We start from the raw sequence: 142,510 nt of genomic DNA on the forward strand, positions 1-142,510 counted from the left end.
CACTCATGATGTGCATGAACTACATGGTGCTTTTGGGCTTTTAATGCTGTCTTTGAACTGTTCTTTTTCTTTGATTGTAAAGTATACTAATGACTTTAAAGAAAAAAAAACATGTATAGAACATAAAAACATATATAGAAGAAATATAGATATATATATATATATATATATATATATATATATATATATATATATATATATATATATATATATATATATATATATGATATACATATATGGATTGTTTAGAATGTTTTAGGGCGTTCAGGAAAACCCATGAACCATCAAAGCTTAAGCCCGCCATGAAATGGAAACTATCCACAGTTTTACATCACCACAAAGTAAGAGGTTGTCAAGTCCCTGCCCTAAAATCGACCGTCTAGCTTAACTTAATTTTGCAGTTGCCTAGATGGACAAGACAAATGCCTTCTGGAGAAAGGTTTGGTGGTCAGATGAGAAGTCTGAGCTATTTGGTAACAATGACAATAGTTATGTTTGGAGGAGTAAAGGTGAGGTTTTCAATCCTAAAAACACTGTACCAGCTATCAAGCATGGTGGTGGTAGCAACATGATATGGGGCTATTTTGCTGGCAGTGTTATATTGCATTGCACAAAGCAGATGGAATAGTGAATGAAGAGGACTAATCAACAGCTACATGGTTAGTTGCCATTTCAATAGGACAATCCCCAAAACACACCAAATCTGAATAAAAGATAAAGCAATCTAACATTAATCTTCTAGAAAGGCCTCTCCAAAGCCATTCCTGAGCTTAAATAAACTCTACCAACCCTTTAAAGAGGACTGGTCAAATATCCTGCCAAAATTATGTCAGAAGCTTGTTGATGGCTACCAAAAGCATCTGGTGGAGCTTGCTAACGGCTAGCTAACACACACACTTGAGCTTGTGCATATAATTTTGACTCCGTTTACATTCAAGAAAACCCCAAATACATTAAAACTTTTGAACCAATGCTGTGATTGCAGCCATTCCCCAACTCTCTGTGAATGGTACTCATGGCCATTGATCAGTGTTCTTTGATCAGTGGGTTTTGGTCAGTGATTGTTGATCAATGGTCATGGGAATTTGCATAATTATGATTAAGGAACTGACCTCACAGCCCATTGTTCCTTCTGTGGGCTGGTTTCAGTCATTATGCAAATGTACTGTTTATAAGGTTTGGGGAAACCTGCAGTCAGCTGAGACCGAAGAAGTCACTTGGATGAGTGAAACAAAACGCTACCTCCAGATGAACAGATTCAACTTTTGGAGATTTTGAACCAAATTTTTTTTAAGTCATTAAAGATGTATACTATACAATTGTGCCACCCTTTTAATGATTTTTCTTACCAAGTTTAAAACCATTAAAGGCCCTACATTTCCATGACATCTATGCCCACAAACTGTAAAATTTAGTATTTTTGATCCCAGTCTCTGGTTATTGCATTTCAGTGCTTTCTTTACATGGTCAAGCTACAAAGAAAGACTGAAAGCAGAAATGAGCCTTTGAATTTAAGGTGAATCAATGCTCTCCTGTTAATAATCAAAGTACTTAAAACACTTTATTTCAAATCTTTACAGATGTATCACAACTAGAAGTTACCCAAAGACTAAAAAGGTGGGATAATGAACTTAACTGTAACAAGGACATTACCTAGTTATATAATGCAAAGAGGTGAATAAGCATAAACTTAAAAAGGTACAAAAAAGAAATTTACATGAAACTTAATCGACAAACTTCCTGAATTATACATCTGATACGTGATATTTAATGCCAGGTAAGATCGACCAATTTTTTTTAAAACAGATTAAACATTTTGTTTTTCAAAGAACAAGTGCAACAAGGAGAGGATGGGAAAAGGTTACACTTCTGAGCAATAAAACAGTACCTTTGCAGAACATGGACAGTCATTACAGGATGCTTTATTGAAAAATACACTGGGGGGCTTTATCTAAAATCTGCAATATTTCAGTTGAAACGGGGGCAATGATACAAAACTCGTGGAATAACCAGACAATAGAAATTTAACATAACAGCTTACAAATTGGTGACTGAAAAATGTTGCTTTATAAATATTCTGTTAAACATTCTTCCTCGCTCCATTTGAACCAAGAATACTGCATGATTCAATCTGTAGTACAGTAAAATCTGTTATTTTAAAAAGTTTCCAACCCATTCACGCCTAATCCCTCCCCCTTTCACCAGGGAAGAAGGAAAAAAAAAAAAAAAAAAAAAAAAAAAAAAAGGGGGGGCCATCAGGAAAACACAAAATAAAAAGGCAAATAGTTGAGTAATCAAAAATGTATGCCTGTTGCAAGCAGAGTGTTTGTTGGTTCTTCCAATGTCTAAATAAGGTGGAATTTTGGTCCAGCTGTGGCAATGATGTCGCTGTAGGGCTCAGACTGGGTCACTTCGATGGCTTGCTGCTTCTTCAAGACGAGGAAACTGTAAAACTTGGCGGCTGCCTGCTTCCTGTTGTTGTTCCGGCACAAGTCCAGCAGACTAACAGACTGTGCGCCAGTCTTAGCCATGACGCGCTATGAGACAAAAGCATTAAATATATGTATGATCAAACATAACACAACTTTGAGATGATTCTCACTGCTGAGGTCATTTCATGAGGAAAAGTTCTTAAAGACTACCATGTCTCAAATTTAAATCCATACCATGTTGCAAGTAAAAATGGTTAGTTGTTTTTTTTTTTAAGCACTGTGTGAACTGCCCACAGCCTTCTAATTATTACTTGCTAACAGGCTTAGTTATTTAAATTCCATTTTTAGAAATGTGTAAGCACCATAACAGCTTTCTTACCTGGAGACCATGCAGCATCTGTTGGGTTCTCTTGTTCCATCTCTTCTCTTCCTGATCTTGATCTCCACCCTGTCCTTCCTCTTCCTAAAGTACAAAAAAACCAACCAAACAAACAAACAAACAAACAAACAAAGATTAGCATCAACTGGTCCAGACATGTATAGAAACACAGACAGAAAAACTACTTCTCTTGACTGGGAACTTTGGACAAATTGGCAACACTGTCAACTACAAATTCTCCAGTTTTGCATGTAAATAAATAAAAGAATAGGCTATTTCCACCCACCTCCTCTTCATCACTTTCATCCTTCTTGTCTTTTTCCTTCTCCCCAAGAAGGTTGAGTTCAGGGACAAGCTCTGTGAGGTTGAGACTGCTCTCCTCTGGGGGCAATTCCACCTGAGGCATGTCTAACCTCTGAGGCACGACTGAGCGGTCAGCCAACTGCTGCTGCGGCTCCAATGGAGTCATCTAAAAAAAGAAAGGAAAGCAGAAAACATCAAAATCAGGACCCAGTTAACATAAAATGCAGTAACCTGAAATGTTTTGTTTCTACAACTGGACCCATTTTTGGTGTTTCAACAGATTCAAAACAACTTCATCTGTTGGAACCTTTCTAATAAATAACATTTAACACAAATGTGACCCTAACCAGGTGAAATCTTTAAGCATGGTCTAGAAAAACACTGTTTAAGAACTGAAAATCTAACAAGAATCAGTTGTCCATTATATACATTTTAGATACAAACAACAGGACATTGTTATACGAAATGCAAAGGTAAACTAGACATCTGTAATTTTGGTGATTTTACAGCATAAATAATTTTTATTTTTTTAAAAGAGAAAATAGATATTCACAGGAAGGGTGCTGTCTTTGTCAAAAGCCTTGCGTTTAACTGCACGGGGGGTGGAGGGAGGGGGCATGACAGTTTCATCCAAGGCTGTTCTGCTGCTCTCCATTGCAGAGGCTGCCAGTATGCTGGGCTCCTCCATGATAGGCTGGTCTGAGGGACACAAAGAAAGAGATTAATTGAAAGTAATAACAACAGTCGAGGTGAACACCACCGTATTTGATGAAAGATGGTCTCCCTTCTGAGGCTTTCACACAACCAATGACATGATCTCCTCTCGTCATTTCCAGCAGGACTTACCAGTAACATCTCTGTGCTGAGTTAAGACCTCGTCTCTAGGCACCTCTGGGTTCTCCAGTTCTTTGAGGAACTCATCCAGACTGTCTGCTTCGCCTCCCTTCCTCCTCTTCCTCAGCTCATCTGGCACCAGAGGCGTCAGGCAACGTGTGAACATCTGGTATCGGATATGTAAAAGTTTAAAAAAAAAACTTGTGAGAGGGAGGAATGTTACTTTTTTTTTTTTAAATTTAAAAACCACTATATGACAAGTTAGTATTAAAACAAAAATGCAGATCTGTTGGGGAGCACTCATGTGAGACAAAAGGAAATTGTCCTAAATTATGCATTGACACGTTTTCTATTTAGTATTCAGAAGCAGTAACGTCAGTGTTAAAGGACAGGGAAAGAGGCAAAAACAATCACTTCCTCCACCTCCTGTTCCTTCAATGCTCTCATTTTAAATCCCACTCTGAACAGAATGCCAATGAAAAAAATACTATGTTATAAATCAACTCTATCTCCTTTCCCTTTCCATTACACAGCAACTGAGGCTGACCTACTTGGAGAATTGGACTGCTGTTGTGAAAGCGGTAATAAGCACGCCAAAGTGCTAATATTCCTTAGCAGTGATTTCAGACAGGCAGCTGAAAGTCTGTGTTAGTTCTAATTGCGTGTGTGCATTTACCCAAAAATACATGAATATTTATCACAAGCATTTGTTACCTTGAGCAGCCTGGCATTCCAGAGGGGCTGAGCAGGCAGAGAGAAGAGCTTCTCCACTCCTCCAGTTTCCTTCCACATCATAAGCTTCTTAGTGGGAGGGGCGAGGTCCAGGGTGGTGACAATATCTGAGTAGTCAGACAGTTGGGCTCTGATGGTCTTGCTGTCCAACTCCTTCACGCTGTCCACAATCAGTTTCCTTTTACGCTTGGCCTTGGTCTCTTTAACTGAAAAGAAACAAGAAAAAAAAAATAAGTTCACAACGGTTATTTCACCATAACTGCCCTACAATTAAAATTACAACTTTAAATTATTACAATGAGTGCTTAATGATGTTAAAGCTGTGTGTAGTTTTTTTCCCTATGTTTGTTACACCAAGCAGACATGGTTCTGTTGTAATCACTCCAGCTGTATACACAAATGGCACATTTAATTAATTTGTACTATATGTCTGTAAATACAGCCTGCACTGTATTTTCAGGCTTCCACTCTATATAGTCCATTTCCTTCACTTTACTACCTAAAGACAGTAAGAATGTATTACACTAAGCATGTTTATTGGAAGTGAGGAAATGAGCTTCCTATCAAACCTGTGTACACCTGCAACTAACAACTCATCCTGCAAAATATACACAAGTAAAACTAAAAGTTAATTGCTCTCTGAGCCAAGTATATATCAATATTACAGAAATTTGAGCCTTTCTGAATTCCCATTAATTTGCAGCACTGCCTTCAAATTTCTCAGTACAACTAGAGTCATTAAATAGAAAAGCTATCACAGCACTAAAGAAAAAGTGTAACGTTATTAACTTTATCTGTAGTTGGTTTTAATTTTGTGGCTACTTGGTGCTTATTGCCATAAACTAATCCCTTTTAAGCATTTAAAATTGCAGAGCGAGTGTGTTTATGCAGCATTGACTATAGAGGCCCTTCTGTTTCTGGAGCGCAATTAAAAAGAGTAAAACTGTAATGCTACAAAAGAATAATAAATAAAGAATTCAATTCAATTTTTTATCCTCTTTAATACAGCCTTTCATCTCGACAAAAGAGCAGGGACTTACCAGTGATATCAATGGGCTCCAGGGCAAAGGCCTCCTCCTCATTGTGAACCAGAGTGGTCTGTTCTGTCTGGTCAGCCATGGCAGGCAGGGGCTCTGGTGGACCTGAGTCTGGGCTGTCTGGGCCCGCTGGACACACACATCAAAAGAGGCAATATGGTCACTTATAACGGCACACAACTGAGGAGTTTTATAACCATAGTTTCTACAATTTTGTTTTACTTACGTGACTGGAGGTTGTCAAAGTCATCCTCATCATCACCATGATCTGGAGGCATCATGACACTTTCTGTGATAGCTGGAGGATCGTCAAAGATACCGCCGCCGTCTTCAGAGCTCAGCAGTTTGTCAACTGAGAAATAATACATTTAACTTTATCATCTTATCATATCTCACAGAACAAGAATTGTTTGCCAAGTATGAGAATGATGTGGCTGTGATGATGATGATGATGATGCGGTCACCAGATCCCAATGTGTAAACAAATATGTTTCTCACCCAGCATCCCCCCATCACTGTTGCCCATAGAGCCATCCCCAAAGTCATCATACTCCATGTGGTTGGATTTGTCAGGAAGATTAGCTGGACCAGGTTCAGCCTCAAGCAACAGGTTAGAAGCCGTCGCACCATGGATTATATCCTCCTCAAATGTGCTTGCATCACGCATCATCTCTCGGTCGTCCATGCCAAAGTCAGCTGAGGAGTACAGCAGAGTATTATTATAAAATATACACCACATTTCTCATTACACAGAAATGAATTAAACATTTCAAACCCCAATGGATAACCAAGATATAATTAGTAAATCTAAATTTGCCATGTGTGGTGACCATTACCAGGGTTGGGTTGTGTGTGTGTGTGTGTGTGTGTGTGTGTGTGTGTGTGTGTGTGTGTGTACACATGAGGACATAAATAATGACCTACCAAAGTCATTGTCTTGCAAGAGGCTCAGGTTGCCGACATCTTCCCTCATGGTGATCTCCTCTACTCTGCTCTGGTTCAGGGTGAACTGCTGAGCAACATCTATGTCACTATTTGAAGGAGAAAGCAAACAAAGGTATTAGAGATGAGTCGAACAGTTGCCTATGACGTTATTATAAAGCCTCCATGTAAGTCCATTACTGAAACTCAATATACTTGTATTTCAAATAAATAAACACATACATACATACATAAATAACTTTGTACTGCAATTAACAACAACTTGCAGAACTGCATTTTTCTATGTAGTATACAGAATTCATTTAGCTACAATAGCCCGTGTTGGTCTCTGTCACCACTGTTTGAATCACCAAATAGCTGCTCTTATTTACAAAGTTTTCATCTTTCTGTTATTGAACAATCAATCTGTGTAATGATGGCACTTGTGCAATGAGATGGGCTCTACTGACAATAAAAATGGTTGATGAAAGCAAAAATTGGAGGCATGCATTGCTGTCATACTTAACACCAAGGACTGAAAACACAGACCTTACAGTGCATCCTACAAATGACAAAAGTATTTGGTAGAAATTACGAAATAAGAGTCGTTTACATAGTTGACTTACTCCAGATCTGGAAGTGGCTGGTCAAAGTCATGGAATTCTTCAGGTAAGGTGATAGCATTGTACGCTGCCTCTCTGTTTTCCTCAGGTAGATCCACTACACCTGAACACAGACAACCAGCAACGTAGTTTTAAACACACAACTTTATATGTGGTTCTTGTTTTTATTTGTTTGGGGAAAACCGATCAAAACTTCAAGAAACAGAAAAAAATTTGCCTTACCTGGTCTAAAAGCCATTTTGATCTTAATGAAAGCTTCATTACAGTCAGCAAGCAGATACTTGGCCTTCCTGTGGTAAATTCTCACCACCCCAAGGAGCAAGTGGCCTGATGTACGCAATGCCATCTTCACCTAAAAAACAAAAGTGCCCAAAATGCTCAAAGAAAATTAATTTTTACAGGGTTATTTGTCCTGTTTTAGTATTTCACCAGCTCAAGATCAAAACAAGCATAGAAAGTGGACTAAGAAGTCTACAGTAGAACCACCAGAATACCTGAGACTATTTTTGTTGTGTTACCTTGGGTGAGATGATGCTCTCCACACTGCTCTCGAGGTTGCATTCAAACACATGGGCCTTGGTCAGCTTTTTGTCCCAATGGGCCGCCAGCCAGATCTTGGCCAGCGGCCCACGTTTGCTGAGGACAAAGTGGGCGTAGAACATTGCCCTGCTTCTCCTGGGTCACACGCTCACCCTGTGGTATAATTTACCTGTAAACATAATAAAGTAGTTTAAAAAAAAAAATGCCGCTTTTGCCCTACTTCAACAACACAACCCTCAACACTTTTGACTGTTCTTGATGTGGGATTAAGAGTCAAATCTATTTTTTTAAAAAGTCGAAGAAAACACCACTGGATAGTTGCACAGAATTATTACTTAGTAATACGCTGTAACTATCATTTGTTCAGCAATATGCTGAATATTTAAGCCAAAATAAATCCTATTGCTTAATTACATAAAACCTTGATGTTCCAACAAAACAAGCAATTACAAATAAAACGGATGGACACTCATGCATGTTGTGGAATAGAGATCCAAAACTTAACCAGGCCACCAAGCCTGAGTTGGGCAACAAGTCGCATGAGCCGTTAAGACACTATCCCATATTTAAATAATAATGCCATCAGCATGCTTCTATTTAATAAACAGCGGTCTATTATATATCAAATTAACATTTTGAGTCAACTTCGAAAGCCGCCGCTCAATCCAGGGGGCTTGCTAGCTGGATTTACCGTAGCTACTTCATACTTAACTCTAAAATCCAATTGAGCTCCCTCGAAGCACTTCGTATACTTTTTTATTACAAATAAATTAAAGTCATGCAACTTTAATTGTTACTTACTGCTGGTAAGATACTAACTACACATAGAAAGTGAGATTTGAACGTTATCAAAACATGCGCCGTGACTTCATTCAAGTTCCGCCTATTTCCCACTCTCTGGGGCAAACACTGTAAATGCACATGTCTATCTGTGCAAAGTCACACTTTGGCGGCGCTTAACTTCAATAATACGACAAAGTTTTACATTTCCCAAATGCAACAATTAACTAGAAAAGCCCCACGCGTCTTTGAACACGGACTTCAGACAGTTTAACACGTTAAAAGCGCCAAAGAGTGGTCTGCGCCAGCAAATAGCCGGCGCCATCAAGTGGGATGAACTAAATTAGCCAGCAGCTAACTACAAAAGAAGCAGTGAGCAGCTTCGCGGTGAAGCAGAAAATGTGGATCAAACTGAATTAACTTAATGTGAGCAAAACCACAATTTTTTATAAAATGGCAAGACCATAAGCGAAGCACATGAGGGGGGGGAAGTGAAGCGCACAGGAACAAGGCGCCCATACTTTTTCCCTCTACACTAGCACAATACTATCGCTAACTGCTGGCTAACGGCTGCTTTTACACTGAAGGCCGCAGTGAATAAACTCACACATGCATGCTTACTTCCTATTGTAAAATACACAAAACTGCGCCCAAATATTTCCGCTGCAAACACACTTACCGACAGTATCCCCTCTTGAGCGAAACCCCAATGATTAAGTTATTTCTCCCAGCAAATTCTTCCCTGTTGTACTCATTAAAACAGCCAAGATGGCGCCAGTCGCCTTCCTCCCGCTCACCGCTGTCCTTTTAAAATCGACAGGATGTTTACAGTCAAAAATGGCGGAGGAGGAGTCTGCTAAGAACGGTGATACTAACAGACAGCCTGCTGTGAACGGCAGCGGAGGATAGGAGGCGCTGTTGCACAGAGATCGCCAAGGTAATTTTCAATTCTGAAATATACAGCGTGTATGTATTATTAAAATTCCAACGACAACAACCACAATAATACATATTCAACATATTCATAATCTTTTTTAGGACTTGCTAAGGCGACTGAGCTAATCAAGGTTATGTTAAAGACTGTGTAAAGAGCAAAAAATGATCGGTTGTATTCACATGGGATGGTAACACTCAAACAATGTCAATCCTTTTAACAGTATCCTCAGTGTGCAGTGAAGTGGTCATCCATGCAGTCCATAAACCATTTTAGACACAGAGATGAGGAACATGGCTAACAGACTGACTCATCTACAATCAAATTACAAAATGCACTAAGAGGATTTGTCTCATAGGCTACAGCATCTGTTGCATTAGAACTGCTGCCAGCTGAGCATGTTTGTAATTTAGCAGCAGTAGCAAAGCTCTGTGTCACTATATGAGGGAGATATCAGAGGAATTACTCTGTTAAATTCATTGTTAAAGAACTGATTTATAACAATATTATTAGTCATCTTCAGTGAACATCAAATCCTAACATGACAGTATGAAGTCACAAGGTCTGTTTATGTACTACAATCACATAATACCACCACATTTTTTCTCGTTCATTCGGTTAATGTGATCTAGGCCAAATTACATTGGGGGCAAAAATACATAAAAAGTGAATAGATTTCAAAACTGGATGGAGATTTTTGAATGGATTACATCACTAATTTATGGGAACATCGTATGAAGTTTTGGAAAATGGTCTATGACCCATTTTAACACATTTTACTCCAGAGCCGCATCTGGATCGCAACACAGTTTTGAGCTTCCATCTGTTAAACAAGATAATATTATCTAGATGATTGCTGTCTGCAGCTATGATGTGACGGATACGCCTTAATAGCTTTAGAGAAAGCAACCACTTCTCTGTTGATGCTTTCCTGCTTTAGACGAGCTCCCACGTTTGATGTACAAGGTTTGAGTCAAAGCCTGAATGCATCTGATTATCTACATCTAAAAAACAGAAGTATATTATTATCTGCAAAGCTCTATTTAAGTTGAAAAAAAAACCCACTTAGGCTGTACTGCATTCTTATATGCAGAGACATGCAGACACTTGGATGAAGGAAAGGATGAAGCCTAAAAAAAGCTGGAGATTTTTATCTAGGCAAATAATGAGGACTTGGATTCCTTTAATCCTGTGAAATTAATTGATTCTGGTTATTAGAGCAGTAATGTGCCTAATCTAAATGTATTCAATTAAGTCACCACAGGGAGCACCATCAACCCCTTTGTAACGTAACTGCCTGTAAGAAGTCCTGTATGGCATTCAGATGAGCTGCAAATGTACTCTTCAAACTCTAAGTGACTTAGTCCTCATGTGCTTAGTTTTCTTTAAATATATCTATTTGCATAGACTAGACATCATTTTTTTTAATTATTATTATGTATCAAGACAGTTAAGTGTTTTATACCACTTGCAATAGAAGCAGAAACAGAAAAGCAAATGTGCTCCCTCAATATAGTTCAAAATGCACAATGACTCTCAGGATTTTATCCCAAAAGGCAGCATGGAACAAACATGAAATCCTTTATAATGCATTGTTTTTAGTTGCAGTGTTTGAAGTAAAGTAAGGCAAAGAGACAGATGACACCATGACTATATAAATCCCCATATCCCAAGAGATCTATATTGGCGCTACAGAAAATAATATGTCTCTTATGACATCAAATGCAGCAGAGAGAGAGAAAAAAAAGAAGCCCTTTTTTCTCTGTCTTAAGCTTGAGTGTGTCCTCAATCATTTCTCTTAGCATGGCATAATGATATCTGATAGGGAGTGGCATTTCTCAGATTTGGCCCTGAGTCACAGTGCTTAATCCGACAGCAGGGAATTGTCCTGCCTGCTGAAACTCAGACCCATCACCACAGCAGATACACATCTCATCACCACGATTGAGGGAAGTTGAACTGATTTGCATAACATTTAAAAATAAAAAAATACAAGAATACTTTTGGCATTGGATGGCATCCCCAAGGTGCTGTGGAAAAACTCCAGCGGTATCATCTCTGTAGTTTCCCACTTCAGTTTATCTAAAACTACACATTTTCAGCGACACATCCAAATTATTTCTTTCTGACTTGGACTGCACCGTGGATGTGGACCTGGTGTGAGTGTCCAAATGGTGTTCTTTTTGGTGTGACATGATAATTCATCCTGACTGGGCATTAGTCCAGCTTTTTCCAACTGCAGATCTTTTTTTGCTCTGAGTTTTGCCCAGTTGAGTTTGTGTTTGTGCGCACGTGTGTTTGTGTGTATTAGAGGGAAGCAATCTTTCCTGTAGCTGTTGCTCCAGCTGAGTTGGCAGCTCTCATGCACCATGGGATCATCCTGGATAGATGCTGTTATTTATGCAGCGTGTCTAAACCAATCATCCTGACACAGATTTATGTAAACACTGCAGTTTCTTGGCATAGGATGAAATTCACACAAGCACAAGGAGGAAGCTGGAAGCATTATTCAGTTTGGCTCTCCTTTAGTGGGCACGGTACACAGGCCTAATACACAAAATATGTTTTGGGAGCCTAAAAATGGGTTGTGGGCAGGTCTATCCAGGGTATCCGGATCACAGCCAAACAAAATTCCAACTTTAGTTTCAAAGTGACAAAAATTAAAACCAAAAACCACACAAAGAAAACCGTAAACTTATATCAAACATTTTATTAATTTTTTTTCTCCCCCCTGATTTGTTTTTATAAAATTCATTTTACAAAATTCAGAATTTTCCACTATCTTTCCAGTTTAATCTCTATAAAATTAGGTCTGCAGTTACAGAAGAGAGTGAAGGAAGCAGGCAGAGATTCATTCAGGTCACAATCCTGTCAGATAAATACCGCGTGTGAAAATTTACAGTATGTGTATTACATGTACTACTACCGCTATGACAACTGGGAAGGAGGAGGATTTTGGGGGGAATTCGCAAGTACAGTAATACAAGGCAGTATGTGTGTCAGGATGAGTTCAAGAAGACATTGAAAAATGATCCTATTACAGAAAAGGCAGGAATGTTTGTATCAGATGTGTGGTTATAGCATTCCAGTGTTGAACAATATCATTTAGGCTGCCACTATGAGTTACTGGACTTTGATAAAGGAAAAAAAAAAACACTACGAAGCAAAAGGCAGATGAGGAAAACTTTAAACTCATGACAGTATTTCTTCTGAAGGCACATCAATATGTAACCTCTCGCCCTCTCAGATATTAACACAAGGGCAGAGAAAAGAAAAAGATAGAGAAAATGTCACCTTATATATATTGTACCGAGTTTATTTCAGAAATGCAATTCTGTTATTTGTTTTTTAAATGTACTGTCAAGCTGATAGCACATTCTCTGAAGTGAAAAATACCATGCAGCACCCTCATCTTTGGACTTCCCCTTCCTTTTTGTCACATTCCCATATAGACAGAAAAAAAACACCTGCTGGACCAAATAAATATGAAAAGGCGCATGGAGTTCTTCATATGAGAAAGGGAAATGGGAAAAAACTAATGCTTGTATTGGCACATACAAACTGCGAAGGGCCGAGGAGCTTATCAAACTAATCATATGTTTGATCTTCTTTAAAAAAAAAACTAACAGAAACAAACAAAAAACCAGAAATTATTAAAGGATGTACAGGGGTTAAGGGGTTAGAGTTCTAAAGAATTGCATTACATTTTGCCTGGATGATGCAGTGAATCAAAAACACATGCCCCATTCTAAAAATCATCACGTTACAACATTTTAGATAAAATGATATGACATATAAACCAAAAAACAAATCCTGCTAATGGGATCCAACAATCAGAAATTGTTTAATAAAGAAGCAGAAAATCCCAGTTTCTTCTTGGCAGTCAGCATATATTACTGTAGAAAATTAGATATGTCTCTCAGATTTAGAAGACTAATATATGTAGCAGAGGCTGGGAGATATGTAATTTACCAGACTGACGTACTGAATTATGGAAAATACTTTCCAGTGTCTTTGTTTTAGATTACACTTGTTAAATGCAGGGTACGCACAGTGTCATAATGCCAATCTGAGGGCATGTTTAAATCTGTAATTATCAGAGAGGATTTTGATTGTGTGTATTCTTTAAAAGGAACATTGAGAATAATCCCTCACTACAAGTTCTCCAGGACATTCCCCAAGTTGAACATTTCTACCCAGAGCCTATTAGAAATATGGCAAATGCTTGATGCGAATGTTTGTTATTTATTTATTCTAAGTGGGGAAAAGTGGTAGTCTGTTCAGTATCATTTTTAAATTAGATAAAGGATTTAAATGATTTATGATGATTTAGGCATATATATATAAATCTTGCCAAAAAGTTTTCTTTCTTGCCTTTTCACAGTGGTTTGTGTTTCAATTAGTTGGCTCATACAGCTTGCTCAGCCTGTTCTAATAAAGGCAAAGCTATCCCCCTGTATTGTTCTCCTGGCCAAAACACATGTACAAGTATCCTAGTTATTTAAGAAGACTTCTTTCTAAAAAGCTCTCAGGGAAGTACAGTCCTGGATTTAATGAGAGATTTCTATCCCTGCATTTGCAAATCTAGTTGTGTAAGTAGGCTTTAACACCATTATAATTATACCATGAGAATGTAATCAGAATGGCACATGACAAGAATCTGATTTTTTCTTTTTTGCTCATATGAATGAAAGCATGAATGAAAGAGCTACAACTAAATATATAAAAGCTGAGCAGGAAGATTTTACTCCACGTTCCATGATTTCATTTACACAGAAAATAACAAATGACGGGGAAAAACCAACAAAATAAAATAAAACCGACAGCAGCAAGATCAAAGTGCTCATTCTGCACCATGTCTTTTTCTGAGATTCCCAGATCCCAACGGCATCAGATAAAACTGTGAGGCACTGTGAATGTCAGATCAACGATCGTAACTCAATTCTGTGGTCGAGGCTTTGTTTCCTCTCTTAACCCACTCTAAACTATTGGTTTTAAGACAATACAGAAGGAGTAGTGCTGGCCGTTCATCCACTGTATAAAAAAATAGCTAAACACAGTCCAAAATAGTGTTATCCTCTTCATAATTCTCAATAATATTCTATCAGCAAAAACTTTCAGAATCCTGTGCATAGTGTACAGACCAGACCTGTCTCTTTCAGCGGGGTTGGAAGTGGTTTGCCACTGATGGGACACTGAAGCAGCAAGCTGTGAATTCAGACTCCAAGATCGCTTTGCTTCAAGGTCGAGAACCTTTAGCTCCTCAGGTGAGCTTTAGCAGGTGGTAGTCAGTGTAAATAGTGGGACCCTTGTGTTCAGGTCTCTCCAGTACACATAACAGTAGGGTCAGAAAGAAGACACGGAGGAAGTACCAAGAACAAAAAAGGACACAGCCGCATCTGTTCCAGTTTCTTTGTCCCCAGTTCCAAACCCCATTTGCTTCTCTACTGATCCATCCATGCAACTCTGAAAAGGCTGTGCGCGTCTCTGTATGGTCGCCCCCCTCGCTCTTACTTTGTTGTGTCCAGAGAACGGGGGGGGCTCAGGAAGGTTATAGCCTCTCTATCTCCCTGTACTTTTTCCGCAATATGGACACCTGGTCTTTGAACAGGACTGGGTCCAGCCTCATTTGAGAATGGATCAGGGGCATGGTGCCAAACCAGTTGGCAAACTTGTTCATGCAGGTCTGACGCTGGGCAAAATGGTCCGGGTCAGCCCAACGAGATGCTCGGGAGCTCTGTGGATGGAAGGTTTGAGAGGTGTGAGAGAGACAGACAGTGGCAGAAGGTAAGAGATCAACAAAATAAATTATGCATCACCAATTACAGTGACCTTTCTGAGGAGATACTGCAAGAATACAAATTTAAATTCAAGTTTACAAATGACGACTGTTTTGTTTTGTTCCTTGACAGGAGGGATTTAGTGGAAGAGCATAAAAACACTTAACTGTGGATGATAATACACAAATCCATAAAAAATCCACACGATTTAATAAAAAAAAAAAAAAGCCCCACCTGTCCCATCATGGTTTCCTTGTATTGTTTCTTCTGGGTGACCTTGATAGGTGGCAGTTTAGTCACCAACGACACCAAAAAATTCATGAGAATGTCCTCACAGTTGGACATCTGGTCAACCATGATCTTCAGACTGGCTGGAAAGTAGGTGGTGTACAAGTAGTGGTAATATCTAAACAGGAAGTATGAAAGAGTGACTGATTATAATAAAAGGAGAAACTGCGTAAGCTCTGAACTAAATGGAATCGGAGACAAGTGACAGTACTTGTGATAAATAGCAGCCCCGGTCAGCACCATAGAGTAGTCATTGGTCCATTTGGATGTGTAACCCCACCGCTCTTTGTTGCTGTCCCAGAAGTGGCTACGGGCCGGGTAACCAACAATGCGGTCTGGGAAACTCTGCCACACTGTGAAGGCAAAGTCAACCTGGATCGAGATCACAGAGAAACAAAGTGAGACGGGCAGAAAACACAGCACATGAGGACAGGAGAACAGATGATTCCAGAGAAGTGTACCAACAGCATACAGAGAGAGAGAGATGATAAATAGAAAATGACTAGCTCGAACTTGCGCAACCTTTGGTCTTAAATGAAAACACAGTACATTTTAAGTGAAGTATGATGACAGTCTGACCTCTGTAGTGGAAAGCACCGTGTCCTCGTCCAGACTGAATACAGCATCGGTGGGGATGGTGTTGTAGGGCAGAAAGCGGCTGCTTATCACCTGGTGCGATTTGGAAAACACAAGCAAATGTGACTGGGCGAGACAAAGGAATAAACAGCTTTACTGTGCAGCTGATTACCAAATGACGCTGTATGAATTAGCCTCTTATGAGCACAAGTGAAGTGCATGTGCCTAACAGGCGCCACTAACAGTCAGCATCTTTCATGTCTCTTTGTGCTACAGAGCTGTTCATCTTACAGAGTCAGTGACAGTACAAACACACCGTGTTAATGAGGAGCTTAAAAACACAGATAAGGATCCACAAGTAGAAGAGTGCTTTTCCCTACAGTCTCTCATATATCTCTCTAAATATAGTTACAAATAACTATTTTTTGAAGTGATCATAAGGACTTAAAAAATAAATATGTGTCTAGACTTCTAAATGTCAGTTTCAATCAAAGTGTAGAGTGTGGGTTTTTAATCGCTGTTAGCAACAACCTTGTTGGCCACACCGGCATTCGACCCACAGGGCTTTGGTTGAATAAATACGTGCAAGTTTCTTTTACACTACAAGTTTCATTTTGCTTGGAAACATGTTTACAGGATAAATACCAATAAACCTCCTTGAGTCAAGCTCCAAGAAGTGAGAGAGAAAGAAACAATGTTCCAGTGCCATGTCTGAAAAGCACTTACGCTTACAATTTAAGTCTTTTTCATTCTTAATACTTATTAATTACTAGTTAATTATATCTAAACCTAAATGATAAATCCAACATTTTTGTGTCAAATCCCTGGTAAATATAAAGTAGGTTTAGATATTGAACCTATAGCTGACACTCTCTAGCATCCTCCTGCATTAGGGAGGTTGTGGCCCTAGATTAGTAAGTGTTGAAAGCATAAAAGGTACAACAGGGCAATGCAGTAAACAGTAAATTCAAAAGCTTGCATTTAAGAAACAATGTCAGGTTAAAATGGACCCAAAGGCTATACTTGTTAGAAATTCACCTGTGCCTTCTGCACTGACTCCCACTAATAGAATTCACTCATGCAGCCCAGGTTGAGCTTTAGTGATTCTTCCAAGAAGAATGGGGAAAAAAAGAAAATAAGTGTACTTCCGCTTAAACAAAGTACCAAGTAAAGGTACGAATGCTTATGTAAATGAAACATTTTAGTGGTTAATTTTAAATTAAACACACACATAACTGCAAAAAACTGTTTTTGTTTTGACATTGTTGAATATTGTGTGCAGTCCAATAAATACACTTTATTCAGTTTAAGAAGATTTGCGAAATGAAACCAAATGTGGACAACTTGCGTAATATGACAGGTACACGCCTAAGGTTTTTACCTTGCTTTCTCCTTCTATTACAGTAACGGGGACTGATGTGGCAGGCCAGCGGTGCTTGGCAGGAAGAGGCTTTTCACAGTTCCACAAAACTATCACCTGCACAAAGAGGGGAAAAAAAAGTATGGTAATTAAAGATAAACACCACGAAGACCTTATTTTAATTTCAAAGCCATCTCTTTACTAGCTATGTAGAAGACAACAGCATCTTCATGAAACTGCATATCTATTTTCAGAACTGTCACACCACCTACACGACAGTGATGTGTCATTACTGTAAATGTTGAAACAAAATGTACTGACATTTAGCTGTACAGTTCTGTATGAGTACACATTTCTAGTGAATTTGCAAAAAGTCGAAATAATGGATAATGTGAACCCAATATTCACTGAAAAAGGCGACAGGATTGACTGAACACACCGAAACCCGTGCTGCAAAACACAGCACAGACACATAGTAGTTAAAACACTGCAACCATTAATATCTTAAACAGCTCTGTGTTTGAATTTCAACAGTATTTATGCACAACTTTCACGTCAGCAGAACAGCTGTACATTACATAGTTCTACTGCTAATGGCTTCTTATATTTCCTACAGTGTGCATTACCAGAGTATAAAAGGATCCGGAGAGAGTGGAGTGTTAGGGTGGATGTGTTGTGGCAGGAATGTTGCAAATGCAAATGATTTGGACAGCCTCCCTTCATCTCTCCAGCATGAATAAAATACTGCAGTTCAAAAGCAGCTTTAAACCAACAGCCGCACTTTGGTGATACGATAAACCTGAGAAATGACGCTGACATAGCGGCAGACCTCCCTTTCCTACCAAAGCGGCTTTGCTTGTGTGGTTTGTCTGTAAAATGTCTTAAAAATAATGCTTTGGAAACTTTCTGCATTTTAGGATGCAAAACATTTAAATTAGCCGACAGAAGGAAATCACATCAGCATCATGGAATAACCTCTGTGGATCAGGTCAGTGTGATCATAGCTGTGTGTGTGTGTGTGTTGGGTTTTTAATGACCTGGGCACAGTACTGGGATTTGGCCACAGCGACAAGTAACTTCATGACCGGCTGGGACTGGGAGACCAGTGGAGTGACCACATGAATGATCGCTGTAAACTTAGAAGGTGGCTTAATACCTAGAAGGCAAACAAAAAAACAAAAAAAAAACAGGACACGCAATTTTAAAAAAAGACATAAGAAAGAACTTTTTCTTCTTTCACATCTACTTCAAGCTGTGTGGATGCATAGCTGAACAGGTCTAATTAGGTCTGTAAAGGAAAGGAAGCCAGTTAACCAAATCCCAGTGTCAACAACAAGCCAAATATCTGGCCAATTAACACAAATTAGCACAAACACAACATGGCAAGTGTAACTGATGTGCTTCTCTGACAAATCATAAAATAATAAATATGCATTACATAACTTGTCAGTGATTTACATATTAGTTTACAAGCACTTAACACCTGTCACACACCACCTGTTTCTGTGTTGTGCCATAAATAAAATCAGTCTAACCAAGCCTGGGGTCTCCCAGTAATGTTGTTCCTATACTGCATGCATGATTGATTAACTGACCCAGCTTAGCGTAGTAGAAGGGAAAGTCTCTCAGGGAGGTGGAGTACTGAGGCAGGGTGAAAAGACCTCCAGGAAGACTGTTCCACATGAGGTTACTTCTTGAGGTGTGCAGCAGCACCCGGTCCTGAATTATCTACAGGAATAGGAGAGGAAGGTGGGGGGCGGGACAAGATCACATTTTTCAGTAAATTTATAAATTGATCATAAATAAAATCACAACAGTGCTTTTCCTGAGTTATTTCAAGACAAATAAACTTCTCACTGATTTCACAAGGACTGAGGAAATAGAGTTGTGCGTCGAGATTGTGCATGTCCAATCCAACATGCTGCTTGGGAACTGAGTGCAGGCATAGATCCTCTGGCACTTCTCAAAATTAACAACTGAAATTACAAGTCACTTCAAATAAACAAGGATCCTGCAGAATACAAATGAGGGCCTTTTTGTCTTCATCTTGTCGTGCCTTCTAATAAACATCCTCCTTTCATTCTGTTATGTGAATCTCTTTTAGGGTTTTTGTCGACTAATCTTTCAGTTTCCCAGTTATATAAATGAATTTCATGGTTTCATCTGTATATGTTATACATGTGTAACAAATTACAGAGTTGGATTTAGACTAGAAATGGGAGTGACAGAGCTATTTTGTAATTATGGAGAAATTGAGATGGTATGAATCTGTGAAAACAGACATTAGTTCATTTTAAAAATGCTGAAATACGATGTTGTAAGATCCTCACACAGTAAAAGCCTTTATGCACCAGATGCATAAAATTCATGTGAATGTTTCATGCATTAAAAATATTTTTCAGACCAACCACATAATTTCGCTGGATAAATTTGCGGCATTTTTTTTTTTTCCGAGACAAGCTCAATTTTTCAGACTCTTTATATCCAAATACAGATCTGACCATTTAGTCCACTGCATTTGACATCAAGTGTGTTTGAAACTCAAAATGTGCACTGGTACCAAATATAGAAATGGTAAAATAATATTTTACCTCAGACACACTGGCATCATGAAAATTGAATGAAAACAGCTGTGACACAACTTCAACTCGTGGATCAAACTATGAAATTCTCCCTGTTGTCGTGATCTTGTGGGAACTGGATGAACCCAGTTTCCCCCACTTTTATTTTTAGGAAAACATTTGGATGCTTGATTTTCTTTTCTTTTCTTCTTCTTCTTTTTTTTTTTTTTAATAAATGGTGCGTTTAAGAGCAATTTTTAAAAATTCAGAATTTTTAAAATCAATGGACTCTGTGTAATGAAATTAAAAGTCGTGTTTAGTTATTTAGCCCAATATTACATTCTGTATGCTTGTAAGCTTTGCAAGCCCACAGCATTACCTGTTCCCACTGAAATTCCCAGATGACTCTTAGACATTAAGAGGGTATCCTAATGAAATGTTAAGTGTCCTCAGAAGTTATGGTGTAGCTACCACAGCAAACTCTGTTTATTTCTGGCAAAGCATATGTGATGATAAAGTTGATTGTTCAGGTTCACCTTTACCTTGTTTATGGCAAAATATCAAGAATCCCCAGATAATGGTAGCTTGCTAAAAGAGTGCATCAGGAGTCAAAACATAGCTGATTTGGTGTTCCACTGTGGGATATTTCGGTACAGGGTTAAGATGTTGAGTGTAAACAGATCGAACATCAGCTTCTCTGGGTTGTAACTTTAGCCCGCTGACATGGAAAAGCCATCTCTGCCTTCTAATGCTCTGACTTACTTACTCTATGAAATGTCTGTAAAGTTATGCAAGCATAACTATTATTGGTGTGAATTGCAGTCAGCCATAAGACTGACTGCATGTTATGGAAAATAGCTGTAACATGATCTTCTTCACCTGCCATTCAGATAGTTTTTCAGTCACTTAGAGGTCACCTTCATTTGTTGTCATACAATAGTGTCAGGTAAATTTATAGACGCACAAATATTTAACCATGTAAACAGAGGATGAGTTTACAAAAAACAAACAAAAAACCTCGGTTCCACAGCTTTACAACATCATTTTTGCTTTTTTTCTTGCCTCTTTATCCTTTTCCATTCTTTACCGCTCTCATCTTTGTCTGTTTGTAACTCTAGCCCAAGAGCAGCGTGATAGGCTGCTATTCACCGGGAAGCTTACAGATAAATGGAGTCTGACAGGAACAAACTACTGACATGATTGATAGCCAAGCCACAGCGATACACAGCCTCAAAACATGACAGCAGTGCTTAACAATATATATCACTCCTCTTGGTTTTCAATGTGGTTTTGAGCATTTTCATTGTATTGTTTTACATCTGCTACTACACAGTCTGCACTGATAATATGTCACTACAAAGTCGATAAGTATAATGAAAAGAATTGAATCACTCCTAAATGATAAGACAACTAATAGATCTATAATTTAACTGTATTTTTACGCTTGTATTTATGCACAAATACAGAAGTGAAAAACACTAACAAGAGGTTTTAAAATATGACAAATAATATACAGCACTTTTACACCTGTATATAATGACACACATGTACAGAGTTGTATGTAGGTGTGTATGTACCTCCAGTGTGGTCAGTACTATCTTCTCCACAGAGTTGAAATAAGCCTCCCACAATAACTGTGTCTGCTGTCTCAGGGAGAGGATCTTATCCTGGTGGATGGAGCGCACTGTTGAAGGGATCTAGGGAACAGGTAAAATATCCAAGAACATTTATTTTAGTGAAGAAAGTATAAAAGAACAGCTTAAACTGGATACTCTCAATACACAAATCAGTTCTGCTGTCATATCGGCTGTATAGTAGTTTCAGGTGAAAGGGGTTAAAACCAACAAATCAGCACTGAACAATTCATGGAGGTCATTGAAAATGTGCCCTCAAAATGCAGCAATATTCAGACACTTTGCACTTGCTAGCTGACATAAACAAAAACTGGAAAAAAGAAGCAAGGAACACCTGCATGTTGCTGTTACCATCCCTTTTTAAGACATGCCAAAAACCTTCAGTGTTTAGGGGAAAAAAATAAACAAACTCATCTTCAATCTACATCATCATCATCTACAAGAATGAACACCCTTAGAGTTGTATGTAAAATGTTCTCATATGAACTAATAATAGATAATGTATGATGACACTTTACTAGAACCGATACTGACAATGCTCATGACAAGCACTGAACCAAATACTTTCACAATAATAGATTTGAGAAGCCAGCATTGTTACTTATCCCATTTCTAAAAAGGTACAAGTTCATTAAACATCAAGTGTGAATACATGTATAAAAGCAAAAGTGTTGGCAGTTTGTGCGTTTTAACACAAGGCCACTATCTTACCATGACTCAACATACTAGGAAATTCAAAATCACAAAATTGATGGTGACCAGATTCGGCATGAGTGACAAGCTCGGTGTCATGACATATGGAGACATTTCAAAGCAAAGCCCCGAAACACAAGGAACCATTGAACAGAAAGACTGTCTTACCATTGAACAAGGTCAGACAGTGCAATGTTTAGAAATTGGGGGTGGGTGGGTTACGGCTCGTAGGCCTCAGTTAGCAATGTAAATGTTAAACATCATGACAGTAAAATTTGCAAACGCCTGAACAAGCATGGCTTGTTTGGAAGGATTGCCAGAAGAAAGGCTTTTCTCTCTAAAAAGAATATTTTAGCATGACTTGAAAAGTCGCATCTGACCAAACTACAAAACTTCTGGAGCACTGTCCTTTGGACAGATGAGGCCAGAGTGGAGACAATTCACAGTTCCACATTTGGAAAACAAATAAACAAACAAAGAAAAAAACAAAACAAAGAACATATCAGCACAAATGACTCATACACACATCAAGCACAGTGGTGGAGTCGTGATAATTTTGGCTTGTTTCACAACAATAGAACCTGGGCACCTTGCAGTCATTGAGTCGACCACAAGCTCCTCTGTGTGTCTAGAGTCAGACATGAGGCCCTCTGTCTGACAGCTAAAGCTTCGCTGAAAATGAGTCATGCAACAAGACGATGGACCACAAAAAACAGCAGCAACTCACAGAAAACAACAAATGTGGTTCTACATGCTACTAAATCATGGGGCGTACTCAGTTTTTTATATTCCTTTGACAACCTTCTTTTTCACATGAATGTATGCATTGATATCTGTCCAATGAATTAGATTCTGATAAAATAACCAAAAACATCAAGACAGGATATAATGCTTTTACTATTATAACTTTCAGTGGTGATGAGGGATAAAAAATGTTTTTTTAGTGGTATTCTAGGAGGTTTTACTGAGCTATTATGGCACTCGAACTCTATATGTATATAGGGTATCCTGCTTTGGGTTTTAACTTAGAAGCTCTGCTTACCTGTAATAGCAGCCTTTCATCCCCAATAACAGCTGCCCTATTCCAGTCGATGATCTCTGAGAAGGGAAGCTCCCAGCCATTACTTAGCATCACTGGCACGCAAGCTGCCTGCAAGAGTAACACCACAAATACAGAGAGAAAATGAAGTGTTAATAAGGTGAACGGCTTTAAGAATGGAACCTGTGAAACTTGTGACACCCACAGTATGCTAATAACGTTTAAATTTACAGTAAATATCTTAAGCAGGGAGGAGAAGTTGAATAAGAGTGCATTCAGTTTGCCAGTGCCATATCGCCTGCTACCTGAGTCTTAAAATATTTATACTCTATATTCATATTCAGGGAACAACCAGGCATCGGTCTTGTGGAATAATTTCTCTTTTAGGAGGCAATAAAATAAAGGAGATACTCATATCAGGCAATTTAAACAGCTGGATCGACACTTTTTTTTCCACAGCACATTTCCGTAAACCACAGAATCGCTGCGATACTTTGATGACTACCTCTCAAAGTGACTAGGCAGTGTGGCTTCATAAAAATGATCAATGTACTTAGTGGAAAGGAAGATAAACTTTAAAATGGCTTAACTATCAAACCCCTGTGTCTAAGAGATGAATGAAATTCTTACTGAGGTGTTTCTGTTGGTGGATGTCTTTGTGTCTTAGTGTTACACAGCAGCCTCCTGTAATCTGTTAAGCGGACTGCCATTCACTGATTGGTCATGTGCATCCAGGAACAAACACTTGTGCATCAGAGTGCTGCAGTCTTCATCTAATACTGCATCTAATTCTTCTTGTCATTAGCAAAGGTCTTTGCATGCTTTACCTGCCTAGCTGCTCTCACAGAGAAATCATCTTCAAACTCTTGTAGGTAACTCAGCATATTACACAGCCAATATATGAAAGAACCATTATAAAAACTCAGTATGATTAACTTCCATCTATCATATATACTATTCTATACCAAAGTCTCAAGCCACTGTTCAATTCTCTATACTTCGCTAGGAAAATAGGTCATTGCTGGTTTTTTCCTGTTTCTTTAGGGGATGACTTTCATATATTGTTCATATGCTGTAGATGTTTTGTTTTGTTTTTTTAGGTGTGATCCAATTCTTCTTTTGTCCTCTTTGTCCTCTTCTGTTCTCTTTGGTAATCCTATTCTAGGCGGAAAAATATTATTTTTTGTATGTCTAACTTTTATCTTTCGCATTTTCACTCAACTCAACTGAGGAAATAGGAACAAATTATGCATTTTTGTCACAGAGTACTAATAATGAAGTGCTTCAAGATGCTATTTAAAATTGGTTCTTTGCCGTCTGTTGTGTGTAGACACAACATGGTTCATCAATTAAGTTAGGTACTTTTTTTAAATTCTTGAAGCCTTCACGGATCATTGTTATGTGGTCCAAAAGAAAAAAAACCTTCTGAAAATGGTCAGGTACAAGGACTAGACTGAAAAGTGGAAAAGCTGCTAATGGCCAAAGAAAAAACTTTGAAAAACCTTCAGAAAGCCTGGAGAACTACTGCTTAAAACCACATTAAAAATCACAATAAAACCTGCCCCTTGGAACCAAAATATAAAAGTAAGTGACTCAGTCCTATAATGTAGTTTCTTCTACAGGAACTAAGCATTAAGCATTGGATTTTCTTAATTACTTTATAACCACGTTTTCAAAAAAGTTAGAACTCTGGGTAAAATGTCATGGTCTGCACCTTTTCCGGAAGCTCTGCTTTCTCCCACTAAAAGATGCTGGGTTAATGTTACCCGTCTTGGACGATGGCACTCCAGCAAGAGATACTGTTAATCTCTGATTAAATAAAGATTAAAAAAAAGAAAATCTTCACTCCTTACACTCACTTCAGTCACTGGAACATTATGCCCCACAACAGCCTGTTTGCTTTCACAAATTCTCCCATCCGTCTGTCCTACTCAACTTCTTTGTTTCTTGTACAAGTGTTTACACACACCCCAGTGCCTCTCCCTGCCACGGCTCAGCCCTACAATCTAGCCAACCTCTGTATTCTAACTCCACTGCAGACACACTGCTTTCTCCTCTGGCGTCCTGTCTATGTGTGGCCTCCCCTGTGATGTAATCATCTTCCAATTTCATTCAATACAGAGGCAGTGCCCATGACGTCTGGTAAAATCAAAACTCATCATTTTAGTTCCGTCTCCTACAACATAAATTGCCTCAAGTGAAAGTATACGTTAAATAAAATTAACTTAGGAACTCTTCAACGTATGATCTGAGCACAATGTCACTACATGAGCCTGGCCATCTCTGTACACCTAAAACACAGACAGACTGTGTGAGATAATTACTGTGTTGGGGTTGAATTAGGGACACTTGTTGGATAATTGAGAAACATTAAATGCAGGGTAGCCATTCACATAAATGATTAAGCACATGTTTGCTGCCACAAAAAAACAAAAGTGGAGGAAGATTTGAGTAGATGGGGGGGAAGTCACCTAAAGGAATGGAAAAAGCTGAACCAGAAAAAAGAAACAAGATGGCAGAAAAAGCAGTGAGTCATACGCAGCTAAAGTAACACTAGCTGCACATTAACAAAATGACTGCCACTGGGTGAGAGAGCTACTAGGACTAAATAAGCACTTCACTTTTTGCACTCTCGAGTGCTGATGAGGAGCTTCATTGTTTGATCAGTTTTGGGGTTGACACACAACATTATTTCTTGAATCTTTTTAATCTATGTTTGCTTAATATAAGAAAGACTGTAAAATGATGATGCCTTAATGATCTTAGCACCTTACAATCTGTGTGGGCTGGACATCAGCTGAGATTTAATCATGTTCAAATTTTAAAGTGATTCCTTAAGAATAATCTGACTCTGTGTGTTTGTGTGTGTGTACTATGTTTACATATCTTTGTGCGGACCAAAAATTGGAATGTCAGTGTACTTGTGGGGACCAACAGCTCTTGTAGGGACAAAATGCCCATCCCCATGAGCTTGAAGGCATTTTTCAGGCTCAAAATGTGCTTCTTCAAGCAAAATTAAACAGATAATGTTGCATAAGATTTGTATTTCCTGATCTATTGTACTGTACAACCCTGTTTCCCCAAAAAATAAAATATCAGTCTAAGTAGTAGACTGTTTTTAAATATAAGTCATTTAAAAACTATACATAACTGAAAATAATACCAAGACAATATATCAAATATATAGTGCCTTAAGGTTCTTTTTCTATAAAGCCAAGCTGTTGTAATATGTACAGAATGTCACTTGCCACTGCTTTGCTGAAATAAGCAAGACCTTCAATTTAAAATAAAAGAAAAAGAAAAAAGAGTCGGATGGCAGCATGCACTGCTCCAAACCCTGTCCAATATTAATGATGGCCTCACAGATGTCAAGACACGCTACCTGCTGTGATGACTAAAGTGTAATATAGACTTGGGCTGTGAATCTTTGTAGAGTCTATGACAGAGATATTTATCCCTCAAGTTTTTCCACTTCTTTGTACATCCCATTTCAGCATTCTCTCTCTCCAGGAATTTGCTGACATTTGTGAGTCCTTGTATTGATGCTATGATTAATATTCCTTATACTGACATCAGTTGTTATTCTCTCACCGATTTAAAAACTATGGCAAAAAGTATCTAGAAATGGGTAAGAGGAATCGACGGTAGTGAACAAGCCAATCACAATGGTTGAAGGGTGTGCTGACGCGATGTTTAGCTACGTTTCCAGGCAGGTCATATTCGTAGAGTTATAGATGGGTTTACGGTTACAACATAGCTACTGCGTAGATTCAGGGAGCAGCTGTTTCTTTTAGTTGTGAGATGTCCCACTTAGTCTTTTTTTTTTAACATTAGTTTTAGGATTACATTCATTTTCGCCATCCTAAAATATTGAATAAAATTCACAATGAGCCTATATTCTAACAAAATACAGTCAGCAGTAAAAAGCAATATGTGCGTTTTTTAATCACTGACCTGTAAAGCCTCTAAGAAGCGAAAGGAACCCAGCCGTCGTCCTCGAGGTACCAGACAGAATGTGGAGTTGTACAGCATTTCTCTGTAGTCATACCTGCAGAGCAAGAAATTAGAGAAATTAGCAACACATGTTCAGAAGATGAATTTAGGCAACCATACAGAAAACAGAGCTGTGTTTTTGTTTATCGATTATAAAAATCTTACTAAAAAAAAAAGAAAAAAACAGACTTAAGTAAATGCAGAACCAATTTTTTTTTTTTTTACATGTGCAAAAGACATGTTACCTCTCTTTTTTTGGATAAAGGAATACCTTGAAAGAATTAATACTATGAGGAAAAAGCCCATTTCTCTGATCTTGACTTCTGCCCACTCACCTATAAACCCCTTTGCCCTTTCACCTGCACATCTAAACATCTCTCGTTCTTCCTCCATTCAATCTAAGCCTCAGTCAGCACTTGCTTGGATTAAGAAGCTGCTTGGAATTCCTTCGGTGTCATTACTATGTGCAAGAGAGTGAGTGTAAAAAGGAGCGGTTTTTGTGTGTGTGTGTGTGTGTGTTTGTGCATATGTGTCTTGGCTAGTTGTGCATTCAGCTGAGTTTTATGAAGGATAACTGGAAGTGTAAATATTTTATTTCTCAGTATTATTTGCAAACAAGGACAAATGCAAATGTGTGCTACATTTAAAACAAGTTGTGGTTACATTTGAATGAGACTACAAATATGCAAAGGTGAGTCATCATTTGTGTTTACCTACTGTGTATATCTACCTGGATGTCCACAGCCTCTCCTTTACTGTTCGTGTGTGTGTGTATACATATATTATGCTTAGGGATTCACTCCTGGGTGTCTCACCAAGTGCACTGGTAAGGCTCAATATTAAAAAGGCACACTGCTCTGCAGACTTGATCCATGAACTGATTTACATCAAGTCTACAGGGCACTACACAGTCAAGACACATCCTGGCATACTACTATACACACTTGGTAAAAGTAATACACAGTAGTACACTGTACCTCCAGCTCTTCCTAAGCACTTTCATAACATAAAGCACAACACTTTTTCTCGCTATACCCAATATACAATCATCCAAAACCACATTTTTAGACACACTAAAATATACCTCAAAAGGTGTCTGAGAAATATATACCTATGACCATAATACAATATTATTATACCACTATCAAGTGATTTACAGAGAAATAAAAGGGGCATGCATTATAGTGACATAAAAGCATAAAAGCAACAGCTAAGCTTGATTACTGTTGATAATACACTTAAGTAATAAATAATACACTATAAAACACAGAAATCCATTATCAACACTGGAATTATTAGTAGGTCAGAGCAACTAATGCTGCAGAGTAGATAGCACAGATGTTGCTCTAATCTGTGCATCCATTATGAAATAGTGGACTTAATGATCAGTGTGACTACATCACAGATGGATTGCAAGATGACAAACACACAGTCTAGCAAGAGTCATGATATTTAACCATTTTGCATGCTTATAAAATCAGAAATGTAGGTCTGTATCTGGGCCCGGCTGGGTGTAAGTTTTTCACATCCATCATCTTTTCTGTCAGTGCAAACTCAGGGAAGACCAGATGTTCCTCTCCCTGCATACCTCCATTCTTCCCTACTCTTCCAGATGGCTGCCTGCGGGGAGGAGCAGTCTCACAGTATGCTACCTCATGTCAGTGAGGACGTTAAGGATGAGTGTTCAAAAACATCTTCCTTTTGAACCAGCTCATGCCTTGGTGTTTTTCTTATATATTTCACAGTGCAAGTAAGGCATGAAAAGGTTTAACAGACTGGTCTCAAACAGCATAGATGTCAGTGAGAAGCTCATTGCCCGCATCTCACAGCATTTAACTCTGCATGATATGAGGCAAATCCTGCCTTGTCCCATATTTCCACCATGCAGTTAGCTGCTGGTGAACAGAGCAGTTCCACAGTAGCAGATTGGCTGTAGGGGTGAGCAAAAAAGAAACAAAAAATAACAACAACAAAAAACCCCACAACTTTTCCCTGTTTGCTTCTCTCTTTTTGTACCTTCGAAAGAGAAAACTGTGTTAGTCTGCGCCATTTTATGGATTCTGGACATTGTACTCAAATGAATGAGTGCAATTTTTCCTTTTCTAAATCCATTTACTTTCATAATTCCTTCAACCCCTTTGTTAGGGTGGGTGAGGGTGAGCTAATAACATAAAAGTCAAACTACATTGCAAAACAATACAGCTTAGCCTAAACCCACACAGAGTTAGGACTGAACCTCGACCAGCTGGTCAGTCAGAGCGACCACACTGTTGACATTTACTGACCATTGTGTTGTTCTTGGTTAGAAACAACCACCTTTTAGAAATGGAAGCTCCTTTTATATGACCACTCGGTGTTGTCTAACTGTGAGTGACACAGGGAAGACGGGAGTGGAGACTAGTAAAAAGAAACCTTAAAGTCAGAATATATACCGATTTGTCAACCAGTAAATTAGTTGTTAAGTTTACCAAAACCCCTTTACTTTCTTCCATAGTTAGTCAACATAGTTTCTCTTTTGTGTTTGTGCGTTTAACTAATTGCCGTCTTTCACAGGTCACTGAACTCAGCTGGAAATTCCATCAGCAGGGACCAACCCCTGGCCTGCAATGCTATGCTGTGCAAATAAGCATGCTTGTATCACTTTTAAAGGAAAAGAAGTAGCTGTATTTTTAAACAGCATACACTGGTTTACAATGATACAGTGATGGCAAGTGTTATGCAAGAGGAAAAAAGCAAATCTAGGACACGCTGTACACAGATTCCAGTGAAAATATGATGAGGTGTTTGTTCACTTCTGTAAAATCATTTTACACAGTTGAGGTTCAAGGCCAGAATGGCACATAAAGGTGGAACCCTGTTATTTGCCAATAATCGGTGCATAGTTTCAATTGACAGGAAGAAAGTAGACCGATCAAGCCTCAGTTTAGGTGCAAACACTCTCCTCCATGCACAAGAGAAGAGATGAGAGAAACACACTAATGTGGCCTCATAATTTCGACACTTTACTTGATATTAATACATAACTAGTCCATCTCTGATAAATGTCCAAATTTCTTCACTGAGGAAAACAAAAAGAAAAAAAGAAAAGGAAAAAGACTTGGCAGTAAAATGGCAAAACATCAGTTTCAATGCTGTGACCTTCTGTTACGCCTCTTTACATAAGCCTATTAATTCTTGAATATAATTTAAAAAATATTTTTTTGTATTATAGTTAAGGAATAAGAATGATTCAGAAAGAGAAATGAATAACAAGAAGTGAGCTGGGTCAAGAATGAACATCAACCAGTCTCCTAGCAACCAGAACGGATGGTGTGAAAAAGAAATGCATAGCACACTTTGTCAAGTGCCGGAGGAGACTCAGAAGAAGAGCCAAAGTGTTTGTCTCCCATAATCCATGCAAGAGACCACACACATTAACAACATAACAACTCACAGAGAGGGCTGCAATCAAAAGAGCCATTGACGTGGCATTTCAAAGTGCTGATATTGGTTCCACCAGCATGACTACCAGGAACTACAGAGCAGTTTCCTTTAATTTATGTAATTGTTGGTTCTCTTAATCCTCTACACAGTATACCTTTACACAACAACAAATGATTTGATTGCATGAATTTTCAAAAGTGGTATTGTTAGATTGATACAGATAGGTAAGGTGAAGCAGGATGAAAGATGATTTACTCATAAAATGACCAAGGACAGTTTCATTGCTGGGCAACAACACGATTTCTGTAACCTAGATTTGGACAAACTTAACCATCAATTTGTTTAATTATGCCAAATTCAAAATAAATTTGGAAAGGAATAAATACATATCGAACTTAATTTGGTCGCTTGGGTTTTTGGTTTGTTTTTTTTAAGCTTACAAACCAACAGAAGTGGACTTTTATCTACTGGTATTACATTGACAATGCCAAGATCAAGGTATGCCAATGACAAATGTCACTGTACATGCTGTAATTTGTTATATAAAGCAGAGAAAAATTCTAAAGTATAGTAACAGTAGGACAGTTATATATAACACTAGATCTGTGTATGATATGCCCTTTGATCAAACCAACTGCTGTCAGATGAGAACAGAAATTCTGAAGATTTGGGCAGAGCACCACTTTTTGTCTGCGTGACTTTGTTGTAGTATCTGTAAACTCTGGCTACACATTTAATCTTGCAATAAAGAGTATTCAAGTTCTTAAAAAGAGAAAATCCGTAACAAGGTTCAACATCATAAATGATCTGATGGCCTGGGGCTAGTTTAAAAAAATAAATAAATAAATACTATCGCTGGGCATGTTGGTTAACCAGCTTATTGCTCTTTTAGGATCAGTGATGGTGTTTCCACAAATTCATTCACCTGTTCAAACTGGCTAAAATGTATTTTCAGTCAGTTACAGTTAGTATTCTCACATTAAAATGCCAGCAAAGCTTCATGCCTGTTGAGATCTTAAAATTTGAAAAAGAACAATCTAGTGTCTGTTTGTTTTATGTAGTGAAAGCATAAAGCATAACTGATTTAACCAGATGCTAAAATTAAACCCGTCTGCATACAAACTATTTATTTTGACACAGTCTTAGCAGCAGCTGATCATCCCACTATTTCCAGCAGTGACAGGGGAGTAGTACTACTTCTATAGATTTATCTTAAACCTCTAGATAATTAGATACATTTCTCTGGGTTAAACTAGCACTATACAAAGAAATTACATTTGCTTCTTTTCTTTTCTTTTTTTTTTTAAACAAAAACTCCCATTTAATGGCCCAGGAACCAGTGGGAGAAAGAACGTTATAGTAGACATCGGTTAAAGTAGAAACTGATTTAACAATTGTCTCCACAACAAAGGAGAGATTGCATGAACTGAAACGAGAAGGCAGCTATACGACTGTGCTGCTCTCCCACCCCACAGTACCAATACTAACTTCATATCTAATTTTCCGCCTTCTCTTTTCTGTCACAGTTGGACTAGGTTGATAGACATTTGGCTGTTGCCAGGACCATTACTCTGAGCCTGAGGAATTTGAGCCTGAAAGGCAATGAGTGAAAGTGAGTGTCATCAGAAGATAAAGGAAAAGAAGGATAAACAACAGCTGACAACTGAACACTAGATCCAAGCCCCGCACAGCCAGAGCCACCCATGGCAAGACTGTCACAGACAAACACATAAAGCCTCATTTTAAGCTCAACACACATCGGAGCAACTTCAATAGTTGAACAAACGGACCATCTTAGACTCAGCTGTTTTGTTTTTTGACAAGACTGCACACAAGGAAGTAGACATGAACACCACACAGTGACGGGCCCAAGAGGGGAAAATTTTTGGAGGAATTCAGAAAAAAACAAACAAACACTCTTATTGAAAGACTTGCATCTAATGTAATATGAATTTACATATAGTGATTTTTCGGGTAGTGGAAAAATCATTAACTGACTGTTTATCTCTACAAAGCAATCAAACAAATGCTTTGAATATGGGATTAATAGCATCAAACTTGCAAGAGGGTATTTTGCAGTCTAGATACTGGAATCTGTGGTAGCATGTCTTAAAAGATTTTATTACAGCTTGGCAAAAACTTGCACACCAACCAAAGCGAGACTGAGCCTACACAAATTTATTCTGTTTATATATCTGAATATTAGTTAAACTGTGAAATCCATTCCAGTAATGCAACACAATGAAGAACTTCAACACTAGGGGACACACAAGTTATCGGCCAGAATAACTAAAGAGAACAACTTAAAGCTTAAAATACTCCATTGGCCTGAGGATGAAACATGACTGATTAATGTCTAAGACTGTTATGAATGAGATTCCCTGCACTATCTTGCATTTAATAGGGTAGTTAATCTTGACCGTTTTTACCTGCAGCCATGATAAACGAGAAACTTCTTTGAAGCATTGGTGCCTCGAGCAAGGAGGTTCACAAAAAAAGAAGAAGCGGAAGGCAATAGAGCTTCAGGGGTAAAAGAAAAAAAATCTAATTGAAATCAACTACACATTTACAATGTCGCCTAGACCTGGCTGTGCTAGACTTTCTTTCACCGAGTAAGACAGTTTCCCACATCAGCACAGTAATTTACATTATGGGAAATAATCATTTATTTTTAATAAGAAAACAGGATTGCATAAACATATTGTAGGTAGCTGGATCGCTGAATGTATTTTTTCCATTGAAAAATTTATGGTTGTTACACTTTATTAGAAAAGAGGACAGTTTTCCAGCGGTGCAAGAATTACCATTGCTGCTTAATGGAGTTTAACAAGGACTGTGTGCTCAAGCCCGAGTCAATGGAGCAGAGAGAATGTTAGAACCAATATGGCTTTTTCAAAAACAAAGCCTTTACTCATTTCCTCAAGGCGCCTTGGACTCACTCATCTTCCTCTGGTTAATGAGTTCAAAGACAGCTTTATAAAACATTTACAGACACACAGAGGGGGGTCTAAAGCTCCACCACATTACATGACCTCAGGTTAATTTACCCAATTACTATGCTTTGAGTCTTCTATCACTCTTCTTTTTCTTGTGCCCCTTCTCAGTCTATCCATCTTAAGCCCTCACTAAACAGGAAAACTTAAACACAAAAACCTTTCATCTGCTCAAATGCTGCTACACACACCCGTAGGTTTGTACAATTACACTCAACATCCTTGCACACTGACCAAATCAAACCGATTTTTTCCAAAACATCCATCCAAATAAAAATGCTTGGATCTTAAAAGAGCTGCTGATTTATTTTGGCAAAAGCGTCTCCCACATCTCTAATCAGCCATCCATCAGCTTGACGAGGCTGATGAGCACGATGCTTTGAAGTGCTCTCTGGGTACCATAACCAGAACAAGGGACTCTTGGAGATAATGAAATGACTGTTGTTAATGGAACAGCCATTAGTGCTGGAATGTCAGGACTGGCTTGTAAAGTCAGGCAACATAAAGATGTTGGATCAGTCGTTAGAGTCAAATTACTTGACTACAATGACCATGGAGGGTCTAACGTCTCTAGCAATAAGGATCACTGAGAGTAATATACATTTATGCTGACTCTGGTGTGTATTTCCAAACATTAAATTAGACCTGAGTATTACAGTATAATCTTTAAGGACTTTTTTTTATAGCCTGCACTGAGAGAAGAAGAGTATTTCTTGATCTTAATAGGCACTCGCGCTTTAAGCTGAGAAGCTTACTGATCAACTAATAACATGGCTTTGGTAAAAGCCAAAGCGAGCCATCCACAGAGCTTTAAGTGTGTCCCATTAAGAACAAAGGTGGAAGTTGAGCAGATTAATCTAAGCAGCCTCCAAGCTTGAAGGAAGGCTGTCAAACAGCCAGCAACAGGCATGTGTAGGACACAAAGCCTATCTGGTGGTGCAGGTACAGGAGCTGTTCTGCAAGAGAGATAAGTCCAGGTCAGGAATGTCTCTGTTCCTGGGCCAAGTAGAGAGGATGACTGCAAGAAGAGATGGAAGTGCAAGAGGGCAGATAATGATGGAGAGAGGGATTGAATGACACAGAGGTGGAGGGAGGGGACGAAGGAAACAGGAAAACACACACAGGGTGATGAATGGATAGGAACTGAGAGGGGAAGGAGGGGATAGAGGAAGAGTGATGAAAGATGGGATTATATGTGAGGAAAGAGTAGAATAACATATGCAAGGATGGATATGAAGAACAATGGAAGAGAGCATAATAAGTGACTAAAAGTAGGTTGAAATTAAGTGATTATATTTGATTTAATATGTTTAAATCTATCAGTACATTGACTAAATTTTATCTAAATTTTTGTAAAGGATGGAAATGGTTCTAAATTCACAGGCAGCCAGTCCCTTTACTAGTACAGCTGCCAAGATAATAGCCATGACAGGGAGAAGAGGGATTGGTAATGCCCATCTTAATTCAGAATATGGAATGATATGAACCAACTATGAGATCAATGCACCGTCAAATGGACTTGTGGGCTGTGTCTGATCTGAGCCAACATTCATCACGCTGAGAGAGGGATTTAGATAAAGCCTGGATGCTGAGACTGAGGAGTTTGTTTTGAAACATTCTTTATTTGTTTGTGTGTGGGTGTGATTTTGGACAATATCTGAGGGGTAAGGCAAGAGCTGAAACACAGGGCCATGTATGCAAGTGTGTGCATGTATGAATGCGTATGGGCATGACTTATTTATTTTAGGGCAAAAGTGTGTAGGTTTGCTTTAAGACATAGAAACAGACATTTCTTGCAGCTTTTCATTATGCTAATGTGTGAGTGTGCTGTGATTATTTGTGAGTATTATGTTAAAATGCATAGTTTTGGGGGATTGGAACCCCAGGAGCGCAATCAACAGTATTCACAGGAAGCATTTCTTTAAAAGTAGAAATAGCTCTATTGAAAAGTGTTCAACCCACCTGAATACCTCAGAAACAGGTATCTCAAAATTTAACTACAAATAAAACAGAAGGGGACAGACTACTAAACCTAAGTTAGAAAACAAATTTTTTAATTTTGGTGACACAATCAAAGAAAAAAAGAGAAAGTAGGAGTTATTTATCCAATCTGCTGATGGCATCCAGCCTCAAACGCTCGCTAAAGAATGGCTGTGTGCGTAAAGCCAGTGTCAAGTAATCAGAAGAGCAGCTTCATTCTGCTGCTGAGAGTGTAAATTAGCATCTCACCAAGTCGAGCCGCCAAAAAAAACCCACCAAGTGTAAACACAGTCTTTTAGCTCTCAAGAGGGAAAAGATGATTACCTCACAATTACGAGACCACAGTGCAGAGAGAAGCCCCATTGCCTCAGTGACAGAAAGAGAGATTACAGGGTGGCGGTAGTACTAATGATGATGGGTAAAGTGAAAAATACTGCAGTTTATCCCAGGGGACACATAAAATTGCAGCAACTAGCTGAAATTTCTGGCACTTGGCTAGCACACTGGCAACGCTCTTCAAACTGAAACATGAAGAAGAGCTGTTTGCGAGTCAGCTGCCAAATCGAACGGTCTCTTTTTCTAAGGGTTCTATTTCTGTGAGGTGACATTGTACCACAGACTCGTTAAATGTACAACTATGCAAATTTTGTGGTTGTTTTTTAAAAGAATTTACATTTAAAACAGGAACTGAGTCATTTAAAGTCCTTTTTTGTTTTGTTTTTTTGTTTAGTGTTTTTTTTAATAACAACAAAAAAAAAATCAGGACTATTTTATACGTTTGGATTCACAAATTTTACTGATGCGATAAATAGTAAAAGCAGAAAGTTCACTGTGTCATTAGCAGTATGACCTGCAGAGACTTTCACTTAGCAGGAAAGTAAAGAAATAAACATACATTTGACAGTACTAAGATCCAGCTGCTCTCTGAGAAATGAGCGACAGGAATCCACTGGGAATTGCTCAAAATTTCAGATCGGAATCAAATAATTTACAACAGCAGGCAGCAGTGGAGTTTGCAGAAAGCAAAGCACAGATGGGCTTTGAGGTGGACGAGAGCGAGCGAGCACTTTTCTGAATCCCAGTACAGCAGCAGCTTTAGCAAACATTAGTTGGGGGGGGGGGGATAGCTGCATTTCATTTCCATTTCTGCTTCCTTTCCTCCATGCACCAAACCTTTTACAACCAAGCTGGTTTCACAGCACTGCAAACTTTCTACCATGCTATCAATTGAAGGGATGACGCTCTCTCTCCCCTACTCCTAGGATTAGGTCACTACTAGAAATTAGACCTACAACCAGTATACAAGCTCAAGTATTTTCATACACAGAGGTAAAACTGAAGGATTATGAGCATTATTCACAAATCTATAGTGCAAAGATTAGAGCTTAACATTAGCTGGCATGTTTTCTCTTAAATATCCTAAAAACAATTATTTATGTACCTTTAAAGGGAACAAGAAAATAAACCAAAATTAGATGTGGTACACTTTTAAGGTTCAAACGGTGGTCAAAAATGAGCACAAGTTGAGGTGACAAGGTTTGTAATTACCATGAGTCACAACATGTTATAGTCAGCACCTTTTATTTAATAAGACAAGGCTAGAAATACCTAAATCCTCATCACTTTTTTAGCAACATTACACACAATGACAATTTGGCCTGTTTTTTGGGAGGAAAATGCACAATGCACACAAAGTTTGATGCAGCTGATTTCCTGTACATCCTTGCAGACGCACTTGCCCAGAACAAAGCTTCATCTGTTAATGAATTCCATGGCCAGCAGTGTTTGCTGGTGCAAGCAGGTAATTAGTTTAAACAGCGGGAAAGATCAAAGACAACACTTCCTGTCTCGCTCCCTGGTTATGACCTCGCAGGGGAAAGTCACAGATTTCACAAGCAAGAGAGAAAGAAAATGTGTGTAGCTCAGCATGCAGAACCAAAATCAGAGTCAACATCATTTTCGTCTCAATCATAGCAAAATATCCTCTTTTTTTGTAATACACAAAGTGTTTTACAAAAAAACTGCAGCCTTGAGTCACTATGAGCAAACTATGCTTTTCATCTTGATAAAGGTTGGTATGATTTATGTGATTTTTAAGTCTAAATGGCACTTAATCTGTTAAGAATTGCAACAAAGGACAGGTAGAATAGGGCCAGCATTCCACTGAAGAGTATCACTTACTCTGGGTTATCATCAGGTGTGCTACAAGTTCCCCTTTCTCTCACCGTGCCAAGCTACAGCCCTTATCTGACAAAATGGAGTCCAGGGAGGACAGCGAGAGATAGCATATCTCTGCGTGTGTTTGTGTGCCACTTGTATCTGATGATCCAAGTCACTCCTAGCCAAGCGCCACAACATGGTGGCTGTTGATTTTTCAATGCTGCCAATTTTTGGTTACATTTAAACAGCACAACATGGCCTCACATGGTGACAATGATCCACAGCCAAAGTACTTTTGAGAAAATACAAGGACAATGCTGATCATCACACTACGCCTGCAACTTCCCCCAAAACATACTTTTTTTTAAAAAAATTATGAATCCTCTCCTCCCTTACAGAAATAACACATAAATTGTTAAAAAAAAATATTTTGTGATGCCAAGCCAAATGTCACAAGACAATGAGGGACTTCATATCTGTGGGCTTTGCAGGTCTCCTCTTCATACTGACAGAAGGATTAAAATCCCATAGGATTTAACTGGCACTGGTGGAGAGTGGAGCTTAATTCTTCGTGTAGCTCTCTCAACATATTTCATTGTACATGAGGGATAATTTGGAAAGCTCTCGTCATGCCGGCCAAGCAGGTTATCTAAGCGAAAGGACTCTAATGTATCTCATGGGTCACGCAAACACTGGCTGCCTGAACGATGACTCAGTTCCATTAAGTTACATCTTTGTCCTTAAATGCTCTACCAGCAGCAGTTCTCATGACTTTGCTAGAGCATGCTATCAAATATTTATACCAAATCTTCTGTGTCATCTTCTGTCCTATTCTATGTTAAGAGCATTTTACCGTGCACAAAGCAGAGCACAAACTGGGTTTGAGGTAGACCACATATCACCTTTCCTCACCCTAGTTTAGCAGCAGCTTTAGCAAACCAACCCTTCACAAATCTCACACTTTTCGTCTCCATCACCGTACAGGAATGACTGCATTTTCTTCCCAACCCTCTCAGATCCAAGCTGGTTTGGCAGCACCCCTATTTTTCGTCCATACTATAGGCTGTGGAAATTCCTTTCCTTATTCCCAGCATTACAAGGGGAATACATCACCTGCACATGGCTGCCAAGGATAAGACATATATCAACCTGTCAGGACTGGAGCCAACCTAGAGGAGGAGCATGGAAAATAAATAGGACTGCCCTCTGTTCTGAACAACTGGCCTCAAAAGAGGGTGAGAGTGTGGCTAAAACCTATTCAAGCAAATAAAGCATATTTGAATTTGAATCGGACAAAGAGTGAAAAAGAGACAGGGAGGGAGAAGGGGAAACTAGTGCAACCATATCAACATATGTTCAAGTATACAAGACTAGGCCACCAGTCATCACATAATTTGCCATATTTTCACTGTTTTTAAATTAGGTTTCACTCAGTCGTTCAACGATATCTTTAACTTGAACTAACATGCAGTGGCAGTAGTGAATGACTGGTGATGAGATGTCAACAGTACATAAAAACAGATTTAGCATTGTCTATATAATAAATATCTGTCACGTTATAGATAGAATAGAGCAGTAGAAAGTCAAAGGACTTTCTGCACAGGTCATCGGCTTTACTAACTGGTGATGCTGAGAGTAAACTCAATATGTTAGCCCGTGAACCTGTCTTTACTCACCAGTCAGAATCAGTTTGGTAATTTTTGTATGCCTATTATGTAGAATAAGAATGTTGGTCACATTATAGCCTGGCAGTGTTTCTTTAAAAAGTACCGCACACTGCAGCATGAGTGATTGACTGGAGTTATTTGTCACCAAAAGAAAAAGGTGAATCAGCAGAGATAACGATTCACTGATCTAAGCTGCCAACATTAAGGTACAACCATACAGCAGCACTACTCTTGAGTCTAGACATATTACATAATATGTATAAGCCAACACTGAACAGGAAGTGGCTGTCTTCGACGCAGCTGCCACAAAAAAAATTTTGTGAGCCCTCTGCGATCCACTAATAGCCTGGTTAGCCATGAAGTTGTGCGTTGTTCCTTTTTACATGCCAAGCAATGGCAGCTTTTCATTAACTCGAAGACCGCTAATCAGAACAATTTCAAACTCAACACTGCACTTTGTGAGAGTCATGACTGTCTGGTACACGGACACTAGGGTCTGCATGGTTATAACAAAAATCCTTATTATGATTATCTCAGTCATAATTAAATTCCATTTATGTAAAACAATTACTCATTAACAGTAGTAACATCACTGTTATCTTGGCTCAAGTTAAACTAAAATGAGGCAAAAGCTCACCAGTGAAAGGAAAAGAGGCATACTGGATTTATATCACAAGACAGAATGACACCATCCTTGCAATAATTAAACCATAACTACCGGTGATCTTGTTTTCATAGTTGTGTCAGGTCATATTGAAAATAAAATTTAATTAATCTAGCCCTAACACACAATCATAGGATGCATCATCTGTTCAGGAGATAGCCATCACTTCCCGTGAGCTTTCCAAATATAATAAGCAGCTTCTTATTTGTAGCACCTAAAGCAACCTTTATTATCTATTTACTTGAGCCCATCGCCTCATAAGGCTGGTGGAACCCAAAAGTCAACAAAAGCCTTCGAATTTTTTTAATAATAGAGAGTTTATAAGCCAACTGAATCCTCACTACAAATGCCTTGTGGCTAACACAAGGCATATTTTAAACCAACAATGTAGCCAAACTTTTTTCTCGTGATAAAAGAGGTTTACAAAAAAATAAATAATAAATAAAAAAAATCAGCTTCGAAATATCACTAAAATTTTACATTCAAAGGAGCCAAACTGATGCGGTAAAATGTGGTGGGAAAACTGCAGAGATAAAGATAAAAGGAGAACGGAGGCACAAGCTCAGTGCGTCACACTGACACATTTCCTGCTCCACCGTCTGTCATCACTCTGAAAGATGAAGATCAGCAGACAAAGATATGAGAGTAGTTTTCAATCACAGCATTCAGAAGAGCTCATCTCAGCTCAGTGTTGTCAGTAACTGCTGCTGGTAGCATTTTCCTCAGTGGGATTCTGCATTATGGTATACTTGGAAATGAAAAGCCAAGCAGAACACCTAAGCAACAGCTGAAATTATACAACTTTTAAGTGAGAAACTGGTAACATAGTTTAACAAGTTAAAATGGGAACACAATGTACAAGACTTACATAAATACTGCAAAATGTATTCCAACAACCACTTCAGTGCTGTAATGCACTATACTATTCTCTTGAGAAAAGCTCATAGCTTATTTATAGTTGCTTATATATGGCTATTTGTCACTACAGTTTAAATACAGTCACTATGTTGGTGTCTGAAGGACTCCACCATAAATTTCTCACACAAACCTCCCAATCAGAAAAACTATTTCAAACACTGACCATTCCAAAATTGTGTGGTAATGTGAGTGTTATTTCTACACCAGTGTCAATCAAAAATAAACATATAATCTGTGCAGTGTGGTTTTGTGGTTCACCAGCCTCCTTTGCTTCCTGCAGCATCATCCAGCTTTTTATAGAGGGTCCAAATGTTTCGTGGACAATTTCTGACGCATGTGCAAGTGTCCCGCCTCCTGTACTCTCTACATATGAACAGACATCCCCACACAACACAATGTCCTGCACTTTCAGCACAAAGTTGTCAAACAGCTTTTCACTGTTATGTACGCATTTTAGCACAAAAGCAATACAATCGGCTACAAGTTTCTCTGAGCAACTCTGACCTTCATTCACCAACAACATTATAAAACTACCATTTTTCAATCCAGCTACAAGCCGATTAAGAGTCCTGACACACCAAACCGAAGGCTGGCAGCACAGCACCACTTGGCTGGTGTCTAGTTTTATGTTTTTATGTTGTCTGTCTTTAGCTCCTACTGACTTGGTTTAGTGATTTTTTTTTTTTTTTTATATATAAATATATATTTGTCTTCTTTACCCAGCAAATGACCCCACCGGCTAAACAGCAATACAAAACTAACCTATACAGTGCTGTTTGTAACCATCTTTCTGAGATATCTTGGGTGGGGGGTGTTTCTGCCTCTGTGACACTTCCTTGATAAAAGGCTTTGGTCACAATGTGCGTGCATGTCAATAGCGTTGAACTTCAATTGCAACTTTTGTCTGAAGGCATTACTCAACACAAAGCCTTTTCTCAGTTTGCTTTTGCCAGTAACACCCCTTAGATGTTATCTTCATGTTTCTTTCCCCAAAGATGATTTACACTACAACAAGTATCAAGGCTATGTGCGTAAGTATCTCTACTTTAGGCACATTCTAAGCTTATACAATATCTACCTCACTGTAGCCATACAGGCTTGGGTTCCTCATATTAGCTGCAAGGCAAAGAAGCACATTTGTGTGAGCTTATTAATTTAGGAATGACTCATTAATCTCTTCCATTTTAGCAATGTTTAACTAAAGTTCATTTTGTGACCTATTAACACCACAGCGCAATCTAGCTTTTAGATGTGCTTAGTTAGAAGCACTCTTCACAAATATGACTAAAAAACAAATTCTGAACAAGTACACAGGAGCCAGTGTAGTTGCGGAAGAGGAAAAAAAAAGAAAAAAAACCTGACCTAATGTGTTGAAATGGTAGACAACATGGTGAAAAGAGGAATTTATAGATAATGTACAGGAACTCAGAAATCGACTTTCCTCCAGCAATAATTATCATTTTCCCCAAGCTCAGTAAAGCCTGCATCAAGTTGGCTCGCAGCCCTCTGCTAGGGGCTTTGGCCAGTACTGAGGATTAAAACCCTGCAAGTCTATAAATACACCTAGCAGAACAACGTCAGCATCCAGCCAGCTATTGCACTCACCTCTCAATGCTGGGTAGCTGGCATGCAGTTTTTTCTTCCTTTCTCACTCTTTTTTTTTTTTTTTTACTTTCACCACCAGTATTTTAGCCTCTCAGACTGTCACTATTTGTTCTCTTTGTGTTCCCATTTCTCTCTCCCCCCTGAACTTCCTCTCAGCTTGTTTCCCACTCTTCTGTGACTCTCCCTGCATCTTTCACACTGTCCTGCTCATACTCTTGCTCTTGGCAGGGCCTCTTAATTGGAAACAAGCTGTGAGCAGGCTTTCAGTTTGAGGTTAAAATTGCATCTGACCTGCCTCCTGCTGCATCTTCTCTTCTCTCCTTTGGCTGCATTACAAGCTTGTAAACAGTGGCTGAGTGCAGATATGAAAGGGACAATGTGTTGAAGAGGGGAGCAAGAGTTGACTCTCACTGGCTATAAACAGCAAAAAAACAAAAAACACATCACAGATAGTAAGCCCCAATTTTGCTTGTGTAAGTATACTATGAAGACAGGGACAGGCTATATAACAGAAGATTTATTTTAAAAAAACAAAAACAAAAAACGTCAACAACTCTGCTTTGTTATTCAAACGAGCTGAGTGTAATCAGGTAGCCAAGAGAAAAAAAAGTAACTTGGAGCTAATCCATTGTTTTCAGCAAAAGATCTTTCACAAATAAAAAAAATCCAACAAATCTCCTGACGTGATTTTCTCCATTTACTGTAAGCACTGCCAAATCATCTTGACAGCCAGTGCTGATGTGCACATCTGCCTCATCAAGAGAACTGCACAAGCAATAATCATCACAGAATAGAATAGAATAGAATAGAATAGAATAGAATGCCTTTATTGTCACTATATAGTTGTACAATGAGATACAGAACATCTCCTACTCAGTGCAAACATGCTGGGGGGTACAAAATGTAATATGGACAGTATTAACAGAGGTTGTGTAGATATATATATATATATATATATATATATATATATATATATATGTATAAATGGTACAAATATAGGAAGTGGGAAGAAAAAAAAAAAAAAAGGGGGCTGTATGTAATAAATAGTGTGTGTGAGTTCACAGTTGGTTATGGCACATAGAATTGGTTTTGAGTCAGTGGGTGGTCCATGAGGAAGCACCTGTAGCGCTTCCCTGAGGGAAGCAGGCTGAACATGTTGAAACCAGGGTGGGAGCTGTCCTTGATGATGTTTGCTGCTCTGCTGCGGCAGCAGGAGGAATAAATGTCCATCAGGGAGGGGAGAGGGCAGCCGATGATCTTTTGTGCTGTCTTAACCACACTCTGAAGCCTCACTCTATCCGCCTTGGTGCAGCTGCCATACCATACCGTGATGCAGTAGGTTAGCAGGCTCTCAATGGACGAGCGGTAGAAGGTCAGCAGCAGGTTGGAGTTCAGCTTGTACTTCCTGAGGACTCTCAGGAAGTGCAGCCGCTGTTGGGCCTTCTTGACGCTGAGATGTTGTCTGTCCAGGAGATGTCAGCAGAGATGAGGACACCAAGGAACCGGAAGGTGTGGACCCTCTCCACACACTCCCCGTTGATGTAAAGGGGGGCTAAGTCAGTGGTGTGTCTCCTGAAGTCAACAACGAGCTCTTTGGTTTTCTTAGTGTTCAGTGTCAGGTTGTTTTCTGAACACCATGCTGCCAGCTTCGGGACTTCCTCTCTGTAGGCTGCCTCGTCTCCCTTTGAGATGAATCCGACTACCATGGTGTCATCAGCAAACTTGATGATGAGAGTGTTGTTGTGGGTCAAAGAAGCAAAAGACAAAAAAGGATGCACTTAAATTGTGCATGTGATATGCTGACATGGCACATCAAAACCCCCATATCCACATCAATCAAACTTCTAAAACATAAAGTCTGAACTGCAACACAAAAAAATGACATGACCATTACATGGTAATTATGGTGAGAGGCTGCATTTGGTCTGTCACAACTTCCTTGTTGTCAGTGGGAGAGGATAAAAGGGATTTGTTGCACAAAGAGCCACAGCCAGGCACAGAAACTATTACTTCCACCCAGTTAGACCACAGACTGCACTGTCTGACCCATAGAGCTGTATAACAGGATAGTGCAACTCATTCACAATCACACACCAACCTTCACAGAGAGCTCAGCTAACTAAAGATGGGGCAAACCTGCATTAGTCTTCGCATTTGATTTGTACTTGAACATAATGGGCTGATGCCATGTGGAGCACCTGCATTTATTTAATTAATTAAAATGTTAACAAATTGGTTGATGTCTTAAGCAGAGTTTAAAGCGTCCTATCTGACAAACAGCTGCTTAATCCAGTGAGATATTTTTAAGAGCTCAACCCATTTAACATTTTCCCAATTTGTAACATCCTCCAAGCAGCTTACTCCAGCTAGCGTGTTGTTTACATCCCTGTACAAGTCAGAGACATTTTTCATTTAGAAAGCTGAATCATGACCCAGAAACAAATATTTATCTTCTTGGCAATAACCTTCCTTAACTACTGTCCCATCTACATCTTTGACTCCATCAAGTCTAACTCATTTGGAAAGCCAGGAATGCCAGAGTTTTTGATCATCCCTGTAAAAGAGACTAGAAGTCAAAGAGCAATTAATTAAGACCAGTACGGTAAGAGAAACAGGAAAAATGTCTTGTTGAAAGCTACCCACAATATGATGGCTGCATGTTTTTATAAATATGTCAAACACTTCCAAGTGGATTATTCAGCCTCAAACCAAAGTATTCAATCAGTAAGGGAATAGCAGAAGTGGTTTGATCTGGTACTGGTCATTTCATTACATAACAAGGTGATGAAAAGAAAATCTGGGGAAGGAACAATGTTATACAGATATGAAAAACTTTTTCACAAAGAACTGCATCAATGCCTATGAAAACAAAGTACACCCCATGATTTAGTAGCTTGTAGAGCCACGTTTAGCACTAACCTGCCGTCTGACGAAGGGGGAATTTTTGCCCACTCGTCTTTACAGTGCTGTTTCAGTTCATTGAGGTTTCCTGGCATTGTTTATGCACAGCTCTCTTAAGGTTCCAACCACAGCATTTCAATTAAGTTGTAGTCTGCACTTTGATTGCAGCCATTCTGATAAAGATTTCCTGCTATGCATTACAATTTTATCACCCAATTTTGGCCAAGCTTCAGCCTCATAATTGGACCCTGGAACATTTTGGTGTACAGAGGAGCTTGTACTCAACTCAATGACTGCAAGGTGCCAAGGTCCCATTGCAAAACAAGCCCAAATCATCACGCCTCCACCACTCTACTTGACAGTTGGTATGAGGTGTTTGTGCTGATATGCTGTGTTTGGCTTTTGACAAACATGGTACTGTCTCATATGTGCAAAGGACATTATTCCAGAAGTGTAATGGTTCGTTTAGAAGCAACTTTGCAAACCTAAGCTGTTTTGTCATGATCTTTTTAAGAGAGAACAGGCTTTTTCTTCTAGAAACCCTTCCAGACCTTTTCAGTATTCTTCTAATTATGCTGTCATGAACTTTAACATTTAACATGGTAACTGAGGCCAATAGAGCCAAAGATGTAGCTCTTGGGGGGTTTTTGCACTTAATTTGAGCATTGCAAAGTCAGACCTTGGAATTTGCTCGGACAGCAACTGCAGATTGCAGCCTTGTATCAACACACACCTGGATGCTCCAGACCAGTAAACTGCCAAAATGCTTTTACAGACGTACTCACACTTGCTGATTACCAGTCAAGTGTCAAGTGCATTTCATTAGCAGCACCTAGCTGCTACTTACACTCTTAAATCCTAATGAAAGCTGTAAAGGTGTGCTTAGTTTTTCACAAGAATGCATAGTCTTTCTTATTGACATGATTATATAAAAATCATGTTGGTTTGTTTTTTTGTTTGTTTGTTTTTATTAGAAGACAAACAAACCTCTTTTTAAAATGTACATAAAGCTGCAAAATGCCGTTTTCTCTGCTTTCTCTATAAAATTGAATAATAATGAAACATAAATGATGAAAAACTTTTCCATGCAGGAGTTACTCAAATGTTCTTTTTTTGTCATCAGATTTCATTGAGCTAATGACACAGTTAAGCTGCCATCATTAACCTGTAATATTCTGTCAGGCAATCTAGTGATGTGAAAATGATGAAATTAATTTTAGCGTTTCTTTATCAACTTACTCTAGTTTCCCTGATGTTAATGAGATCAACTGTATTCTGAACTTGAGAGCAGGAGGTGGGAACAAATGAGGTGCAAACAATGCTTTCTGCATTTCTCTAATCACAGGTCTTCTTGGTCACTCTGTTTATGTCAAAAATGTACATGGGAAAAAAAACAGACACACATAGCAGCTCACAAACTGCAAGACCCCAATTCTGGAAATTTATTGTGTCACCTAAGCTGAGAGCAGGTGTGCCTGAAATGTTACAGTTTTTATGTTGCAATAAACAAGACAAAAGTGGAGTCCTGCAGGGTGCAAGCTGTTGGTCTTTCCATGTACATTGTTGACCTAGTTTTGGCCAAGCTCCTTCACCATTTTTTGATAAGGATATTCGTGTATTTTATCTATTTTTTTAAGATAAGTTAGAAAGAATTTTAATTCAATTGTTAGTAATATCAGGCATTTATGTAGATTCATTCATGGCTCACAAACCCAGCAGCCAGCCAGCCACAGCAGTCATGCTGCAGCATGATACAGTGCAAAGTTAAGATGAACAGGACTATAAACAATGACAACACAAGGTTTGGTGAGACTACACAATCTGCCAGTTCTGCTCTGTGAAGGCACTGCATAGAGGTTACTCTGCCTTAGAGACAAGAGTCACAAAAGCTGACTCACAGAAATCAATGTGAAGGAAAAATAAAATGACAACCAGCAGTGATGCCTTTAATCTATGACAGCTGATCTGATCACCAAACAGCAATTGTCTAAAAAGACCAGATTACATCCTGTTTGAGATGTAGCCAACACCTAAGGCTACTTTATTATGTGTTTTGGGTTTTGGCTAGCTGAACTCAAACCTGACCATGATCACTGACCTAAGTCCATGCATGCACCAGGGAAGAAAAATAACACCCACATATGTTCTTTTCTTCTGTACACTGCAGTGTCTGATCCTCAATATTTAAACCTGCAGGGTTGAAATTTTTGTCTTTCCCTTTTTGCAGTGAAGATAATTACATAACAAAAAGCAAAAAAACTACTTTAGTGGTGACCCATGTTTTTCCTTGCTGTTGATCGCTTTCCATTTTAGATGACAAGATTATTATGTTTTTTAAATCTGAAGTGTTGGAAACTTCTCTTGAAACACTTCTTAGGTGTTTTAGCCATACTCCTAGCTGCTGTAGCCTACCTGGTCACTGTGAAGTATTCAGATAGATGACTTTAAAATAAAACAAAGATAGTTACTTGTTTACATTTGTTTGATAAAAATATAGAAAAACCAGCTTAAAGGTAAGGAACTTTTAAAAGTCATATTATTTTTAGTGGTTTAAAGACTCAATGTTAGGCAGCTGCCAGGGCAAAGTAACCCTGGTGTTAGTATATGTTTTTGTCAAATATTACAGAATTGTGCATTGGACTTAGCACCAAGCTAAAGCTTGTTAACTGAGGAAGTGCTAAACACACTTTAACCATTCAATGCAGCTAAGAAGCCAAGGGCAAGAGATGCTCCAAGCCCGTTTCACCCCCAGTGTACTTAATGACAGGAGGATTAATTTTTCCTTTGGGTTATAGCTCTGATGCCACCCATCTCACTGTGTAAAAGCACACCCTGGCAGCACTTGGCATCAAGCACTGAGCTGGTAAATCGTGGCAGAGAGAGCAGATAGTTTAAGTCTATGGTCTGATATGAGGATTATTATTTTTATTGGCTGGGTGTGTAGAAGAGCTTCGGTGTTATTTTCCGACCAAGTCAAACATTAAAGGTGAATCCTGTGAGGTTTAATGGTAAACAAATGAGATCCAAGAAAACCCCTCAGTCATATTGTTGGAGCAGCCAGGTTTCAGAGCCGGTTCCTTCACAAACTATAGAAAGGAGGATCACCCAAACAAGCAACTCACACCAACAAAGAGTTGAACCCCAAACAACGGCGGGGTCACGCAGGACACGGGTTGGGGCCAGGGCATTCCTGGCTGATGCAGTTGGGTTTGTCTGGGAAATGACTGAGCAAACAGAGACCAGAGTGGCTTCCCCTTGCTGGCACCAGCGCTTTGTCCCTACTAATCCACTCCAAAGAGCCACAGTCAAACACCCAGCGCCATACAGTCACCAATAACAACAAAGCATGGTCTGAGGGGACACGAAATGAATCCCACTGGCCAAAGCTGGGAGACAGACGCCAGTTTACTCATCACATTTGAGTACAGAATACAGTGTGGCTTAGCTGTGGGACCGGGCAATCCGATCTGAGTACAAGGTAGAGACTAGTTACACTGAGTATTATGTGCCTGTTTCATTATAAAACTTTTATCTGTGCATCATGTAGAGAGCATGACATCTGTCAGACACTATCAGGAAAGTCAGAGGACCAGTTATCAAGAAAAATAATAACAAATCCTAGATCAATGGGAATATCACCTGAATACAGCAGTTCTTGTGTTTGACATTAAAGCTACTTATCTGTGCCTCTTGATGCATAACTTAGTAAATAAAATTATATGGCATAAAGAATATTTAAAAGTGACATATCAACACTGTTCAGTAAAAGCTTGACGTGGAGAAACTATTTGTGTAAAAATGAGCAGTAATAAAATGAAGGAAATGTGAGCTCTGGACAGATTTCAAACCATGTCATCATTTGGATATTAGATGCACTTAATGTAATGATACCTTATCTTTTTGACAGCCCAGGCTCAGGTCTCCTTACTTTGCAATAGGAATAGTCTTAATTTATACAACACATTCAGCAACAAATATCACTGCTATTTGCCAATTTTATTTACAACTCAATGAGCTGACTGGACACAAACCTGAAAATAAAGGTTTCAGTCAGGAGCAAACAAGTGTGCTGGCAAAACCTTTAACACATGAAACCACCTGGTTTGTCATTATTACAGTCACACATACAAGCTTCACTCAACTACTTAAAAACACCATACTGACAAAAATTAGTGGCAATACAGACCTAGACTCTTGCAGTACAGCTAACCAGAAGACAGTTGTAAAGTACTTACTTGTCATATTCTGCATTGTCTTTGTCACAGCGTGCATCCTTGTGCTTCTGCCAGTCCTTCCCATGCTTACAGGTGGTGAGGAGGACTACATCCTCTGAGTTATGAATATGATATAAAGCATTCCTAGTGTCCGAACCTATTCCAGTTAGGTACCTTTTCCCCTTAAAAACAAGCATGTACTTTCTATAAGGGGGGATTGTGTTGTATTTCAGATAGCCCTTTTCCCCACCTGTCCTTGGGTGGTCTTTGGAGAAAAGAGGGATTGAAACGTCAAAGTCAGGCCGAAAGTTCTCTGTGCTGATGCTGGCTTTGGCCAACATGGCAAGGCCAATGTCAAAGCCAAGGTCCTCTGTGTAGTCCGGCCATGTGCCAGAATATAAATTAAAGATGATGTGGTTTTTGCCTCCATTCCACAGAGGGAGGTTCTGGATTTTTGCTTTCAGATTGTGTACATACTGGGGAGAGAGCTGGTCCCGGTCCAGAGTGTCCAAACTCAGGACAAACAGGCATGCCTGCCCTGGGTCAGATGTGTAGAACCTGGAGCCTTCAATAGAGGACAAGATGTTCTGATAACTCTCTGAAAGTTTTTCCCCTTTCTGTTGGGGGTATACGTAAACTTTAAAGCCATTCCTCTCACACAGTGAGAAGTCAAAGCAGGACTCCATTCTGCAGCGTTTTCCCGTGTAAAGGCCCGAGTTAGCGTCCCTCTTCTGCCTGGGAGATATGTGTTCAGTGAGATCATCGCTCCGGTCCTGCTCCCAGGAGCTGAAAGGCTGCAGGTACCCCGACAAGTGACGCCATCGCGCCCCGGGGCCATAACCGGAGAGTCTGCGGTCATGAGGCCGGCCGGGACCCCGTCTGGATAGGGGGACTTGTATCCCCCCTAAACAAAACAACAGTATGAGACACGCGCCGGTGGAGAACAGGATTAAGTAGCGTTTTTTGGCCTGCATGTGTCCTACAGTGTGGGATGAGATATGCGGCACTGAATCCAAGAAGTCCCAAAGTTTTGGTTTCACCACCTCCAGCGGGAGCGTTCCGCCATCTTCCCCCGGGCTGCAAGGGCTGTGCGTTCACGTCTCCCTCCTTCTGCTTCAGATGCCTTTCACAAGTCCGGGAACTGATCCAACGCATGTGGGCGATTTATAAAGTTCATCCACCTCGTCTCCTCGTCAATAGTGGTATCGACTAGCTGACAGCAGGTTTTCCTATAGAGGAGAGTGACCCGGTGCTCTCAAATTCGGGCATCTCAAGACGCACCCTAGTTGAGTCTGTGTAATGCCACCTTCACTAAGCCATGTGCCATCGTTGTCACACAGAGTGTTGATTTCAAGTCAGCGACAAACAAACACAGCACCGCACAAAGTACAAACTTAACGTTAAAGCTGCGGTGTATTTCCGACTTGTTGCCTGGACAGCTACAACTATTGTCCCTCCTGGAAATTAAGAGCCGAGCGGCCACTTGAGCTCTGGACATTCACACAAACCTACACTTCGAGACACTGCCACAGTTCCGTCACAAACTGCACACAAAGATACGAGTATCGGTGTGGCTGTTAAATCTACACGACGCATTGCTCCAGACTACAATGCTAGCTAACCGGCTAACTAACTAGCTAGTTTCTGAAAACATTCCCGGTTAGCCTGTTAGCTCAGCGAGCTTCAACGCTGGTTGGAAGTACAGGCAACCAGAGACTCTACCCTCTACCTTTAAAAATAACACGTCTCTCCATTCAGCTCATTCTTCTCTCTTGTCGTCAAATCCACAGATACGTTCCTCCGCGAATTTCTCGAGTAGTGTAAAGTATTCAAGTGGTGTTTCTCTTTCTTTCTCTCATACACACATACACAATAACAGGAGTGCAGCAGAGACTGCAAGCCAAGCAGAGCAGCACGGCCGTCCCACTAGGACGACTGCTGATGGTGCTGTGACGTCCTTCCACGGCGCACGGTGCGTTACCATTGGCTCCTGTCTCACCCGAGGCGGGCGGGGCTTTCCTCTTGCACCCATTCACATCTAGAAAAAAATGACAAATCAAGGAAAGAAAAGATTTCTGTTTAGAGCTTTCAAGAAAAAAATGGGGTGGGCTTAAAATTGTGGTTTGACTATTTAACCATATGATGGTGTATGGGTTGTCAGTTATATAGACAGAGAACGAAAGTCCTTTAACTTAAACTGAGACTTGCTGGGCACACACTAAGTAGTTTAGAAGTAGAGATTCAAGATGTTGTTTTCTGTTTTCTTTTTTCCATTAATGCTGACTTTAATGGGTAAAAATTAAATTAAACTTAGTCACACAGAGGGCTGATGGACTTTAACAAAGAAAGTTTGGTAGATTCCTGTTGATCACTATTCTTCTCTACTTCACCACTCAAAGGACTTTATACAACGTGCCCCATTTACCTGTTTTTTCTATGCCCACGTGCTTTCCATCTGACATTTACACTCACTCACACTCCATTGAACCCATCAGAGAGAAACTTGAGTTTCAGGATTGTGTTTAAGGATACTTTGGCATGCAGTCTGGAGCAGCCAAGGATTGATCCACCAGCTTTCCAAATAGTAGATTACCTTCCTGAGCTGCAGCCTTTGGTGGCATTGGATCTCTATGTTAACAACGTTGATTAACAAAATGATTTAACATTTGAAAATACCATAAAGGAGCATGTCTGCATTTTGGATTCCCAACCCCATCGATGCTGTCTGCTGGACAGTTCCGGTGCATGCACTGGTCCTGCAGAAGTGTCGTTGAGCAAAACGTAGGATTCTGGGACCACAACAGTGCTTTGAGTAGAACACTGATCCCTCTGTTGAGTGATAAATAACAAGACAAATCCATCATTTTGGAGCCTGCCGACTAATGGAAAGTCATGCAAAAGGTTGAAAGTAGAATAGAGTTTGGCCTGTGAGGAACTGCAGCACTAAATGAGGACTGGCAGGACAATGGCACTGTGGTGCGTTACTCAGGTCTTTTCTGGCATGTAGTATGCCATAATGTGTTTTCACAGCTGCTGTGGACTGAAAGACTAGAAGTGATTTTGCAGAAGCGGGGAAAGAGCAAGGAGGAATGTGAAGCTGCGTTCCTCAGGAGCTGTGGACCAGCCATCTGCACTGCCTCGGTTCCCCATGGACCACTGATCAAAGACACGGAGTGATACAAAGGCCACCTCCTCCCTTCCTCTTTGTCTCTTGTCTTTCTGTCCCACTCAACCCACTCCTGCCTCCCCCCCTCTCTTCATTATCCCTCCTCCTGCTGCATTCCTTCCATCCCTCCTGTCTTTCATCCCCTTTTTACTGATTTCCAAGAGGGGGTGGCGCCGATGACTGATGTGAACACATAGATGTTCCTCTGCTGTTGCTGCTAAGATCATCAGCTGTGCCTTGTGTATAAGTCACTGAATTTTAATTCCAACTCTTTTATGTGGTCCATCCATGTGGAATTGTGACAGCCCCTCACTTTAAAGTCTAAAAAAAATATTGGGACTTGCAGTGGGCTTATTTGGTTGCCTCACTTCAAAACCAATAAGATGACAGAGTAAAGACAAATCAGCAGAATATACAGGTGATTGGACTCCAGCAAGGGAAAAAAAGGGGAAAAAGCATAAAAAAAACAATGATTTTTTGCTTTTGTCTAACTATAATCCGCAGCTTAATGAGAATGTGGAGATGCTGTCTCCCTGCTGTTGCATTGTGTTTGCTGAACTGAGCACTGGCCAGATTTAGAGCAGCAGGGTGACTGAGCCAGAGCAGCACTCCCACTGTGTAATACACGCAACCATGCCAATATCTAATTTGGATGCACCCAGGTCAGCATAGTTTTCCCAGCCAGGCCGCGAGTCAGCCAGCCAGCAGCCAAATGGAGATTTATTACTTCCTTCTGAGTACATTTTGAGGTCATTAATTTGCTGTTTGTTAATCACCACAACACAACTGCAGTTTTGTTATCAAAATTCCACTCCCTTCAAAAATCTATCAAAGCCATTCGGTGTGCTTGGTTACACACATGCACGCTTATGTGTGGTTGTGTAAATGCTGCTTGTGTGCGTGCCTCTTTCATGTGCAGTTTAAGTGCACAGCCTTGGATGTGATAATTTAATTTCCACTCCTGAGTCAGACTGACAGCCTTGGTGAGGATCCTCATACATCTGTGTTGACACTGAAAGGCATGAATCGCACCTGAGCCTATCAAGATGAAGAGTGAAATGAAGGGTTCATGTGAGACGTTTCTGTGTCTTACATGTGCAGACAAGCATTAAAGTAGAGGGCTCTTCTTTGTACATCTGCCACCTTTTTCTCTAGTGGGAGCAGGTTGTATTATTGGATTAGTTTAACAGTTTAATAGTGTATAAAATAGCTTTTGTGAAAGGAAAAGTTCAGTATTTTGGGAAAATAACAAATGTCACCACAGACAAACTTGGTTATATTATTAAAAGGAAGGTGGGTCCACAAAATCAATAGGAAGCATCCACCAGGAGCAATGATTGTCTGCAGTACTGGATTGCAAGCCATTCAATAACTCTGGAGGTAGCATGAAACTGATCAAAGTGGCAACGCACCAACAAATCAACATTGCAATGCTGTGCGCGGTCACAAAAATATCCCAAGAATCATAATCAGTACCTTGTGATTTTATTGAATCTCATTACAAGAAGCTTAGCATAAAGAGGCCACGGCTGCAGGTGAGCTCTGCCTTTAAAAGTCTGCACCTGTTCCCAACATTCATATCTGTGATGTGCTACAGTCACAAGGACCTGTCACATAAATTTGAGAGGCAACTCCAAAGTGTTTTCACCCCATCATGACCCAGATCATTCAGAGCGAAAAACCATGACGTGTTAAAGGATCAGTGTTCTGTCGCTTCTTGCTAATCAACAAGAGTGGAGAAGAATGATTGGGTAAAAAGGGATTCAGGATATTTGTTGAATTCTTTTTTTTTATTTGCATCCAATAGTTTTGTGGAAGTATTTATTAGTTGAATAATAGTTTGCAAAAGTCTTGACTTACCCCTCATTTTTAAAATATAATATTTCTTCTACAGACTTTCTTCTTTGGTTTTAAGTTTAAAGTAGTCTTGAGCAATAGTTCTCTGTCGAGCCTGAAATCATGTCAGGCTGATATTGGTCAGTATGGACATTGTGAGAGCTGAAGGATAAAGCTAGCCATACCAAATGCTATTTTTACTTTTAACAATTGCACAAACTGTGTTACTTACTGTATTTCATTGCCCTATTTCACATATTCCTACATCTATTTTTTTTTATTTTCCCAGCAAAATGACAAGAAATGTGACGCAGCTCAAGATGTTTGGACAGTACTGTAAAATATATTACATTTAAAGATTAAACTTAAAAGGAGCAGCGATATTTGTGAATCACTATCAACAAACTCTTATTCCTGCAGCTGTGTTAGAAATAAACTTGATTATAATGACTGCAATAGACGATTACCATCAAACATCACCCTCTGTTTCCTTCTCTTCTGTTTGTATTTAAAGGAAAAAATAACAACATAAAACCACATTTAAATGAGAAGAACAAAAAAAAGCACAATGTGCTCAATGTGCACGACAGAGTGTGTGTGTTGGGACATCTCAATCACAGAGCAGAGATCAGGTTCAATTACACATGCAATAACTTTTAGGTCTCCATAGGCCTAGAAACCATTTATATGCTAATAAGTATGACAGCAGTAATGACTTGCAATAAAAAGACATCTGCTGCTTGATCGAATCTGATATTAGAGCATTACCACAATCAGCCTTTGCTATTTGTCTTGAAACCACTTGTTAGCCTCGTAACTCCATGTGGGAAGTGTTTTGGCATCTAGAGTTAGTGATGTAATAACCCTTGTCCTGGCAGTTTTGTGCCTTTCTGCAGTTTGTGTCGGTGTTGTATTTGTGTCTCCACTTGCGTGCACTTAGGAAAAATTGAAACTGGTTGAGTAAGTGTCAATCATGTGAGCCAAAATTTCAACAGGGGCTATAAAATATGTAAAAACCCACTGGCATATCAGCGCAAAGATCCTTTTCTTCTTCTTTTTTATTTTGATCAGTATGCTCTTCAGAACCAATCCTACTGGAGTCCGGTCTCGAGTCTGATGTATCTTCACGGGAAAACTTCAAAGAGTCAACTCATTTTTGCTCTCATCAATCATCTGGTATCAGTTTTTACAGTATCAAAAGAAACAACAACAAAGTTAATCCCATAAATGTTACTAAATGCCAACCATATATGGCAGCTAATTTGAACCCTAATTAGATTTTATACATGACGGATAGAAAGAGTGAGGCACAGTATGCATCCTGTCTAAGTCCAATAAGAGAAGCCTGCTGCATGCAGCTCTCACTTCAAGGCCCTGAAACAAGATCAATGAAGAAGAATAGCAGTGGGACTGGACTACAAATTGAGCAGCTTTAATCACCTCGCACAGTTCACAGCGGTGTGAAAGTTCCAGCCATGAAAAGGTTTAATCACTAGTCAAGCTGAATAGAGTCAACTTGCTGTTAATAAAGGGCACATGGGGCCTGAGGGGGACACATGCATGTGTGTGTGTGTGTGCACTAATGCATCAAGTCACACACACGCTCACATCCATGCACGTCCTTGTGTTAGTGCACCCAGACCAGACATTACCCTCCTATAGCTGCTGAATACTGATAATAAAACCTCCAGTTTATAAATCTCAGAGTCGCTGTTTCTCAGAAATATTCAAAATTTGAAATTTGGCGAGTTAGTTAACACATGAAGCAGGTCACTTTGAGCCTATCGAGTGGCTTCACTGACAGACAAGAATTACTTAACCTTACTGTCGATGGTCGCTGGCTGCTCAGGGGAGAGAGAGCGAGATCTGTCAATGCTCTTAATGGGCCTAGAAATGAGGGCTATTTAGTCATTCTCCTGTTGATGGTTAAATGAATATTCAATATGTGTAATATTACTCCCTGGGATAAAATTGAAGCCTTTTTTTCCTCTGTACACATTTGTCTAATATTTTTAGAATTAAAGCAGTTCTTCAGTGAGATCCCAGAAAGACCAATCAAGATAACAAGCACAGGAAAGCCTCAAGGGCCCTGAAGGTTAATGAAGAAGGTGTGTAATAAGAGACCTCATTAGTGAAAACCTTTCATGATGCTTCCCGGGAAACCCATATAGCTGACCCAGGTGCTACTGAGAATGTGACCTTGGTGTGATGGTAAACAGGTAATGAATCCATCGGCTGCAGGGACACAGCGTGTAGCATGTGGACAGCTGGGTCAATGAAGAGGCAAGCAGCTGAATCTAAATTGCATCTGTCTCTGTCAGGGTTTCGCTCATCCCCGCTATAAAACGCTTTGGAATAATGCTGCTCCAGTGGCTGGGCGAGAAAGGCAGCACATTAGGCATAGCTCTCTTTTGCCATATGTTACACCCTGTGTCCCATTTCCTTGTCAGTCACTACTCTGCACTAATGATGAAACTTAAAACCATTAAGGGCAATCTGTAAAAACAGCCTGGGACAGAGAGTCTTTTGCATCTCAGAGATAAAATGAGATTAAGATGATAAAGCAATTTTGCAGGAAAAGACTGACAGCCCTTGCACCACATTGGAATTTAATTATGGGGGGGACACGCTGTACAGTCTGCTGTGGCACACAAAGACATCAAATGGCTCGTGATTGAGATGAAACCTTGTTCTCGTCACACAGAGAGGTGGCAGGTCAAACAAACAGCTCTCACCATCTGAATGCTATTAACCTCTGGCTCACACTGCTTTGAGGGAAGGGCCTGCCAGCGTGTTAGACTTATCGGCAATAAAGCTCCAATTCAATCAGAGTTTTGAAGGAAACATGAAGGCTTGTGCTAATTCATCCATGGTGGCCATGTACTGGTCATAGAAACTTTTTTTTTTTTTTTTTTTTTTTTTTAATGTATTTATTTTTTTTTATCCAAGTTGGGAACGTGCAAAAATAATGCTTCAGGCAAATATATTTTTATGCAACAGTAGTTAGAGGAAGGTCTGGTTCAGATGCCTGCAAGAAAACACTTTTTTTTAGGGGGCGTGATATTTGTCGACTGCAAACCATATTTTGAATTTCTTCCCTGTGGATTTAATTTCAGTTTAGATCCTATCCCTATGGAGCAAGAAACCTGCACACAGTCTGGTCCTGAGTGTGTGGTGCAGCAGCAGCGAGACAGATAAACTGAGGGTTTAGTGGATCTCTGTCGCCACCTAGCGGAAATATGCACACATAAGGGATCTGCCTGATTTGACTTCAAAGGACCGGCTTCAGTTAATCTTAGCTGCCCTTCTTATTGCTTGTTATTAATTCAGGAACGTTTATACCATGGTATGTTTCGATAATAAAACAAGCAATAATACATCAGCCTATCACCATGTAGTGGAGGTCAAAGCGTTTGACAAAGTTGTTCCCGCTCGACTCCGGGCAGTGGGTGAACAGAATCAAACACAACCAGCAGCAAAGTCATGTGGCTGGTCATGAGGAAGTAAACAGGGAAGAGGAGCTGCAAGGAGGTAAGTACCTTTCTCCAGCAGTGTTGGGGTTTTTAAACGGTACACTTTCGACTCAGACATCGAAATGTAAATGGCTAAACACTCACGTGATGTTTGGACCTGTGCACGCGCTCGTATGTCATCTTCAGCGTAAGATTTAATGAAAGTAGTTAGCAGGTAGGCTACATGCTAACGTTAGCTCAGTGATAACTAATAGTTAGAGGTAATACACAATCATATACTAACCTCGGTTCTGTTTTTGGTCTGTCTCTAAGAAACAGGAACATTGGAAAACCCAAAGGTTTTTAGATTTTACAAACGCAGACACGTCAAGATTGAGATGTGAGAAAATGATGCTTACAAATGATAATAACATTTCCTCGTCGCAGTGCATTATTGTTGTAATAATGATGCCAATAGATTGTAATAAGCTCTTTCTGTTGTCTGTGCGACAAATGTCCTGCAGCTTCAGAAAGGCCTCAGAGCCTGCATTTTGTTTTAAGTTCACTTTTTTCACTTTCCCTTTGTCTTTCAGGTGTAACTACAGTATTTGCTGCAATAAAGCTTATTACACCATCTTCTTCCTCCTCCTCGTCCTCCTGTATCCATTATGGTGGACTTCCTGGCAGACAACAACCTGTGCGGCCAGGCTATCCTCAGGATAGTTTCCAGAGGAAATGCCATCATTGCTGAGCTCCTACGCCTCTCTGACTTCATCCCTGCAGTTTTTAGACTCAAGGACAAAAGTGACCAGCAGAAATACGGAGACATTATCTGTGACTTTAGCTACTTCAAGGTATGAACTACATCAGGAATTCAAAAGATCCTTTCATTAGCTGGGACCACTTCCTCATTGAGATTTGGCAGGATTTCAAGTAGGCGGTAGGTGGAGTAAACATGAATTTGGGAAAGCCTCAGAGCGGATTGGCATTAGCTCTTGGGCCAGGCATGATCAGAAAATGTATGAAAGAGGATAATCTGATTGTAAAGTGTATTTTAATTCTGCAGCCGTTCACCGCTAACAAAACATGTACTGGTAGAAAGAGGGGAGTTTCACAGGGTTGCCGGTAGGTAGCGCACAGTAGTGGCTGCAGTGACTCCAGAGATTGTATGGATATATGCCATGTGTCCGGGGGACACATTGACTATTTGTGAACATTGTCAGCTTTGTATGTAAAACTTTATATTCAGTAATGTATTTGACTTACTTTACTTTTTTACTTATTTTGACTTTACTTTGGCTTTACTTTTTGACTTACTTTATTTTTAGTAAGGGGAGTGCATGAGATGTAGTCCTGCTCCTGAAATTCACATAAATGATCTCCAATTAGTCTGTGGTGTAAAGTTTACCGTGTTTGTACTGAGAAAGCTGCAAGAGCTTATCCAAGTCTGTATTTGAGGAAACTACACACACAAAGGATACTCAGTTTTGCAGTAGTCAGCACAATGAGATATTCAGTTGATGTGACTGGGATAAATACATAATCCCTAATGGTTTTGACGTTCAGCTGTAAGTCTTCCTAAAGAGCAAAAGATAATAAAAGCAGTATTATTGCTTTAGTTTCAGCTGTCTTTTGACATCGTTTGGATTTGCTTTGCATTGTCACACAATGTTGCTTCTTCTTCAGGGTCCTGAGTATTATGAAGGAAAGCTAGAAGCCAAACCGGAGCTTCAGGACTTGGACGAAGAGTTTAGAGAGAACAACATTGAGATTCTGTCAAGGTTCTATCTGGCTTTTGAGAGCGTCCACAAGTACATAGTGGATCTTAACAGGTATAATGAGATGGAATTATTTCAATGGGTTTGGGATTTCAGCATGTCTTAATCAAATAGAAACTAAAACCACAGTGCTTGACCGTGAGGAACACTGTTTTCTGTTTAACCACATGCTAAAAAGCCCTGTTTTAAAAGATGTCGATGAGCTATTTTTTACCTCTCTTAAGATATTTAGATGACCTACATGAGGGTGTTTATATTCAGCAGACCTTGGAGACTGTGCTTCTAAATGAGGATGGGAAACAGCTCCTAGTAAGTAACACAAATGCAAATTCATTTTAATTTTGTAACATTACAAAACAAGTCTGCATTACATGCAGGCTTACATCTTTAAATATCTGTTCCTGAATTGGTTAGAATTAGTCGCCCGTGTCAGATGAATGTGCATGCTTAACCCTCAAAACAACACATCAAAACGAAACGAAACGGCACTCCAGGAACTGATTGGTCATTTTTTCTCTTCTCCCAGTGTGAAGCTCTCTACCTGTATGGAGTCATGCTGCTGGTTATTGACCAAAAAATTGAAGGAGAAGTCAGAGAGAGGATGCTGGTTTCCTATTATAGATACAGGTGCGCTTGTGACTCACATCCCCACACATCCACATGACACTCTCTTTGTGACTCACTTGCTCAGTGCACTCCAATCACCTGTTAGCCAGTGAGCTTGCTTCCAGTGAGGGTGAGTCACTTACTTGACTCACCAAAAGGTTAACTCCTATGTCAGTTTAAGCTGACACAAAAGTGTACACTACACACAGAGGGATGCTGTTTACCCATGAATAGCATTCCAGTAGTATTTCACGGCTATTAATAATTCTTCTTCTTTATATTATTACTTTTTGGGGGGGTTATACTGGCACCAAAAATGCATTCTTCTATTTGGAAAAACAAGTTTTTTTCTTCAGTGCTGCCCGTTCTTCGGGTGACTCCAACCTGGATGACATCTGTAAGCTCCTGCGTAGCACCGGCTACTCCAGCCAGCCTGGAGCCAAACGACCTGCCAACTACCCGGAGAGCTACTTCCAGAGAGTTCCCATCAGTGCCACTTTTACTAGCATGGTCATTGGGAGGCTGCGCTCGGACGACATCTACAACCAAGTGAGAAACATTTGGTCCAAAATCTCTTTGTGGTTAAACTAAATAACAGATCTTGTCCCACCATGTTTCCCTCATTACACATTTTTAAGATGTTTTCCTCCTCTCCTCCAGGTTTCTGCGTATCCTCTACCAGAACATCGCAGCACAGCACTGGCTAACCAGGCGGCCATGCTCTACGTCTGCCTCTTCTTCAGCCCCTCCATACTGCACACCCAGCAGGCAAAGATGCGGGAGATAGTGGACAAATACTTTCCTGATAATTGGGTGAGGCACTTGTTAGGTCTTTTCCATTTGCAGTAGATCTGAATATAAACATCTTTATAAAATGTTATGTCATTTATTTTTAAATGTGTGCCATGTTTTGGCTCAGTTTTTTTTTATGTTGAGCATATTTTTCTGAAGTGTAAATGCTCTCCCTCTCTCTGCAGGTTATCAGTATTTACATGGGGATCACAGTGAACCTGGTGGAAGCCTGGGAACCATACAAAGCTGCCAAGACTGCGCTCAACTACACCCTGGACTCTGCTAACATCAAAGAGCAGGTATTAAAAAATACATTAGCTTCAATGTCAGAGAGACCTCCGATTCTTTCATTTACAGTCCTGCAGTGTGCTTATCTGTTGTGTGCGGGTAGTGATGACAGTGTCCACAGAATTTGTAACACACCCAATTGGTGTGCACAGAATGTAAACAGAAACAAATTTCAGGAAGGCATTCATAAACTTTTCCAGGAAAGCTCATTTAAAATATGGGGATGCCTGTAGAGCTGCACGCTGTAAGAGTCATTAAAAAGTCCTTTCTCTCTCTCTCACACACACACACACACACACACACACAGGAGCACACACACACACACAATCACACATTTAGTAACTTAATCACCTGCAGCAGACCAGGCCATTCTTACTAATGACCACTAGTGGGAGTGAATGTATGAATAATTGACTACCCCGAATGAAAGATGGTGCACTGTATTCAAGAGCCATGTTTTTTTTCACCAAACGTGTAGGCTACTCGGTATGCAGCCAGCATGGAAAGCCTGAGGCCTCAGGTGCAGCAGCTGCTAAAGGAAGGTTTCCTCAGGGAGGAAATTATCTTGGACAACATCCCAAAACTGCTCAACTGTCTGAGAGACTGCAATGTTGCTATTCGCTGGCTGATGTTGCACTCTGCAGAGTCAGGTGAGATACTGCGGTTTCTTTTTTCCTCATTTGCATTGGTGTAAGCACTTGTGTTGCATTTACAGTCCTGTGAAAAACAAAGTAAACCCCATAATTCAGCTTGTAAAACAACTTTTAACAGCAACAACTTGAAGTAATTTTTTCTGTATGACACTGTGGAGGACTTTTTGGCCCACTCTTCTTTACAGTGTTGCTTCAGTTCAGAGCATATCTCTTTTAAATGCCACAGCATTTCTATCAGGTCGAGGTCTGGACCTTCACTGGGCCATCGCAGCACCTCGATTCTTTTCTTTTTCAGTTATTCGGAAAATACACACACCAAACTAACCATTTAGTTATTTTTAACTTCCTCTGAGCATTCCACAGTCTGACCTGTAGGGTGAATTGCCAAAACGTCAGCTTTTATAGAGGTGCTGACACTTGATCAGTTAATCAAGTGCATTTGATTTAGCAGCACCTGGCTGCCACTTCGCTCCTATGGGAGCAGTAACTTATAAGTTATAAGTTACGTTATAAGCCTTACACTTATAAGGGTGGTGTTGATGAAAATAGTGTATTGATTTGTGATCAGTCATCCTCTGTCTCATAGCCTATGACCCAAACAACAAGCGCCTGCGTCAGATCAAAGACCAAGTACTTAATGACTCCAAGTACAAGCCTAAGATCCTTTTCCAGCTGCTGCTCGACACAGCTCAGTTTGAGTTCACACTCAAAGAGGTGAGAGTCTTTCATCAGTGTTACATAATATAAATGATGACAGGGAAAAAAGTGAAAAATGTTAAAGACAAAAGTGTAGCATTTCTTTAAAGTGATCTTTTCTCTTTTTTTAAGAGTAAAAATGGAAAATGAGTTCCTTTATGATTTCAAAGTGATCTGTCCAGCTGTAGTCCTCGTTAGGTGTGTCCGCCTGGTTGCCTGTTAGCCTACTGTCAGGTAGCATATGGCTAGCCAGTGTGTCATTTGGAGGGGACACAAATGTAATGTTCTAATTACGCATCTCATCTGACTAATCCTTCCTCATCAGCTTAGCATCTGCGCTATTCCTCTTCCAGATGTTCAAGCAGATGCTGTCAGAGAAGCAGATCAAATGGGAGAGCTACAAGAAGGAGGGATCAGAGAGAATGACTGAGCTGGCTGAAGTCTTCTCTGGTGTCAAACCTCTTACCAGGGTGGAGAAAAATGGTGAGTTACACTGTGAGGCTGGATAAGGTGAAGAATTGCACACAGCGTGAAAAAGAAGTTCTGACTATGGGAGCCTCAGCCATGCAGCTTGGATTATTTCAGTGTTGGGACATGAAATCTTAAAAGATTTTAAGCTTGAAGGCGTTCAGAGGAAAATGTTGAGGAAGGGAAACAAGATGGAAAAAATGCATTAAAGGTACACACGCAGGGAGCGGCGGATTAAATTTACATCTGTCATACTTACCTCGAGCGTAACTGCCACTTGTGAAATACTTTGGTAACATTTTGTATCTGCTTCAACGACACACTTTTACTGTGCTTTGCAGAGAACTTACAGGCCTGGTTCAGGGAAATCTCAAAGCAGATTGAGTCTTTGAACTATGAGGACTCCACGGCTGCTGGGAGGAAGACAGTCCAGCTGATACAGGCTCTTGTAGAGGTGAGCATGATAATTATATTTCAGCATGGCTTTATATTTTTGGATTAGCACAGTGTAAAGTAACAATGGTGCTAATACTATGTTTTGATTGCCTTAACTTCATGCATAGAAAACAAGCAAATCCAAGTACAATGTTTCAGAATGGTGGAAAAATTAAGAGATGATTTTTTTTTGTTACTGCTATTAAATGCATGTAAATAGAAAGACAGAGGATTATGTAATAGGAATATTGTGTTGGCTCAGTGGATTGCAATGCCATCATTTTCTGCTCTGTCCTGCCAACATATATTAAAAATACTGAACTGGAACTAATAGAATTTGGCAGCAAAGCTTGGAACATGTTTATATAAAGCTGCTGATAATTGCAAGAAATGTAATCAATACCAATACAAAATTATTATTACTATTTTAAAAAATATTGAAAGGAAAGCTGTCAGTCTGTGCCTATAAAACCTTCTCCTTTTGGACTTCAGGTCCAGGAGTTCCACCAGCTGGAGTCCAACCTGCAAGTTTGTCAGTTCTTGGCTGACACCAGGAAGTTCCTGCACCAGATGATCCGCACAATCAATATCAAAGAAGAAGTGCTTATTACCATGCAAATAGTTGGAGATCTGTCCTATGCGTGGCAGATTATTGACAGGTATTTACTTATTTGTTTACTTAATAAACAAAATAAGGCCAGAGTAAAGTAGTTAGTTTAACTAGTGTCATATATAGACACAGTATCTCTTAATTTTGTCATCAGGTTAGTGAATCTTAGTGGAACACAGTCACTGTGCACTTCACTTGGTGTGCAAAACAGCAGCAACTCATTCTGCTTACCTTTCTATATTGCAAACCATCACAAAACCACCACAGAACACTGCAAGTGTTTTGGCTTTGATTTATTTCACTTGTGTTTTTGGTTTGTCTGTTTTGATGAATTCATCTTTTTTTCCTGACTTATGCTTTATTTTACAGCTTTACATCCATTATGCAGGAGAGCATCAGAGTCAACCCATCCATGGTTACCAAACTGAGAGCTACATTTCTGAAGGTGAGGGTCTATTTATGTCTAGGAGTGGGACAAAATATGTCGATTACAATACATCCCACTGCTTCCTCTTGCAATATGACTGTCGACTTGGTGCTAAACAGTGTTTTTATCAAACAGTTCGACTTAACAGATTCACTACTTCATGACTCATTGTAGTTGCACTCATTATTTAGCATATTAGAGCTACTTTCCCCCTTCAGTTGCACCAATATCTTCATGCATCACAGATAAATGTCTTGCGAAATGTATGAGTATTGCAGATTCACTGTGGTAGCATTTCATGAACAAATTTACACGTCCAACATATACACAGTCGTTTTTGGACTCGCCTATTCTTAATGCAGCTGTTTACACCGATCACGTAACTTTGCTGAATGAATTTGCAACATTAATTTTTTCGAATCAAGCTGAACTTTTGAGATTTTTTAGATCCAAATAAACAAATCTGACTAATCAAGCCACTGCATTTGTCAGCGAGTGTGAAGTTGCTCTAAACATGCACCCGTGCTGAGTAAACAAATTAAAAAATTAATACTTTTTTGCCTAAAAAACCCTCAGTTTCTTCCTTTTCTTGTTTAGAAACATCAGGAGCTTCCTTATGATTTCTGTCGACTTCATTTTTTGTTCTGTGTATTTTTTACGGACGAATTTTCCGCTAAAATGTCTACATTACACAAGTATGCATCCAAAAAATTCGGAAATTCGTGTCACTTTTTTGCAGCCTGCTCAGCGTGTAACACCTGGACTGATTAAAACACAAAATGTGTGTGTGTGTGTGTGTGTGTGAGACCAGCTGGCATCTGCATTGGATCTTCCATTGCTGCGTATCAACCAGGCCAACAGTGCTGACCTGCTGAGTGTTTCTCAGTTCTACTCTGGAGAGTTGGTGTCCTATGTGAGAAAGGTAGTGTATGATGTCATTTTTTTTCTGCTTCTCTTTCCTCTTACAAAAGCTTCTGCTTTGAAATGTTTTGGTCTAATATTCTCTTAGTGTGTAGTCTCATAATTTTAACAAATGAGCTCTGCGTGCTGCAAACCGTTTTTCAGTATCAGTGCTGTAGCAGCTGCAGGAATGATGAATTTTTGAGAAACAATCTGTTTGGCAAATGTACCCAATAAGAAGTGCTTAGTGCATCTGTACCTTGACGTTGTGGCAACTTCTGAGCTATAACTTTATGCTGGAAGATTTTTTCCTTCTGGCTATACTTGAGATCCTTGACCTAATGGATATACAATAAACAGTCCTTTTTTTAAAAAATCGTCTTGCTTCCAGGTGCTGCAAATTATCCCAGAGAGCATGTTCACTTCGCTAGCCAAAATAATCAAGCTTCAGATCCACGACATTATGGAGGTGCCCACACGGCTGGATAAGGACAAGCTAAAGGACTACGCCCAACTGACGGCTCGCTATGAAGTGAGACAAACTATTGTGTATGAAACTGTCTCCTTCCCCTTGAGTTATGTTCAGAATGTCACTGACGTAAAGAAAAGGGAAAAAATATCTTCAGATGTTGTATAAAATAAAATAATAAAAAAAATAGATAAGAGAGCTCATTTTGTTCTGTTTTGATCTCGCCTCATCAGCTGTATGGGAGTCGGAGGCAATCATGCTAACATTTTTCAATCTGCTCACAGCTTTTGATGTGAAATACAAATTGGAAAAGGAAGCGTGATATGGAAACAGATTGTGCCAGCAGACTTAGTTGAATTGGATTAATTAGAGTGTGAAGTACTGAAGTTACTTTTTAATTTTTTTTTCAGTCATATTTGGAATTGCAGTCCAGTGCCTTGAAATTAAAATAAGATCATTGTAGAGTGGAACTTTTTTTGTTTTTTAAACTGAAAATCAATCAAAACATTGGCTTTTATATCAATGATTGACATCAATATTATTCATATATATATTATATTTTTGCATGCCTAAACATCGTTCTGTTCTGTGTCTTTGCAGGTGGCAAAACTAACTCATGACATATCTATTTTCACTGAGGGCATTTTAATGATGAAGACTACTCTCGTTGGGATTATCAAGGTAAATACAGTGATTAAGGTTTCTGAAATTTGAGAACAAAGATTTCTGTCTTTCAGAAGATTAAAACAATCCTGCTGAGGGATTTGGTGCAGTACAGGTTTGCTTTATTAACACACTGTGATGTTTAAGGTGGATCCTAAGCAGCTTCTGGAGGATGGCATCAGGAAGGAGCTGGTGAAGAGGGTGGCTTATGCATTGCACAGAGGCTTAATCTTCAATCCAAAGGCAAAGGTGAGACACTACACCTGCTGTATATTATGGATTTTTAATCTTCAGTTAAAGTTTGTAATATATATTCTGTATGTTGACCAGTTTCCATGTTAAGTTTCCCAATGATATTGAAGGATTAACAGCAGTAAAATAAAATAAAAGAGAAAAAATACTCAACTCTTTCAGCCCAGTGAACTGATGCCCAAGTTGAAGGAGATGGGCGCCACCATGGATGGCTTCTACAGGTCGTTTGAATACATCCAGGACTACGTCAGCATTTATGGCCTTAAAATCTGGCAGGAGGAAGTGTCCCGCATCGTCAACTATAATGTGGAACAGGAGTGCAACAGTTTTCTCAGAACCAAGGTCAAACTTAACACGCTTTCTCCTTTTCCCTGAGTAGTGCACTGAGAGCAGTTTGTCCCTGACTGATAGATAAGAAGTGTTCTAGTTGTTTGGCTGTTTCTCAGTAATAGCAGTTGGCTGATTGGCTTGTTTCTTGCTTCTCTTCAGATCCAGGACTGGCAGAGTGTGCACCAGTCCACCCACATTCCTATTCCCAAGTTTCCCTCTGTGGATGAGTCTGCCACCTTCATCGGTCGTCTCTGCAGAGAAATCCTCCGAATCACTGATCCCAAGTATGTCTCATCGGACATAACAGTGGAAGTGAAATAAGAGTTAGTGAAATTAGCAGAATAACTGAGTTTATATCTGAGGATGGAGGAGAAAAAAAATCTTTGGTTATGCAGTTTACTGATGGTGGAATACACTGGTTCTTCCTATAGGTTGACATGTTACATTGACCAGATGAACACCTGGTATGACCTGAAGAGCCACCAGGAGGTGACTAACAACAGATTGTTCTCTGAGATCCAGAACACCCTGGGTACATTTGGCCTTAACGGACTGGACCGCCTGCTCTGCTTCATGATTGTCAAGGAACTTCAGGTATTTACCCCAATATTTACCTCAGTATCCCCCCAAAATTGCACCCCACCCCCCAAAAAAGATGCCATTCAGGTCAACAAAGATAAAACCCTGAAATCATGTCAATCTTGGCAGTGTCTTTAGTGCATGTGGTATGGCTCCCAGATTGTAGTGATGTGTGTGTTTGTCTCATCAGAACTTCCTGACAATACTTCAGAAGACCATCCTGAAGGACAAAGCTGTGGTGGAGGTCTTCAGAACATTGCAAGGTGCCGTCAGTCCAGTTCAAGGCATTGTGGGTAGGTATTCACTTAGAGAATCTATAACCTGCCTTTTCTTGTACAGATCTCATTATTGTTTTTGTTGCTGTAGCAAATGCCAGCAAAGTCTACAGCAGTGCTGTGGCCAAATCCCAGAAGATCTGGGGTACATATCAGGAAGCCATCATGAAGGTACTGCTCCATGTTCTCATGTTAATGAATAGAAAATAAAAGTAAAAAATTGTCACAATTTTCTGATGAAAATAATAAAATAATAATAAAATAATTTTGAATGCATATGTTTATTGAAGGTTGGTCAGATGCAGATTCTCAGACAGCAGATCGCTAATGAGCTTAACTACTCTTGCAAGTTTGACTCCAAACACCTGGCGGCTGCACTGGAAAACCTCAACAAGTCTGTATATTCTTGCCATAATGCCACTGAGTCGTTGTTTATGTGTTTCCATTACTTACCCCCAAGTGCTACTCTGTGTTAATGACTTTTGTGATGGATGCTTCTGCTAATTGCATCATGTCTGTTTTAGTCTCACACTGTTCTTTTATGCTCACTCTGATTATGTTCTTGCCAGGTCTCTGCTGGCAGACATTGAGGCCCATTACCAGGACCCATCCCTGCCTTATCCTAAAGAGGACAACACTCTTTTGTACGATATCACTGCCTACCTGGAGGCTGCTGGCATTCACAATCCTCTCAACAAGGTTTGAACAGAAGGGGCATCTCTTCCCACATAATCAGTTAGTCTTGTTCTGATTTCACCTGAATCGAAATGAGTCTTTTCAATGACGACCACAAATGCAAGCTGTTTTTTGCTTTCTTTGGCTATACATTAGCAGATGTTCGTGTTCAGACTCTTTTTGTTCTACTTATGCTTCACACAGATCTACATCACTACAAAGCGCCTCCCGTACTTCCCCATCATCAACTTCCTCTTTATTATTGCTCAGCTGCCTAAACTTCAGTACAACAAAAACCAAGGTGATTTTTTCCCCCATTAGTTTTTTGTTTGAAGTTGATCAGAGATCAGGTTACACAGTTTTGAGTACAATGGGTCAGTCCTTGCCGCCTCTTCACTTACTTCAGTTGCAGCAGACTTTATTATTTTTCAGAAAGCGGCATTAAATATTATGGATTTGTTTTTCCCCACATTTTTCTGCTAACGCACAGTCCCTGAATGTCTCTGAATGTGGTTTTAATTTGATGTTTTGTCTTATGGTAGGAATGACCTGCAGGAAAGCAACAGACCCGGTCGACTGGCCTCCACTGGTGCTCGGCTTGCTCACCCTGCTCAAGCAGTTCCACTCCAGATACACACAACAGTTCCTGGCTCTCATTGGTCAATTCATCCGCTCAATCATGGAGCAGTGCACAAGGTAGCAAAACAGACTTCACAACTTCAGAAAGATTTCTAAAATAAGATTCGAAATCAAATATTCTGTGTGGTAGGTTTCCTTGGTGATGATTGCGGATCGTGTTACCGGACATAAAATGTATCTGGTTATAGCCTCATGAAATCATATTAAAGCTTCCGTTTGATCCTGTTATAGTCAGAAAATCCCTGACATGCCTTCTGATGTGGTGGGAGCTCTGATGTTCCTTGAAGACTACGTGAAGTACACAAAACTGTCACGTAAGGTAGGTGCAACTTTCCCTATATTATTTGTATTAGTGTTTGAAAATATTTTAAGTGGTTGTAAATGATAAGAGTTGACAAAGTTGACAGTACCCAGGGGTAGTAGTAGAGCTGAAATGTTGAAACATCAATATGCTTAGGAGCATTATTATTGGACAGCCAGATTTAATACCCATCAGCTATGGGAACAGATTTTAAAATACTATTTTTTGCATCTGTACTCTACTATATTTGTGTAACAGTAACATGTATTTCCTTGTGTTTTCTGTGTTTTTAAGGTGGCGGAAGCTCATGTGCCCAGTTATATTTTTGATGAGTTCAGGACAATACTGTGAAGATATGGATGAAGATTTTCATTTAAACATTCGGGTTTTTTGCCGAATGTTTTTCCACTGCAGACATTTTGTCTCAATGTAGTGACTGCACAGGTGTTACTAATAATTAACAACTGATTTGTTAGGTTTAAGTGCTCCAGCAAGCGTGACCACAGGTATTAATACTATTTTATTATTATTCACTGTGCCTATTCTACAGTGATATGTCAAATGTGGGGCCTTTTGATTTGTTTACTTACATTTCATTGTGCTATCAGTGTCTTGCACTTACAGATTGTAAATTAAAAGAACATTAAAATGCAAATAAATCACTCTTACAACTTTATGTACTAAGATTCTGTGCCATTTATAAATGAAATGGATTAATAAATACGTTTCTTTCTATTAAAAAAGCAGTTTTGTTTTCCTTCCGTTTAAACATATTTTGTTAAAGCTTTTACTTTGAAAAACCATACCCGGAAGTTAGAAGTTAGCTTCTGTTGTGGCTCCGTTTTAGCGGGTGATTTGTGTGCGTTTGTATAGCATCCACAGTTTCTATAGTTTATTTACGTTTCGCTTGTTATTTTTATACTAAAAGCATTACTGAAACAGATTGTACTTGACGTTCATGTAGGTGTCGGTCATTTTGCCGGCAGAACTAGATACCTGTTAGCAAGCTAGGCTAACGTTATCGTTAATAGCACATTAAATTTAGCTCTGGTTTGTAGTCCCAAAGTAATAAAGGTAGCTTTCACAATGTCTCTGAGCGCTGTTCACGGAACTCTGTCGAGTCTGAAATCCTGTCAGGCTGATATCGGGACAGGTATGGACATTGTGACAGACGTGGCTATGGACCTGGCGGAAGCTCATGGTAAATATTAAAGATTTTCTCAATATAAAGCTCACCAACTCCATCTATAATCTCTACATTATTTATAAACGTTAAAATATATCTGGTAAGCGAATAATTAATGTTTTTGGGTGCTTTAGATTTGTTTTTAAGGGTTATAACTAATTTTGGAGCGTACATTTAAAGTACTTTGCAAAAGACTTGGGCTACCCATCATTGGCTAAAAAGGAGCCAGACCTTCGTAATGTTTTCAAAATAGTCTTGTGCAGTAGTTCTTTGGGCTTTCTGGAAATGTTGCAAGGATTTTCCTTGGACATTGACTGCTTTTTTATTGACCATTTTTTAGGAATGTTTTTCATTCTTTGTTAAGCCATTGAACACGGACCTATGAATCACTTTAATATTAAAAAACAGAAGGCACCTACCTCAAGGAACCCAGTGGCATGTCTACATATATTAAATAACTTAGCAAAGAACTGATTTTAAGTTGTATCATTAGGCACTTTGTGTTTTTGCGACAGGCGGCTAGTAACATTTTTTTTTTTTTAGTTGAATCTATGAAGAATGCAAGAGATAACACAATTGGACAGACATTACATAGGATTTTTGCACAAAGAAGGTGATTCCCAAAGAGCTGCTAGCTGTTTGTGTGCGTGTGTGTGTTATGGTGTGACTGCTTAAGTGAATACTTCTTTGGTGTGCTTTTATGTTAAAGATGATGAGATGAACCCGGGCATCAAAGAGATGGAGGCCATGATTCTGGAGTGTGCCAAGCTGGACAGGGAGATTAACTACTTTGTTGATGTGGTGCAACAAGTCACAGCTGAGGTGAGAGCAGCCTGAAGGTTTCCTTGCATTAGGCGACAGAGATAACGGATATTTCAACAGTGTGCTTAAACTTTGTTCATTGTATAGAAAGTTTTGATGCACCATTTGTAGTGTAGACCCATCAGGTGATCCCTACTTGACTCAAGAGGAACATGTCATTATTGTCTTTAAATAATCATTGCATTGTTAATGCTGCTATTTCTGCATAAAGTGAGAGCTGCACATTAGAGCTCTTAAATGTGACACAGTTATAAACATAATAACTCATAATGAAGTCAATATAAAAGTCAGTTTAGTGACATTTTTTCAGCACTTAAATATTTTCAGTGATAATGGGGAATGGGACCACAACACACGCACATTGTTCAGCGGCATCTGATTCTGCCTTTACTAACATACAGCTCAGCAGGTTAGATCACATCGTCAGGAATGGCTGAACATAATCTTGTGCAGAGTGCAGCATATGTCACCATGGTGACATAGCCGATGAGTTGGAAAACTCTTAACACTATGTTCAGAAGAAGACGCAAACCTCGGGCATTTGTGAAGCATTTCTGAATTAAATACAAATGTAGATTATTGCAAATTATATAACACATTTCAATCACTGTAGGTTACCACTCAGCAGCCGGAGGCTATGTTCAGCCTGTCTGCCAAAGTGAAGGAGCAGTTCACAGAGAAAATAGCCCGACTCTCTGATGCTGACCTGCACACTCACCAGAAAGTAATGGCTTTCAAGGAAAGTGTCAAAAACTCTTTCAAACAAGGTAAGGCCTGTGGAGAGACGGGAGAGATTTACTTGAATTAGACTCACCGCAGTGCATTCAGGACTTCTAATGGACTTTGATAATAGCAGTGCTATCGGAGGACTTCTTGCTGAGCAGAGAGATCTTGGGATGTGCCTTTTTTAGGATAATTAGCTTCATTTTAAAACACGCAGCTCCCTTTGTTTACCGTTGAATGATTGTTTCCCTGTCACCCTGTGGCTGTTATTTTCTGCTTTTTAACTCTTACTAATTACAGCTATGCCGGCCTCATATAGTGCCATGCTTTTGTGAGTCTCTGTAGGAATTATAGGCTACATTATGCTAAGTATAATGTTATTTTCACGAGCTGACTCAAAATGAAAATGTCTGAAAAAAGAGCCAAATGTGAGAACTTACTTTGAAGCATGAACTTTGTGAGCCGAGGTGATCATTGCAGTGTATTCTGTGAGGGCTTAGCCCATTGAACACCATTATTATTCACTGAATTAGTATTACTTCATGTTCCTGTTAAGGGATACATTTTGAGGATTCAGTTCTGCTTGCTTAAAGGCTGAAATATAAATATGTTGAATAGCATAATCATATGGAGAAGTTTACAAAGGCCACATATAGAGAGCAGTTTTTAATACTTTGGGCTCAAGTTAGCCTTTGAGTTCTTCAGTAGTTGTAGATGTGCCAGGACAACAACTGTAGATATGAAATTTATTTGCAGACTAAAAAAAAAAAAGATGTTGTGTATAAAGTTTGGGTGTGCATGTGTGTGCAGTAAACGTTGGTGGATGGTGGTACGTACCATCAAGTTGATTCATTTTTACTCTGAGTGGACAAATGGAAGCAAACTGCATGTGCATTGTTTGTTTTTAGCTAACCAGGAGTCAGCAGAGAGCATGGAGGAGCTCGATGAGGACATCGCTGTGACACAGAGTCAAGTCAACTTCACCTGCCCACTCACACAGGTAGATTACTGATTAGATTTGTAGATTACAGGTAGATTAATCCAGTGTGTTTTCATGCCTCTGTCTTTGCCCCAGAGGAGTTATGTTTTCATTGTGTCCATCTACGTGTCGGGGTATTCCTTCAGATTAGGCACAGACATTCATTTGGACTAAAGGGTGAGCTCATTAGAGTTTGCATGGTCACAATCCCAAAAATTTGGGCTAATTATGACAAAATTTCACACCAGTCCCAGGATTATTACAATATTAGTGTTTTTCGGGGGCGACCGTGGTTCAGGGGGTTTGGAAGCTCATTTTGTAACCGGAAAGTTGCCGGTTCGATCCCCAGCTCTGTCTGTCTTGGTCGTTGTGTCCTTGGGCAAGACACTTCACCTACCACCTACTGGTGATGGCCAGAGGGGCCGATGGCGCGATATGGCAGCCTCGCTTCTGTGAGTCTGCCGCAGGGCAGCTGTGGCTACAACTGTAGCTTGCCTCCACCAGTGTGTGAATGTGAGAGTGAATGAATAGTGGAATTGTAAAGCGCTTTGAGGGTCTCGAAAAGCGCTATATAAATGCAATCCATTATTATTATTTTCATTTGGCTCAGGCTAAAACATCTTAGGTGGGTGCCAAAATGTGTCTACGCAGAAAAAAACAAAAAACAAAATCCTGAATGTAAGATGATGTTCCTGCAAAATGCATCATTCTGATCTCGCTTGCTTGCTTGTTCAAACTGCTTTTTCAACAAAACACAGGTAACTTGAAACTTATTCTTTTGTGTCTCTGTTCTAGGTGGAAATGGTGAACCCGGTGAAGAACAAGAAGTGTAACCACCACTATGATGAAGCAGCAATCCTAAGCCTGATCAAAACAAGACACAGCCAGAAAAAGAAATGCCGGTAAGACACTGCATCTCTGAGGACCGTTAGAAAGTGGAGTCAGGTTTTCTAGCAGTAAATAACACTGCAGGCTGGCGTGGGATCAGCAGGCTGCCTTAATTTACATTGCCTTTATTATGCTGCTTTGATGTTGGAGTCAAATTAAATGTGGCTGATCCTGCAGGAACACTGATAAAATCCCAGCAGCAGTGTTGCTGTAAAATAAACTTGCCTATTGTCTTGAGCCCTGACTGTGGTCACTGCACTCAATTACTGCAGCAGTATGTTTTCCTTGTTGAGATTAGGTTTATGCTTGAAGAAATGGTGTTGTACCTGCAGTAAATGACATTCCATCAGACATCGCTTTCCCCATGCTTTAGCAGCCTCGAAGTTCCCACCGTTCAAGTCGTCCAGTTTATCACAGCGTGTGTAACGTCAGGGGACTCCGCAGTTTAGAATGCAAACATTATAATAAGAACACAAAAGATGGAAGTCCGGTTGCTGATAAGCAATCAGAATCAAACTGCGAGCACTGGCACAGGAAATGATAAAGCAAGTTTAAGCAGATGTTTAACGACTTAACAGTTACTCAACGATAAACAGGGCAAAGCTAATATGAAACTGATGCACAGAAAGCGTTTTTTGAGCTGTTCTGCAACTGTTTGTGTGTGTTTAAATGTCTGAAGCAAGTTAAGGTTCTCTGTGTCTCTGCTCCGTAGCTGTCCCGTGGTGGGCTGTGGAAACACAGATGTGAAAGATTCTGACCTCATTCCTGACCAGATGCTGAGGAGAAGGATCCAGAGCTACAAGAGGCAGAACAACCGGACTTAATGATGAACATTTCTATGGAAGTAATTAATAGTTAAAGAAATACTTTTTACTATAATGATTTTGTACACTGAGAATCCAGAATGTTAATATTGCCATCTGTGCTTTTATATAAAAATTATCATTTTTTAAAAAACTCAGATTTGTACCTTGTAATATTTGCTGCTCCGTTGAATCTGGATGACTTGTTATAGTATTTCATCTGGAGAACTTTCGTTGAGTGTAAATAAATCGTAAGATAATTACATACTTAGTATTTTCACAGTCTGTGGTGGCTAGTTCAAGAGTCTAACTGATGCAGTAAATCTACTGAACCACGAGAGGGCAGTGTTTGCTTAAAGTCAGTGCAGAAAGGTGCTTCAGGGTTTTGAGACTCTTCTAATTTCTCAGCTTCACCTACATCTAGGGTTGCAGGCCAATATGGCAACTGTAGATCCAAGAAAGGATGATCTTTTACTTTAGATAAAATAAAATCCTTCAAAAATGGGCTCAGTGAATGAGCCATAAACAAACAGTTCTTTTACATCAGTGGGAATGCACTTATGTGATTAAGCCTGCTCTCGCTCCTTGTGAAGGGTCTTTGTTTCAAAAGAAGAAACAAACAAAGGCTGCGTTGAGATGAAACTAGGTGAAGCTAATCTTTTAATAGCCTTGCATCAGGAATAAAAAAAAATATCTGTAATTGCCCTCTCTCTACAGCGAGTACGTCAAACAGCACTAAGAACATTTCACCAGTGAAGCTATTAACTGGCAATAAATGACTGGCTAGTGTTGACTCATTCATTTCTCCACTCTACTTCATTTTGAATTGCCATTCTGCAAATCTAATCTTGTTTACTACACAACATGTGAAGTCACTGGTAATTCCCCCACACACACAAAACGCAGTTTATTTTGAGCAAAGTGCACACATGAACACACTTCAGCGTTCACCACATCACAGGAAGGAGCCGTCGAGCTGTTTCCTTTGTGAGGATGTAGAAGCGTAAATATCCTCGGGAATCACAATAACCGTATGGACACAGTGCTGAGAAAAATAAACAATTTCTCACAGATGCTTTCTTATTTCTGGTTCTTGTTTGATCTGGAATTCACATTCATCTCTTCAAAAAGCTCCAGGAAGTAGGTGTAATGGATGGCTGAAACACTGTAAGCCTGGATATAAGGCCTGTCCAAGGAGGATTTTTACCTTTTGGCAGGAAGTGAACATATTATCACTTCTTGGCGAACGAGTTTTGGCCCGAGCAGCGCTTGAGCTGATTGGAAAGACGGGGTGGAGAACAACGGGTCTCCAATGAGACTTGCATTTTAAAATTCTGCTCTGACACAAGTTTCTTGTTTTCCTTCCCAAGTCCAGGAGTGGCCTGATTCTGTGCGCTGTTGACACACAGGCTTGGCAAGAAAACAACCTTCTCTAAGGTTACCCACATGACCCACCCACCCATCCACCACCTTCTCTAAAGTGAAACAGTTTCTGTACAGCATTAGGCTGCTGAAGACTACTGGGAGCAGAAGAAAAACCTAAACAATTGTGTGGCTCCCGTGTTTATGTAAATCCTCCCTGAATGGTGCTCCTTTATTAGGATTCCTGTGCTGTTACTTGGAAACTTGATCTTGGTGAAGTGCATTTCACTTTTTCGACATCCAAGCCTCACTGAGCTCAAAAAAAAAAGATTGGCAGGTGAGATGTCAAAGTCCAGTGTTTTGTTTTTGGCCTCTGAGTAAACACATAAAAAACCATCCAATTCTACTAAATCCATTTGGATGTGACTGCATAATGTTAGCTTTTGCTTTTCTACAATGACACAACCTGAATTTAAATAGAAACCTGTTAATAAAATATGAATGCGTCACCTTGGTTTTGCAGCATGTCTGAGTTAAACAAGTCAAAGTTGTCTGTAGGGATGAAAAACTGTCAGTTCCCATGAAGTTCCCACGTTATGGGAATTTCTGATGACACTTTTGTGTTATTTCCTGTTTTGTTACTTTTGTTGTGATTTAAAACTCCACTACAAAAAAATCTAGCGCCATTACTTTTTCTTACCCTCAAATATAATAATATATAATTCCATTTTAAGAACCTGCTAGTGGACAGCCACTTAAGACTTATTGCGTAATCCCCTCTCATCATTCGCACTGTTAACATAGTTATGGTCTTTATTATCGACATTTATCAAATTCTTTCAGAGCTTTTGGGATCCCGGCGTCAGTTTAAAATATTAACGTCTCCATTTCTAATGTTCTGCTGATTTTGACTGAAGACTGAACACGCAATGAGGCATAAAAAGCGTACTGTCGCTTTAAATGACAACACCTCCCAGCAGTCGTTGGATCCTGGGCGAGTTTCGCTGCAAAGAAGAAGAAAAAAAAGAAAAGAAACAGCCCACAGTGGTTCAAGCTTCAGTCTATACAGCAGAGCAAAGCACAGCGCAACAGCTTACCGCACAGGAAGGAGAGCAGGTGCCAGCGCACTCTAAACTACTCATTATTTTACTGATGAGACAACAGGAGCGAGTGAGACAGCAGCTGCTGACAGAAGCTGACCTGCAGGTGAGTGTCTGCTGCCCCGCGAGCTTACATTAAAAAAAGAAGAAAATCAGTAAGTGTAGAGTAGCTACAACTGAGACAGGCTGACACGACAGGAGCAATGTAGGTGATAGGCTACAGCACTGAGGTGACAGGAAAAGTAAAAACTGCAGCAATAAGAATAGTTGTGTTGGGATTGTTACGTGGAAACTGTGAGCCAACAGGTGAGTCAGGTCACACCTGTTAGGACTAAGCGTCACAGTTTGACTTGAAGAAATGCCTTTAATATAAATTCAACCCATTTTAAACCCATCCGTCTTCTGTGTTTCAACATAGATCGACGCAGTTGGTGTTCAATTGGAGGAAATCTGCTGGACATGGATTATTGGTGCCCTTCTTCGCCGCTTTGGATTTAGTTAGTCCCTGCGACCTTTTTTTTTTACGTGTAGTTCCCGGGGACGCCAAGAACAGGTGGATCCTGTTTCTGTGTCAGGCTCAAACCGGCTTCCATTGACCGTTCACCTTTATGGGGAATCAGGTGGAGAAACTAACGCATCTAAATTACGCGGAGGTGCCAACGTCGGACCCAAATGGGTTCGACCCGGAAGACGACGGACCGCGGATTGGCGTGTCTTACATTTTTTCCAACGACGACGACGACGACCAGGACGAGAATTTTGATCACTTTCCAGCGGACAAACACCAGGTAAACCATGAAGAGAAGCCCTTTGACCCCCGGGACGAGCTGGAGTGCGCGATCTATTATCGAGAGGAGTGCGTCTTTGAAAGAAAAACCGGAGCCGCGACTCACTCCGCGGAAAGTCTTCTGAACAAGTGCAGACCGGGAGACCTGCTGGAGTTCGTGGCCACTGGACAGTATCCACACTGGGCTGTTTACGTCGGGGACTTCCAGGTGGTTCATTTGCACCGGGCTGAAATCAAGAACAACTTTCTCACCGACGTGAGCCAGGGTAAACAAGGCCGGATAGTGAACAGCCTCTACAGGTACCGCGCGCTCCCGCCAGAGGTGATTGTGCGCAACGCGCTGGACCACGTTGGGTCAAGAGACAGGGAGCTGTACTGGAGAAATTCTGAGTGTTTTGCAGCCTGGTGCCGCTTTGGCAAACGGGAATTTAAAATCGGAGGGGAGATCAGGATTGGAAAGCAGCCGTACAGGTTAAAACTGCTGTTTTCAGAGAAGAAAAGTCACGTCCTTGAATTTCAAAGCCTGGAAGACGTAATCATGGAAAAGAGGAGGAACGATCAGATTGGTAAAGGTGCCGTGATGCAAGAGCTGGCCAACCATTTGAATACAACACATGAAATCAAAGAGGAGAATTTTGTTAACTGACACTGGATGCTCTGGTCATCTGGAGAGGATTTGAGGTTCCGCGGTGATGTTCCATGCTCCATTTAAGCGCTTAGCCCATGAGGCCACGTAAACGTGTACACTGTGCCAACAAATGTGCATATTCAGAGGGAGTTTATGGTGCATCATGAAAATATTTTTCACCCACTGTAAGAGGAATTTGTGACTTCCAACTAAAATGCTTTAACAAAGATCAGCGGGGTTAAAGCAGCATTTCCATACCTTAATTTGCATTGAAAACAAATAAAAATGAACACACCCCAGTGGCAAATATCCCTCCCTCCTTTTATAAGAAAATGAGATTTCACAGTCTCAACCCCGGGTTAAGCAACTTGTTATGGCGGATACAATTTGCATTGGAGCTTCACCTGCAATCTAATCAGTCGGGAATGAAGTTAGAAATTAACTGTCCTTAATTATTTTTCTAATCCAGCAATGCTTTGCAGAGAGGAGCAAAAAACTGTCCTTTTAGTCCTGACTGACAAGAGTGCTCAAGCTGCTTGCTCCTGTACAACTCAGGTGTTGGAGACCAACCCACAGAGTGGAAGAGAGAGACTGCTACTCAACGTTATGGTGTTTCAAGCTGGTGGATTGCCTTCTGTTGCTTTATATCCAATCATCACACAGCTTTACCTTCTCTTGGACTACTTTGTGGACACTGTTGACAGCTATGACTGGGCACTTTTATTAATTCACCTGTTACAACAGTTTATTTTTTGAAGTAGAAAGATGTTTGTATGAAGGATTATGGAAATAAATATATATTTGAAGAGTAAGGGGTTTTCTTTTTAGCGAACGGTTGGCCTTTAAATGTTTTCTGAGAGCGTTGGTACAGTGCTAATCGATAGTTTGAAACCACCAGCCTCAAGAGAGGCCGCTCTATATCCTGCATCCTGAACACCGGCCTTGTTTTTTGCACTGCGCTTGGCAATTGGAGAGCAGCTACACCCCAAACAATTCAATCCCAGCTCGCAGTTGGAAGAGCCACAGTCATACCTGTTCATCTGCTGCTTTTTGGTTTGTGGTTACGTGCAGGAAAGTGCAGGCTACTGCACAGTTAAAGCTGCCAGTTTTGATCTAAATATTTTCCTCCAAGCAGCAGCTCCCTGAAACTACTTAAACATCTGCTTTGTTAGGCTGTGTCAAGATGAGTTCCAACTGCGCTGGACATTTTTGCTTTGTTTACACCTCTGCTTACTGAAGATAAGACTTTTTTTTTTTTCAAGTTTACCCACAGGCTAAAAATGTTTCAGATCCATATTTTGCTCTCCTTCCCTCTCCTTGAGCTACATCATTTATTAAACTTGGGGCAAAGGTGCAGTTAAATAAGGTCCAGTTTTATTTCTATAGGGAAACAGTATTTAAAAAAAAATAGAAAGTAAACTGGGGGTGGGTGCATAAGTCGAGATGCCAGTGTCAAACAATGACTGAAACACTTTGCAGTGTGTTCACATACAGAGGCTGCAACGGAAATTACAGCAGGCTGTGAGGTTGTTTGAAATGCCAGACATCTTGTTTTTTCCCTCCCCTGTCTGTGCTTCAGAGGAAACCAGTGATCACAGCTAGTCAGTAGATGAGTTACTTTTTCCTCTGGTGATATTTGCGTGACGATACTGCTGTAGTCATTTTCGTGCAGGTAAAGGTCCCACTGGACTCAAAGCTGGATAATCATCAGCACCCGTACTGAATGGGAAAGCTGCCGAACACATTAGCATTTCCTCAATTCTCTGTGGTCTGCCACGGTGATGAAATACGAATCGTGTATGTTTATGTGTTGCATATTTATGATAATCAGTCATATTTTTCTTTTAGCACCTACAAACACACACACACAGTGTTAAAGCAGCTGCCAGTGGAGTTGTGTAATTGGGATTATTAACTCACATTTTTCATCATATGTGACAAAGCTAAAATTGAATTACACGTACTTCATATATTACGTTCAGTTTGATTTACTGGTCTCTACATAAACTGTATCATGTGCTATTAAAGTAGTGTATGTAATGAAAACCACACAGCTAAGAAAAAGCTAGTTGTGAGTTGAGTTGTGTACTCTGCAGCTGGTGCAAATTTGACGCTGCCCTGTGGAGTTTTCTTGCAAAATGCAATCGATTTGAAAATGTCTGAAAAGTCTTACTAGCTCGTGGTCTTCAGTGCCTTGGTTGACATGCTGCAATGCTACATCACTCATTACTTTACTGTCAGCTGCTAATATGCAAAATAATGTCAAACTGACTGTGTGATGCAAGCAAAACAGTCACCTTTTGCAGTGTTACTGGTCCAGAAGTTCACACAGTGCTTATAATTAAGCTCATCTTCAGTTTAATCAGAACCAAATTGAGTCGAGTGTCCTAGTAAAACTGAAAACTGATCAAACTCAAAAGACTCTGGAAAAGCGCCATCAGTGTGATATGCATCCATACTAGAGGAGGTGTGATCACTTTCAAAGATGTCTTTTACTTTTTGTGTTTTATAAATATCTTTTTTTTAAAATCTGTAAAATCAGGGCAAGATTTTTGATTTGACACGTTGACTCATTCATGTTGCATTTTGGCCGATGAGTCCGTCGTGTTTCCTTTGCAGGGTTGGAGGAAAGCCCACATCCTTCTGGCAAACCTGGCAAGGTTGCAGAAGCTGGGGACAAGCCAGAGCTCCAATCAAACCCACCCTGTGTTTACAAAATGTTGTTATCTACAGGAAAAAAAAAAAAAAAACTTCTTCCCACACGCAAATATGTCTGAGCTTTAAAAGAGAGTGCTTATGAGGAGATCAGATCATATCTGACAAGCCTACAGGAAGTGGGAGTGTATTTTAGATGTGGCCTCGAGCAACGGCGAGATTGTTATCCATGTGAGACAAACACTGTGTAGTGTAAATATGGATTCTTTGAGGACATTTGACAATTTCAGGTTATGTTCTGAACTACTTAGAGTTTGAATCTTACCTCAGGGGTTTTTATTAGATTGCCAGCGACTCTTACATGGAAAGGCTTGCCAGAAGTTAGGATTCTTCTTAACCATTAAAGAATGGCATTGAGAGTGGCTGCTGGGGTAAAGAGTGTGCTTCTAAGATATGATAGTGAAACAGATTATTAAGATTACTCCAGCTTTTGATTAGCAGTGCCATACTGGGCATCTCATTTCAATAATGACATGCACAAGAGCCATTTTAACGGCTTACTGTAAGAGTATGAATGTATTTCCTTGCCTGTAAAATCATCTATCTGCCACAGACAGGAACAGAGTGCTGTGGGGTTTTGTTTGTCAGGCCACTCTCTCTGCCCACTCACCTGAATCATGTTTATGAGAGGCATTTCCATGTGAATTAGAGAGTATAATGAAACTCCAAAAGCCCTTGTAACTCTAAAATTAACTACACTGCATTCATTACTAATCATCGATCCACAGAGCTGCAACTTACACAGCTTTGTTTTCCCCCTTTCCTGCGATGAACTTTACTTAGACTTAGCACTACCCACTTGTGCTGGGTTAATTATTCATATGGGACTCCCACCAGTTTGACATGGACTGCGCTGTGTTTACCGTCGGGCTCAGACTGGCGCTGCGCTGTAATTCTTTCTCGTCCCGATGTGGGAATTGTTTTTTCAGCCACACAATGGCCATTCCCTCCCACTTCCACAGTGTTTTCTTTTTCTTAAAAAAAAAAAAATCAAAGCAGCAGCAATCTGCTTGCGCAGTTTTACTGTTTTTGCTTTGACTGCTTCTTTCCAACTGCAGAACAATTGAATGCAGGTTGTGTGCTACCACACGCGCAGGCGATCTGGCAACTGACGTCCCACTTCCTTCCTTTTGTGGTTTCTTTCACTTTCTCATGATAGAAATGGTTGTGTAGGACTGAGCAGCAGGATATGAAGGTAAAGCCCCCCCACCCCAGCAATAAAAGCCAGAGCTGGGGAACTGCTGCGCTCAAAAAAGATAAATTGATGAGTTCCAAGAAGTTACGGTGATTCACAGGAAATAACATGGAAACAACACAAAGCAGCAAGTAAGAGCAGCAAAGTCAGACTTGCAATCACATGTAAAGATATCTTTGTGAGACACAACAATGTCTTTGATTTGATCCGACTAGAGGTAGATTACAAATTCTTGGACAGCAGGAGCTGATGAGAAGCTCCCGAGAATGGAATCAAGGCCCTATTCTCGTTCGACGCGCCGTGTCCGCTCAGCTGGGGCTGTCTGGTTTACATAAGCAGAGGCGGACAACAGGAAAGGGCTCGAGGAAACTTTCAATAAAACTGACCTCATTCTGTGGTTGGTGATGAGGGGATGAATAAAAGCCGGGGATAGGGGCCTTGAGTTATGACCTGAGAGTAAAGGAACAGAAATCTCGCTGGTTATTAAACTCTCATACTTGAACTTGAGATGTGACTGAGAGTTGTTGCCTTCAAGCACTCTGGCCTGTTTGTCACTTCAATTATTCATGGCAGGCTGATTCAATAGCTATCAACATTCATCTTACTCTGAGTCATCACAAGATTTCCCGCCCCGCATCTTTAGCTTCACCGACTTTATGCCGAGCGGGTAAGCAGATGTTAAAGGTCATTTTTAAAGGCCTTTTTCAAAAATCTTGGTGTTACATAAATTGAGATACTGCTCATGATTTCTCTTCAGACATGAACCTCAAATATTTACAAAGGAGTTGCACGGTTTGGGAAAAGCGTCTTTTTTGTGTGGGGTGTTTGTTCACCTGGCAGTAAGAGGCATAATCCCACGGGAGTCTCTTTTTCATCAATGAGCAACGCAGGCTTGTGGGGGACCAAATGAACACTTAGCAGAGTTTTTCCTGTTCTGTAATTTCTTGCCTGCATCTCTTTATGAACTTATCTTCTGCTAGCATATATATTTGCATAGTTTTAGTTGAATTATGCCTCTCACTCAGACATCTCCACATCTGTTTTTTTGTGCTAACTGTGCCTCATTCTGCTCTATGGATTGCCAACTTTAGACTTGCTGGAGGTGGTTCAGAAAGAAGAAGCAGGAGAGCAAATATTGGTAAAAACAGAATAGAGTCACAATCGTTATCAGCTGCAGGTTGGAGAAAAAGTTAACATTTAAGGAGATAGTATACCTATTCAGTTTCTTGCCAAATATTCTGTCTTTACCTTGAATTGAATTGGAAACCCGAAGCCTGGTTTAGTTTACATTAGCTGTAATTGGGAAACTGCCTGCATGGCTCTGTTCAACAATAATAAAATTCACTTACAGTGGTTACTAAAGCTTACTAACATGTTACGTTTCATTTGTTTAACTACTAGAAATACAGGAGTGCAAGAATCACAATTACTGGTTTTACAGGGAGTAATGTGCAGGACTATTTCTTGGTTGGGTGCAATGACTTCCTGAAGTTTCTGCTGAATGCAAACCATTGATGACAAGACTATCTATGCTGAATATGAAGTTTTAGCCAGCAGGGAATTAGCTCAGCACAAATACTGCAAGCAGGTGTTCAGTCACCTTGAGACAAAGCTAGTTTGTTCCCTATGTGTTCATTTGTCATGCTTACAACTTCCAGTCATGGTAAACAGAAAACACACCCTCTGTCAGTTCTGAGGTTTTATTTGTCAGGACATAATAATGTCCAGTCTTTTCCAGGTCTTAAAATGATTTAAATGCAACCTCAGATGAACTTCAAGACAAGATATATTAAACAGTGCTATTATTTATTTAGTGAAAACTAAGCCAAAATGCAGATGTAGTGTGTAAAACACTAAGTACAGCCTTAGTGCTTCTATAGGAATTAAGAGGGTAAGTAGAACAGAGGTGGTACTAATCAAATTAACTTAATTTATTGATCCTCAGCAAGTGTGAGCGCCTCTATAGAAGCAGAGGTTTGGCAGTGTGTGTTAAGGAAGAAGCATATGATCTTAGGGAAGTAACTGTTGCTATCCAACACAGCTTAGGTTTGCAAAGTTGCATCTAAACAAACCACAAGACTTCTGGAACAGAGTCCTTTGGACAGACAAGACAAAAGTGGAAATGCTTGACCATAATGCACAGCACCGTGTTTGGCAAAAGCCAGACACAGCATATCCTCAATACTGCATACAATGCGGGGATGATGATTTTACAGCCAGGGGACCTCATGGTCACTGAGCCGACCATAAACTGTTTTGTACACAAAAACGTTAGAGAGTGAAATGTGAGGCCAACATTAGGTTATGCAACAGCACAATGATCCCAAGCACAGCAGCGAATCTACAACAGAAAAAGAAAAGATTGAAAATGAGAATACTTTATGAAACCCTAAGAAAATGATTTGGTTACAGTTGCTCCAAGACAATAAGAGACAGTAACATTCTGAACTAAATTAAATCATACAATATATTACAAAGTTACAAAATATAAGAAATAGCTCTAATTTATGCAAATAGCTTTATTATAAATATCCAGAATATTACAGACATTAAAATTATATAATTGACATTTTACTCTAAACTGTAAACTGTGAAACTTTGTTATTTGTTATTTTTACTGGAGAGGATGTGGAAAATGGTGTAACTACTGCAGTGTGTACTGTGCGTTAGATGGGGGATTTTTAATGGGAGATATCCACAGGCAGGAATGATTTCCTGTGTCGTTCAGTGGTGCATTTGGGTAATCTCAGTCTCTCGCTGAACGTGCTCCTGTGACTGGCCAGCACATCATGGAGTGGGTGGGTGGCATTGTCCAGCATTTTCCTTATCTTGGACAACATCCGCCTTTCTGACACCACCTTAAGGGAGTCCAGCTCCATCTCTACAACATTACTGGCCTTGCGGATCAGTTTATTGAGTCTGTTGGCATCTGCAATCCTCAACCTGCTGCCCCAGCATGCAACAGCACAGAGGGTGGCACTGGGCACAACAGACTCATAGAAAATCCTGAGCATTGTCCGACAGACGTTAAAAGACCTCAGCAGTCTCAGAAAATAGAGACGACTCTGGCCCTTCCTGTAGAGTGCAGTGGTGTTTTTAACCCAGTCCAGTTTATTATCTATGTGTACTCCTGTATTCAAGGTGCTGCAATGGCCCAGTCAAAGTCAAGACCTCAACCTGATTGAAATGCTGTGGTGGGACCTTAAGAGAGCTGTGCATAAATCAAACCCTGCAAACCTCAGTGAACTGAAGCAGCATTGTAAAGAAGAGTGGTGGTTTTAGAAAGACATGATGGTGTGTACCTGCTTTGATGGGTGATAAAACATTGTGACTCAAAACATGTTCGTTATGTTTGTGTCCTATAATCCAAATTAACTTAATATTATTTAAAATCTTCATTCCAACGTGTTTATTTTAGAATGTTCATCAGAGACTAGAACTCAGCATGCTGAGATAACAATGTAGTCACGGACAGAGAGACAGGAGTGCAAAAAAACAGAAACTTCTTACTAGGAAAATCATGTAGTAAACAGAAATGAAAGACTCGATAATATCAGAAAGAATTAGACTCACTATTAGAATAGCAAAGAAATCAAAGAAGGAATCCAAAATTCAGCAGATTTTAAAAAAAAAAAAAAAAAAAAAAAAATCAAATCTTCAAACACTTGGAAAAACAATAAAACCTCAACAGAAACAAACATTCACAAAGAATCCAAAGCAACAAAACTTTAGGGCCATGACAGCATGACTTGCAGGCATGATGCCGACGTTCAGGCTGTGACAGCAGATGCTGAAGGGGAAGAGGGTCTGCACATTGTTAGAAAAGGTTACACGCCAAGCGACATTTACTGTGTGTGCTTGTATGCGTGTTTGTGTGTGTGTGTGTAATTTAAGCAAACGTAACCTTTGCTTTCTGCACATGCACCGTGCATGCGTGTGTGAATAGTTAATAAACTTGTTGATATTTTACCCGCCCTCCGGGTTGACGCTCATCCATATTAAACTAATTAAATCATTTCTATTTACACAATAGAGCCTGATTTGCATTTCCACTCTCAGGTTGTCGTGACAAAACCTCGCCGTGTCTGCCCACCGATGGAAGGAGCTACGATTTCCTCTTCTCTCTCCAGCTGATAAGCGTCCCATCATCCTTTGTGGGTGTCTGCTATGAAAGCAGATGTGCTCAGTGGCAACCTGGACATCCTGCTGGCTTAATCAAAGATATGGAAATGGAAGTATTAGTGTCAGAGTGTGAAAGACTGCGAAAGCATCCCTACGTGCGTGCGCTTCTGCATACCTGTGAATTCATTGCACGTGTGCGTGTGTGTGTGCGTGACAGTGAGCTGGTGGGTGGCGGAGAAGCAGAGGTCTGGCCCTGCAGGCTAGATCTTGGCTGCTGATAACGAGGCACTGTTGGAGCTAATAGAAGGCAAAGCCAATTTAGACGCACTCAGCGCCCGTCTCATTGACCAGACTGAGGGAGAACTCAAAGATGAGTTGTTTGTGCATCAGTATTTCACTGCTTGGGACTGCAGTCTAGACATAGGTTGTTGAAAAAAGAAACACAAGAGGCAACAGGTCTGGAACTAAATCATTTCATGCTTTTGGAGGGGGTTGTTTTGTGCTGCTACCCTGTCTGCTGAGCAAATAAAATCCACAGATCTCCTCTGTTGACATATTTATAGATTCTACACACATTTATTGGCACAAAACTGAACTAAGTCTGTGTTCTTTGCATTGTTTTAACCGGATCAGTGCAGAGCTGCACTTTGCTTCTTGTAAATTTGTCACAGCAACACATCTTAGCAGGATAATTGCAGTATCCCAGAGATGGATCGGCCTCCCATGTGTACTGCAGTTTTATTGCCTTATAATTATAATACTAATTACAAAGATGTATTACAACCCCCCATGTGAACAGATATATGTGTGTAAACACACACACACATGCACACATACACACACATACACACACATACACATAGACACATCAATCAGAAATACTGTAGCCGATGATTAAAATCTCAATGTGAAACTGGGAGGCAGTAATGACTACACCACTGCCTTCCTAAGCCTGAGTGTTTGCTCTGAAGCAACGCTAATGCCTCCCTTTAAAGGTCTGACTTTGAGATTTATTGTCAACAAAACTCCTGATTCCAGTTTTAACAAAGTGTGTCAACAACAAAGAAGCAATTAAGCTGCATTCGAATTTCCACATCTTGTTATTACGAATCAAAACTTAAAAAAAAAAGATCACCTACGCTACCATCATTGCGATTGCACGACAATTTATTTTATTGCTATGTTGCAATGTTTTCACCTATGAGAGTTTCTTCTTGTAAATGAAGTTGTGCCTCGGTCCTTTTCTCCTACGCACCTGTCACCGCAAACGCTAGTTCAGTGGCGACAACAGCGCAAAGGGACAGTAATTGTAACAAGGCTCTTCTGTGTAACATCAATCAGAGTACAAGAAGTGCAGTAAATTGATACAACTTCACACTCGGAGCGTTAGGTTCTCTGTTCCAGGGGCATATTACAACTGATTATACACTCTTTGTTCATTCAGAGCCAAGACAAAGCGGGGGCACACCCACACAACCTTCCTGGATCTCAGAGGATCTCTTAGGACAATGGTAGAAGGCTGTACGCAAGGACGAGGTTTGTCGCCTCACGCACAGGCAGGCAGGCGAGAGTGGGTTACGGTTTGAGCCCAGTGGGAGGCAGGAATTCATTTCAAAAACAAGTCGAATGTGAATCATCTGGGCATACAGAGCTGGCTGAAGAGTCATCAATGCTGTCAGGAAGGAAACAAGCTATTGCTTTTTCATCCTCAAATGTGGACAAATTGATGACCTCAGACTGACACACACACACGCGCGCACACACACACTGAGGCAGGCAAACACATTTACATCATGGACTTGCATTTTCTCTCCAAAGACACTTATCCTGTGTCCACAAATGGAGGTAAACCCAACGGAGAGAGTTAGGACTCTGTGGATGAAACTACGCTCTCTTTAAACTCTGACTGAAGTTCATCAAAGTGCATTCTGCCCCTTCAGCGAATCCAGTTGAGCCTTGATCCTTGGTAGAGACCCACTGATAAGTAGTTAACTCTTTCATGATAAAGACTCCATTAGTGCTGCACACGGAGCTCCGAGGAGGAGGTGGTGCTGGTGGTAGGGACGATAACTCCATGTTCCTAAACAACAGGCTGACTTATCTCCCACTGCCTTCCTGTCCAAGATATCCTGTTTTTCCTCAGAGGCAATGTCATTATCATGGAAAAGGTCCCGCACGTGGACATTTTTAAGTTCACAGATTGTGCTGATATTCTACCGACTTTTCTCTTCTGCATGGCATTTTCCAAGATCATATTAGCTTAATGGGTTTGTCTCATGTTCGGCGTTGTTGTGAGCTGCTAGTACAAAGGTTATCTGGGTGTCAAATCCCTGCAGCGGTTGTGCAGACACGCTCGTGGAGCTGTACCTATCTGAAGGCACGGTCTGTTTATACGAGAAAAGCGATTCAGTGATTTCCTTTTTATAAAACAACATGCAGCTTCGTGGCTCCTCAAATCACCCCATACCCAGCACCTGAATGCAGAATTCAATACCTACAGTTCACCCACATGCGCACAATGATGAATACGATCTCGTTTTCTTCCACCGTGTCCGCACAGAGGCGTGCAAATATTCAAATCTATGTTTGGCATTTTCAGATGAATTATTCAGGCCTAACATCAGAGGGTTGCATGAATTGAACATACAATACCCTGTCAGAGGCTGGCCATCTCTGACTGGTGCGCTCTGTGTTTGGTTGAATGATGAACACAAGAGCAGTTTGCCTCTCCGGCCCTCCTCTCATTGACTTTTAATGCAAGCGTGTGGAACGTCTGATCATTAAAAATCTGAGCGGCAACGTGGAGGCTGAATAAAATCAAAAAGACAACACCCCCAAGCGCCTCTGTCTTTCTTTCTCTTAGTCTCTCTCACTGTCCATTCATTAATGATATCTATAGCCCTTTAAGCCCTTCATGAGTGTTGGTGGAGTGTCTGGAAGCTCTCTAATCCCCACGTTGCTCTTTATTCTGCCCATGACGCTCATCCCCTCTGTGTCAGATCCCGAAGCCCCCGCTAATCCCCTGGTGGCATTGCGCACGGGGCCCCAGCTGTCGGATCCCATGCTGCGCCCGGCTAATTTGTGGCCCTGCTTGGGATGCTATTGATGTCACCCGGGCCCGTCTAGTCCAATAACTTTTTCCCCTCACTCCTGTGCTCTTTCCCACTGCCTCGTTTCTTTCTTGCTCTCCCACTTTGCCCCCCCTCTCTTGCTCTCTCTTTCTCTCCCCTGGCTGATGATGAAACTCCCAGCTGGCTCCAAGCTCAGGCTTTTGTTCCCTCTGTTGTATTAAGAGTCGATGTCCTTTTCCTCCGTGCCTGCACATTACAAATCTGCCAGAGCCCTTCCTCCCCTTCCACCAAAAAGCTGAATGGACGTGCACTGGAGGTGGCTGAGATAAACACAGCACAGAGGGCAATTCGAACTAAGCAGCTGAGAGAACACAGACTAAGCATTTAAATGATGGCACATTAAGAATCCGAGGAATTCTTAATGCGGCCTAAATTCTAAGAAGTTCAATTAAGAGCGCTTAACAATGCATCAGTATTCCGGGTTGCTGTCTTTTTTTTTAATGAGAGGAAGGAGGCGGGAAGAAGCACAGAGGAAAGGGAAGGGTGGAGGGTGAGGGTGTGTGTAATGATTAGAGCTGTTTTCTTTCATTATAAGCTCCTCTGCAGCTCAGTGGAGCTCAGTGGGCTGCACAGAGATTTTGGACAGCTCGGTGTCGCCCACCCAGGCTGCCACCCGCCTGGCACGAAGGAGTGTAGACACAGAAACACCAGCACAGGTGAACACAGAGAACCAAGATTGCAATATGTTGAAATGTTGTTGCTTCTTGAATACAAAGTTTATGATTTTTGAAAAAACAAACAAACCCCAAAGCAATCAATGCTAAAAATGTGACCTCTTAGAAAAATAAAATAAAATACTCCTGGATTACTCTGCCAAAATATTGCAACCGACATTAAAAGATGAATGCATGAATAATCTTTTCTCTACAATGCATTTTACATAATTTTATATTTTGCATAATCTTACAAAAACAGACACAAGCTGTATTTGTACTTTGTATACTTTTCTGTAACAAGTAGGATGTAGTTTCTTTTGTGTGTACTTTCTTAGCTGAGGTTTTAAAAACAGCTAATCAAGGACGTTGCTCCATTATTTCCCAAGGATCTGCATCTTTTTATTTTTCTTATATGGCACAGACTGTACAAGATGAGTGCTTACTCAAAATATTTGCCCCCTTTTTTAAATAAAAAAATTGATATAAAATCATGAAAAACTATGGAGAAATTACAATTAATGAGCACACATTATCATTATACCATCTATCCATTTCTTCCACTTTTCCACTCCAGAGTTATGGGGATGCTGGGGTACACCTTGGACATGTTGCCAGTCTATCACAGGGTTAACACAGACAACCATTCATACTAAAATCCACCCATACAGCCAAATTAGAGTCAACACTGAGCCTAACACCCATGTCTTTGGACTGTGGGAGGAGAGTACCAATCAGTGGAAACCACCTCACCATCATGGTACAAGTAACTTATGATACAAAGAGTAAATCCAGCATCAAACAGATATACAAATTGAACCCCAAGTTGCCACTCTGATGTGTTGAGAGCATGAATATATAAATGTTATTTTAAAAGCACTTAAGAATAGAAAAGGTGCTTAAGTGAATATGTGGGTGAATGAGGCTTATAGTAGGAAAATTCTTTGAGAACTTCAAACTGTAATCAAGTGATCATTTAAAACAAACTTTATAAAGGGTTATGTGTGATGATTATATATATATTTTTAAATAGTTTCTTATTGTTCATACTCCCAGTTGTCTATATGCAATCTGCTTCTATCTTAGCTTGATTATAGGCTTAACACACTATACAAAATATTCAGTTAAAGGCAAAATCCTGAGAGTGTTTTTCTTTGTTTTTTTATTCAAGTCAAATAAGAACTTTCCCCATTTGCATGCAGTGCATTACACACAGAGACAGAGCCAGTGTCAGCTTTCTATGGTTCGACACAAAGTAAAAATAAATGAATAAATTCAGGCTACATGTTGCAGGCTGACTTTGTATAGCATCTCTGTCTGTGACATTAGTCTTGTGTAAACTCAGTGGTGCTGTGGTCTTTTTCAAAGTCTAAGTGAAGTAGTTATGGATCAGAGGAAACAAGCTGTATTCTTAGCACCAATTCTAGCTGACAAACCACACTCCAACTGAATGTTGGCGGTGGTGGCTGTAGCTGTGGAGTCGGGTGGTTCTTGGTTTAACCCCCTGACTCCTTTTTTTCCTTTAGTGGTTAGTTATACGATAGTGAAAATGTCACGTGGGGCCAAAGGCCTGTACATAACTGGACTCAAGTGCAAGACTGACGTGCAGAGGTGGTACAGTTAACTTAACACAAACTTTAACACAAAACACAGAGTTATACTTGACATGGGAAGCATAACCTGGAAATCTCGCATGGCACTAACACACAATATTTGACATGGTAGGGATTCTAGCGTGGTAGCCTGAGGGAGGTAACTCAAGGGGAGACTGGTGGCGTTGCGGTCGTGAGGTCCCACTGAGGAAAGAGGAAGAGGGGGTTAGTGGTTACAGCGGCTGGTCCAGAGATAACAAGGATTTGAGATTGTTTTGAGTGACTTACTTTTGCAGGTGGAGTCATAGGCTTGGAGGGGGAGGCAGAGGTTTGAGTGGCAGGCTGATAGCATTAACAACAGGCTGACCTGAATTTCAGGAGTCCTGGTAAGTTGCGGTGTCAGGAGGGCAAGCAGGTGAGTGTGGTGGGTGTTTTCTTCCTGGAGCATAGCGTGAATCTGTGTGTGAGTCCACGGAGCTAGAGGATATAGAAAGCAAGGTAAGTAATATAAGGACATGGATCTTGAGCAAAAAGAGTGAGCCTATTACCAACATAAGTGAGTTGATGGACCAGCGGCGAAGGGACGGTGATGCTGTTCATAAATACCTCTCTGCTGATTGCCACGGATAACTTCCAGGTGAGCTGCCCTGGTGAGAGAATGGCAGCTTCGGCCAGAGGTGGACACTGGAGAAAAGGCACATCCAGACCATGACAGGAAGCAGTCTATGAATAATTAAAAGTGTCAATAGGTAAGTTTGGTTTGGCTTGTAAAGCTATTTAAACGGTTAAAAGCAGTCAGTTCGCCTCTAGGCTTTGTTAACAAGTTATACAACAGTTATTCTTTAACACAACCAATATGACCAGCCTTTCTGGTAGGTTTAGCAATGTTCTGCTTATTCAGTCTAGCCCTAGGTTTTAAAGGAGTCTTATAGGGTAGGGGACTTGAATAGTCCTACCTTCTTTTCCTTTGCAAGAAAAAGGTTGGAGCATAGCTGTGAATTGTACAGAGTTGGAAAAGAATAAGAAATTAAAGAGACATAGCCAGGAGTGAGAGATGAATAGTGTCCACTGTCGAACGAGGGGCAGAGGAAAGAATAGTCCAGCAGAAAGAGAGGCAGATTAGAGAGGCTGAAAAGACCACTAAAGAGGGAGAAGAAGACCAAATAAATGATGGCAGTGAAAAATTGGAAATCAGAGCCCCCAGCTAAGACACCGGGAGACAGGAAGTAGGAAGTAGCTGATCTCATTCCTGACTTCTCTTTGAGAGGCCTCATCGATGTGACACGCATTACCATCGCGGCTCTCGTCTCGGGCCTCATCGTCACTTCCCGTCACTGTTGTCTCTCTGCAGCCGGCGATGATCACAGCCTCTCCTTAACACGCAGAGCCAACGCACCACGCCGCTCTCCCTCCCTGTCATCTCCTTCTCCGGACCCACTGTCACGAAGATAAATAAGAACTAAGAAGTCAGTGAGAATTTTCCAACAGTCACTCTCTCCAGGCGGATTTTTCTGCACTGTTTCTTCTCTCCGCTGTGAAGCTGCAGGATTATCTCGGGGGCTGTCGGGCTATTCGAGGTCAGGACGAGTATTTAAAGGTCTGCTACACAGTGATGGAACAGCGCGGAAGAAAAAGTATTCACAGAGTGACACAAATTAAATCTGTGTGAGTCGAGTTTGCAAAGAGTGCGAACCCCCGATACAGGTGTCAGCTCCCATTCTGCTGAGGAGGCCGAAGTCGCCATGGAAGCTGAACTCATCAGGTTCATTTCAAAGTAACATCAGGTGCATTTGCAACCCTGGAATGGTTAAACTAAATTACACGTCTACAGAGAAGATGCCCTATAGGGTTTCTTTAATGTGTGTGTTCTGTGGGTTGTACAGGCAAACCATTTAAAAACTCCAAATGTTCACTCTCTCTTCTTGTAGTTAAGCATTACACATCATGTATTCTTCCACGCACATAGATAAAAAACACTTAATGGTACTCATCTGCCAACCCAGCTCCACAGAACAGCAAATCACCAAATTATACCTCCCCTTCTTATTAAACTGCAAGACTATAATTCAGTACTTGCCGTGTGACAGACTTTTTTGTTTCCTTTTCTGCCACTTTTCTTTTTTTTGCCTTTTTTTTTGGAAGAGAAATGTACTCTAACCACCCATGAGTGGAAAATGGGACATACGGTGTTTGTTGACTAGAGTTCATAATTTCTATCAAGCACCGTGCATCTGTTTTTGTTTGAGAACCAAAAAGCAGACGTCCTCACGGTCGCAGCCGGAGAGGATTCAGACAGACAAACGGATGCTTGAAACAGACACAGACTATGAGGAGAGGCTGACGCAGAGATGGGATGAGAGAAAATGACGGGGAGAAAAATTGACACAGGAAAGTGGAAACCCAGTAGGAAACGAACACTTTCATTTTCTATTGTCGCAGGAGAAGGCTGGCGCCATTGCCAAAGTGACCAAATTGACTACACTGTCATTTTCTTTCAAATCAAACCTATATTTAAGAAGAGGCAGGCATGTGTCATTACAATACCTCTTTATGTCTGCACTTCTGATTACGGAACCGTCAGGGATGTGCCCTTGGATATACTCAGACTTCACCAGTGTTAGTATAAGTGACTGCCCCATATGTTGTCCTGATTTCCCTGCTACATTTACCAAATTCATATACATTCATTTAACAAGATCCACACCCAGAGAGGCTAGAGTATTGCTGGCTAATGCGGAATATAGCTTTCTGGCAGAAAAATCATACAGGCATAGAAATCTTTCTGAATATCGAGCATTTATTTGTTAGTTTTTGTCACAAAAACACTTCTGAATATCTGCTTTGTGCTTTTGTTCCATTTGCTATTGACTCTTGAATAAAGGTATCATGTGCACCGGAGTTCACACAAAGTTTGCAGGAGAGATTATGGAAGAGCTTGAAAGCTTTAGCGCACAAGGTTATGAGCTAATACCTCAACAACAGGGAGCCAGATGAGCGTTGTTGATGCCATGAAGGAAAAGGACAATGTGCAGTATTTTTGATTCCTGCAGCACATGATTGTGCTGTCACAGCCTGGGCAAAGTGCTGGATGTGCATATGCACACACACACTCACAACTTTTCACATTCCAACATGGTGACATCTTCCTCCATGCTCAGATGTTAATCCCTAGATTACTTTGTCTGCCTTCTAAACAGCTAACGTGTGACCTGTAAGGTTATGAAGTTAGGTTGCTTCAGCCTATTAAAAAATAAATAAATAAATAAATAAATAAATAAATAATATATATCCTTTAAAAAAATTATCTGAGCAAAAATAATTCATGCACCTAGCTTGTAACAACTTTACCAAAATCTATTTTTCTGTTAAAGAACTAGCTTTCATTTATTTATGTGAGACAGATCTTTCACATGCGAGCACTAATAACACACACAGGCGTTGCACCACTCCGGAGGAAAAAAACAACAACCCCGGGGGCAGGTTTACTGCCGGGATTTCTATGCTAGTCTTCAATAGGGTGCAAAGGGTGATTTGCATTGCCCCCTCCAGGTACTTTCATCCTGACCTGGCATCACTGAGCACGTGCTGGAACTGTGGCCAGTGCAGTTGCCTGGACAACTGATCGCTGGATTACAGGTTGTGAGAAAGAAAAGAGAGAGAGTGAAGACTCTGAGGGCAAGAGTTGGTAAGTGTCTGGATCAGTGGTCTTCAGTCTTGATCCTCCGGTTTCTTTTTTTTTCCATTTTGGGCTTCAGATGCAGGATTGTTTTAGACTTGGGAAACAGTTTTATTGGCTGGATTGAATTCATTTATTTGTTCAGCAATAGAAGCTTTCCTCCCTTGGCTTTGAATTTTAAATCATTCTCCTCACTTACAAAATGACCAAACTCTAGAAGATCTGAAAGTGTTTTGTAGTACTGTATTATCCAAATGTAGCACCGCTCTCTCAGAGTGCAGACTCTGAGAGCTCTGAGAGTTTCTAAGAGTACGATTCTTACTCTTCTGTCAAACCAGCTCCCAGGACTGGTTTCAGGGGACAGACACTCTATTCTGCTTTTTAGCTCTGTCTTCCATCTTTTTGAAAAAACTGTATGCCCGGGGTGCTGGGAGACCTCTCATAATGACTAGTCTCCGCTTTGTCCTCCCTGTTGTCTCTCCCTGTACTGTTCTTTAGGTACCTCTAGCTCATGATCTGCATGTTCCCGATCACTGGATACTTCCACCATCAACAGTCTGAGAGTTGATGGTGGAAACTGTATGTTCTCTGTTTCCTCTCCATGCCGGTCCTTCCTCTCCTCTTTTCTCTCTTTCCAACTGGCTGTGGCAGATGGCCGCCCTCGCTGAGCCTGCTCCTGCTGAAGGTTTTTCTCTGTTAAAGGGCATGTTTTTTCCTTCCTATTCTTTCCAAGTGCTTTCTCAAAAGGACTGGCTGGAATTCTCTATTACTGTCTCTATTATACAACATAAAGTGTATAAAGATGACAGTTTGCGTGCATTAGATGGAAATGGGATGTCATTTTTGCTTCTCCCAGTCCTAAAAATCAATTACTAAACATTTGATCATATGATAAAGAAAATCTTAAGGTGTTTGTGGGTGAACACATGTTGCAGTAGGCCCGGTTAACCTATTCTGAAGTTCTAATCTCACATGGAGTTTCATATTTGCCTTCCTTGCGTCAGTGCTCCAGATAAGGATACACAGTGTCTCTGCACTATCAGGAAGCAGCTAGACTGTCCTTGAGCCTCTGATAGAAGCCAAACACCCAGACAGTCAGGTCATCATACACCTAAAGGGTCCATTTTCAGGGGTACCACAATAGTGAGATAAAGGGGTTAACTCCAAAAAGTCCATTACAGTTTAATCTATACTGCACAGCATGTAAAACATGTTCCATTAATTTAGTTTTTTATAGATATAGTGGTAGTTTGGGCTGTTTTTACTCTCAAGATTCTTTTTGACAAAGTTTTATAAAAAATAGACTCGCTTACACCGGACCTGTGTCCTTGAATCAGCACTCAAATAAAGTTTAGTCATAACTGGTCACAACCCAGGTTCTGTTTTAGTTTTTTCTTAGCTCCTCTTTGGCTGCAGGTGTACCAAAATGAAATCACAGTTTGGAGTTTGGCTGGATTCCAGGACGTGGCCACCCAATTGAATATAAACCTGTTTGGGATTCAGTGAAAGTTGATGTATGAGCAAAGAAGAAGTGCTAAAATAAACCTTGACCGTAAAAGTGTGCTGGTCTGGCTTCACCCTGCGAAACTTTCTCTCGAATTAAATAAAAAGCCTCTTCTCATCTCTGTTTCCATTTAGACCACACTATTGAACTACAGGATGTGGCAAACTGAAATCTAATGCCTTCGGGGGGAAAAAGTTTCTACTGCTGCTGCATATTAAAGCCTAACTATTTTCTGTGACTGTGCCATGTCCTCATTCAGTATCAGGGGCTCTGCAGACATACAAATGGCTAAAGGCTGGTAGTGGTGTAGTGACAGCTTGAGCTGCTGTCTGATTGACTGATTGTTTTTAATAATGCCCCCCATGCAAACATGTGTTCATATTTAACTAAGGACATGTTGACTACACCACTACTGCTTTGTCTTTTGGTGATCTTTTTTCTCTAAATGACATCTCAAGATTGGGTCAGTTATGCTCACCTGGGGAACCCTAGCGTACCAGAAAATGCATTTCTTCTTCTTCCCAGCACTATCTATCTCATTATGCTTCAGTATCCATGAAAACACGCTATTTGAGGTGTATTTTACATAGCTTAGCATAGAAAACAGAGTGCCTCATATAGCTGAGCAGCACTGTATACACTGGTATGCTTTCTGAAGGGCCTGGATAACAATTGTTCCTACTATCTCAGTTGAGGCAAAAATCCATAAATTCAAATTTTCCACTTCTGGTGACCCATCTGGGTACAGCTGGACCAACCATTTTCTAGCTAGTCCGCAGCTAGAAGTAAACATATTTATCTGTTCTGGATGACCAGACTTGAAGGTGAAGGAAAAAGCCCCAAAAAGCTATCTGAACAAAAGGCTTTCAATCAGCATCCTGACTCCGCAAGGTTTGCTGACCGTATTCCTGCCAATGATTGTTTTCTTTATCCAAGATCATTTAAGTTAATTGAAGATTCTTAATTGGCCCCAGTTGTGAATCTGAAAGTAATTGTCTGTCTGTGTCTGTGTGTTAGCCCTGTAACACAAAGGTGACTTGTCCAGGTACCCCCACAACCCTGAATTTGATAAGTGAAGTTTGGGAAAATACATACACGTATATGTTTGTTATGCACTACATTGCCAAAAATATTCTCTCATCTGCCTTCACATGCACATGAACTTGAGTGACATCCCTTTCCTAATCCATAGGGTTTACTATCATGTCTGCCCACCCTTTGCAGCTATAAAAACTTAAATTCTTGTTACAGGGTTTCCGCGAGGTCTAGTAGTGTGTTTATGGGAATTTTTGACCATTCTTCCAGAAACACATTTGTGAGGTCAGACACTGATTTTGGATGAGAAGGCCTGGCTCACAGTCTCTGCTCTAAGTCATCCCAAAGTTGTTCTCTTGGGTTGTGCAGGCCAGTCAAGTTCTTCCACACCAAACTTTCTCATCCATGTCTTTATGCACCTCACTTTGTGCACTGGTGCGCAGTCATTTGGAACAGGAAGGGGCCATCCCCTAGCTGTTTTCCAAAATGACTTGGTATGTTCAAGCATTAAGACTTCCTTTCAGTGTAACTAAGGGGCCAACCCAAAATCCTGAAAAAAAAAAGCCCAATACCATAATCCCCCCGTACCAAACTTTCCATTTGGCACGATATATTCAGATTCGTACTGTTCTCCTGGCAACCACCAAACTCACACTGGTCCATCAGATTGCCAGATGGAGAAGCATGATTTGTCGTGCCAGAGAACACATCTCCACTAAGCTAGAGTTCAGTGGTGGCAATGCTTTACACCACTGCATCCGCACTTTACCTTGTGCTTGGTGATGTAAGGCTTGGATGCAGCTGCTTAGCCATGGAAACCCATTCTATGAAGCTTTCTACGCCCTGTTCTTGAGCTAATCTGAAGGTCACATGAAGTTTGGAGGTCTGTAGTGACTGACTCTGCAGAAAATTGGTGACCTCTGTGATTTTACATGACCTACCTTTCATGGCTAAGTTGCTATCATTCCCGATCACTTCCACTTTGTTATACAAAGTGGAATACTTAGTGAGGAAATTTCACGATTGGACTTGCACAGGTGGCATCCTGTCATGGTACCACACTAGAATTCACTGATGTTTGTAGAAGCTGTCTGCATGCCTAGGTGCTTGATTTGATACATTTGTGGCCATGTGAAGTGATTGGAACACTTGAAGTCGATGATTTGGATAGATGAGCAAATACTTTGTATGCATACCTATTTTCCCAGATTTTGTTTCACGTGCATCTGTAAAACCTCACCTAAATCTTTATTTAAAAAGATGCACATTTTCTCTTTCTCAATACGTTGCACAGGTTTGGCCACCTTTCTGCTACTTCTTACCAAGATGGTTAGAAAAAGGAAACCCTGTGGATGTTTTGCCAACTCATTTTTTAAAAAGAGCAGTGGCTCAAGTCCAGCATATGATTATCGATGTGCTCTCTTACCTCGGGTTCTGTATCCTGAGTGTTTTACACAGACAAGTTTTCATCCATTTTTAAAGAAACCAGTACCAAGATCAACAGCTTCACAATAATTACAGACACAGCTCCTTACCTGTCTTTCCCCTAAAGTCCTAAAAAGAAATCAGCTTAAAAAACCCTAAAATTTTCAATCAGGCAGCGTTCATTTCAAACCAGATGATGTTAAACATAATATTTAAAATACTCACTTCTGCTTACATTTGAAATTCAGCTACCTTGCACACAATAAGTTTGACCTTATTTCACTTTCTAGTGTTTCAGGGTGTTTTTTATAAGGTTTGCTTGGATTATTAACTCTAAAGTTAATTCTCCCAGTTGAAATATTGTTTTAATCCAAATGATTTCAGCAAACTTAATGACTTTTTTCGTGTCATCAAAAGATAATTATTTGCAAAAATTACATTTTAATTACAGGCTCCGTGGTTTACGAATGTCATCATTCTCAGTGAGTATGCAAGCGTTTGTTCTGATCCATGAACACATTTGCATTATTAAAGGTTTCTTATTATTATCGTTTTTTCTTTTTAATCCAGTAAGTCTTAGTGAGCTGAAGAAAAAGAAATTGACACTTTCACGCAACAAAAAAATCTCATCTGCCATTAATCTTAGAAAGCTTGTTAAAATTGGATCCTTAGTGACCCTGCTAAATTCACCCGTGCCCAGATTTTTGTAACATGCTTTTCACATTCACTATGTCAGTCTTCAATAAATCACCTTCAGCCTTCAAAGCTTTGCAGCCAGACGAGTCAAAATTTATCTTCACAGCACAGGGTCGTGGTGAGTTTTCAAATCATTTTTTTTATTATATTTGAAATACCCAGAAAGAATTACGTCTCAAATCAGGATGACTAATGACTACACCTTTAAAAATATGTGTGCCTGCAGCTCACCAAAATCTTTCCACTATCAAAGATTTAAATATTTGATCCTCTTTTCAACTTGTTGTCAACTTTTGCTTTTTTATAAACCGAGCAAATTATTTGCATTATTTAAAAACTGTAGCATATACACTTGCTGTGTGTAAGTACCAGATGTCCACTCGAGGGACCACTTCATTTACTAGTTGTACTCGCTTTTGGCTTCTGAACTGCCTCAATTCTACAAGGCGCAGATTCTATAAAATGCTGGAATCTTAAGAAGTTTGGTCCACATTGATATGATAGCGTCACAAAGTTGCAGCAGATTTGTCAGCTGCACATCCATGATGCGAATCTCCCATTCCACAACATCCAAAAGACAGTCTGTTAGACTGAGATCTGCTGACTGTGGAGGTCATTTGAGTAGAGGAATGACATCAATTGCCAGCTAATTGTGACACTGGATAAATAATTAAATGAAAAATTTAAACCCCAAAAACCTTCTGATGCTGAAAAACACATTTGAATGTTCCTTCAGTTTAAAATGCAGAGGGGAACTGAACAGCAGTGCAAACATGTGAGATATATAAGCTCTCTCTTTGTCTGTACGCGGCCTCTTCTCCATGACATGTCAAAGTCGAGGTTAACGCAGCGCCATTCAGCTCAGCCCTACGTGCCTTTTAGATAGTCTCAAGTAAATTGTAGGTTTTCCAAAAAGCCCAGTGTCTCAGCCCTCAGTTACCCACTTGGGGGGGTTAGGAGGAAACAGACAAGAGTGCAGATAAAAGAAAAACTGCAAATGTATGTCTACTGACACAGTTCACTGAGCTGCACTCAGTAAAACAAAGTTGAGGACACCTCCTGAGGCTAATCTTGAACAAACCAGAGCGCAGGGTCAGGTTTATATCTCAGTGATTTTGCTGTAGCTCTATCAATATGCAGCAATTCCAGTAAAGAGGTGGATTTATCCAGAATAGATGTAAAGTCTAAGTAAGAGACACACTGTGCTTCGTTCTTTCACTGGAATGTCTGTCCAGATACTCTCTGTTTAGAAGATTAGCTTTCTGATGTTCTTTTTAAGCGGAGCGATACGCAGGCACCAAATGGGTGCGCTTTGACAAAACACTGCCAACATTAGACAAGGTCAGAACAGTCATCATCCCCGAGCTGCATTACATGAAAAGGACATTCCATTAATTTGGATGATGTTTAGAAATGCGAGGGAGGACGATGAGGGGGAGGAAAGCGCGAGTGAGTGAGTGAATGTGAGAGGAATGAGGGAGGGGAACAGAGGTGTAACAGGTTTCCAGGAAGCAAAAAGGGAGGGTTGCCATGAGTGCAAAGATAATAAGGCAAGTGAAGCTGAGAAGAACCTGAAGGAAATGATGGATGGTGCGAAGAGGAGAAAGTGGAGTGGGGCCATAATGAGAAACAGAGCGAGATCAGTGGGAGAAACTGCTCAGCAGTAATGGGTGTTAATAAAAGTAAACTTAACATCTAAATATGGCCTCAGCTCATTACTGCCACCGACAGCCCTTTGAGCAAGGCCCTTGATCTTTTAATTACATGGCCAGTCGCAGATAAGACTGCATGGTTGCTGTTAGAAGCTCGCAGGTGAAAGAATAAAGAGCGCGAGGGAGCTGATTTTTTCTGTGCATGTAAAATTTCCCCAGAAATCGGCGTTAAAGCAGCTTTATTTAAATTTTTGGCCACTAGGAGGCAGCAAAACAAGCTGTGAACGCAATATTGGCATGTAAAGACACTGATGTGGTGAATTATTGTTTTGTTCTTTCAGTCTTTTTTGCTTTTTGTGTTTCACAGCTGTTCTGACATTTATTTGGAGAAAGAAATCAAGAAGTCAATAATCGATTATTAGGGGCTTTTTTTTTACTAGCTAGTTTGTAAATATGCCAGTTCAATTCAATTAAAAAAAATATTTCATCAAATCACAACAACAGTCACCTCAAGGTGCTTTATATTTAGAAGTAAAGACCCAACAATAATACAGCAAAACCCCCAAGAATCAAAGGAATCACTTTAAGTAACCATGTAGTGACAGTGGGAAGAAAAAACTCCCGTTTAACAGGAAGAACCAGACAGAAAAAGGCTCAGGGAGGGACAGCCATCTGCTGACTGGTCAGGAGTGATGGGAGGAAACTATGCCAACTATGTGGTGTTTGACAGATAACTTGCAGTAATGAAAGAGATAATAAGAATGATCCAAAGAGCATCAGCCAGGTGTAGTAAATGAGCTAGTTATTTTACCATTCCTGAGAATAAAGATTAGACAAATGATCAGCTTAAGAAAAAAAAAAGAAAGACTAATCCTCATGACAAAGACGAGAATCTTCATTTCATCAGAAACTTATTTCCACCTCGCCATGGCTGGGTGCTATTTATTCTTCTTTCTCCCTCTTTTTGTTTACCTCTCAGAATAACGTATGAATAAAAGAACTGGCTTGGAATAATGTGTTTACTTTCTGTCTGAATCACCTGGCAGCGCTGAACACTAAATATACCACAGAGTAAGAGTGATAAGATCAGAATAGACTCACTGTTAAACCCCTGCAGGACTGTTGCAGCATTTAATTGGAGAGGCTCTGTTTGAAAGTAGACCACGGTTTATTGTGTCCTTTGTGCGGTTATTTCATTGCGCTATCGTGCATTCGGTGACCCTCGGTGCTCCTCAACACCGCTCATTTGCTCTGTTTTTGAAACCTGACATTTTCCCTGCCTGCCCCTGCAGCCACCACTCCCTCTGTGTCCATCTGTTTCTCTGTTTGTCTGCGTGTCGCCCAGAATACAGAGGGAGAAGACAGTCAGTGAGGCCTTCAAAGACATCTGAGTAATTTCACCTCCAGAAAACCTACCTAAAGTGTTATTTCCTCCCTCCCCTTTCAATATTTCTCTCTCTCTCTCTCTCTCTGTGGCACTCTCTACACTCTGTCTCTCTTCATCTCCCCTGCCTTTGTATTTCTGCTGTCTTTCATGGCCCCTCTTTCTTTATATATTTCTATCTCACTCCCTTTCCTCACTCGCCCCCTCTCTTTTCTGTACCTTAGGTATACCTGGCTGGCTGCTGAGGGCTGACACTTTAAAGACATGGGCTTCAGCTTCTGCTGCTGCTGGAATATCAATATCTGCTGCACACACACATGCGCGCACATGCACGCGAACACACACACCCTTCTCTCCCACACATACTGCAACATATAGCACACATGAAGGCACACGCAAATCCACGAACACCCCTGCGTCGTCCACACACCCAACCCACACAGTTTAGCTGACTCTATCAGAGCAGACAACAAAAAAACGAGGCTGTGTTTGCCTTGCTGCACAGTGGCAGCGACTGAATGACCGCCATACCAACAAGAGAGGAACCTTGGGAGAGCTACAGCAGAGGGCACAACCAGTAAACACTAAGTGCTTGGCCCTTGCGCCTTCACATTTTTTTCCCCCTTTACCAAATAACATGTCCTGCATTCGTTGGATACATCAGAAGAATTTTAAGCAGCTAACTGTAAGCCCTTTAAGACCTCATCCCTGCTTGAGCCTGTGTGTAGGTACTGAAACACAGACTTACTTTCACAGCCTCCCCCCCCTCCCTCTTTGTCTCTGTAGGCTACTCCTCACACCTCCCTCTCCACCCCTGGAGCCGTTGATTTACATGTAGACGTCTCTCCATCAAAACCCAGATTACTGCTCTCAGAGTTGCTTGGCGTGTATCTCTTTGCACCTGGGAATAATGCTCCATGGCAAACTGCTTCGAAGGTTATCACACTCTGAGTAAATGGGTGTTTTAAAGTTTGCACCATAAACGTGTGTTTACGGCTGAGAAAATAACGTTTCATGATAACCCAAAGCATTCAAGTCTCACGCCTCTATTTGGTTTCTTTTCGTAGAAAATGTTCTGTCACGCTGGCCAATTCTCATCTCAGCAGTTTATGCGTCTGTTTTGTTGACACACTGACTGTGAGCGTAGCCTTTAAAGCCCCCTAACCACTCTGAAATTTGCATAACGTTGGCCTGACACCTGCTGGATACTCTGCTGGTCTGAACGTGGTATAGGAGAGAGAAAGAAAGTGATAGAGAGAGCACCATCTGTGTGCTTAAAATAAAACAGTCCCATAGTAAAGTGATGTGAATAACGGAGGTAGTCTCCACTCCGTAATATTCACAATACTCCCATCTACATTTTTCAACCTTTAACTTGGACTTAATAACTTGTTAAAACTCAAAATAAAGTTAAGTTCTTTGTAACACAACCAATTGTTATCTTAATGAAAAATCACACGTTGTCTAAACTTTCATCTTAGTTTAGTTGACTGAGATTTGTTAGTCAGTTCAACTCCTTTAATTGTCATTTTTACTTGGGAAAATCCTTTCAGCTAAATTAAAATAATTTATTGTTTAAACTCTTGTCCTAGCTCAGTTGACTTGGGTTTTTAGTTAATTCAAATACTTTAGTAGTTCTTTTAACTTAGAATCTATTTTAGCTTAACTAACATAATCTGTTAGCTAAGTTGATTTAAGTTTATTAATTAACTGAGCTCCTTAAGGTAGCAGAGTGAACTTGTAAATCAGTTTCATTTTAATTATCAGAGTTGATTGACTGGATGTAAAGAAAATGTGTATTAAACATCTTAAGTTTTGTTTTGTTTTTTAGCTTTCTAACATCCATTTCAGCAAAACTACCTGTTAGGTTTATCTTAGATCTCAGGTTTAAATATCTACATTCCTTTAAATTAATTTTCTGTTGTTTACAGAAAAAAAAATAAAACCCACAGATTCCATTAAAGCCTATCTGATCATTTCATACAGAAAGTTTGTTTTAAGAACATGACAAGACAATTACTCATGAGCACCCAACATTCACCATTTATTGTGCCATCTTAGTCATCTGAGAAACAGAAAAATCAGTGATGTAGCTCATCAGGCTCACAATCCATCAAAACTCAAAGGCTGCTCCTGTGAAACAATAAATTTGAACTTGGTCTTGAGCCCAGTTTGGGTGAAGATTAAATTCTGACCAATACTCTAGGAGCAGTAGTGATTCTTGTGAAGTAACAACATAAAGTCTGCATTAATGTAATGTATCAACGGAACACTTGCTATTTTAGAAAAGTTATTCTTTACATTTACAAAATTTTTAAACTTCATTGTGCTCAGTCACACCTGTTAGCATAAAACTTGAAATATTAAAATAGTACAAAACCTTTGATAAGTGACAGTAAAGATCAGTTTATAACAACTAAGACATCAAACTCTTGTATTTGTCTTCGTTTACAATTGCAACAAATTCCACAGAACCAATATCTCTGAAAATGAGTGCATGCTTCTGAAACATTTGATAATATGAATATTTCAGAAACATCAGTTTGAGTCTGCTCAATTGCAAAACAAAGGAAAAACTACTGACTTGCATGAGATAAGCATCTGCAAAGTCCACCATTATATTGTTGTTCACATAAGTTTCTTAAACCATGAACAAATGAGTAATTGTCTAATCTGGAATGTAAAGTGTAGTCATTTAGTGACATACAAAAGTGAGAATGAGAACTTGCAAGAATAAAAAAAACAAACAGTAAAATAAAAACTGTCCTTAACACTAAGGAGCATACAATTACAGTTCTACATGGCTTTCTGCAAGAGTCTGTTTCTTAGACCATGCACTAGTGAGATGCACTGCCTTCCACCAATGTTCATTAGGATGTTCTGAATGACTTCAAAGATGTCCTTAAGTTCCTTTGGATAGTCTATGTTGAGGGCAAAAAGAAGGCCCATCAGCATGGAAATGGCACTTGAGACATCCCTCAGATTAGACAGGATTACTGCCGCCTCAAGGACAACCAACACATCGATGATGTCTTCTTCTTTCACCATCGCAATGCCAACTTTCATCCTCTTAGAAAACGTGTCTTCAATACCTGTCGGCTATAAAAGGGTTCAAAGACAAAAAAAAAAAAAAAAAAAATTACACAATTACAATTACACAATATCCCTTGTGCTTAAGAATTCATGTCTTTCCAAAGAAGAGCCATACTGATGCTTTGGATGATGGTGATTGGCTTTGGGTAACACTTATTAGTTGTTAAAGTTTTTTCAGAATGAGATATGCACCCCATGTTACAAATCCATTTCTTGCTTTAAACAAAGACCATGTTCATAAATAACTGAGCATGTCTTCAATTGCAGAATTCAAACAAAATTTTCAATTTAAATGGTAAATGGCCTGTATTTGTATAGCGCTTTACTAGTCCTCTAAGGACTCAAAGTGCTTTACACATTCAGTCATTCACACACATGGGTGGATGACTGAATCGTGACTCAAGAGTTGACAGTTCGTCTTATAATTGGAAGGTTGCGGTTCGAGCCCGGCTCCGACAGTTTCAGTCGTTGTGTCCTTGGGCAAGACACTTCACCTGTTGCCTACTGGTGGTGGTCAGAGGGCCCGGTGGTGCCAGTGTCCGGCAGCCTCGCCTCTGTCAGTGCGCCCCAGGCGGCTGTGGCTACAATGTAGCTTGCCATCACCAGTGTGTGAATTTAAATCTACTTATGCTAAATATTGTCTGTGCTCTAAACCAAATCTGGCTGAGAATACATGAAATGTGCAAACTGCAGCTACACTACAGGATCAGATTGTGGCTCCATAGACAATGCTTCTTTAATCAGTTTATTGATTAAAGTTTATTTTTCCCCTATAATAACAGCATGAAAAAGAGCATATAGACATGGCTGAACAGGTTGCATAATTGGCACTGAATATCAACATCCACCTTTATCCAGCTGCCCAATGACTCTCGCCAGTAACCTTTAATTGCTTACCCAGTCTACACAGTCTACACAGTCTCTTTTCCAGGGTCCAGGACATTTCACCAAAGTATTGCCCCCACAGCTGTAGCAGCCACTGCAGCCCCTTAAATATCCTAATATCTCTGCCATTACAATATACAATGTGAGAAATCAAACGTAAAGCTGAAGTGAACAGTACAGCAGCGAAATGTCAAAGACCCTGGTGAAGACATGAATAAACACAAGACACTAATAATATCAATGCTAGCTTGCCAGTTAGTTTCTCTGAAACCCAGACCAAATCCAGTGTCAAAGATCTTGTAATAATACATTTGGTGAGGAAAAAGTACACATGTTATCATGTGGCATCTATTGTTTCATAGATGCCACATGTTTCATTTAAAATCCACTGTGGTGCTGTCATTATTAAATTTACTAAAAAGAAACAATGCTAACCTTCACAGTCTTGAAAGTGTGTGAGGGCTCTTCCTTTAGAAAATGAGGTCCTCTGTCCTCTTCCTTTGTGTAGGGCTCTGGTCAAAGAAGTCAAAACAAAACAAAAACACTTTTTAAACAGTGTTTATGAAGCATGTAGACAGCTCCAAATTCACAGCTTTTTGATACATAATTCCATCAATATATGATTATCATTGGAGATTTTGAATCAGGCTTATCAGGACATTCAAGTAGAATATGATATCCAACCTACCACCAATATACACAGATTCTGTAAAGTTACCACACTAAATGTCCAGTTGTGAAATATGATGACAGACTTTACTTATCAGCTTTCTTTCAATGAGTTCATCAGTTGAACTGGATAACCTAAAACTTAAACAAAGGATTAGATTTCGCAGTTGAACACTTACATCATCTCGAAGCATCTTATGAGCCTAGTTAGCCCTTCTATGCCGCTCTTGATTTTGTACAGCTCCACGAACCTCTCCATAATGGTCAAGCACAGCAAAAAGGAACCCTTTCAGGTCAACAGATGTAAGACGGGCAAATTCTGCTTCAACCTGAGCAATAGAAGAAGAGGGTGGAGAGTACAGGCAGAATAAAAAAAAGATTCTTTGAGACCCAAATTTAAGCAAATGGTCATCTGAGGCCCATTAGAGAAAACGCAAACACACAAAAGCAAACAAACAAAAAGATGCACTTTACCTGCCGTTCAGCAAACAAGGAAGTTCAGAGAACAATAAGCTCTGTCTTGAAATCTTTTAAAGTAGAATGATTGTGAAAATGACTTATGTGATGTAAAACTTTAGTAAACGATGCGATTAAAAAAGAACACTGAGTAAAAGGACAAGTAACAGTTTCCTTATTCCTCAGATGTTTACCTTGATGAGCAATACTGTTTTAGTCCAACTGCCTCATTAAAGTTACACAACAGGCTTTTTACATTAAAGCCAGCAAGTCCATTACATACTCCCTTTTAGATCTGAAATACTGTGCACATTCTGTGTATATGTAGTGGACAGCAATTTACCCAAAAGAGTGCAAAGTTTGCAAGTCCACCTCATTTAAATGACAAAGACAGATGTGATCATCTAGACCTGTGAAAATAAATTAATGACAAACCTGCAGTTATGGATGTTATTACAATCACAAGAACCTAAACAGTCTGCTCCATTGCTTTTGTTAATGAATCACTTGTTGGTAACACGTCTGAATATTTAGTTTATGCCACCTGCATGTGATCATCAATAGTGCAATATTACTTCTTAAGAAGTACCCTGACACTACAATCTTTATATCATTTGTTCTACAGAGCTATTAAGTTACAATATAATCTGTGGTGTTTCCAGTATGACAAAATGCACAAATTGTAACTTACCATTTGACTCCACTGACAAAAATAAATCCCCAGCATCAAGTTTGGCTTCACAGACCTAAAATAAGTAAAATAAAATATATGTTATAATTATATTGTTTTCGCCATTTATTCATGTTTGCTAATTTTCTGACATATAAACAATGTTAGTTTTGTTACAATACAGAGAATGCAGTTTAATTAAAAGGTAAATTATGCAAAAAAAAAAAAAAAACCTTCTGCAGTATACCATGCCAAAAATCAGTGTCTCTGATGCCAATTATTTTATCACTACAGCTCTTTTAGTATGGAAACTCACACAAACTAGTCATACTGATCACAAGAGTTCAAAAATAAGTCAAAATAGTGAGCTGTTGTTAAGCATAAAGCATTTCAGGGTAACAAATAACTGCACAATAGAATTAAAGCAAAAATAAACACACTGGAGGACTATCTGATAAAAACTAATATAATGCTGGTTTGTAGACCATATTTTGTCTCAGTCCTCAGTGCACTCTTGCAGCTTAGCATGCAGCAGTTAATAACAACTTAAGTGATTACATAGGGGTAAACAGATGACAACAAGCATCCGAGTCCTGCCAAAAGTTCTTTTTGAACCCAGTCAGTTATTGGAAATATTGCCAAAATGAACTTCCACCAAAATACAACAGCCTGTGAACTTGAAAGAAATTTACAAGTACAGAGACAATATGAAATAAGCTTTATTAATTAGCTGAGTTAGCTTGCTAATATCGCAACAGTGGTTGAGTGCACAACCTTAAAGCTAGCGGCACAATACTTGTGATTTGGTCAGTGCCACATTAAACCCATAAAAAGGCCATATGTCAGTTTATTAGGTCAAGTTTGGTCATGACACACAAGCTGGACCTTGTCGGCTAAAGTTACATTAGCTAAAGCAAACATTTCGGTAAAAGAGAAAAACACACATCATGCCATAAATTCAAAACATGTTCCAACTTTTGTAGCTCTCTTTCCTTATAGTTATAACCAATGTTACTCACCTTGAAAGCATATTCCAAAGAAGACGATTAGAAAACGTCCAAGTAAAGTGAGCATGTCGTTAACCGCCAATTCCCCATGATGCACCTCGGTAGCAGTCACGTGAGGCAGTTTTGAATCCTGCTGTGCTCAACTTACCCACGTTGTCAAGTTCACATAAGTTGCTGATTTAGCTGGACATGAGTTTTCAAGTTAGCTTTTTTTGGTGTAATTGGGACGTTTTTAACTTGTAATTCTATGTTATAACAACAACTTCAGTCATCTATCGTCAAACTGATATAGAATAATATGTTGAAATAACAAACATCTAGAATTACATTTTACAGTGTACTGTAAGAACGTCTGAGGCTGGGAAAGCAACATTTTCTCACCAACAGTTTGATAGCATTCATAGTAACCTTCATCCTCGTTCTGTCGTGGCTTCTGCTTGCTGTCACAGGCAGCCCACCATTCCCAAGCTAGATTACATTTAAAATGTTAAAGGGATTTACATACTGAACACACACATCTACGTCAACACACCAGTCACATTTTCTCCTGTTGCACAGTAATTCTCACAGAATCATTTCTGCCCTCATCAGTAAGTCATGAAGTCATTATCGATAACCCCTCTAATGAGAATCTGAGATTTGTTTTTATAATTATTATTTCTTGGCTTTTGAATACTGTTCTCTGAGTGTTTCTACCAGTGTCCTCTCAGAAAGTCCATATTTTATTCTCCAAAGCACATGGTGAGGGTGGCAGTGGTGCTTAAACCTCACAGGGTTAAAGCATGTTCCAGGTGATCAGCAGGTGAGTGAACCCTGGCGTTATTATAGAGTTCTTGGAAGATGTTGCGCCTCATATGACAAGTTTTTTTGTTTTTTTTCCCACAGAGCTTTAGAAGGTGCACTAATAATTCATGTTTTTAATGTGAGTCATGAATCATGTCACGAAATAATGAGTGGCATAAATCACAGGTATACCCAGCTATCTTTGTCTGCGCTGTGGAAGCAGAGCTCGTTTTGGGCTGAACATTTCAGTGAGCTTAGTCAAGCGCAAAAATCGCTGCTCCGGCGCCAAAGGCCAGATATCTAAACAGACATGACAGAGTGACAATCCAGTTTACTTTGGGCCCAAGTCTGAAATTCATTACAAAACAACAAGAGAATGTTTTTTTGGGGGTGTGTGGGTGCAACTGAGGGACATTGATTCAAACTGAGCAGACAGTTGGCTTTGTGTGGTGCGTGATAAACTAGCAGCGAGCACAGTAACCTCAGATAATATGATTTGTCCTGTACTGGGTTTTCTTTCTGGTACCTTTCTGCAGAATAGTGCAAATAGCACTGATGCAAATGATCTCATTCACTTTCACTCTGATTTAATAAAAAGGGCATTAAATGAGCAAACACAAATGAAGGGGACTCATTGCGTGAGTTTGTACAAGGATGAGCACTCCTCCCCACCTTTACCTTTTCTTTTAGCCGGTGGTCTGTTTTCTTTAGCCCTTGTGTCTCCCCCAGAACCTGAATTTCAGCTCCTCATATTTGTGGATTAAGAATGAAAACATGTAATAAGTAGGGGGGCTTTCTTTGTGGAAAACAAACTATTACCTGCAGCACTGAGTGCCGCAGAGTACAGCGAAATGAAGTGAAGGACAGAGCTGCACATGTCGCTTCTGTTTGACCAAGGAGAGCTGTCTGACACACACTCACACCTACACAAACACAAGACTAATCGGTGAGATCTAAATCCCCCTGGGTGTATAAGCTCTATTAGACCGTGTGCTTATGAGAAGATAATCATTTGGTGATATGAAGACACAGCACGGGGCAGTGGGTGGCAACAGTTAAGCTGCTGTATGAAAACGCTGTGCTGCAATGTGTGCCGAAGCTTTAACTTTTAATATAACTTGTTGCCTACAGGCAGACATTAATGAGTCCTTTTTGTCAAGGTGACGGAACCGAGATAGAAGACAATGTGCTTAACTTTTAAAAGATGCAATCGCAGCGCTGAATATGAGAGTGTGGGTGATAAAATGACACTGCGGTCTCCCGGGTAAACGAGTTAAGCTTTTGCCTTTGACAGGAGCACGTAGTGGCAGATATTAATTTTTTGACATTTTGTTTCATGATACAATTAACAGGTAAAAAACAACAACAACACTTTAGTTTATTGGAATATAAATGATGTCTTTGTTGTGTACTGTCAGTGAGGACCCTGTAAGCACAAACAACAAAGGTTTAAGCGTTAATTAGAAAGGAAATTGTTTTTCTTTTTCATAATGAATTGTGTATTTACCCAACGCTCGGCCACTAGATGGTGCTGTTTAGTTGTGTCTGCTTATAATGCAAAGAACTACTATCCTGTGGTATCACACGTGTGATTATTGTGACCTCAGTTCTTGGTGTTTACAGCCTCCCTTCATTTTCACTTTATTTCGTTGTTGTTATTGTTGCTATAACTGTGCAAGCAGTGATATGCTCGCATTTGCCCACAAGCAACAGGGCAAGATGTCAACATAAGATGGCCAGTAAGTGCAAGTGCTCTATGGTGTGAACTGCTGGTGCTGCTGTACAATAACCTACACATCTATCTACACTGCTGTGGCATCCCAGGCAGCTATTTGCCAAGCTCTGTACAAAATCCCACAAACAAGAAAAAACATGCCACATCTGTAACTGCGATTACTGAAAATGCCTTTTCATTTAAAAAAAATATTTATATGTAAGTGCCCACATTTAAGAAAGACCCAGCAAGCTTTGATTCTTCTCCAGCTTTAATGAATATCCTGTTGCCACTTTGAATGATGCATTCCATGAAAGCTGCTGTATAGGCTCTATCTGTTTTAGAGAGCATAAAAATGAGATGGAAATAAGCTTAAAAAACACACAAAGATAGGGAATGCAAGCAACTGTTGCTGATATAGTTAAATTAGGATATTTGTTTATGCATAAAGGATCAACACATAAAACACCTCTCATGTTCCTCCATTAAGCCCAAGCCTCTGGCTGAGGTTATATAAATCGGAAACATTTTCACTGAACTTGCGGCGAACTGTTTGTAATGTTGTGGCCACAGTGTTTTCCATGTTCTTTTTTCTTGAATCCTGCTGAAACCTCCTCGTATCGCTCTGTTTATGTCGCTTCTGTTGTACCATAATCCTGTTTTTATATCTCTGTGTGTTCCACGAGCCAGCCGGCAGAATGAGCAGCCAGCAAAAATGAGCGTTATCAAGTATCAGTGCCGTTTTTACTGCTGCAATCATGTGCCAGACAGAGATAGAGCTGATGGAGTGAGTAGGAATGCGAGCTATAAAGAAGAAAAGAGAGGTCTCATGTGGGTTTAATAAATAGAGGAAGAACATAATATCAGAAGAAGAGGGAGAGAAAAAGAATAATAAATAAAGGAACGATACAGATTTGGTGGTAAATCCAGACAGATTCTGAGACAGCTCTCTAGCATGTCACATGTGTCTGCAGCAGTGCTGCCAAAGAGAAGCTCTATTTTTAGGGGAGGAATGTACACACAGGCCTCGTGGAAAGAGACCATAACAACAAACAGTGCGCAACACACCTCTACAAAGAGAGAGGAGCGTACAGTCACACCGATTTAATGCTAGAAGAAAGAGGAAGACAGGGAAGGAGAATGTTCAGACATCATATTTGATGCTGAGAATTTACTTTGAACACAGTGGGACCCCCAAGAAATCCTGAAAGAATCGCAACAGGTAAGAGCCGTATTCCTGTAAGGCTGCAAGGAGGACTGAATCTACTCTGTGTGATGTCTAACCTTAACAGTACCTTACATATACTGAAATATACTTATTTCATATGCTGAAATTAATGTTAATTTAAAATGATAAATGGACTGGTCCTTATACAGTGCTTTTCTTCAGACTGTAGCAGCCAGTGATCGAACCGAATTGGTAGATGACTTGCACTGCCTCTTGAGCCACAGCTGTACAGCATGTCATACTTAGTTTTAACAGTATGTGACATTTAGTATTAACCATGTGCAATAGTTTGCACAATTTGTGCTAATATCTAATGCATGAACTTGGAAAGACAGAGCTACATTCACTGACTTTAAAGACTTAAAAATAACAGTTTGAAGCACATAAACATGAACACTGTCACACAAAAATACGAAACACAAAATCCTCATCTGTCCCATGACACCCTACCAAGAAAAATAATTTCATGGGTGTTTCATCAGAAATTTCAACTTAGTTTCCAAAATGATCAGACAGCCATGCTGTAGGCCTCATTGAGTATCTGTGTGTGGTTAAAAAGGCTAAATATGGTCCAACTATTTCCTGAACAAAGATTATGTTTCTGTTATGAGTTGAAAGGGTTGCAAACTTTAAAACTAGACATTTGGAGCAGAATTTTAGGGAAAGCTAAGCATCTGTATTTGCAGGTAAACAGTTCGTTTGATTGATTCATACATTCGGATATTCGTTCATCAAGTCACTGAAAAAAGCAGAAAGGTCTTAGCTCATCTAAGAAATGGAATCCCAATATGGTAAACTGAACTACACAATAAAAAGCTGGTATTCTGACAGCATACAGCCAATAAACTTAACTTCACAGCAAGCACAGTGAGTAAGTGATCACATTGCTCATAGGCTTCAATAACAAGTTGCACGTGATAATCTGAGCCTACTTTCTTTTCTCAGCATGGATCAACCAGCACGTGAGGTCTACCATTTCAAAGACAAAGAGCAGTCCTCCAACCTGCTCCTGCAGCTCAACAGACTGAGACAGGAGAACATCCTGACTGATGTGCTGCTGTGTTCAGATAACACAGAGATCCCCTGTCACAGAAACGTCCTGGTGTCCAGCAGCCCTTACTTCAGAGCCATGTTCTGCAGCAACTTTGTGGAGAGACAGCAGACCAAAATAGACCTAAAGGGAATCACGTCCACCATTCTGAGCAGCATTATCGACTATGTTTACACAGGACTCATCAGCATCAGCATGGATGACGTGCTTCCTCTGATGCAGGCAGCATCCATGTTGCAATATGGCCGCCTTTTTGAGGCCTGCTCGAGTTTTCTGCAGAAGCAGCTTAGCCCAGACAACTGCTTGAGCATGATAAGACTTTCTGACATCATGAGCTGTAAAAGTTTAAGAGACAAAGCAAAAGAGATAGCCATGAAGAGCTTCTGCGACGTCTCAATATCTGAGGACCTGTGTGAGCTGTCCTTGCCGGAGCTAATGGGATACCTGGAGGATGATTCCCTTTGTGCAGAAGAGGAGCAGGTTTTTGAGACACTTGTTGCTTGGATCCATCACGATCCTTTGTCCAGGCGAGGCGCCATCAGTGACCTTTTCAAGAAGGTTCGCCTTCGATATATCCACCCCACCTACCTCTTCCAGTTCATAGCCAATGATCCTCTGATCCAGTCCTCCACCCTCTGTACTGAACTCATAGAATCTGTTAGACGCCTCATGTTCTCTGTTAGCACAAAATGCAGTGGAGACATCGCAGCAGACTTTAAACACCCCTGGGTTGCGCCAAGGCGCTACAGCTATCATGACATGTTGGTGGTGGTAGGAGGGAGGAAGAATAACGAGCAGACCTCAAGGGAGGCCATAGTGTTCGATGAGAGGAGCCAGATGTGGCAGTGGCTTGCTAAGCTGCCTATTCGTCTCTACAAAGCCTCCTACGTTGCCCTACACAGTGTCCTCTATGTCATTGGAGGTCTGACCACAAATCCGAAGAACAGCGAAGTCAGTAGAACTGTCTACACCCTTTCCCTTAAGACCAACCACTGGCGGACAGCAGAGCCTATGTTAGAGCCACGCTTTGCCCACCAAAGCATCTCCTACCTCCACTTCATCTTTGCCCTGGGCGGCCTTGGACCTGACAGACGACTGACAGGCAGCGTAGAGAGGTGAGATGGTCCGTCCTTAGTCAAGAAACTCTGCATACACAGAATGACACACATGAACAAACACATCTCTCAATGCTCTCATCAGGTACAACAGTATGTTCAATCTGTGGGAGTCGATGGCACCCATGCCTGAGGCTGTTCTGCACCCCGCGGTGGCCGCTACTAACCAAAGGATCTACATGTTTGGAGGAGAGGATGCCATGCACAACCCTGTCAGAATGACACAGGTATTACTACACCTGTTACCTTTGCAGTCATCTGTTTCATCCATTCACATCTATTCATTCACCCCTTTTATTTCTCCTCTCCCCTGTGTAGGTGTATCACATTGCCAGGAACATGTGGTCTAAGATGGAGAACAGAACAGTGAAGAATGTTTCTGCTCCCGCTGTGGTCATGGATGAGAAAATCTACATCATTGGAGGTAAAAGGGCTAAGAAAGATAGAATAAACATGAACTGCACATGTGATAATGATAACTGTGTCATTTCACTGGGGGCCTGGACTGAACTTTCATACATGGTCCATTAGGAAAATGGGATTTTTACAGTATTCTTCAACAAAACAAAGGGATCTTCTAGCAAAATTCTGGATGAATCACTTTACAATTTCATCACCACTATTTACCAAACCACTGCATATGAATATATATATCATAATATCTTCTGTGTCACAGGATACACCAGGAGGATGATTGCATACGACACCAAGGCCAACCGATTCATCAAGTGTGCCAACCTAAGGGAGAGGAGGATGCACCATTCAGCCACCGTTCTCAGTAACAAACTGTATGTAACAGGCGGACGTTACATCAATGGCCACGACGTTATTGAAGACTCGGACGCTTTTGAGTGTTACGACCCGAAAACAGACACATGGACAAGTAAAGGGAGTCTGCCTTATAAACTGTTCGATCACGGCTCCGTGACTCTCACGTGTGTCTCACAGACATGGTCGAAATCATAAATTAGGCAGTCAGTGGTGTTTTTGTTTTGTTTTGACTTCAATATTTTATATAACAAATGTCATTTTCATTTTTTAATGTTTTAAATTTAAAACTAAAGTATTTAAATGTTAAGCACTATTTATTCCATGACTTTTCTGTGTTGTTGTTTAACGCCTGACTCTGACTCGCATAAAAGAAGACGACTCTTGTTGCATAGCCTGCTCTTAACCTGTCTGACTTCACAATGGGTGAGAGTGCTATTTTCAGCCTGCTCTAAATCCAGAGATTTCACCTGTCATGTTTAAATCAAGAGGGCTGTGTACCGGTTGGTGCAACTCAAAGCTGTGTGTGCAGCTCGTAGGTTTGAGCCTGCTGATGTGAGCAGCAAAGCTTTGGATCAATTTCTGTCACTTTAATGAAAATGGTGGTGAAATTAATGTGATAAAGAGCAAGAGATTGTTAATGCAGTGCTGAAATCAAAATAAAAGCATACCAGAAGGTCCGCTGTTTTGGGACTTGGTGCCAAGCATACTTTTGCATCAAATGCTGAAATAATTTGTTCTAATGTTCAGGTTTAATCTTTTTGTACTGTTGTTTACTGGTTTTAGCCACTGTTTTTGTACAGCTTGAAAATAAAATCACAGTCTATACATGTGGTCTTTCTTCATCCCCACAGTACGACTCAGCAGTTCTTGGTCTGTTGACAGTGAATCGCAATCTGAGCCGGTGCCCTGTATGTCTCATCATATGTCTGTTTGAACCCTCTCACACTGGATCTCAACATGTCCAGACAGGTTCCTGTTCTCCACACACACGGAGATACAGAATGTAACCAAGAAACTTTACCCTTTTATAAAGAACATGCTGAACTTTTACCCAGTGAGAACATCATTGCTGGCCCTGTGACAGTGGGAATTGAGGCCACGAATCCCATCTGACTCACCGATTTGTTATGGTTCACAAATTAGATGTATGCTAAAAATCTGAAGATATGCGGGACAAACAGCTTCCTATAGAATGATTGCACAGTGCAAGTTAAAGCAGCAGTTAAAGAGATTACATCATTTTATTCATCAGTGGCATCTGCAATGTAATGTCAGCCTTTCGTATGGCGTAAACACAATGTGACCAGAGGGGACATTTTTTTGAAACCATAAGTCACTGGGTCAGATGTTTCAGTGGTTTTGCTGCCAGCAAACGGAGCCCAGGGGACAGTGGGTGGAGTGGCCGAGACAAGGTGGTGTAGATGGGTGACTGGAAAAACTATAGGTGATCTGATGTTATTTTGAGCAACAAACAAGAAGGGCAAATGTTACACCACGTGAGGCATGTGGCCCTGTCGGTTTCCGTGCAAGCTGGCAGATGTGAGCAAAGACTGGAGAGAAACTCATGAGCGGGGGTTTCACAACAGAGAACCTGACCGAGTGATGAAACCCATCCAAGAGGAGCAGCAACAGGTGTATGTGTTTGTGTAACTGTGTGCATATATATATGTGTGTGTGTGTGTTTGTGATTAAGGTGTTTGGCGTTTCAAGCGGGGCTGACCGGATGCCGTGTCTGGTCACAACATCACAACAAAAACAGACAGAGGTGAGAGTGGAAAAGATCATTCACTGACGACCTTTCCTAAGTTCTAAGTTGACATACATATCAGAGAAAGCATATTTTCAGCATATGAATATAAGTATGAATATAAATTTAAAAAAATATACAGTTATGCATCACATACACACATGCTGGCTCTGTAGGGCTACATGAAGCTATTTTATCTTACTACAGGTTGGTCTAACATAAAACACAGCACATATCTGCTTCAATATTATTATTCTCATCATTTTTGGTCATTCCATGAGTAAACTAAACCCAGACTCTTTACAGTCTTAGGTCATAGCTGCCTTCTTGGACAGTCACTAACTGACTGCACTTGCTGGGACTTTCCATGTCAGTCTGTCATTCAGCCTAGTCTACAAATAGACTTAATCAGACTTCAGGGACTCACAGCATATTAGTGCATTAGCCTGAAGTTCACAGAGTAATACATTTTAGGTTTTTCAGTTCCACTTCTCACACACTCTGCATGGTCACCCGTATTGGGAACTACTTCTTCACAAGCAGCTCTGCAGCTGCTCAGATTATATGCCCCGTATGGCTCTATTGTATCAAGCAGAGGGTGTTCGCAGGCCTTCTGCATATATCAGGATGTTAGATTAAAACCACAAACATCTGTTTCATGAGCTTGAGCCATGAAGTTGTAATACGCAGTCTGAGGTGGATTTTTTTTCTACACGGTAAAAAAAAGGCAAAGAAATAAACAAAGGAAGAAGAAGCGGAAATACATTTGTAGCACTGCGGGGTAGTTTGTGACCATCAGCAGCACAAAACCCACACAAGCCACATCTGCATGGCCTAATGTGTCAAAGCACAAGCGCTAGCGCTGGCGCTTCATCGAGGAAAACCATGCGCCAGTGATGGCACATGGTTTTCCTGATCATATAACGTGTCGTGATATACGACAGCATTGTAAGCGCTCACTCACATGGACCGAGATACACACATGCGTGCACAGCTGCCATTGCAGCAGTTTACTGAGAAGTGTTTGCTATGTTGGAGCAATTTTTAGGAAGCTGACATTTATATCCGCAGCTAAAAGACAGGTTGACCAGACCAGGGTGTGTGTTGCAAGATCTTAATGGCACTTCTTCAGCAATCACTTTTATCTTTGTTTTTTCAATGAACTGCTTGGTCATTGCACTGAAAGCTCAAGGCTGGCATGAGAAAAGCGATTAAAGCTGTAAACCCACAGACATAAACTTTTAATGTGCATTCTGAAAAGCCACACACAGATTAATGTGTAAACATGTCACATGTTTAATGAAGCTGATAAGATCCGACCCAGTGACCTGTAAACGCTATCTTCTGTAACGCGGGCCAAAGTCAACAAAATACCCTCATCCTGTCTTCACGGATCAATCTGGGCCATTTTGGAAAAACTGAAACACACTGGTAAACCCCCCTGAATTACACACACACATACAGACACCAACACACTCCTTCACAATCCACAGTGTAGCCAAATACCCTAGAAAAATCTAGAGGACAAATCAGTCTATTTATAATACAGAGTGAGACCGAGAATCAGGGCACTTAGCTGTGATATTGTGGTGTAATTTACCCCTTATAGATTTACAGTGTCGTAAAGCAAGCGCTGATAAGGCTGAGCAGACCGCTTCCTGAACAACAACTGTGTTTTATCAACATCAATCCATCAGGCATTAAAAAGTGTTATTGTTTGAGCAGGCAGGTTTTCAGTGTGCCTTCCTCAAAGTCAGAAGTTTGCTGCAGGATGGCTTACACAGCATATTTGGAAAATATGCTTGATTGTAAACTACTGAATAGTGATTAAGGAAGGTGGGATCAAATAAGTATCTCGTTTGAGCATGTAAATTTGTGTGGTATATCATTTCTCTGTTTACCAAGTGTTATTTTCTTTATATTTAACCCAATCAATCAAAAACAGCAGTGGTGATAGTAGCCAGGAAAGTAGCAGTGTCTCAATGTAAAAAAAGACAAAAAAAAGAGCACACACAAGTCAATCAAACGACTGCAAAGAGACACAAAACATCTACTAAGTCCAAGCAGCTACTTTAAAATGAAGTAAAGTGTGAGAATAAATGGACTTTCTCAAAGTTACATAACAGTCTGTACACATTAAAAAAACGCCTTCCTCTATCGTGTTAAAATGTTTGAAATGCATTTCCTTGGTGTCCCCTGTCATTATTTTCCATGACATGAGGAGTGTTGATTCCTCCGCTCGCCTCTCCGAGAGGTTTTGCAACGCTGGAGTTGATAAACAAAGCCACGTGTTGCAGGGAAGTTTCCAAAGTGGGCGGAGCTCGCGTGTTTCCGGGTTCTCACTTGGAGGATATAAAGAAGAGCTGCGCAATGTCAACAGTAGTCTAGAAACACAGGGGGCAAAACAAAGCACTTAGAAGCGGGGGTGGTCACATAATAAGCTAAATCAGAGGGCTTTCCAAAGATTTCTCACACACTTATTGACTTTGTTTAAGTTAGCGTCATCGAGTGAGGATGCCTTTTCTCGGACAGGACTGGAGGTCGCCGGGTCAGAGCTGGGTGAAAACCGAAGAAGGGTGGAAAAAGACAACAGCCGACGACAAAAACAACAATGTCTCCGTGCAGAGGTTGGTCATTAACCGAGAGCTAAGAAATGGCGCTGTCTGTGAGGAGCTTTGGAAATTGAAATGCGCCATCACTTTTGTTTGGTTAGAGAGAGATGGAGGGAGGAGGGACTTTCTTCAAAAGTCCAAACAGCATTATGAACAGTAGCAGGCTGACACACGCACACGCATAAAAAACCAAAACCAAAAAAACTGTAGGCCTCCACCTCGGTGTCGTTTCCTTCTCACTCACCTCGGTGTCTTTGTGTGTTTCTGGTTGCTATGTTACTTTCCTAGGCTAATCACCGAGCTATTAATAACCTCCCTAAACAAGTGAGTGGATTAACAAAGATCTGTAAACTTTCCAGATGAGCTACAGTCATTTCAACACGGCCCAAGTTACAGTTTTTTCTTTGGTTTTGATGCTGGAGTTGCTCTTTGTGTAGAAGGAAAAAGGTTAAAGTGGATTGCAGCTCAAAATAAATTAATAAATAAATGTGTCCTTGTGTGTTTTTGCAGCTTCTGCAAAGAGGCCGAGGAGGAGGAGAGTTTTAACAAGGAGAACCTGCTGCTTTCTTTCAGCTATGACATGGCTGCCAAGAAGAGGAAAAAAGACCTAATGAACAACAACACAAAAGTCCCATGTGAGTCCGTACAAAAAAAAAAAAGGAAGCAAAATATTTAGTCCGTTTTAATGCGTGGGAGTCATAAATCATGTAGCAATGCATCAAACTTAAGTTCAGTAGGTAATACAAACAGGAGAAAGCTGGAATGGAAGGCATTGGTGGAGCACCTCCTAATGACACTGTTGTTTAGTCATTTTCCTGCATTTCATAAACTCCATTTCAAAAGGCAGCTCTGAAAACTTATTTGTGCTGTATACATTTGTCACAGTGCTTATAAGCCGCTTAATGAGGGCAGGCCACTAACGTAAACACTTTGCTTTCTCACAGATTTCCACAGGGAAAAATGGATTTATGTTCATAAAGGAAGCACCAAGGAGGTAACAAACCGACTCATTCTGCTTCACATCAACTTTTCATATCGTCATTGCTAATGTAAACATGCTGAGAAAACTCTATACTCCTGCTGAGGATTGCAATCTAATACCCTAATAATTAAATTCTCCCAGCGCCACGGATATTGTACACTGGGAGAGGCCTTCAACCGCTTAGATTTCTGCAGCGCCATCAAGGACACGAGGAGATTTAATTACGTTGTCAGAGTGAGTTCTCGTTTCTTTCCTTTCTTCTTAGTTTGTGCCGTCTCTTTCTGTTTGTCTTTCTCCGTGGTTGTTAATGGGAGATCTGTTTGTCAGTGGGACAGAAAGGCTTAAGGTTAAGAGGGTGTGTAGGCCTCTGCCTGCTTCTTATCAATGCTCTGCAGACAAGAGTCTCTCAGTGCTGATGATAGGGACCCAGGGAGTGTGTGTTTGAAGTAGGGACACAGTGTGGCTTTTTTTGTTTTGGAATATGATTGCCAAAGCATGTTGGTATCCCATAGGATTAAGCGAGGAACAGATGGATCGTGTAGTGAGCTTAAATGACCAAATGGGAGATATTGGTGTCAGGAGCATTGTGGGATACGAACAGAAAACCTGGAAGGCCACACACGGGAAACTCTTTAATGAAAATCATCCACACATGCACAGACTTAGAACAGATTCAGCTTGGTGGGTATTCCTGACAAAGACGAACAAAAAAAGTGATGCTCGCGTGCCATCATCATCATCTAGTTGAATTTGGAGCTTCTTCCTCACTGAACCAGCTCTCCCACATGTGCTCACATGTGAGGTGAAGGTAGGGGAGTGTGTATGCGTGAGGAGGGTGACAGCTGTGCAGTGAGGTGCGACCACCTGACAGTTGCTTTATGAAACCAAACCCGTTGGTAGTCAGATGATTCAGACCCCTCTGCAAACACAAACACAGATACATTGGCCTCTGCCAGGTTAAACACCCTCCTTATGTGTTCTCCTCACTCATCCAGTGGTCCAATGTCACATTTCTTTCTTTGTTTTTCCCCCTCCCTATGTTGAGTATCTGTGTGTCGTTCTTATATAAGGAAGCATTTAAATGAGTTGTAGCCTTCTTCAGGAGGACACAAGCAAAATTTCTCTTGGCAGAACAGTGAGGTTTCAGGGGATCGTATTTTATACAGTGTCGAACCCATAAATGGAGATTGGGCTCTAATCTTATCGGAATACAAAATAATCTGGTAATCCAGATAAGTGTTAGGAGTTAGATTTTCCGCAGATATTTGGCCGTTTGTTAACATCTCTGTTGGAGTTTGGGATTGACCTTTTAGTGCAGGTTTCAGTTAACGAGTGCAGTGTAGTGTGGTAAGCCCAAAGAACAATATGGCTGTGAAACACTAGCGCCTGGTCTGGACACAGTGTCCTAGGTCACTGCTCTTCACTGGTTGTGTCTGATGGCATTTGCGGGTTCATTAAACTCTGTCTCAGTTACACAGATCAGATTCTTCCATGACGAGACAAGTGGTCCTCCATTTGTTTTTGTTTTTTTTTTGTTTTTTTTTTTTTTTTATCTCACAGCCAGTGAACGTAGGTTATTTCAAGGACGAGCCATGTGCAACTTTAAAATGAGCTTTAATGCAGAGATGGCACATAATAACAAAAGGATGCGGCGCGTCTAATTCTGTCGGTGTGTTTGTGGAAAAAGTGTGAGCCGCACGCCAAAGTATAAAGCGCAGTTTAGTGAACTGCAGGAGCTAAAAGTAGATACGGAAACGCACATTGTTCTGCCCGGCTGCTCTACAAAGAGAGGAACACTTGATGAGCTGCTAAAAGAAGAAGGGCACGGGATTAGGTTTTAGGAATGGAGCTGGGAAGAGGGGGGAAAAAAGACAGTGAAGAAGCTTAAAAATGGCAAAGCTGACAGGGAGCATGAGGATAAAAAGGGTCAAAAAAGGTAATTTGGTTAAAAATGAAGCATTATTAAGATGGCTGGTTCTTATTTTTCGGTATCAAAGTACCCCGCAGTTTACCAGCACGCTGATATAAAAACAAAGGTCACGACGTGGTCAAAATGAGCCAGAGTTTCTCCGTGATGTCACAGCATCTGCTGCATGCCAGACATGCCACCCTGTTGGAACCCGCTGTTTGTCCGCTGGCCAACGGCAACAGACATACATACACACACAACGCGCTTACATAGTCACGCACACTCTGTCAAATGATTCGGCTAATTCACATGACAGGAAAACCAGGACTCAAACGATTAAAAGCTTGTTTGTGCTGGCATGGGGCGGCTGACCTTGTTGACAGCCTGGGCTCTTATCCAACACCTTTCCGAGTATCTTCTTCCCCTAAAAAAGCCCTAGAATGCTGTTAGACGTTCACAGCTTCGCTTGAGAGAAATGACCACATGGAATGTCTCCAAAGTTGTTCTAGGCAGCAATTATTGTTAGAACCAAGTGCTTTGTAAGAATGCAGCATAACAAACATTAAGAAACACGGCAGTGGAACAGAGCGTCTCACTTGCAGACAGGATGAAATTTATGTTGTTTCTTTTTTTTTTTTTTTCCCCCACCTCCCCATTCCTCCAGCTCCTGGAGCTTATTGCCAAGTCCCAGCTCCCCTCACTCAGCGGAGTGGCGCAGAAGAACTACATGAATATTCTGGAAAGAGTGGTACAGAAAGGTGAGCTCCGACACCCTGCCTCTTCGTTTCAGTCTTTTTGTGTGTCATGTCGTTTTGTTTCCCTGTGATTTTTCTTAAATATTTGCCCCTCAGTCTACTCAGTTTTTGCTCAGCTCGTGTATATAGCGTCGTGGCCTCTTCTCATCTTACTTTCTCAAAAGTCTAAACAGAAATAATGCAGGTATAGCAAAGCTGAAGCTTTCAATATATGATGAAATGAGACTTTATGATGTCTGAAGAAGGCCGGGGATCGAGTTCAGTGCTTTAGTGGCACGCTGAAAAACACTGACAGTCACCAGACCCGAATGCAAGTCACAGTGTAAACTAAATGTTCCTTCTGCTAAACAGAGATTCAGGTTGTTTAGGTAGCGTTATGAAACTGTTTTGCCAAATATTTGAAGTTCTGCGGGTCCGTTCCATCACACCCAAATATTTAGTTTAATAGAGGTTTTTTAATCATTTTTATTTAACTTGTTTTTTTGAGGAGTCACTGTCTACTTGGCTTGAAACGTCATTATATCATTGTGGTCATTAATCTTGGCTGTTGACCAACTCTCCACAGTCCTCGATGACCAGCAGAACGTCCGCCCCATCAAAGAGCTGCTGCAGACCCTATATGTCTCGCTGTGTGGGCTCGTTCAGGACATGGGCAAGTCTGTGCTGGTGGGGAACATCAACATCTGGGTACACCGAATGGAGAACATCCTGCAGTGGCAGCAACAGCTGGACAACATCCAGATCAATAGGGTAAGCATCTGCCTACAATGCAGAACTCCAGAGGGGGCTCTGAAGTGCAAATCTTTATTATATCATAGATTTTCTTTTTTTTTTCTCATCTCTTTTTCAGCCCACAAATACAGGCATGACTCTGACTGACCTGCCTGTCAGTCTGCAGCTGAACATCATGCACCGTCTCTCTGACGGCAGAGACCTGGTCAGCCTGGGCCAAGTGTGTCCGGAGCTGGGGACCCTCACAGAGGACCGGCTGCTGTGGAAGAAACTCTGCCAGTACCACTTCACAGACAGACAGGCATGTAGAAATTTAAGGGAATGCAAACACTTGCGTACATGAAATGTTCAGATGGCCTTTATGGCATCTGTGATAAAGCTAGCCTGGAAAATGGGAGGCAGTAACCCAGCACCATGCTCAAATGCATGCATTTGATAAGTGAGCGAGGGATTTTCACCTATAGGCTAAAGTGGGTTACAGTGAAGCTTTACAGGATAGACGACCCCCCCATGACAAAACTATCTATTAAGGTTTCTAAAAATCTCCCTCTGAGTGTGACTAGTAGTATATAAATAAAATAAAAGTCTAAAGTATTTTTTTCTTTCTTTTTTGAGTAACATGTTTTAAAAAGTCTGTCTTATATTTTAGATCCGGAAGCGGCTGATGGTGTCAGATAAAGGTCACCTGGAGTGGAAAAAAATGTACTTTAAGCTGAGCCGCTGCTATCCTCACAGAGAGCAATACAGCGACACCCTGCACTTCTGCACACACTGCCACATCCTTTTCTGGAAGGTACTACGCTTCATTCTCTTTCATTTTGCACTTGATCAGTGTAGATGTGAAACTAAAATGTTCCTGTTTTTAAAGCAGAGGGGGGAAAAAAGGCATTACAAATTCATGCAATGTTTCTTTTTCTTTTTTTTATTTCAGGACATAAACCACCCCTGCACAGCCAACAACCCAGAAAGCTGCACCATGTCCCTCTCCCCTCAAGACTTTATCAATCTTTTCAAATTCTGATCTCTCCCACACACAGACGCCCCGAATCCCGATGATCGGACTGTACATACTGCTGTACATATTGTTTTCTTTAATATCACGATTCTTGGATGTATTTTAGAAGAGACTGGAGAGTGCTGAGGCAGCGGGACAGTTATGCAATCAGGTTTCTTTTGAGCGAGCACTGAGGACCCATCAGAGTGGGTTAACTGTGGAAAGCTAGTGGACGTGACGAAGAGCAGTAGTGATGTCGAGGAAATCGGGCTACATGCGAAGGAAATGAAGGGAATACTTAACTGCTGGAGTTCAATCTTAGTTTAATGTGTTTTCTGAAATTACACTTGCAAAGTAAAAGCACCTTTTGAACTTTAGATCTGAGCACCTTTTTTGGATTTTTTTTATTTTAATCTTGTATTTCAGTGGTTTCAGTAAATGTTCTATTCAAAGGAAGAAGAGCGATTTCTTTAAAGTTGTATTTCTTATTGCTCATATGGGGAGGTGCAGTGTGCTTGGTGTTCAGATGCAGTCTGTACTAATATTCATTTTTGGAACTGGGATGAAGAAAAGTATATGTTAGGTTGCAGCGGTACCTAAGAGGAAATGAATGTAAGCACGAGTCGTAAATAACCGTTTAGACTGGGTGACGATTCCTTTGACACGTTGACTCACTGTCGTAGTCTTTTCTATGTTGTTTTCTTTTTTCACTTTTATATGGATTTGATTTTTTTTTTTTTTTTCCTGTTGCAGGCGATACAGCCGCAGCACGTGAGTGCAGTATTACCAAAGATTGTTATCAAAGTCAGTGTAACAGTGGCGTGTGCCTTTATCATGAAACTTGAAGCCGTATAGGTACAGCTCGTGCCTTGTTTGCAATGCTTTCAGATCCTAATGCTGTTGTTTTTTTGTTTTTGTTTTTTTATTATCATTTTAAACATCAAGTGTCTCATTTACAGAAGGGTTAAGCTCTGAGACTCTCACACCAAAGTTAACTGTTTGAGATATCCCGCATGACATCGAGCTGATTGTGTTTACTTAATGAGATTTTTGGCAGGCGGCTCAGCTTGCGCACTTGGGTTTGAAGGAAATATAAAAGTGCAGTCTGACCCAGACTCGCTTTTTTTTTGTTTTTTTTCACTGATCAGACAGTGAAGGATGATGTACATGCTATGCAATGCATTCTGTTTATGTTCTGTTGAATTAATAAAAGGGGGGCAAAAAAGCCCTTAAAGCTGGTGTCATTTCTGAGTAGTCACTACACCTTTCTATGAAAAAATGAATAGAGCACTTGATCATCATGGTATAACACACAGTTAAACTTCAAGGAATCAATCTGTCCAGTTAGGAAGCAGAATCCATTGTGAACCAGTTCACTTTCCTTGGTGCAAATGAAAGTGACAAGTGCTCTGGAGTGGAAACAACTGCAAAATAAGGGAGCTTCTTGCTAGTTTCCCCATCACTTCTGGTAGCAGGAGGTTGGACAGGTAGTCCAGCTCCTTCAGGGTGGTACTGTTTGTGTGTGTGTGTATGTGCTGTTGCAAGAAAATTTAGTGTGTGTCTGAGAACGGTTTCCATAGTGTGAAGATCTGAGGAGAGCTAGGCAGGACTGTTATTTTGTGCAAGGATAGGTGCTGCTAGAGTCCTACAAAATGACTTCCAGCTGGCTATTCGTCTGCATGTTTCTGACCAAAATGGGAAGTAGCAGACTTGGCATGATGTCCTGACTTCGTTTAGTGGGACTGGGGTTCTCAGACCAGTACCATGCAGCTTAGTGTGCATTCTCTTAGTAACACCAGAATTGCCAGGTCCATTTTGGAAACACTGGCAGCCCCATACTGCCTCATGTTACCACAAAGGATGCAAGCAAAAAGCATACTGGTGCTGCTGGGCTGGGCCTAACGCCTCTCGTTATTATTGTTCCTGTGTAGTGGCCCCGCTCGTGGGATCTCTGCAACACTTTTCATACAGTAAACATTCTTGCAATAGCATACATTGACATGCCATTTTGGAAGACCTGGTCTACCTGTGGAGCCTGAATGGGCTGCAGGTACTGCCTCATGTTACCAGTAGTGATAAGGATGCAAGCAAAAAGCATGGTTAGAGAGAAATCAGGTAGGAGGGAAAAGGAGAGAGCAATAGTCTGTGGCGGCTTTTCTCTCTTGTTTATTTATCGCCCACCACCTGTAAACAACAGCAGCACGTTTAAACCATAGTATCCTCTGAGGGGTTGTCTTGTAATCTGGTTTTTATCCCTAATTGGTGAACCTTGTTGTAACTTTCATTTTTATTTTTCCTATAATGGTGGGCCGGTCTCTAGTCAAAATGCCTGGGACGATTTTTGTCCCAGTCCATTTCTGTATGCAGCTCATGTGCAGTCTGGTGTTACCTACATCTCCTATTCAGAAGGCAGAGAATTTCCAAGTTCTGAGTAATAATCAGCACCACGACTGCAGTTTTTGTGTTGGATGAGTCCAGCTCGTTTGGGTCCAGCGTGGTTGTCAGTGAAATGTGCACATATTTTTCATGTGGCAGTGCACTTGTGGTAAGACTTACAGTACCTAACCATCATCTTTGTCATTCATTAGCAAGCATAATGAATTCACAATTCATGCTTTCTAACTCGATAGACTGATATCCCTTAAGTTTAACTGACTTTGTGTAATTTAAAAAAAAAAAAGTTTCCTTTATTTATTGAACGGCGTATACAATGAGCTTGCATGAGGACAATTTTTAAAGATTTTCTAGGTTTCTTGCTGGAGGTGAACAGAGGCCGCACCATAGGTATCTGTGTGCCCCCAATTGGACAAAAGATGAACTACATTGCAGTTTTAAAAACTCTTGGTATGTTCACTGTGGTCAAGGTGCAACAGTTACTGAGAGGTTTGCCTCAGAATTTATACTTCTTTTCAAATATGAGGGTTACTGACACAAACCAAAGAATTCAGGAAGTGTCAGCCTTGTGTAGAGAGAGTCATGCTGTAAATGACACTGTGGCTGTGATGTGAAAGTCTAAATGACTTCAGCAATTTTTCAAACACTTTTTTTTAATCATCGCAGAAAGACAACTGTTTCAAGTTACAAATAAAAAAAAGAAAAAAGAAAATGTAACATTTTTCCCCCATGACATGAACACACCCACACACACATGAAATAATTTACGTTTTATCACACATTGTTGTTAAATAAATAATATTTATACAAATATGTAAATTTTTAATTTTACTCAGAAAGCTGATTTAGCACGTTGTGCTTCTCCCAATGCAGAATGTCACATACAGTACTGCCCTGCTCCTCAGGGTATACAGGTTATGGAGTAGTTCAGCATGTGGAAGCATGACAGGTGTGACTGGCAAAGGCATTGCACTGCCCTCAAAGCAATAATACACAGGCATCATCTTAAGGCCATTATAAATGGTTTAGCCTGTGTGTGTTTGTATAACCTGCACGATCCTCCTCTTCCTCAGTAACCTGCTTGCAAATGTGCTGCCCATGCTACATCAAAAAGAAGCCGGTGTATTGATGCTTTGAGAGTACAGAAAGAAGGCAATGTTAATGATACATTCCCATCTTGTTTTTGTGATAGTAAGTCAAAGAACTGATATTGTCTATCTAAATATTTTTCTTCCCACTCCCACATTCTTGCTGTTTTTTTTTACTACTATCATGCGGACATGATCTACAGTCTGTGCCCCGTTGTAACAAGTAATAAGCACCAATAAAAACGTTCCAATTTAAACTCCTACTATAGTCTCTGTTGTGTGACACTACACAAAATCTACATTAGTTCAAATAAAATCATGAGGTTGGTTGCATATTACTAACATTTCACCACGTCATGGCCTTTTGCATCCTTCCTCTCTAGAGTTTTAAAAAATAATATGACATGGTGTGAAAGTCAACTGTAATATAATATTTCAAACAGTGTTTTCAGGCGGTCCTTCAGTAAAGCTGATGCAGCTCTCTGTTTTGCTAACACTTCTTTAAACAGCTAATGGGTTAATGAGTAGTCAGTAAGCAATGAGTTACTCCTACCACAGTTGGCCCCCTTATCTCTTAAAATCTACTCTAATATGTTTTAATAATCATTCAGCTTTGGCAAAAATGTTACTGTTTGTTTGTTCTTTCTGTGCTGTTTCAGATGGAAAGCCAGAAAAAAAAAAAAAAAAAAAACCTCTCAGACCACCACCGGCCAGAGAAATGCTGGAAATGCTGAGGATCGCCAGTTGTTTATGAGGTGTAGCCAGGGAAAATAGTTGCCACTGTACACTTCAACACCTGTAAATTCAAACAAGGAAGCTCTAAGAATTTTATGGCTTCTGTGCACTTACAACTTTTGGGATTTTGAGAGGTAAGAATGAAGGAGAAAGTTGCAAAGAAAGGCAAAAAGAAGAGTTACCAGCGTTAGTAAATGTCACAGAGAGGTACATTTTCTCTTTCGGAGTTCTGAATAATCCACTCAATAGCATCCCAACCCTACAGATTCACAGAGAGAAAGAAAGAAAGGTTAAAAACAAGGCCAAGGCAATGCCCGGACATTGGCCAGTGAGCATCAAGGTGGGGTTGTAAACCACTGACTGTGTTTCTGCCAGAGTGGTAAAGAAACTAGCAGAGAAAGCAGAGGCCCACTTAGAAGACATGCAAAGACTGTATTATTTGAATCTGCATTCATCATCAAATCAGGGCGCAAAAGACAAATAAAAAGACAAACATATTATGTGTTACCTTCCTGGCGTTAGCTGACATACTCCTGGCCATCATGGCTTCCAGGTAGCTGCTCAAACTGACTCCCTTCACTGTAATGATGGCTTCCTGGGTCAGGACAGTCCTGAGCAGAGAAAGCGCAGCCGATGGCAGAGACATCATCAAACAGAAAAAACATTACTGTAACATCTTGTTTCTGCAGAAAAATAGTGTCACACTGATTCTGGCTCCTATCTCTTAGCCCTTTAAAAATGGACTGATGGTATTCATTCTAAACACACACAAATAAAATAAAAGTTAGACTACTTACACCTCAGGATTGTCTGGGTGTGGTCTGTAAAGAAGCCTCTCATCCACAGATATGAGGTTAGTTAGAGTGATCTGGAAAATAAAAGGGTAGATGGTGACAAAGTCTGTGCCACACTTTGTTTAAAAGCAGTTATCAAGCTGCAAGCCTCCGTATTAACTTACATTTGTTGAGCACAACTCCATCTTTTTCTCCTCTGGATCAACTATGGAATGTTCCTTCACATAGGTCTGTGTCTGGTTGGTTCCCAGTATCTACAGACAGAAATATACAGCACAGACACACTAAATCACACCAGCAATCAAACCTGTGCTGGCAACAGTCTAATTACTGTTTGTAGTCACTTCAGGTGAATGAACTGTCGTGCTGTCATTTTCTTTGAAACACTTTAACAGAACCCCTGCAAGACCTTGAGGACCATTCTATATGTCTGTATCTGCTGATGACTGACCGCTCTGACGATAGCCGGTAGGCCCCACTCTGTGCTGAGGAGTCTGTGGCTGTGAAGCCGGCCCTCTGTGTCCAGACTGCGGTCCAACACGTCCACCCCGATCACATTAGGGTTCATGGGGTTGGGGTACTTCCTCATAGCAGCCTTGATCACCGTCTCCCAAGGGTAACTGCACACAGACCAGTACAAGATAACGTTTAAATGTGGTTACAACAGCAGCCATCAAAAATCTTCCATTGTTGGTTTCTCATAGACACACTCTGGCTTGGACAGGTGTGGTGAGTGATCATCCTTGAAACATCATCAGTGGCATGCCTCCTGGTGTCAAGCCCATATAAAGACTTACCATCATGACTTAACATAGAGCAGACTGACTGGAGATATGGAGCCATGAGCTTCACCGTTTAAAGCACCGGGTTACATTCAGTTAAAGACAATGACAGGTCGGCTCGGTGTGTTGACCAACCTGAAAACATGCTCCGTGCTCCAAATCTTCATTTTATATGCCAGTCTGTTGACCTTATCGTGGAACAAAACACCCTTTTCACCGCACCATTATTATGAGGAACTAGCTCCAGTAATGGGAGAATGAGGCCTGTGATGACAGAAGCTCACGAACATCAATGCAGTGAGTCCAGGGAACACATCCCAGCTTTCCTCCGCATATCAGCTTCGCGTAAAGACTGCGCAAAACACCCTGCGATCCCCGCGTCACGGCGACGACAGGCAGATGGGCCTGTAATGGATGAATTCAAGTAAATCGTCCCGCTAGGACAGGAGAGAAGCCGGTGCAACTGCGGCGGCAAGTAGCGTCAAGTCACATAGAGTGAGATACAGGAGTCAGGTCGCACATTTCAGAATAAAACCCTCGCCCGCGTGTCCTGATCAGTCGACGACACTGGTTTTACCGACATCACTTAGAGTATGTGGACTATCTCATGGAGATATACAGTTCATAAACGTAAATTAGCAATAATATTTTTATTAGTGTCAGAATTTTTCTATATGAATGTTCTCGTAATGAACAGCGCCCTAAACTGCAATCATATTTCCTAATTTGTATCATTAATGGCGTTTATAAAACTCTTTAATGCACTATGATGCAACACTTTCAATGAGCGTATTCCAATGAGATCTCTGCGAAGGGTACCAGTCTTCCTGTCTGACCCTGCTTGTGTCCGGCTGACTTGACTAAAGCTGGTGAAGCGCTTGTTGCTGCATCCGTCTCAATTTGTGCGCATGTGCAAAGCATCCTTCCCTCATCCACCGACAAGTGGCAGCAAAGGAGCTGGGTTGAGTCAAGCTGCACGAAGGAGACTATAAACCTAACCGGAAATAAAGGGAAAGTCCTTTCCAATAAAAGCCCAAAGTGCGCTATTAAAAAGGAAAAAAAGAAAAGAAAAAGAGAAAAACAACAAACCAAACCAAATCATATAGACAATCATATGGACAATATGATAATAATAATAATGATAATAATAGTAGTAATAATAATAATAATTATTATTAGTAGTATTATTATTATTTTTACAATTAAATTCTTCCTTTGCTGCCCACAATAGATGGCAAACAAAAAAATCCACATATAAAAGTAATAATAATAATAATAATAATAATAATAATGATAATAATAATAATGATAATAATAATAATAATAATGATAATAATAATAAAAATCTAAAAACATAATAAAAAATGCAATAGAAATATGAGATACACAAAAATATTTATACCTATACAAATAAATAAAAAATCTGAGCTGTAATAGGGTCATGTAAGATAAATTGTGCAGTTGGGAACAAAGTCTTATTATTTTTGAAATATAACCGGAAGTACAACATATTAACTGTTTGGATTTACGCTCGTGTTGTTGGTATTCATAGAAGCAGACGCGCAGTGGAGGCTAGTATGGTCCCTTAACGAGAATTTCGTGCCATTGCCGTTCATTCAGCGGCCCGTCTGTTTCTCTCCAAATAGCGAAACAATTCATCAGGCCATATAAAAGTCTATCAGGAGATTGGAGGTCGGATTAACGCGCATCGCGTGACCTTGCACTGAATGTAAAAATAGAGGGATTTTCTTTTAAAGCACCGACACGGTAAGGAAACGAGCATCCTCATCCGCGCGGAGGTGAAGGCGAGACAAATGTCGCTATTGTGGCCTACTGTGCGATGCATGCAGACGTTGAGTGTGAGAACATGTGTTTTGTGGAAAGCGTTGTTTTAGTGGCGCATAGATAAAATCAGCTGTGAGTTTTTGAGAGATCAGGGTGACAATAAGACTGCTCGTGCAGCCCGTGGTTGAAGGCCGGGATTGCATGCCGCAGAAAGCAAACCCGTGACACAGAGTGGGCTTTTTTAAAACGCATGCAATAAAGCTTTTATCGTTTAGAGATATGCGTATTAAATACGAATCTTAATTTCCATTTAAATAACAAATATTGTCTTATTCTCTGATCGGTTTTTGTGTAGAGCGCGTGCAGGAATATGGCAGATGCTGCAGCATCGCTTGATCCGCTCCGGGCCGGAGAGAGAAAGAGGAGGAGGGGGGTGCACCTTTTTAGGAGCGTTAAATCACACCCTGCGTCTGAATGTGCAATCCACAGTCAGTGTAATTCATCCTGGCTCTCTTTACAGGAGATGGGACGTTTCATTGTAAAAGTATGTAGGCCATCTTCTCTTAGAAGAGTCACCAGGTTGTCTGTTGGTCGTGTTCAAACCAAAAATCTGCTGACACATGCGCTCAACCAGCCTGTGTTCCCAGCTTTTGTGCGCATTGAAGCCTATTGCCCAACTATCAAGGCCTCATGGAGCACCAAACTCCTATCATATAACTGACCTCCCGTTGGCTTATTGATCTATTTATTTGATTACTTTTCTGAGGAGTGGTGTTAAAATAAAATTATTGCCATTATTAAAATGTCCTTTCCCTGTTATTGCTCTTCTACATAATGACACCACTCGACCTAAGTGAATTTAGCTCTGTTTATTAAATGCTTGTCTGTTTTATTTCAGGTTAACTACCCCAGCCATGGAGATCGTCACACATTTAATCAATGACACCATAGAGTTCTACAAATGGACCCTCACTATTGCAGGTAATACGCTCAAACATCCGGCGTGCCTGAGAGCATCTGTTTGAGATATTTTGAGATCAGAGAAGTTGTATTTATAAGTGAGTAAATGCACATTTACTTGCCTGTGTGTCCAGTTGTAGATATTATGTATCACTCTGCAGGGTTCTTGCTGTTGTGAGTCATTATAGAGGGAGTTAGTAAAAGAATAGTGCATCACTGGCAATTTGTTAACAAATGACTCAATACTTTATGACATATAGTAGCTATATATGAACCGCAACATACCGCAGTGTTGCTACACCCTGTAGCAGGCTCTGTACCTTTTATCAACCCAGGCTATACCTGCATGCTCTGTTAAAGTATCACCATCAAACTGACCACTGGGCATCCACCTGCAGGATATTATCTGTTATCTGCACTACTACTCAGCATGTGCACTCCTCTTAAAATAAACTGAACCCACGCTGCGTCAGTGCAATGCGAATATTACGAATATTTATGTAACTCTATGAAAACATCTTTCTCTCAGACAAGCGTGTGGAGAAATGGCCCCTGATGGACAACCCCTTACCCACGCTCGCCATCAGCACCTCCTACCTCCTCTTTCTCTGGCTTGGGCCCAAATACATGAAGAACAGAGAGCCCTTCCAGCTCCGCAAAACCCTCATTGTCTACAACTTCAGCATGGTCTTCCTCAACTTCTTCATCTTTAAAGAGGTAGATTGTCACATTGTTTTGATGTTTACCTGCACGCGTCCAATAACTGCAGTCAGTGAATTAAATCCCATGTCCTCTTATTCCAGCGTTAACTGTGCTCTTGAGTTGATACGTTACAGCAGCCGTTTTGTCCTCTGGGTTTAGACTAACCTAATTACAGTGTACTCATGCTCTTGTCTGCACTCCATCTCTTCCTTTCTCTGCCATTATCACTGTATGCTTTATAGCAGTGACTCAATGGACACTCTTGTTTTTTCAGCTGTTTATGGCAACGCGAGCAGCCAGATACAGTTACATTTGTCAATCGGTGGATTATTCAGATGATCCCAATGAAGTCAGGGTGAGTGTTCAGAGCGTGCACACACACACACTTGCATAGATAAACTCTGTTTAGCTCAGCTGTTTATGGAACTTACTATCTTAAGACTCATGTGTCTACAATAATTAGTTTCCTTGGAACCAGATCCCTACCTGTTAATAATTCTCCACTGTACGCATGGTTCAGAAAATTACAGTCAGCCTGCCAGGGACATGTCACTCAGAGAGCTTTTAGAAACACGAGCGGCGTCCATACATTTAGAGCATGGGCCTGTTATCAGAAAAAAGTGCAAGCTGGAGTTGAATGGTGTTCAGTTTCACCTTCTTTCCCGTTGCTCCATGACGTAGTTTGAAACAGAAACCACAAGTGAGTCGGTCTCGGGTCGGCCTGAGGTTAAGATTTCCAAAATCAGAGTTCACGCACATGTAGCTCTTGATCATATATGTTCATATGTTAACAATCTGAAGTTAGTGTTTTCTTTTTCTTCTCCTTCCTTATTTCTGTGGGAGTCAGGTGGCAGGAGCTCTGTGGTGGTATTTCATCTCCAAGGGCATTGAGTATCTGGACACTGTGTTTTTCATCCTGAGGAAAAAATTCAACCAGGTCACCTTCCTGCACGTCTACCATCATTGCTCCATGTTCACGCTCTGGTGGATTGGCATCAAGTGGGTGGCAGGAGGACAGTGTGAGTAGCTCATAACACAGCAGACATCAGCTATAAGCTGAATTTAACAGCATTGCTGTTGATAAAGCCTTCACTGGCTCTGTAGTTTTGTGGTTTATACTGGGTCAGGGCTGGGAAGAGACACAAATCCCTTGGTGGATGCGTCAGGAAGAATCTGCTAAACCAAACATGTGGCGCTACCTGTCTATAAACCTTTTATTCACTACTTGTAAATGTATTCATTATTGTTGTTTGTTGAGCTTATTTTTTATAATATGCATTTGCATATTAACAGCCATGCTAGCAACTCTGTAAAGGTATACCACAGGCACAGGAGCACTTTGAGCTAAGTGCTAATGCCAACAAGGCAACATGTTGATAGTAACAGCACTTAATCACTAAAGTTTACATTGGGTGCAATGTTTGTCATGTTCACAGTATGTACTTAGCATGATAACATGCTTTCACTTGTTAATTAGTAAATACAGGTGCAGCTATATGTATATTTGCAAGTAGATGATTGTGACTGAGAGTAAACTGAGTCTGAAAGCTGACGAGGAAGTTAGATGACAAATTTCACTGAATCCCACAAGCATAGTATCGTCATATGTAGCTTGGATAGTTTAATCTGGATTCATGGGGCCCCTGGATCTACACTTGCTTGTATCTCCCACCCCCTCAACTCTTGTCTTTTTATTGGATACAGACAACAGGAGTTCAAGGCAACTCAGTTTGAGATTTTTTTTTAACTATAGTAAGCAGAGCAAAATGAAAAACTTATTGTTTCTTCTACTTGCAGCTTTCTTTGGTGCACATATGAATGCGATGATCCATGTCCTGATGTACCTGTATTACGGCCTTGCCTCCTGTGGACCTAAGATCCAAAAGTACCTGTGGTGGAAGAAGTATCTGACAATTATCCAGATGGTAGGTTGATTTCCAGGGTGGTTGATTTCCAATGAAATACATTGATTGGAGGGATAATCTGACTGAAAATCATTCTTCTTGCTATGAAAGAACAGTGAAAACATAATATGGTGCAAAAGCATAACTCTTATTCTCTCTTCGTGGCTCAGATTCAGTTCCATGTCACCATCGGTCACACGGCCTTGTCTCTCTATGTCAACTGCGACTTCCCCCACTGGATGCACTACTCCCTCATCTGCTACGCCATCACCTTCATCGTCCTGTTTGGCAACTTCTACTATCAAACCTACCGCCGCCAGCAACCCGCACGGCGCGACGTGTCCTCTTCCTCTAAAGCCGGGAAGGCTGTTTCTAATGGCACCCTCAACGGCCTCAGCAAAGCTGCCAACGGAGCAATGCTGATGGGGAGCAAAGAGGAGAAACCCCAGGAGAACTCTGGGAGGAGAAAGAGGAAAGGACGAGCTAAAAGAGATTAAAGGAGGGGGAGTCAAAGAGGTTCAGGTGAGCTAGGGCCTTGCTTGGTTTCTAGGCTGATCGTGCTAAAACATGAAAGACTTACTTTGAGGAAGATTTAGATAAGTGGATGATCGGGTGGGATGAGTTTATTTAAGCCATGATCTGAGTTGTATATAAAATACGAGACAGGCATTTTTTTGTTAAGAGAGGACCATTCTGTTACTAAAAGGTGATCACTGGTCATACACCGGATGACCATTATCACAACACCAAATACAACAGTTTCTGGTGTCAGACAGAGCTTTGTATTCCTTCTCTTTATTGTGGCGCTGAGTAGACCTGCTTCCATTAAAATCGAAGCCTGAAAAGTGAAAAAGTTGCATTTAATGCATCTGAGCTGGTAAAAAGCAATTAGAAACTGCTATACTGAGACAGGAATACACACGATAACAGAAATGTCTATTTATATTTGAGTGTATTCTTATTTTTTGTTGCTTACCTGTACAGATATAAAGCTGATGATAACGTACTCTATCATGTCAGTTTTGTCCTCATATTATTTACACGTTGTTGACGTTGCACAGGTGAGACTTTAAGTTTACAGCACCTGTGTGCTGATTCTGACACTTCTACAGTTAGCCACTTAGTTGTGCAGATGAAACTGTCTTATTTACACTAATTTATTTATGGGATATAAATGCTCACTTTTGAGCTGTCATCCATTAACACACAAGTATATACATATATGTATATGTATATATAAAGAAGAAGAAATCCATATCCAGAGATAAGGGGTACATAGAAATAGGAACAAATGAATTGTCGACCCTGGTTGAATGATGCTGTTCCACTGCTGCTTTTAAGATGGAAAGATTAGCTTCAGCTCACATGGGGGTGACATATTATTATTTCTATTTACAACCATAAACAATTTTGCATATCCTTACCTGTATGTAATGTGATGAAATGTAATAAATGTTATTCAGATAAATGATGAATCTGATGACTATCTCAGTGTTCCCCCACCACCACCCTACCCCCGTCAGCGAAACTGGCTGCGTTGTGTCTTTGCAGATGTTTACTTGTCTTTTTATATTCTGTCCTCTCGGAAGTTGTCGTTTGTCTTAGACCCTGGTGAAGATGTTATGTGCTGACCACATGGTGGCATTCTGGCTTCCCTTTTGTACTTATAGAGAATTCAGAGCTAGCTTACAGCTGCTACCTTTTTTTTTAAAAAACAAAACATCATGTTAACTAATCCTGCCTTCAGCGCTGTTTTCTTTGAGAAAAACTCCTTTACGTATCCAGTCAACTTTTCAGATTTAATTCATGCTTGGAGCAGGCTTGAATGTAAATTTATCAGAGGCAAGATTTGGATTAGAAAAGATAAAAGATTGAGATTTCTACACAAAAAGACTTGGTGTGCATCTATTAGAAACTATGTATGCATTACCACTGTCTGTAGTATATGGAGCATAAATGATCAGCCTGATATATATGAACAACTCCTGGCTTATTTCATCTATCAGCTAATGTGTTTCAATGTTATTTTATTTATTGGTTGTTTATTGTTATGTAAATACTGATTTCCACGTTGCTAAGAGTGATTGTCTGTGTATTTGTCTTCTTTTTGTGTTGTACATATTATATTGTGATATTTTGGACACTGCTCATTTGGGAATGTTCCTGCCTTTTCTGCTTGGGCGTTTTATAAGTCAACATTGCTTCTGCTTTTAATTTCTTCCTTTTTTCTTTTTAATATCTTATCTTTGAACTCTCTTCAGATTAAACTAAACTGAATGCCTGTACAAATGCTGACTTGGTTTAATTGTCTCCTTCATGGTGCAGTTTGTCTTTAACAAAGATATTTTCATTCAGCACTCACCAGAATCTTCATTAGGTACACCTGTACTACTGCTTGTTAATGCAAATATCTAATCAACCAATCACATGACAGCAAATCAGTGCATATAATCATGTATACGTGGGAAAAGTGACCTGCTGAAGATCAAACTGAGCATCAGAATGTGGAAAAAAGGCGATTTAAGTGACCTTGAATGTGGTGTGGTTGCTGGTGCCAGACAGGTTAGTATTTCATATTTGCTGATCTGCTGGGATTTTCCCCACACAACCATCTATGTGGTTTCCAAAGAATGGTCTTAAAAAGAAAAGATATTTTGTGAGCTGCATTTCTTTGAGTGAAAATACCTTGCTGACAGTAATTCATGAAGTTCAGAGGTACAGAAGCGCATTTACCCAGCAGATCGAACCTTAAATTCTTACATTTTAAATTCTTCTTAACATTTTTAACACTTTTAGTATTTTTATAACATATTTTAAATTTTATTATTATTATTTTCTTTAATAATACCTGTATACTTTCTATATGTTCATGTAAAGTTGGGGAACACGAGTCTAAGAATTTCATTAAGGGTAAATGTTGCTACAATGTTATCTGTATATGACAATAAACTTGAACTGAACCTGTCCGTCCCTTTGTAACGCAGTGTATCGATCTAATGATGGCTGCAGGACAGCAGCTCAGCTCATCTCAGACTGGTTTCCTGAACATGAAAGTGTGCTTGCTGTACCCAGGTGGCTTCCACAGTCACCATATAACAGGGCACCTCTGGGAAATGGTGAAACAGGAAACAGACATCATGGATCTGCAGCAATTGTGTGATGCTATCATGTCACTATGGGCCAAAATCTCAGATGAATGTTTCTCTGTTGAATCTGTACCATGGAGAATTAAAGCAGTTCTGAAGGCAAAGGCTGGTCTAACCTAATACTGGCAAGGCCTGAAATATGTGTTTGAATCAAGTTTGTGTTTTTAAACTTAATGTGGTTTTCCAGGTTTACAAAACTATGGGGGAGAATGGTCACATTAAAATGAGGATCAGATATGAAATTGTGTGCTCACTACGCTGACCACGTTTTAAATTATTACGGAAATAACTTCTCATAAAGATAATGTACTGCCTAGTTTTATGATATGAAGAGAATAGACCTGAGTTTTCAATAGATATGTGAATCAAATGATCCCAGTTCTCAGCATAGTTTTAGGTTCTTCATCAAAACCCATCTGGTGGTGGGAGCATGGAAGGAGGGCACAATGGACTGGAGAGAACAGGTTTGATTTGTGATCCATGGCAGACATTGTGACCCTCGGAGTATTTGCTCATGCTAGTCCAACTGGGAGGCGAGGGTTCGGCTCACCATGTTAGTCTGCTGAGTCCATTTCTTGGCTGGATTATTCTGTCAAGGCCAATAGACTGGTAGACTCAGGTGCAGACTTGGAAGATCTCAGATCAGTGCGTGTTTTTTTTGTTGTTGTTTTTTTTAACAGTGAAGAAGCTATCTACAACAATCACAAATATGCAAACAGCAAACGATGTTCCAGG

General features: G+C 40.4%; 9 protein-coding genes and 1 long non-coding RNA gene across 13 annotated transcripts; 6 read left to right on the top strand and 4 right to left on the bottom strand.

Annotated features, from left to right (window-relative positions):
• Window positions 1–1,542: 1,542 nt before the first annotated feature.
• LOC116322610 (double-strand-break repair protein rad21 homolog A-like) lies at window positions 1,543–9,396 on the bottom strand. The gene is made up of 14 exons (XM_031742717.2): window positions 9,261–9,396; window positions 7,780–7,970; window positions 7,484–7,613; window positions 7,265–7,364; window positions 6,642–6,748; window positions 6,216–6,413; window positions 5,944–6,069; window positions 5,721–5,846; window positions 4,663–4,886; window positions 3,961–4,114; window positions 3,668–3,813; window positions 3,098–3,280; window positions 2,812–2,895; window positions 1,543–2,537 (listed from the first exon to the last, which is right to left on the bottom strand). Exons 2-14 carry the CDS (start codon window positions 7,921–7,923, stop codon window positions 2,346–2,348), a joined length of 1,914 nt encoding a protein of 637 aa, XP_031598577.1. The 5' UTR covers window positions 7,924–7,970; window positions 9,261–9,396; the 3' UTR covers window positions 1,543–2,345.
• A 2,814-nt stretch (window positions 9,397–12,210) lies between these two features.
• On the bottom strand, window positions 12,211–51,894 carry LOC116322583 (exostosin-1b-like). The gene is made up of 11 exons (XM_031742686.2): window positions 49,986–51,894; window positions 27,401–27,494; window positions 23,450–23,557; window positions 21,658–21,777; window positions 19,115–19,247; window positions 18,557–18,675; window positions 17,541–17,636; window positions 16,163–16,252; window positions 15,795–15,955; window positions 15,530–15,701; window positions 12,211–15,252 (listed from the first exon to the last, which is right to left on the bottom strand). The coding sequence occupies exons 1-11, from the start codon at window positions 50,936–50,938 to the stop codon at window positions 15,067–15,069; spliced, it is 2,232 nt and encodes a 743-aa protein (XP_031598546.1). The 5' UTR covers window positions 50,939–51,894; the 3' UTR covers window positions 12,211–15,066.
• A 6,442-nt stretch (window positions 51,895–58,336) lies between these two features.
• On the top strand, window positions 58,337–70,997 carry washc5 (WASH complex subunit 5). Its single transcript, XM_031742707.2, has 29 exons — window positions 58,337–58,497; window positions 59,012–59,272; window positions 60,105–60,250; window positions 60,421–60,505; window positions 60,723–60,823; window positions 61,159–61,351; window positions 61,463–61,615; window positions 61,780–61,893; window positions 62,361–62,532; window positions 63,122–63,249; window positions 63,585–63,714; window positions 64,041–64,153; window positions 64,627–64,793; window positions 65,114–65,189; window positions 65,983–66,093; window positions 66,463–66,603; window positions 67,141–67,221; window positions 67,351–67,452; window positions 67,618–67,797; window positions 67,945–68,069; window positions 68,217–68,379; window positions 68,555–68,657; window positions 68,731–68,810; window positions 68,930–69,033; window positions 69,209–69,338; window positions 69,519–69,615; window positions 69,857–70,010; window positions 70,185–70,272; window positions 70,549–70,997. The coding sequence occupies exons 2-29, from the start codon at window positions 59,087–59,089 to the stop codon at window positions 70,603–70,605; spliced, it is 3,480 nt and encodes a 1,159-aa protein (XP_031598567.1). The 5' UTR covers window positions 58,337–58,497; window positions 59,012–59,086; the 3' UTR covers window positions 70,606–70,997.
• Window positions 70,998–71,048: 51 nt separating this feature from the next.
• On the top strand, window positions 71,049–76,452 carry nsmce2 (NSE2 (MMS21) homolog, SMC5-SMC6 complex SUMO ligase). The gene is made up of 6 exons (XM_031742670.2): window positions 71,049–71,455; window positions 72,150–72,262; window positions 72,876–73,029; window positions 73,894–73,985; window positions 74,760–74,866; window positions 75,565–76,452. The coding sequence occupies exons 1-6, from the start codon at window positions 71,341–71,343 to the stop codon at window positions 75,674–75,676; spliced, it is 693 nt and encodes a 230-aa protein (XP_031598530.1). The 5' UTR covers window positions 71,049–71,340; the 3' UTR covers window positions 75,677–76,452.
• A 1,551-nt stretch (window positions 76,453–78,003) lies between these two features.
• lratd2b (LRAT domain containing 2b) lies at window positions 78,004–80,344 on the top strand. Its single transcript, XM_031742718.2, has 2 exons — window positions 78,004–78,223; window positions 78,536–80,344. The coding sequence occupies exon 2, from the start codon at window positions 78,726–78,728 to the stop codon at window positions 79,548–79,550; it is 825 nt and encodes a 274-aa protein (XP_031598578.1). The 5' UTR covers window positions 78,004–78,223; window positions 78,536–78,725; the 3' UTR covers window positions 79,551–80,344.
• A 12,890-nt stretch (window positions 80,345–93,234) lies between these two features.
• Window positions 93,235–95,831, bottom strand: LOC120442847. 2 transcript variants are annotated; one of them, XR_005614981.1, is made up of 3 exons: window positions 94,233–95,831; window positions 93,547–93,663; window positions 93,235–93,417 (listed from the first exon to the last, which is right to left on the bottom strand). It is a non-coding gene; the product is annotated as an uncharacterized LOC120442847 (long non-coding RNA). The 2 variants fall into 2 exon arrangements; XR_005614980.1 differs by lacking the exon at window positions 94,233–95,831 and adding an exon at window positions 93,897–94,196.
• An 18,837-nt stretch (window positions 95,832–114,668) lies between these two features.
• LOC116322618 (kelch-like protein 38) lies at window positions 114,669–118,579 on the top strand. Its single transcript, XM_031742730.2, has 5 exons — window positions 114,669–114,811; window positions 115,763–116,983; window positions 117,069–117,210; window positions 117,302–117,407; window positions 117,660–118,579. Exons 2-5 carry the CDS (start codon window positions 115,764–115,766, stop codon window positions 117,947–117,949), a joined length of 1,758 nt encoding a protein of 585 aa, XP_031598590.1. The 5' UTR covers window positions 114,669–114,811; window position 115,763; the 3' UTR covers window positions 117,950–118,579.
• A 3,239-nt stretch (window positions 118,580–121,818) lies between these two features.
• fbxo32 (F-box protein 32) lies at window positions 121,819–128,724 on the top strand. Its single transcript, XM_031742729.2, has 9 exons — window positions 121,819–122,128; window positions 122,624–122,748; window positions 123,058–123,107; window positions 123,237–123,329; window positions 125,669–125,762; window positions 126,325–126,509; window positions 126,610–126,792; window positions 127,141–127,284; window positions 127,423–128,724. Exons 1-9 carry the CDS (start codon window positions 122,016–122,018, stop codon window positions 127,510–127,512), a joined length of 1,077 nt encoding a protein of 358 aa, XP_031598589.2. The 5' UTR covers window positions 121,819–122,015; the 3' UTR covers window positions 127,513–128,724.
• A 1,788-nt stretch (window positions 128,725–130,512) lies between these two features.
• On the bottom strand, window positions 130,513–133,983 carry prelid3a (PRELI domain containing 3A). 2 transcript variants are annotated; one of them, XM_031742719.2, is made up of 7 exons: window positions 133,414–133,981; window positions 132,948–133,116; window positions 132,661–132,750; window positions 132,500–132,570; window positions 132,211–132,313; window positions 131,885–131,961; window positions 130,513–131,763 (listed from the first exon to the last, which is right to left on the bottom strand). In XM_031742719.2, the coding sequence occupies exons 1-6, from the start codon at window positions 133,443–133,445 to the stop codon at window positions 131,890–131,892; spliced, it is 537 nt and encodes a 178-aa protein (XP_031598579.1). In that variant the 5' UTR covers window positions 133,446–133,981; the 3' UTR covers window positions 130,513–131,763; window positions 131,885–131,889. The 2 variants fall into 2 exon arrangements, with proteins under 2 accessions (XP_031598579.1, XP_039475098.1); XM_039619164.1 differs by lacking the exon at window positions 131,885–131,961 and having other exon boundaries at window positions 133,414–133,983.
• An 863-nt stretch (window positions 133,984–134,846) lies between these two features.
• elovl4a (ELOVL fatty acid elongase 4a) lies at window positions 134,847–140,906 on the top strand. Of its 2 annotated transcripts, XM_031742732.2 has the most exons (7): window positions 134,847–135,045; window positions 135,962–136,044; window positions 136,553–136,740; window positions 137,000–137,080; window positions 137,573–137,744; window positions 138,523–138,650; window positions 138,800–139,126. In XM_031742732.2, exons 2-7 carry the CDS (start codon window positions 135,978–135,980, stop codon window positions 139,124–139,126), a joined length of 963 nt encoding a protein of 320 aa, XP_031598592.1. In that variant the 5' UTR covers window positions 134,847–135,045; window positions 135,962–135,977. The 2 variants fall into 2 exon arrangements, with proteins under 2 accessions (XP_031598592.1, XP_039475379.1); XM_039619445.1 differs by lacking the exon at window positions 134,847–135,045 and having other exon boundaries at window positions 135,978–136,044; window positions 138,800–140,906.
• Window positions 140,907–142,510: the final 1,604 nt, after the last annotated feature.

The sequence above is a fragment of the Oreochromis aureus genome, linkage group 11, assembly GCF_013358895.1.
Source record: "Oreochromis aureus strain Israel breed Guangdong linkage group 11, ZZ_aureus, whole genome shotgun sequence".
In the NCBI taxonomy this organism is placed as follows: Eukaryota; Metazoa; Chordata; class Actinopteri; order Cichliformes; family Cichlidae; genus Oreochromis; species Oreochromis aureus.

Bases quoted from the DNA above. Each gene is read 5' to 3' on its own strand.
- LOC116322610 (XM_031742717.2), bottom strand. From the start codon at position 7,923: ATGTTCTACGCCCACTTTGTCCTCAGCAAACGTGGGCCGCTGGCCAAG. The intron at 6,414-6,641 runs GTAGGTCATTAT...TGTACTCCTCAG, and splicing joins CTTGCAAGACAATGACTTTG to CTGACTTTGGCATGGACGAC. The intron at 3,814-3,960 runs GTAAGTCCTGCT...TGTGTCCCTCAG, and splicing joins TCAGCACAGAGATGTTACTG to ACCAGCCTATCATGGAGGAG.
- LOC116322583 (XM_031742686.2), bottom strand. From the start codon at position 50,938: ATGCAGGCCAAAAAACGCTACTTAATCCTGTTCTCCACCGGCGCGTGT. The intron at 21,778-23,449 runs GTAAGCAGAGCT...CCTGTTCCCTAG, and splicing joins ATGAAAGGCTGCTATTACAG to ATCCCTTCAACAGTGCGCTC. The intron at 15,956-16,162 runs GTCAGACTGTCA...ATCTCGATCCAG, and splicing joins CGGTGCTTTCCACTACAGAG to GTTGACTTTGCCTTCACAGT.
- washc5 (XM_031742707.2), top strand. From the start codon at position 59,087: ATGGTGGACTTCCTGGCAGACAACAACCTGTGCGGCCAGGCTATCCTC. The intron at 68,070-68,216 runs GTATGTCTCATC...TTCTTCCTATAG, and splicing joins CTCCGAATCACTGATCCCAA to GTTGACATGTTACATTGACC. The intron at 69,339-69,518 runs GTTTGAACAGAA...TGCTTCACACAG, and splicing joins TTCACAATCCTCTCAACAAG to ATCTACATCACTACAAAGCG.
- nsmce2 (XM_031742670.2), top strand. From the start codon at position 71,341: ATGTCTCTGAGCGCTGTTCACGGAACTCTGTCGAGTCTGAAATCCTGT. The intron at 73,030-73,893 runs GTAAGGCCTGTG...GTTTGTTTTTAG, and splicing joins CAAAAACTCTTTCAAACAAG to CTAACCAGGAGTCAGCAGAG. The intron at 74,867-75,564 runs GTAAGACACTGC...TCTGCTCCGTAG, and splicing joins AGCCAGAAAAAGAAATGCCG to CTGTCCCGTGGTGGGCTGTG.
- lratd2b (XM_031742718.2), top strand. From the start codon at position 78,726: ATGGGGAATCAGGTGGAGAAACTAACGCATCTAAATTACGCGGAGGTG.
- LOC116322618 (XM_031742730.2), top strand. From the start codon at position 115,764: ATGGATCAACCAGCACGTGAGGTCTACCATTTCAAAGACAAAGAGCAG. The intron at 117,211-117,301 runs GTATTACTACAC...TCCCCTGTGTAG, and splicing joins ACCCTGTCAGAATGACACAG to GTGTATCACATTGCCAGGAA. The intron at 117,408-117,659 runs GTAAAAGGGCTA...TCTGTGTCACAG, and splicing joins GAAAATCTACATCATTGGAG to GATACACCAGGAGGATGATT.
- fbxo32 (XM_031742729.2), top strand. From the start codon at position 122,016: ATGCCTTTTCTCGGACAGGACTGGAGGTCGCCGGGTCAGAGCTGGGTG. The intron at 122,129-122,623 runs GTTGGTCATTAA...GTGTTTTTGCAG, and splicing joins AACAATGTCTCCGTGCAGAG to CTTCTGCAAAGAGGCCGAGG. The intron at 126,793-127,140 runs GCATGTAGAAAT...CTTATATTTTAG, and splicing joins ACCACTTCACAGACAGACAG to ATCCGGAAGCGGCTGATGGT.
- prelid3a (XM_031742719.2), bottom strand. From the start codon at position 133,445: ATGAAGATTTGGAGCACGGAGCATGTTTTCAG. The intron at 132,751-132,947 runs GTCAGTCATCAG...TTCTGTCTGTAG, and splicing joins TACCGGCTATCGTCAGAGCG to ATACTGGGAACCAACCAGAC. The intron at 132,314-132,499 runs GTAAGTAGTCTA...TTCTCTGCTCAG, and splicing joins CACCCAGACAATCCTGAGGT to GACTGTCCTGACCCAGGAAG.
- elovl4a (XM_031742732.2), top strand. From the start codon at position 135,978: ATGGAGATCGTCACACATTTAATCAATGACACCATAGAGTTCTACAAA. The intron at 137,081-137,572 runs GTGAGTGTTCAG...TGTGGGAGTCAG, and splicing joins ATGATCCCAATGAAGTCAGG to GTGGCAGGAGCTCTGTGGTG. The intron at 138,651-138,799 runs GTAGGTTGATTT...TTCGTGGCTCAG, and splicing joins ATCTGACAATTATCCAGATG to ATTCAGTTCCATGTCACCAT.